This window comes from Convolutriloba macropyga, chromosome 6, assembly GCF_964194025.1.
Source record: "Convolutriloba macropyga chromosome 6, txConMacr16.3, whole genome shotgun sequence".
Taxonomy (NCBI): domain Eukaryota; kingdom Metazoa; phylum Xenacoelomorpha; order Acoela; family Convolutidae; genus Convolutriloba; species Convolutriloba macropyga.
In genome coordinates, this window is record NC_134473.1 from 27,832,885 (window position 1) to 27,937,970 (window position 105,086).

A 105,086-nucleotide genomic window follows, 5' to 3' on the forward strand; every position below is an offset into this window, starting at 1 on the left:
GTCAACCAATCCGTAGCGAAATCTGACTGCAGGATTTATATAAGTGCTGCATGAGTTGCATCTGTTTTCGTTACCAGCTGTTCCAGTTTACTACGCAATGCTTGCTTGCGGGAGTTGTCCAAATTTTCTGATCCCAACTCCTCTTCCAATTCCACTGCTTCTCTATAAAACGATTCACATTGTTGCATTATTGTGTACAGTCACAAGGTCTTTTTTCGTTGGTTTAGAACGCAGCTGCGATATCCTTCAGTTTCGCTAAATTTTGCTATTTATGCAACCAACCATTTGAGTGTCTTCTTCTTTTCGCTCAATTTTCGTTTGGTGTCGGTATTGAAACTCTCCTAGCACTTTGGCTTCAGTAGTTGCCTCAATTGCTGTCTGTTTTTCTTGAGATCATCGTCTCGAAGAAATATTGAAATGCTTTTTCTGCAGTTAATGTTTGGTTCTGAGCTAAGTGACTTTTCACATCGGCAAGATGTCCGTCAAATATTTTGAGCAATTCGGCCTGCTCATTTTCTAGCATCTTGAGTTGGCCTGAAACTTGGTAGTCTGTCGTTTTTCAGGTTATATCGGGGCTCGTTCCAGCCATCGTAAGGATTTTTTTTGGTCCACCAAATTGAATTGAAGAATCGTAGCTATTCGTGTTATATCACAGCCTGGTTCTCGATCTTTACGCCGGCTTGGTTCTTCACAGGGTTCGATTGACCAATATTCTTGTCGAAACAATTAGTCTCTCAGACGTATTAAAGGAGAGTACCTTTAGTTTTGTTGATTGGAGTTAAGAAAATCCTAAGTGAAAATTTATATTCAATCTTGTGCTGAGGTTTGTAAGGCTTCAGCCAGCGTTACTAATGTTGATAACTTCTCGTCAGATAGCTGATTTGAACTGGCGCCATATCCAAAACTAGTACCTCGCCATATCACCCTCAAGGCAACGGGCAAGTCAATAGCGATAACCGGGTGATTGCCGGCCTAATCTCGAAATATTTTGCGGATAATCCGCGAAAATGGTATAAACTGTTACCCTTATTAAGTTTCATTTACTACACCGCAATTCACCGCAAAATTCAAGTGACTCCCTAAAGCCTTGTGTATGGACAAGAGTGCCAGTACCGCATAGAGTTGTTTTATCTGATGCCTCACGACGAAGAACTAAAATGAGACAGTTTGGGGAGGACCTGAGACGTTTTTTAGGAGAAGCTTATGCATCAACTAGAGATCCTCTAGTTGTAACCAGCGGAGGCAAAAAGATCAGCATCACATGAAATTCTACTCAAAGCAGAAAACAAAGTCTCGAAATTCTTTCTCCCATGTGAAGGCCCTTACGTGGTTTCAGAACAAACCTCCGAGGTTACTTGCAAAGTACCGAAACCAAGTCAATTAGCAAAATGGAGGTTACTACACTGCAATTAGCTCAAACCGTACTTAAATGAAGGCGACGCTTGGAGCCCGAATGCGAAGAAGAGAAATACGGCTCTCAGATCCGAAGGTTTTCTTGGAAAATCCAAGAGTAGATCACAACGAATGGAAAGAATATGAACCCGAAGTACGCCCAACACAGCAGCGTGCCAGGATGCGAGGCATTAGACAGAGAAGGAGACTAGCAGAACGAGTCGCTGACCAGGTAACGAAATGTTTCGTGAACAAGCTGTACCGGAACCAGATCGGATACCGGCGGAAGTTTTAACGGACGATAACACGCAGGAAGCATCAATGGCTGCTGATGAGGCACCAGTAGATCAACCTCTTCATGAACCAGAGCAACTAGCGCAGGATCAGCCAACCAGTTTTGCCGAACATAGGGAGGTAACAGCAGTCTCTTCTGATACGGGGCCTGCAATGCAACCCAAACGGGAGATCCTCCCAATGATTCGGTTGGGTAACGACAAATATTTAATAGAAATGAGAGAAGGCACTAACATCCATTAACCAATTAACACAACGCTTTGTATTTATCGACTCTTACTTATCGACGGGCTGTTTTTGAGTAATTAAGTTGAACAATGTTGACTTTCAATCTCATTCTGATTTTGATTACCGTGAAGGGACCAATACAAGCAAGAAAGTTGGACGGTATCTCTTTCATTCATACGGTGCGAGCAGCTTTCACAACGGAGACGCCAGTAATTATAGCTAGTTTTATGGAGTCGAATTGGGTATCAATCCCTTTGCCCATTCTTCCTGCTAACAACAAGACTCACCTGGACATTCCCTTCCAAGAATTTCAAATCAAGTTTGCAGAACGATGGAAAGGCGGGTACCAACGGCGGATTTGCGGGAACAAGGAACTGACGGAGAACTATATCAATGTCAGCTAAATAGCACCCAAAGGATAAGAATATTAGGTCGACGACGTAGCTCGACTGCTAGCGGAGACGAAGATACAGGCCGAAACATTCATAAATGGTTCTCTACACACTTACAGTAGGGAACGACGACAAATGAAACCGCTGTTGATTGAAGCTGCGGCTGCCATTGTTCTAGACCCTGTCCTCATGCAGGGCTTCTGTCACTACTCCTTTTTTGGATTTTGTGGCGTAAGACAGGCAATTGACGAGCTAGGACGGGAGGCAGAGTTTCCTGGGAACGCTCTCAGAACAATACTTCGGAAACCAGGGAGCGGATTCTTAAGCTAAGACATTCACTTAGCAATACCCAGAACCAGTTAAAAATGGTTCCTCACGATGCAAAAGCGAACTTCCAAATTATTCGTGATGCGATGAAACAGTTGTTCGAGGAAACTGACGGAATTTTGGACGGCTGGCGGCTTAACATCAGCTCAAAAAATCAAGACTTTTATCAGGAGGCTTCACGGTTTTCAGCGGCGATGCTGAGCTACTCGCAAGCTTTGAATAAACTGCGTGAGGAAATCATTGCTTTCAAAATCGGATTGCTCAATTTTTGATACTTTTCGAATGATTCTTTGTCTTCATTGACAAGGGCACCAAATCCAGCCACCCTAATTCCGTCAGAAGTGTTGCAGAAAGTCCTTGATGTTTTAAAACAAGACAGAATTCTTAAAAAGCCATACCTCGATCCGAACTGATGATCTAAAAGGGATTTGAGCTAGTGGCTTCTACGGTTATAACGAAACGGAAAATAATACACTCGTGAATATCCCTCTCTATCAAATCAGCGGACTGTACCATGTCTACGGGGCCGTGGCGCTACATCAACCTATTGACAATGGAGTGACAGCGACCCAATATTTGTTCCGAAAGTCTCACGTTCTAGTTTTGGAGAAGAGAGACCATTTCGCTTCAGTGTCAGAAGAGAGAACTATTTCACAGTGCGCGGGAACTAATCGTCTGAAGTTGTGTCTGAAGCCGTTCTTAACGCCTCGAACGAGTGAGGCCACTTGTCAATCCAGTTTGTTTTTCGATCTACCTGCTGCCGCCTGGAATTTGTGCCCGCAGGAAGTGGCTGAACTACCAGAAGAACCGACTGGAGACTACATGGACAATTTGACATACTTGCTTACGGCCACTTCGTCGCTCTATAAGTTCTTCGACTTTTCTCATGAATCCTGTCCTCGCACCCGATTTGCTACGTTGAGGAAAGTGGAATCCAAAAATATTGGAGATAAAGACTAAGCCTGATCAATCTGTCCGAAGAAGTTGTGGACGAAGAAATTGTATGGAGCGAATTTCTCGTCCTTTTGCCGAAGGAATCATCAACCAGCGCAGACTTTGTCATTGGAGTGTATATCATAGTCGTCCAGCCAATGCCGTGGTGTAATTTTTATAGGTCATAATTCTGACCTCCATGGCGTACCGTGGTCGAGGATATCTCGACATGACAGTACTGACTTCTTATCCAGCTGTGGCACTGGTCAACCTGAATTTTTACAATCTATTGGAACTCCAGCCAGCTTCAACTCGATTTTGAACTGAACGAGGTGGCAGCTTCGTCGGCGTCGATGTCGGGGAACCCAAGACGTGATTCAAGCCTGGGAATGGGAAAGAGAGTGAAGAGAGTGTCACTGCGGCAGAAGTCCTTTTCACCTGGTGAAAAATTGCGGTGTGGAGAGTTATATGAAGTAACCAGATCAATGTACCAGTTTTAAAATATTCACAAACTCAGACTTAAACCACCATACTTTGACCTTGGGTACTCTGACTCTGATTTCCAATGTGGTAGGCATTCATCGCTTTTTTCAATCTAGTGTATAATCAGAGTGTATAATCAGAGTGTTTTTCAATCTAGTGTATAATCAGAGAATTGCTTTCGAAATTTTTACTTTATATACATTAAAAGAGCTGAAGCCTAAGACAAGCCCCCACCCAACGCAGTGAATGATGCTAGTTGTTTTAATGTATAAGCCATGTAAATCAAAGGATTTTTACCAACCCCAAAACCACTAGGTGGGTGGGATACGGAATTGAATATGGTTGTAAATAGTTTTGTGTATAATGTTACTTGCATATACAAGATCCCTATGATCATTTTTTAAATCCCAGCCTCTCAAAATCCTCCCAACCGTTAAGTTGATCGATTGACATTAGGAAGAAAAACTAAAGTACTTTAAGTATATAGGATACGTAAGAATAAGTAAGGTCGCAATTATAAGTCAAGAAGTAAAGTAAAAAGATAGGATTTGAAAACAGGAAGGAGGTGAGTAAGGATTATTCCCTCGTTCGGTTGGGGAGCACAACTCGTGATCTCAGATCATCCAGTAGGCTTCTGATGTCTCACGAGCTATCCCACTGGCCCCAACTAATTAGGCCTTCAGTCAAAGTGAGAAGCTCGTGAATCTCGATTGCGCTAAACCTAAAGTTATCTGTCGAGGAAGAGTCATTTACAATAGTAATCTCATAATAATTTGCATGACTCTCCTGGATTTGATTATCAGAAAATCCCTCCCTAACCAAAGTTTCTAACGCCGGAACGTGATAGTTGATGCTGGCCATTCAAATTTGGTTGTTGTGATAAATTGAAAGGTGCTGTTTAAAACCAGAGCTCCGAAACAATGAGATAATTATACAGTAGAAATCAAAATAAGTAGGCGTTGTTTGTTGAAAGAAGTGAATTCTCATCATTCTTGTTAAAAATAACGAGCTCTATTAAACTTTGAGTTTGGTTGTTCTGAGTGTAAGCATTCAAAAAGTTATTGAGAATCAAGATGAATAAAACCAGTGTAAGTGACCGAGGAAAGAAGGTAAAATGTGTAAAGGATGAGAGAATCGAAAGTATACAATTCATTTTGGTTCTTTTTATCTAAACGTTAAGTTCAGTTAACTTAAACTTCTGAAGGTTAAAGAGTAATAATAATTCACCAGTAGACTTTAGTAAAGAATCAAACTATGTACCCGTTGACGTTTGAGGATTAGAAGAAATAGGTGTGAAATTCCTTTATGTAGGGACTAACGCTACGAAGCAGAATGATTCGGGTGTCTGACCACTATCTGATAATGGAATTGAGGAAGAACGAGGAATTGGTCCTTCTGCAGGAGGGAAGAGGCCAATGTCACGAGCTGAGGGGCTTCCTACCGAATAATTGGTGGGCCTACTCCGGGGAAAATGCAGAGGAGGAGGAGAATAAGGCTAATTCCTTTCAGCCGAGTGTTGACGCAGAAAACATAAATTCGCTGAGGCTGGCGTCTGCCGACAGGGTTACCAGCTACTCCTGCTACTTCGGAGAGTCATCGATGGAGTCAGAGAGTGGAGAAATATGGGAAATTGCAATTATTTCCAGCGAAGATGACTGCCTTTTCATCAGCTAAAGATTAACGGTTGGTGGAAAAAAACTATGTGGAAAAAGACTTGTATATCACCGTATAAACCACTATATTGAAATAGGAGAGGAGGTTAGGTCACCTTGAATCTAATGAATAGCCATTTTATAAGTTTCTGGCAACTATTCGGGAGAATAATAGTCTAGAAGGGAGGAGTGTAAAACTGGAATATCTATACTTCGCTAAAAGAATGTTAACTTTTTTCCAAGTTTAGGACCAAACTGATAACACTATTCACGGGAAGCTAAACTCCAATGTTTTGGCTAGCTTATTATAGACTCTTTAGATCAAAGACTGCTGCTTCCAAGTAACAGGGCCTTTTTGAAGAGGGTCGAATGGAATGAAAATGAAATCGTTTTTATCTAACTTTGTTCGTGAAAACTGGTTTAATTTGAGGGATCTGAAATAAAGAGGAAAGATAGTACATACATAGGGAAATTATTTTCGCTGTCAACACCAAGGAATGCATTTCGGAAAAACAACGGGGGTAATATACTTCCAATAAGGATTAATTTCTTGAGTTCGTAGTTTGACCGATTGATTTATTGGTAGCAACATAAGTCTCATCCTGAGTATAATCCATCAATGTATAAAGAAGGCGTTCAGGTCATTCAATTGTTCAATTGAAATCGTAACAAATTTCACGTTAGAGAGAGACACATTTGCTGTAGTCAAGAGCACCGGTTCTAATGCGTGATGATTCGAAGAGATGCTAAGGAAGAGTAAAATACCACCGTTGTTTGCTGTCGCAGCGGAGTTGTGGAAGGCTCAAAATAACTCTGACATTGTAGAGGAACTGAAACTTGAGTAACAAAATCAGAGAGAAAAACAGAGAAAGAGAGAGATTAGTTTGTGTCGAGTAAAATTGATTTTTCTTATTAGAAAAAAATTTTTACATAAAGAATATCAAGAGCCAAGAGCCAAAGATTCGTGAGGCTGATATTAGAATAGCCAACTTTGTTTGTTCAATTTGATTAGAGAGATTGGGTTCATTTGGTAAATTCCAAATTAGATTACCTAATTGTGTTGATGAATTGAATTAATTTCTGTTGCTTAAAATCCAATTGACTTATTTCCGAATTTGTTTATCTGTTCTTTGGAATTATATCAATATACTTTTGAGCAGCTGAGATGAAATAAACCTTTCGTGTTCAGGCTTCGGGTAATAGTGTGTCCACAACTATTAACGTAGTCTAAATTCAAAAATTTACAGTGAGCATCAGCACAATAATTAATCAATCAATTTGAGAACATTTTTGATCAACCACAATTGCAGCAAACTAAAATTTATTGAAATTATAAAGCTTAATTTTGTGATTTCACGCTAAATTTGAGTTAAATATAGAGTAAAAGAGTGTCATAGGAAAAAGAGGGCAAGCATATTCTTTATCTCAGACACACAAAAGTAATAATCTGTGAAAAGATATTTTCTTTCATAATTATGAATATCTTAAGCGCTCAAATACTTGCGTTATGCCATCCGATTTTGCCGTAAAAGTCAATGTCTCAAAAATCTGTGCTGTATTTTGGGTCTTTTCCCATATCCCGACTCTTTTTAATGGTGGAAGGACGCATATAGTCAACTATTTTTTCAAATTTTGCGGATCTATATATCTACCGCAGAAACTTTGAGTTGTATCATAAGATCGCGGAGAAAATTTGATTTAGGTTTTTTCAGTTGTACTTTTTTGAGGAGTTATCAAGGTTTCAGTTTTTGCGGACGTAGGCCCATTTTTACCTCATCAATTTACAAAATTGTCTCTAATTTGCACAAATGGCGTTATTTCCCCCCCCCCCCACAATTTATTTGTTTCATCTTTTTATGATGATAAAGCGTTGCTGAATAGTTTGGTCCAACTCTCTGTGCTAAAATGTTGGACATATTTTTCACTCAAATTTTGAACAATTGATTGGAAAACATTTTGAAAACCTTTTTACAAAGCCCGCTTTTTAATTGTTTTCAATTATTCTGAAATTATTTCATTTTCTTAACTCAAGATACGGATAAAAAGATCAATTTACAGGCAAACCAAGTTACTTTCAGCGCCATTAAGAATTTTAGAACATCATAGCTTTGATAAAGATATGTTCTATCAAATCTGTTTCTTTTTAAAATTTTTCTGTTCAAAAATCTTAGGTTTAATACTTGTAAAGGCTTGTTTTGAAAAAGGCTTTCAAATTGTTTAACCAAATTGCCGGTTCAAATTTGAATAATTTGCAGAACAAAAGCATAAAATTGAGTTTTGGGTGAGAATTTTATCCATAGCTTTGTGAAATAATTTCTTTAATTAACTATCTTTACTGCTCTATCATTAGTTAGAAATAGATAGAGTTTTAACATCTAAAAACTGAATTTTTAACAAACTGAAATAATTTTAGCAAACTGAAATTACATATCAAAACAAGAACAACATTAAAATCAGTAAGGAAACCAAAAAGAAACATTGTTTTTTTTCTACTGTTTTCCTACATTTTATTTCCAATATGGACGATTTGCGAAAAAATTACGAAGTGATGCCTTAATTGAAGAATTAAGAACGAAGTGATCAAGGATTTTTTGTCCTCTGTACCATTTTGAAAAATATGTTGCGTTTGTTTCACCAAAATAAATTTTGGCAATTAGAAATTGTATTCAATTAATTATCAGAAAATTTTGTTGCGCTGGTTTCCAAAAAAATTCAGGATAGTAACTTTACAATGGCCATCCCTGATTGGATTTTTGTTTGTGGAAAAGCCAAGCGTAAAGTGTCAGATATGAATTTCAAAAATTTTACAAATAACAATTCGAAATAGTTTTTTTCGAAATAAAGTTTTTTGTCACACTTCGCGCAACAGGGTTCCTTGATTGTTCCGACCCCACTTGTGGGGGTGAGGAATTATATACTCAAATTGGTTTTTTTTTGTTCAGTCAATTTTGGCCGATCGATATATTCATCGCACAGAAATGTGAGTGGTATCATTGAAAAGCTAGTCCATCGTAGAATTCAAAATTAAAAAGATTTTCTTGATTTTCGTTTTTTTCGAGGAGTTATCGAGGATTGAAATTTTGTGTGAACACGGGATATTTGTTCACTTTTATTGTGATTTTTCTTCAAATTAAGATATTTTCTATAAAAAAAGTATTTCAAACTTAAATTTCTTGCCAAAAAATGAACCACTTTCGTGTTCCTAACAGACTAAAGGCGATAAAAAAAGATTAGTTCTGGTTCCATAGGGAGCTTCAATATCAAAAAAATTCGATTTCTCTTTGAGAGCTTTCTTAAAAAAATTTTCTATATTTTTTTGCTGTTTTAAGTCACCTAGAGACAAGTCACTTTTAATATCAAAATTCCATTAATGAAAAACCTCCTTGACAGTCAAATGAAACCCAATGAACAAAAAAATCGTTTTCAAGGAATTGCTTATTTTTTTTAAATTCGACTCTGAGTTTTTGTAATTTTAAATGAATTTGCAATTTCTTTTTGAGGTTTCACTAATTTTTTGGAGTCTTATGGCATGGACTCATTGAAGAACAGTTCAATATATTCCGTAATCAGATTTAAGTGAGCATATCTAGTGCTTTGAGTGAGTAGCAGCTAATGGCTGTTAGGACTTCAAAAATAATTTAGGACTGTTAGGACTTCAAAAAAGGATAACCAATCATAAAGTTATTATCGTGAACTGCAAGTCAATCTCCGTGATAACAGCACCCTATTTCGTCCTACTGTAGCCAAATTTGATCTAGTTGGCGGTTTTATCTTCTAACTTTTAGTAATATAACTTCAATGACACAAGGTTTTAAAAATCTTAAAACTTTTTTGGATATTTCAATTTATTATTGGTTACTTTTGAAATCTTATGACATTAACCTAAAACTTACAGCTCCTATTGGCTTCAAGAAAACATTCAGTGGATCACAGATAATTGTTTCAGTCAAAAGCTTATGGTTTCAAATGGCTTCGGCATTTTCTTCTCGCCCTTCTTTACTGAATTTTTGGTTTTTGCCTGACTTTGTTGTTGTTTTCGTAGTTGTAAGACTTTTTGTGATGTCTAATTGATTACCTATGCATTAAAAACAACCCCATACTCCTATTAAAGCAAACTTGACTTTATTTATTGACTTGCGTTGAAATTTATTGAATTTAATGGCTGTTAAGAATTTAAAATTAAATGTTCGAAAATTTCTTTGAACATTAACCAATTTTAAAAATTTCGTGAACTCTTAGTCACTCTCAGTATTGACAAAACCCATTTTCTTTCTACTGAAACTAACATAAACTTCGTTGGCGGTTTTCTAACTATTGATTATATGACTTCAATAATACAATAATTCAAACTAAAAAAAATTTTGGATATTTTCTTGTATTATTGGTTACTTTTGAACTCTTATCACACTATCCAAATATTATACACATTATCCGAATATTATTTTAATCTCATTAGCTTAGAAAAGACATTCAGTGGATCACAGATAAAGTTTTAAGAGAAAAGTTAATGGTTTAAATGGCTTCAAATTTTCTTCTCGCACTTCTCTACTGAATTTTTGGTTTTTGCCTGATTTTGTTGTTTTTATATTCATAAGACTTGTTGTGATCTCTTATTGATTATCTAGGCATGAAACAATTTTTTTTCCTGCCATCTTGTTATTTCTGAGTGTAGTTATTGACCTCCGTTAAAAGCTTTTGAGTTTAATGGCTGTTAAGCCTTTAAAAAAAAAGTTTTTCGAATACTTTTGATTATTAACCGATCCTAAACTTTTTTTGTGGACTGTTAGTCAGTCTTATTACTTACAGGATCATTTATTATTTCTAATGCAGCCAAAAATAATCTGCTCAGCAGTTTTATCTTCTCCCTATTAGGTTTAAAACTTCAATGCAACTAACTTTCAAATTTTTTTTTAAATTCTCGGGTACTTTTTCTTATTTTTGGATCATTTTGAAATCTTATTACATTATTCTAATACTGATAGTTCCATTGGTTTAGGGAAGACGTTCAACGCATCATATATAAAGTTTTCAGAGAAGAACCTGTGATTTAAATTGCTTCGGCACTTTCTTCTGGCACTTTTCTACTTAATTTTTGGTTGTTGCCTGTCTTTGTAATTGTTTTCATCTTCAATAACTTGTTGTAAGGTCTTATTGACCAAATATGAATGGCCAACAAACTTGTTGTCCACGGAGGCTTAATTTAGCGTATTTAGTGGATTCCGTTGAACGCTAATGAAATTAATGGCGTTGATAATACGAGTTTTCTTAAAAATTTCGTGGTTCTAATGTATTTGTTCATATTTGATTTTTTGAAACTATATTGACAAAATAGAAGAATCCCATTGTTGTTTAAAAAATAACTGAACATAGAAAAGTTTTTAATGAAAAATTCATTTTTAAATGCCTCCGACACTTTTCTCGCTCAATTTTTTTTCCTGAAATTGCTGTTTTTGCCTGTTTTTGTTCTTTAGTTAGCCGTAAATTGCTGACAAGTCTCTTAGGCTTCTAATTGAGGATTGAACTTATGATCTTATCCGAATCAGTTATTCAGTTTTTAGCCTTTAGTTCTAAAATTTTTGATTTACATTTTCAAACGTTTTTCAAACTTTTCAGTTTTTGTTGTTCTTTTCGTCAAATTGTAATTTATTTTCATCAATGAGAGGTCACATCCAAGTTCTTGTATTCTAAAAAATAACAAAACTCTTGATATTATTTTTCATTGATGCTTTGTTTCTTGGACAATATGCGTTTTTGTAAACGTTTTTTGAGTGGTCATTTTTTGCGCTTCTTTTTCTCTTCTTTCAGAACAATCGCGTAGTAACAGATCTCAATGGTTTACAAAAGTGGCCCAAATAAATTTATTTAATCTCTCAGTATAATTCCTGCAGCTGAATTAGTAGAAATGAGAATTGAATTAAATATACATAATATTCAGATAATAGCTAATGATTTTAATGGTAGTAATAGTTTGTGTTTTCGCAAATCGTTTCTAATTTTTTAGGTTTTTATTTAGTTCGTTTCTAAGGCTTAAACTACACAAAGGCAAGGCCTTTTGGTTTTGTAGTAACTTTCTATTGATTTATTAAGAATTATTTAGTTAAAAGCTAATGATTTTTAAGAATTTTGAAATTTCTTGGTTTAAAAATTGAACAATTTTTGAATTTCGCCTCATTGATCGTTTTCTTTGTTGACTTGTAATAGTCTCATTAAGAAAACTTTTCGTCCGCTGTATAGTTAGGATAAATTATTTTGAGTAGTTGAGGTTTTATCTGACTGCACTTTGACGTTGTTACTATGTGCTTTTAAATTTAGATATTCAGTTTTTGCGGTGAAGTTTTTGTTTTTGCTAATTTTTTTTGGTTTATTTTGTCTCGTATTTTCTTTAAGGTCAGATCTCATTGGCGCTGTAATAAGGTATGGCATTATAAAATTCAATTAGTAGATAGGTTTTTGTAACGATTGTTTTAAACTCGAACATCTATTTTTGTTAATTTCTTCATTTGGTTGACAATTAAGTCAAAGATGTAGACGAGCTCGGGTCGGAACATCATGTGCGAACGCACATTAACGAGCGGCCTTGTTTAGATATGTTAATAAAATGAATTTGAAACTGCTTCAATTCCTTTTTTTGTTATAAAAACAGATTTAATAACGGTTCCGAAGAAAGTGTGAGCTCTGAAGTTTAAATCTGTTGAAAAAACTTGTTAAAATTGTGAAACATTTAATTTGTGAAAATTAATAAGAATTTAGATTTTGACTACTGAACTCAGTATATAAAGTTACTGCGCGCTTGATTTTTAGTGAGGAAATTTTTAATGAAATTAAAACAAACCTTCGAACAGATAACTATTTTTTGGAATAAATTTTTAAACGTGACACCAGAAGACAACTTTTGTATAAAAACGTTTCCTGTTGAAGAACGAAAAAATTTTTTGCTTTGCAAGAAGATTGATATTTTAGCTCTTCTTCTTTGCATTATTTTGTCAAATGAATAGATCCGCTACTGAAAAAAAATAATTTGCAGGTCGTTAAGTGCAGACCAGTATCTAATTTCTGTATAATTGGTACTTCATAGAACCAGGCGGTAGTTAATCGATTCTTCTATATTATGAAGCGTCAACATTATCAGACTTCATCTGTCAAAATTTATCAACAGTTGCATTTTACGAAATACATGTTAATTTTTATAGATGTCGATAAATTCTTCTTATTCAAATCTGTTCTTCTAACACTTGGTATTACCAAAAAATGACGCTTCTTAGTGAGAGTCTGCAAAAATTTCCTACTGACGATAATTTGGTGCATAAATGGTTAAGGAAAAGAGTTCTGCATCAATATTGTGAACAATTTTATTGTAGTTAACTTGAGCAGCTTGATTTGAACCTGCAATTTATCACACGTTTACTAAAACAAAATAGACCAAATCTAATTTAGAAAATGTTTTAACTTACCTTATTTTGAGTCCGCATTTTAATGGCTGGTTAAAGAAATCAGTTATTTCTAGAACCAGTTTCAGAAACAATAGTATAATCAAGTAGAACACAAGACTGACCACATCGGTGATACAGCACACTGGCTTCGCAGTTATACAGAAATTCATTTTCTCCATGCAAAGAAGCACTGCAAATTATTTTGCTTGTCTAGTTAGTTTGAGTGAATTTCAGAAAGCAAAAAAATACATGTCTTTTGTCAAATTTTTGTAACCTTGGTCTTGTCTGGTCTTTGAGTGAGAGAAATGAGTTGCTGGATTATGAGATCCTCATAAACTTTCTGACTGTTAGAAAATGTTCTCAACTCCCAGCGAAATGCTCAGCATTGACTTCAGAATCAAACATATTGTGTAAATTCTTTGATGCAGGTTTACTGTTGAAACTTTTGAAACTGTACACATGATACTTTTTTCTTAATTTAAAAAACAATAGCAATTGACATTAATGATGCAAAAAAGACAATTATCTTTTTAAAACAATTGCCAGGAGAACGTACTGATGACTGAACGCAAAAACTGCTCGTTCACTAAATTATTGCCTATCAAGATAATTTTGTATAATCATTCCGAAGCAACTTAGATGCAGATTCTTTTGGACGTGCTGAAAGCCGTGCGTTTTATTAAAAAGAAAAACTCGTGATTTTCGACTTCATAAAAAATTCTAATAGCTAAATTGTTATATTATTTCATAAAAATTAGTCATTCTATTACTCAGAATGCGGTCAAAGAGCTCAGATCAAACTGAGATCAAAAACCCTCAGAGAGGCATGAGAGCCTCTATGTTTTGCGTAGCACGAAATAACAAACGAATATTCACGTGGTATTTGTTTCAGGCATTCTGATAAAACCCCCTGTCGTCTGATGGAACTGAACACGTTTTCAAAATCTATCTGGAGGACTCCTAAGCCTTCTCTCTATCCACACTCCTCATATTAGTTTTTTTTGCGTGGATAATAGATTCCGCGCTTCCCCTTATGGCAACTCTGATTGGGACAGAAAATTTCTAATGCTTCCTGCTTTGCAAAGCAAACAAGACATTTAGCTAAAAGACGGCGGAAAACTTTTCCGAGAGCAGGAGGTTGTACACCTGTTTTCTCTTTCTTCATAGCTGTTAGAGAGGAATTGCAGAAAGTAGGGCCAATGTCATTTGGAAAGCCACTAGCTGAAGAGAAGTTGATTAGGCTGGTGGCTTTTTGCATTGCGATTCTGGACTGCTCAAGGTTATTGCAAAGAATGGCGTTTGATAGGCGATCAGGATACATCATGCCTGGACCGGCCGCAGTACCTTTGGGGAAGGAAGATAACATGTCACTGACAACTCTCTCTGAGAATGGACATCCCAAGCACAGCTCATCAGTAACCAATAGAATCGGCTCTTTTTCTTTAGGATGCAGAGCACAAAGATCTTCGTAGGTTTTCTCATTGGAAGGTGCAAGTTTGTCTGAGCTTAAAACTTCTGCAGCTTTTCCAATAAGGCCTTGATGACAAAGTGTCCTCGCTCTTTCAAATATTTTATTTTCGTTTTGACTCGATGTTTCTCTTGCGTTTTTTGGCTGCTTTGGACAGAATGGCTTCGTTTCATAGAGTCCCTCTGTCGCCAATTTTCTATCGAGCAATGCGCTCATCGATAAGTTTTTCGTTTTGAAGCTTGTGTTTTCCATTTCCACGTGAAGGTGCGCACAAAATACATTTGGAGGAGGCAAAAAGTTTTTTCCAGTTTTTGTTATGTGTGGTGTTCGTATGACATTTTGCCCAAATTTCTGTTATGAACTTCGACAATCGCAGTTGAGCTTTAACAGGAACGTGTCTAATTGTGGGTAAAAAAGTTCTGGAAATAATTTCTAGGTATGTTAGTGTGTTGTTTGTCAGGTCGGGGGGAGCATCATTTGAAGGCTGATTGGGGTCACTGACGAGTTTATCGTTTTCCCCTTTGGCCGCACTCGTTCGATTTCACGACCTTGTGCTGTATAGTTTTGAGAGCTTTGCTTCAAAACTATGATAAGCCTAAATTGACTTGGAATCGAAGACTTCGTCGTCTTTTGAGTTGTATCCCAAATAATAAATTTTAGTTTTGGAGCCTGTGTGTTCAATAATTTTGCTGCGATAACGTTTTCCGTTTTTGTCAAGGGAAAAAAACAATTGTGCCTACTGGATTACGGCACTGGAGGTGGAATTGATCTTCTCCAATCTGACCTGACAAAGATTTGATGGGGAACAGAACTCATTCTGGCTGGTTTGTTTTATGTTGACGTAGTGTATTTGTGGCTGTCCCCCAACGAAGCAGATGCTGCTCGTGTTTCGGCCCATTATCTCCCGTGAATGCTTTAGATTGTTTAATTTAAATTTTTTAGACGAATCTGACGGCTTTGCCCTTTTCTGTGTGGTGGTGTTGTTTGTTATAAATTGTAAGTGATGCTGGTTTTCGTATCAAATTTTTCAATTGTAGAAGAAACCAATATCACACGTCTTTTTTCACTAAGACCGGAGAAGAGGGAGGAGTATGGTTTGATCTCACCCTAATGTCGTCGATAAGATTTCCTGTTCACTGCCCCAACTCCCGCAATAAGACTTGGAGAAACAGTCCAGTCCAAACATCCCCCTCAACAATGACAAATTGGACGCAAAAAAGTTCATTTCTATAGTTTCAATAAAAATTAGATTGATATTAGTTGATTCTTCTTTTTGCTGTAGACCAGCTCACGTGCTCATTATTCAGGTGACATTTTCTCCAAAAATGGCAAAGTTCGTTAAATTGGTATAAAATCTTTCAACACCCCAGAAAGAATACCCAATTTGGAATTTGTGTTGAAAGTTTTGCAAGTTGCTGAAAATGAAGATGTTGATCTAATCCAAGTTTTTTAACCCCGAAATCCGCAAAAATTTTATTTTGTTCTCGAGACTCCCTTAACGGCGAAAGTAAAGTAAGCCGATGTACGAGTAAGCCGACATGTAAGCCAATCAAAAGTTATGCAATATTTCAGAATCCATTTGTTGTTATCCGGTACAATCAAGACGCCGCATAGTATTTTTGTTCCGCCACCACATTTACTGGAGGAGGAACTCTATACTCATATGGGTTTTTTTTGTTCAGATAAATTTGGTCGATCGATATATTCATCGTAGATGTTTTGAAGGTTCAAACCCAAAGAATGAGTTATCAGTGTTATCATTGAAAAGCTTATCCAGCGTAGAAATCGGAATTAAAAAGAGTTTTTCAAATTTCCTTTTTTTGGGGGGGTTGAATTCGTCTTTTGTTCACATTTTCCGGATTTTTACTAAAATTTCGTCAATTTTGCCAAAATTAAACAAAAATTGTTAATAATATTGTTTAAAAAAATTGGTTAGAGCTTTTAAAAAGGAAGAGTATTTCTGAACCATCTGATCAGAAAGTTTTCGACAAAACAATTTGGCTAGGTTTTTTTAAACACCTTTTTTCAACAAAATGTGCTCCAAATTTGCAACTTTAGCCCACTTTGTTTTAAATTGACCTAAGTACAGACATACAAACTCTTCTCGCAATCTCTGAAAACTCCAACCAAAGGGAATTGTGTTTACTTCTGCTTCCTCCAACGGTTTTGTTGAATAAAAACTTGGCGGTTTTTTGCTATTTTAAGACCATAATTAACCATACTGCAACATTTCCATTTAGTTTTTAATTGTCAAACTATTCACATTTTTAAAACTAGGACAAATGACTGGTTTGGACAATTAGAGGCAGCATTCGCATGGCTACTTTCGGGATAATCGAGCATTTGTACAATCTAAAATTTTGTCGGATTCTTTTTGGGCGTAGCTTTTTGAAAAAAAAATTCGATTTCATTGCGTTCTCTTATGCTACTTACAGTCCAGACCTTTTAACAAATCGTTTTCTTGCCAATAAGGGAATACAAGTAGCACATTTTACAATTTCAGTTAATATCTTATAGTTTCCTTGTCTTTAAAACAGTTTCTGCTTAAAACTGTTGGTGGAATTTTTCGATTTCCGTCTTTATTGATGGGTACTTTAAAGTCTATTAACTAATCTCTTTCAATATAGATCCAATTGCTATAAAGAGTTATAGTGCAATCTAACTAGTATGTTTCAATTGAAATCTTAAGCTCCAATTTGCTCTTTTGCTCTAACTGTTGGAAATTTCTGTTGAGCTTTTTGTCCTTGACATCCTCTTTTTGTTAATCAACCTCATCATAGCTCAGTGTCGGGAAAGTGGGGCCAACGTCATATGGAAAGCCACTAGCTGAACTGAAGTTGATTAGGCTGATGAGTTTTTGCATTGCAATTCTGGCCTGCTTAGGGTTATTGCAACGAATGGCGTTTGAGAGATGCTCAGGATACATCGTGCTGGGACCGGCTGCAGTACCTTTGGGGAAGGAAGATAACATGTCACTGACAACTCTCTCTGAGAGTTTATATCCCAAACACAACTCATCAGTAATCAGTAGAATCGGCTTTTTCTTTAGGATGCAGAGAACAAAGATCTTCGTAGGTTTTCTAAATGTAAGGTGCAAGTTTGTCTGAGCTTAAAACTTCTGCAGCTTTTCCAATAAGGCCTTGATGACAAAGTGTCCTCGCTCTTTCAAATATTTTTTTTTCGTTTTGACTCGATGTTTCTCTTGCGCTTTTGGCTGCTTTGGACAGAATAGCTTCGTGCCATAGAGTCCATCTGTCGCCATTTTCTCATCAAGCAATGCGCTCATTGATAGGTTTATCGTTTTGGAGTTTGTGTTTTCCACCTGCGCGAAAAATACTTTGGGAAAAGGCAAAAAAATTTTTCCAAATTTCGATATCCGTGGGGTTCGTATGACAATTTTTTGCAAATCTCTGTTATGAACTTTGACCATCGCAGTTGAGCTTTAACAGGTACATGTCTAATTTGTGGGTACAGATGTTCTGGAAATAATTTATAGATCTGGTTGTGTGTTGTTTGTAATTTTGAAGTGTAGAAGAAACCAATGACACACCACCAAGACCGGACCAGAGGGAGGACTATGGTTTGATCTCACCCTAAAGTCTCTACCCAATTCCCCCAATAAGACTTGGAGAAACAGTCCAGTAGAAACTCCCTCTCAACAATGACAAAAACTGGACGCAAAAAAGATGATTTCTATAGCTTCAATCATATTAAGCTTGATATTAGTTGTGATTCTTCTTTTTGCTGTAGACCAGCCCATGTGCTCATTATTCAGGTTACATTTTCTCCAAAAATGGCAACATTCGATAAATTGGTGTAAAATCTTTCAACAAACCAGAAAGAAAACCCAATTTGGAATTTGTGTTGAAAGTTTTGCAAGTTGCTGAAAATGAAGATGTTGATCTAATCCAAGGTTTTTGACCCCGAAATCCGCAAAAGTTTTATTTTGTTCTCGAGACTCCCTTAACGGCGAAAGTAAAGTAAGCCGAAGTACGAGTAAGACGACATGCAAGCCAATCGAAAATTATGCAATATTTCAGAATCCATTTGTTGTTATCCGCTACAATCAAGACCCCGCATAGTAATTTTGTTCCGACACCACATTTAGTGGAGGAGGAACTCTATACTCAGATGGGTTTTTTTGTTCAGACAAATTTGGCCGATCGATGTATTCATCGTAGATGTGTTTTGAAGGTTCAAACCCAAACAATGAGTTATCAGTGTTACCATTGAAAAACTTATCCAGCGTAAAAATCGGAATTAAAAAGAGTTTTTCAAATTTCCTTTTTTCGGGGAGTTGAATTCCGTTTTTGTTCCGTTGACTGTATTTTTACTAAATTTCCGTCAAATTTGCCAAATATGAGGTGAGATCTTTTAAGACAGAAGAGTATTTCTGCACCATCTGATCAAAGTTTTCGACAAAAAAAATTGGCTAGTTTTTTAAACACAGCATTTTCAACAAAATGCACGAATTTTGCAACTCTAGCCCACTTTGTTTTAAATTGACCTAAGTATAGACACACAAACTCTTCTCGCAATCTGTGGAAACTCCAAAGAGAATTTTGTTTACTTCTGCTTCCTCCAACTGTTTTGTTGAAAAAAAACTTGGCGGTTTTTTGCTATTTTAACACCATAATTAACCATACTGCAACATCTCCTTTTGATTTTTATTTGTCAAAATATTCACATATTTAAAACTAGGACAAATGACGTGTTCGGAAAAATAGGGACAGCATTCGCATGGCTACTTTTGGGCTAATCGAGCATTTGTACATTTTAAAATTTTTTCGGATTGCTTTTGGGCGTAGCTTTTTTTGAAAAACTTTGATGTCATTGCTTTCCTTTATGCTACTTACAGTCCAGACTTTTTATCAAATCATTTTCCCGACAATTAGAAAATCGAGCATTTGTACGGTCTAAAATTTTTTCGGATTGCTTTTGGGCGTAGCTTTTTTGAAAAACTTTTTGATTTCATTGCTTTCTTTTATGCTACTTACAGACTTTTTATCAAATCATTTCCTTGCCAATTAGGGAATCCAAGTAGCACATTTTACCATTTCAGTTAATATCTTACAGTTTCTTCGTCTTTAACACAGTTTCTGCTTTGTTGTTGAAATTTTTCGAGTTCCGTCTGTATTGATGGGTACTTTATATTCTAATAACTAGTCTCTTTCAATATAGGTCCAATTGGCTTGAAGAGTTATAGTGTAATGTAACTAATATGTTTCAGTTGAAATCTTAAGCTCTAATTTGCTCCTTTGCTCTAATTGTTTAAAACTTTTGTCGAAAAATTTTTTGTTGAGCTTTTCCTCTTTGACATTCTTTTTTTGTTAATCAACCTCATCATAGCTCAGTGTCGGCAGATACTGAGTTTATTACGTTCAGTCTTATTACGTTTCTAATTAACTATATGTTAGTCGTAATTGCGGCAGTCTTATTACGTTTCTCATGAACTATATGTTAGTCATAATTGCGGCTTTGTGTTTTGTGGAACGATATTTGGCATTGAAACCACAAGTTTCATAACGTTTTATCTTTGATTTTTATATCTTTGTATAGTTTTGATTAATTTTTCGTCTGGTCAAAATAATCACTTTATCAACCGGTCTTATTTCCCATTTTTTTATGCTTCAAGAAATCTCATAATACCATTCTACTTCTTTTTTTGTCTACTTGTTACCTAATCTTATTAGCGCAAAGTTACGCCTTACAATTTTTGTTAAAAGAAGATTGCTTGTATATGTCTAAAATTTATAGTGAAAAAAATTTGTTTTAACAGGTTCGACATCGTTTTCCCGGAACAATATGAGTTTTTCATTTTTGTCTGTTTTGCCGTTCTTCCTGTAGACTTATGACGTATTCTGAATACTGGCAGACGTCTCAACAATTTCTTTGAGAGTTTAAGTAAGAAAATTGGACGATTTAAGATGATAGCTATCTGTTTTCATGAGTTTAAATTTAATCGTTTGCAAAAAGTTAACTTTTTGTAACTTCACCCCTTTTGGTTCGTTTTGTCTAATGGCAGAAGTCGTTAAATTGGTATAAAATTGGGGGCACTTCAATGAAAACCTATCTTTCAACAAACCAGAAAGAATACACAAATTGGAACTTGTGTTGAATGTTTTGCAAGTTGCTGAAATTGAAGATGTTGAACTACTCCAAGTTTTTTACCCTGAGATCCGCAAAAGTTTTATTTTGTTCTCGAGACTCCATTAACGGCAAAAGTAAAGTAAAAGACATATTCATCGAAGATGTGTTTTGAATGTTCAAACCCAAACAATGAGTTTTCAGTGTTATCAATGAAAAGCTCGTCCAGCGTATAATTCGGAATTAAAAAGATTTTTCCTTTGTTTTTGTTCATATTTTCTGGATTTTTACTAAATTTTCGTCAAATTTGCCAAAAATGAGGTGAGATCTTTTAAGACAGAAGAGTATTTCTTAACCATCTGATCAAAGTTTTCGACAAAAAAAATTGGCTTTAAACACAGCATTTTCAACAAAAAAATGCACGAAATTTGCAACTCTAGCCCACTTTGTTTCAAATTGACCTAAGTATAGACATACAAACTCTTCTCGCAATCTGTGGAAACTCCAAAGAGAATTTTGTTTACTTCTGCTTCCAACTGTTTTGAAAAAAAAAATTGGCGGTTTTTTGATATTTTAACACCATAATTAACCATACTGCAACATTTCCTTTTGATTTTTATTTGTCAAACTATTCACATCTTTAAAACTAGGACAAATGACGTGTTTGGAAAAATAGGGGCAGCATTCGCATGGCTACTTTCGGGCTAATTGAGCATTTATACAATCTAAAATTTTTTCGGATTGCTTTTGGGCGTAGATTTTTTTAAAAAACTTTTTGATTTCATTGCTTTCTTTTATGCTACTTACAGTCCAGACTTTTTATCAAATCATTTTCTTGCCAATTAGGGAATCCAAGTAGCACATTTTACCATTTCAGTTAATATCTTACAGTTTCTTCGTCTTTAACACAGTTTCTGCTTTGTTGTTGAAATTTTTCGAGTTCCGTCTGTATTGATGGGTACTTTATAGTCTAATAACTAGTCTCTTTCAATATAGGTCCAATTGGCTTAAAGAGTTATAGTGTAATCTAACTAATATGTTTCATTCGAAATCTTAAGCTCTAATTTGCTCCTTTGCTCTAATTGTTAAAAAATTTTGTCGAAAAATTTTTTGTTGAGCTTTTCCTCTTTGACATCCTTTTTTGTTAATCAACCTTATCATAGCTCAGTGTCGGCAGATACTGAGTTTATTACGTTCAGTCTTTTTACGTTTCTAATGAAATATATGTTAGTCATAATTGCGGCAGTCTTATTACGTTTCTCATGAACTATATGTTAGTCATAACTGCGAATGTGTTTTGTGGAATGGTATTTGGCATTGAAACTACAAGTTTCATAGCATTTTATCTTCGATTTTTTAATCTTTGTATAGTTTTGATTAATTTTTTGTCTGGTCAAATTTATCACTTTATTAACCGGTCTTATTTCCCATTTTTTATGCTTCAAGAAATCTCAATACCATTCTAACTCTTTTTTTGTCTACTTGTTACCTAATCTTATTAGCGCAAAGTCACGCCTTACAATTTTTGTTAAAAAAGATTGCTTGTATATGTCTGATATTTATGGTGAAAAAAATTAGTTTTAACAGGTTCGACATCGTTTTCCCGGAACAATATGAGTTTTTCATTTTTGTCTGTTTTGCCGTTCTTCCTGTAGACTTATGACGTATTCTGAATACTGGCAGACGTCTCAACATTTTCATTGAGAGTTTAAGTAAGAATATTGGACGATTTAAGTTGATAGCTATCTGTTTTCATGAGTTTAAATTTAATCGTTTGCAAAAAGTTAACTTTTTGTAACTTCACCCCTTTTCGTTCTTTTTGTCTAATGGTTAAGTAGTCTCACCATTGGAAGTGATATATCATATTGCTGTTGTTGAAATGACGCAATTGAACATATCTAATGTTTTCAATGAACAGATAGTGCTCTACGCGGCTTCAAAACCGTTTTCTCGAAAAATTTATAAAAATTGTTTTTTTTTGCTGTTTTTGTCGTTTTTTTAATTGTGATCAATGACTTATGAAGTATAATTACAGAACTCAATAGCTTCTTATTGAGGCATAAATGAAGCAGTTGAAAGATTGCAGTTAGTAGCTAATGCGTTTCCTGACTGAAACCAATTCTTTTCAAAAATCAATCTTAATTTTCAACTTGGCCATTTTCTTCTAATTGTTACCTAGTGTTAATTCACGGCAGATTCTATATTTTGTCTAAAAAAGTACGTGTTTCTTGGTTAATTTCATCAGATACTTTTTGGACTTTGTAATTATACATTTTTAAGAAAAACTACATTGAATTTCGGTAGTAATTAATGCTGGTTGTTTATATTTGATTTTGTTGTGTCTTATCTCGTAGTCTTTGTAATGGCAGGTCCCGTAGGCCCTCTTATAGGTACATTATGGCATTTATTTAGTGATTTAGGATTAAAGCAATTTTTTTCGTTCACCAGTTATTTGATGTGAACAATATTTTAATTTTTTTGTGTTGTTCATCTGTTCCTCATTGGTAGACAACTAAGCTAAACGTGTGGATGAGTGGGGTGGGAACTTTATGTGCGAACGCACATCGCCGAGCCTCCTTATTTAATGTATGTGTTCAAGTGCACCAATTATCATTGGTGAACTTAAATATATACATTACAAATACAATGCGATGTCTTGATTGCAACGGAAAACAATATATGAATTTTACATATATATGAATATATGAATTTAAGTCCCACATTTAAGTGCCAGTGATCATTTTTAAGATATCCACTAATTGCTAATCCCTGCGGACCGCTGTCAATGACATGCTTCTTTTCCACTGCGGGATGTAATTCGGAAGCGGTTCCGCTATCTCTGCGAAGAAGCTAGGCGGGTGCCTCTGAAAATTTCGGCTCTCTTGACTTATATTTTTCAAATTCGACTTGTTTGCCTTTCGGCTTGATTGCCAGCTTTCCCCAATTAGCACCAATTACCTTCAGTCAGGTTGGATGGTGTCGATGAACACGCTTTCAACGTATCTATATGTTCTTATGAAAACCCATGTATGCAAAATTAAATTGAATAATTATAAGAGAACATTGAATTTGACGTAAAGAAAAATCAAACAAGCGATTAAAAATGTTACTCATGATATGTTTGTTTACAATCAAAGCATCTATGAAACGGTTAGAAACAAACTCTCGTTTACCATTTTAGTAGTCATTTACGATGTGTCGACATGAGAGCCACACACAAAAATCAAACCCGTTTATGATATCAAGACTTCTTAATTACGCCTCCTTGTCATTGTGCTGTTTTGCATAACTAAACTTTTCAATTTTGTCCAAATTGAGCAAATTTTTTGTATTAGTTTAGAATTGCAAAAGACCTAATTGAAGCAAATTGATGAATCATAGAAATTTCAGCCTTTCTCCTATTGTAGAATTTGTAATAAAAGTCGCTAAAGGCCGGGGATTAGCTCGCGCCCAAGACTATTAGAATTGTATTGGCGTGATTTTATTCAGCAGTATAATAAAGGCAAGTCCCACAATGCTAGTTCACCTCAGTACAAGCGTGAAAAACTAAATTCCATATTGCCTAGCAGCTGGTCAGTCCAAGTAATTGAAAAGATCAATGCCAAACTATAACACGGCCGTAGTAGCCATAGTCAAAGTTATCTGTCCCCGAGTTCAAAGAACAACAATTTATTGCATACAATTAAAAGGTGTCCCGCTTTTGCACACCTATTTGTTTAATCTATCATTTAACCGCAATTACTTCACCCCGATTTCAATCCTTTATATAATTGGTACTATTAACCTAGTAAAATAATCAATTGGTGAAATGATAGAGGGATGAAATGTTACGGTGTTAAGATATGCGGGATTAATTGAATCGTAGGTGAAAAGAGGTACAGCCTCCAATTTATTCTATCAGTAGGTAAAATTCTCCCGACACGACTAAGAGAAAGCGAAAAATAATTTTCTCAGATACCTCCAAAACAGTTCAAATAGCGCTTCAGAACTAACTCTACCCTTGATTACATCGATCCTCTAGGTCAAGCCGCTGTTCTCTATCGAAATCTCTTCCGTTTTTATTTGGCCTAGAGCTACCCACTCTTAGCAATATTCATCAACGAGTAGTTTTGTATAAACTGTTATCGCTTAACGTATAAGAGCATTATTGGGCTTACAATCTAAGTCACAAGTTCAACTTATCTTAAAATCTTTGATTGGTATGTTGGTTTATTTTTCGTGGAAAATATGGTTCGATAGGTTCTGGATACAAAATTTTATGTTTCAAGCCCATTGAAGTGCATGCAAAAATTTGTCTCTTCATAAAATCTTTAAAAAAATTCAAGTAGAGCACTACATTTTCACAAGTCTATTCGACAGAGGAGCCATAGAAGCCCAATATCAGAAATCAAATTATCTGTAAGTAACCCTTAAAATCAAATAATTTATTAACAGAAACCAATTGCTTTCTGTCCTAGTCTAGTCTTTAAATGAAGATTCTTTATGTAAGAGCCTCCAAGAATATCGTAATGTTTAACGAGTTAACATTTTTTTTCAAAAAAACACACCGGGGTTTGATCGAAATGGCAGTAGGGTATTTTTGAGAATCAACCACCCCACCCCTTTCTCCAGGAATGCCAACACATCAACTGTTTTCGAAACTTGCCAGTTTTTTTTGCGATTGAGTAAGCTTTTTCTACATTTTCTCTTTCCCAAAACCAAAAATAGCATGATACACAGAGTGTATCTGTTTCATGCTTGTCCACCTCATCAAAACAACTTTTACCTGTTATGGTAGGCACTTTGAATCGTAGTTGTAGGGGCTGTCAAAGATACCGACCCGTTACTAAAACCACCGTACAAATAAAAGATGATTTTGGTTGGTCTCTCACTTTAACACCACCAGTTTATATAGTGGTTAAGACACAAGACATGACGAGAAGAATTTGAGTGCGAAAAGAGAAATGGAAGAAATTAGAATTAAGTGGAAACTAAATATTACCTTACGGTCAACCAGAAGTAAAAAAAGGTATCAAACTTAACTAATTTACTTAGCTAGCTAACAAGCGGTTCATTCAATGGGAAGCCTAGACAAGAGTCGCCGAGCATGAAAAATAAAACGCTCATTGGACTAAAAAAAAGCTCAAACTCATTGAATATCCTGACGATATCAGTGTTTTCCAAAACTGGGTGCATAAAACAAGTTTTAGATGAAATTGACGATTTTATCTACACATCTGGACTTCGGCTCAATTCACAAAAAAAGTGCTTATGACTGGGGTACACGATTTACCAAGTACAAAGGTGGATGAATTAAAAATATTAATAATCCTGGAAAAACCAAAGACATGGTTGCCTGTGCTACAATCAATGATGAATTCTGATGAATTAAAGGCTGATGAATTCTAGCGTGCAGATTACAACGAATTCCCAAAAAGAGTAATGTTGCGAATGAACAACATTCCGTATCTGCTTGACGACTATACCTCAATCGAAACTTGAAGTACCGGCAGACATTGAAGCCATCAAACCAATTAAACGAGAAGAAGGCGAGCACTACCTGAAGGCGAGTTTTATACTGGTAAAGCATCAATGCTATTTAAAAATAGAGCGAGACAGGCGGGAATAAACTACGCGAATGGTTATTCAAAGCGGCGACGGGAGACCAGCACCTTGAATGGCTAGAAATCCCGTTCTATGCACAATTTTTCACAGTGTTCATACTATAAAGCGGACAGCAAATCTCACATAGATCATCATGAAGTTTGGTGCAAATTTAGGAAAATGAAAAAAAAAACATCAAGCCATGAAACGAACCTGCGCGGGAATAAAGATGAACGAAACTCGCCAACGCAAAAACTAAACTAAGGCGGGAACCGAACCAAGAGACAGTCATTGAGCAGAATTCGCCGAGGCGGGAATCAAACTTGCGCGAACAAAAATCACCCCCAAACGGCCTAGCAAGTGACAAAACCGAAGCATACAGAACGCTAGAAACAGAGTTTTGGAAGCAAGCAAGAATCGACGAGTGAGCCACTAAAAGAGGCAAAAATAACATCACTTGTTGCAGCTCCAAGTGAATACGAGGTCCATCTAAAACCAAGTAACTAGGTGAATAAACAAGAGGAAACCATGCGCAAGACAATTTATCAAACACCTAATATAACGCTTCTATTTTGTCCTTATGTCTTTAAAAATTAATATCTCTGTTTCCTTTAATTGTCGGGGCCTGAAATCTCAATTTAAACGGTTTGAGCTTCTCTCTGATATTCAAAACAAAACAAAATAAACATTGTGTAATCGCTCTACAGGAAACGAAAATAGAGAGGAGTAGTAAGAGAATCTGCCATGTTCTTGTAGGGGGCGGGGGGGGGGGGGGGGGGGGTCCGGACGAAAAACTGATCTTTCTCTTTGTGAAATACAGTTTTTTTGGATGTTTCGCCAGCCTGTGAGAAGTTCTTGGGTTAAGCAGGTTGGCGAAACTTATCCAAAAAAACTTTATTTCACAAAAAGAAAAATTAGTTTTTCGGTGGTAAAAAGTCTTGAAGGGGGTGCGGTCCAGACCACCGCACCTACAAGAATATGGCATATTACCGCTGTAGCAATGTACTCTGTATATAGAAATAGGTGTTCCCTAAGTTCTACACTCTCACAAAACGTTTGTGGTGAAAACTTAAAAAATCGAATATAAGACACCAGAAGCAAAAAATTTTCAAATATTTCAAAAAATTTTTGGAGAATTTTTCAGTTTTTTGAAGTCCGAAGGTGTCTGAAATGGATTTTGCGCTATGAAACACTCCAAGTCGATTGTTTCTCGACTTCATGTTTTATTTCAAGAAAATCTCCAATAAAAAAGTGAAAATTTTCTTGAAAAAGCCAAAATTGTTTACTTGATTTTTTTCCTATATAAAAGGAAATCTGGTTCATTATTTCATTTCAAATATTTGAGAATCAGCATCAAAACTAATGCAACGGTGGATCTGAAAAACATTCATGAAATTTATGAACAAATAAAAGTTGACTATCCAGAATATACTGAACGGTTTGTATACTTTTTGACACCATTTATTTATCTGGACCCACACATTAACTTGGAAATGGTTCTCAAGTTGAGACCATATGGTGGCTTTATTGGTATAGACAACTCCTCGTTAGACACTTACTTTAAGTCTTATAAATTCCTTCGATTACATGCAATACTTCATGACGCTTCAGGCTTTATTGCAGAGCATAGTCAGAAAGGCCTTGGATATTCAAACGTTTTACCTTGTCCAATCACAAACGCTTATATTGGTCATATGACAGGCTTACTGTTTTGTGTTTTCGTGAAAACAGTTAAACGGAATTTGTTTAATTTGCTGGAATGTTGACGCCTGAAGTTGTCGTTTTAGATTTTGAAGGTTTTCGCTATAAGAAAACCGGTTTTATAATTAGGGAGTTATCGATTTGCTCAAACAAATATTCAGACAATCTCTTTCCTACAACCAGTTTCGTACAACTCACTATCCGCTAATGAGAGAAAATCTCATCAGTGGGTAAGCAAATTTTTGTATTTTTTCCTGGAATAGTGGTTTTTATCCTTACTGGTTTCTATCTCAAATTTTTATTGCAATTAAACTTCGATTTCCATCAGGAAATTTTTATACTTAAGGGAAAGAGAAAACATAATCACTTCAAACACTTTTACAAAGAGAAGTGATAGATTTGGATACCCTTTTATGCCCTAAAGTTGAGGAAAGTGGTACCCCAATTAACCATTTTACTTGTGCTCTATACTCTCTTTACTTGCCTGAGAAACAAAAATAAAAGCATTGCGCTAAAAGAAAAGCACAGTTATATTTCTATTAGCTAACACTGCCCGCCAGTGAACCGTCGAGCAGAGAAGGTAGTTCATTCAGGTCTTCAAGTGAATTTATCTCCAAGTTTGACAGTATGCGGTTGCATAACGAATGATAATCAAATAACTCTATCTTTGGTCAGAGGAAACAACAAATTCCTTCCAGCATAGCTGAGATGAAGACCCTGACAAAATATCTTTTACTGCTTGAATACTTTCAAATGTACCATGTCTTTATAAGAAAAAAATTAAGAGATTGAAACCAACCCCTTTACCTAAGCACAAGTCACCAACCCCAGTTCAAGTGAGCCCGGACGACGAAAGTCTTCCTGATGAAATCAAAGGAGTAGTCAGCGAGGGCAATGTGGAGTCAATTGTCTACTTGGCGAATGGTGATGGTATGCAGGCGAACTACAAGGTGACATACAAAAAGGACGAAAAAGACTCTAGATATACTACTTATGACTTTAATGATTGAGATAGTGACTAACAAAATAATGAGCTATAAAATTTGAAAAAAAATTCATTTCTGATGAAAACTTCTTTTCAAATGAGTGATAAAGAAGAACAGATAGATTCCCCTGCTGAATAGGTTTCCATGATTTAGTTTTCAATGAAAAAAATCAAGAGACGGTCATGGAAATTATGTAACTTTAGACTACCACGATCAGAAGTATTGTATTTTACTCAAATCATAATAATACTTTCTTATTGGTGTGTCTTTGATCAAACTGGTGTTTTTTCATCTGGATTGCGAAGAGCCAAAATTTTGGTTTTCATTGCTTTCATGCACAGTTGGCTATGCACCTCCTAATCCGAAGCTATGAACAAGATAATTTCAACAACCGATAGATTATTCATGGCTGTTTGTGGGCCATCATGCTGTGGTAAAACTGAGCTTATATTCCATATGCTACCGAGAAACACATTTTACCCAAAATTTGAATTCATTTATTACTTCTTAACATGAGCAACCAAAAATCAGCTGTATAGAGCGTAAATTGAACATTTTTTTTCACAAAGTTTTCTGTATTTGACTTCAATTCACAGCTGGAAACTGTCTGCATGTTTTTGACAAAACTTGTGAGGAAATTTTAAATGATAAAGATATTTCTAAACTTGCAAATACTGGACTCATAGAAAAATTAGCGTCATTTACGTTAAGCATAACTTATTCCAACAGAATAAATGGTCAAGAACAATTGATCTAAACACAAGCCATATCATTTTGTTCAAATCACCCAGAGACAAACAGCAGATTACCTATATTGGCAAATAGTTAAACAACACAATTTTTTTAAAAGAAAACCATGAACTAGCAACAAAATTAACTTTTGGGCACTTACTCACCGACTTGGATCCAAAAACTTCAGACTCATTGCGTTATTCTTGAATATTGTACAACCAGGTCCAACAATTTTTTATCTACCTTACTCCGAAGCGCTTACAACTAGTTTGACAGAGGATAGAAAGAGTTATGTATGCTAAAGCAAATGCTCGAGCTGTCTGAGAGTAATTTCAGAAAGTTCCACAAAGAAGCGCCAAATAGTTTTATAAACTCTCTATGTGTTTGCTCAATGTAATCAATGGCAATGTTCTAGTCAGAAAACAGTTACTTAAAAATCAAGAGGATTCATTTCAACAGTTATTATCAAAGGAAACAAGTCTGAGGAAAAGGCGATACATTTTGGCGAGAAAAACAGAACTTATCAAGCCAATAGGATTCTCGTGCTATCCTTACTTAAAAATCAAATGCTGCATGCAGAAGAATTTGTTTTGATCCCCAAGAAATTGTTCATATCAAAAGCCAAACCAAGGAAGAAATCTTTGATAATCCAATATATCAACAAAAAGCCACTCAGTTATCACTCCTATAAAGTTCTAAACCAAATTTTGAGCAAAACCGTGGAAAAAAACTACGGACACAAGATGCTGACACACGCACTGATAAATTTATCACGAGAACAAAGGGTACCGGTGATGGAACAAGTGATCCAGATGACGCAAAATCAGAATTAGTTGTTAGTGATGACAGCGAAATCGAACCCGCAGTGAAAAAACGGAATCATTCAGCGTTTGACTCAATAATGCTAGAACTAAAATTCATGGATAAAAATAAAACAAAAAGAGCTGCCATTATCCTGAAAAACTTTTTGGATTCCGACACTGTTTCTATTAGTGAAGAAAATAATGTTCTCCATATTTAAGATAAAACTCAAGGAGTGAAGGTGACAAATTTCGTGTACAATTTACAACAACCTATCAAAAAAATTGACGTGCAAAAGTATTCCAAAATATTGAGTGAACTTGTTATAGCAGCCCACTTGGTTTACAATACTCATGCAAAAAAAAGTTCTATATGAGTTTCGCAACGAAGAAGAGGAAGAGCAACCGACTCGAAAACATAAACAGCAGCTGCAGCAACAACAACAAAAACAATCAAGAGGAAGATCTGAAACAAAAAAAAACGCAAAACCAAAAGTCGATCAGAGCAAAAAGAAGACAGGCAAAGACACGAGTAGGAAAGACTGGGCTTTCTATAGGTGATGTGAAGAAACTTAACAACCTCTATTTAGAAGGACCTGCGTCATTTGGAAACGGAAGAAGGCTGAAAAATTTGATTAAATTATCCATGAAAATGAACCGTATCTGGAAACAAAACCATCCTTCACCAAATTTTGTTCAAGTCGCCTCAGATTTCCAAGGCTTAAAGTAATTCTTAACGACCTAAATGAGATCTGGTCCGTAGATCTAGCATTTGTTGATAAACTTGCAAAGTACACTCGAGGTGTAAAATACCTTCAAGTTGCAGTTGACTGTCTCAAGATATCTCAGGGTTGAACCAATAAAAACAAAATATGCTAAAGAAACTGCAGAGGCTTTCAAAAAGATGATCAAACACAAGCAACCCAAAAAAGTTTGGGTCAATGATGGAACGGAGTTCCTCGGTGCTTTCAAAGCCCTTTACAATAAACGCGGAATTCATTTATACAGTACGTTCAGAGGTGAAAAGTCTGCTTTTGCTGAAAGAAATATAACTTCCCTCAAGAATATAATATACAGATACTTGACGAAAAGTGGACCTATGCATATCTAGATAAACTGGATTCATTTGTTAAAACCATAAATTCTAGAGTTAATCGAACAATCAAAATTCCTCCGAACAAAGTCACAAAAAACGTTCCGAAGCTTGTATCGTTGACTACAACATTTTCTCAAAAGCCAAATTTTCTTGTTGGTGATCTTGTTAGAATACTGAAAAAAGAGGAGACGTTTGGAAAGGGTTCAATGTCTTTTACAGACAAACAGTCTTTTACAGACAAGTTTTTTTGAAATTTCCTCTATCCCAACATTGAACCCTCCAACGTATTCTCTTATCGATACCGATAAGAAAAGTGTTCAGGCAAAACTCTATCAACCTGAACTTCGATTAGTGCGAAAAATCACCTCTGCAAAATGGCAAGTAAACGTTTTGAAGATGAATTTACGGTACATGTAATCTCATCCGCTTCGATGGAGATCTTCGATCAAAACACATTGGCTTCATTCAGGAACTTATTCAATGATGAAATGATACAACTGTCGGGAGAGTAGCTTTGAGTGAAATTATTTTTCCAACTAAAATAGAACACATCACAAACGGGATCCTAACTTCATACAGTTTAAGTATTTAGAAGACCACCAACAGAAAATCTCTGGAGCCAATGTCATATCGCGTCCATACAACGGTGAGCAATTACGTTTTATGCCACGAACTTTTGATACTGTGCCACAGTTGTTAGCTAGCATTAAAGAAACTGTTGGTTTACCAAAAATTTTGTTCAGAAGTTAAAAGTTCCGGTAAATTTGAAATTGTCTTTGAAAATATGAGGGAACTACGTTTCCATGCGATGAAATTCCAAGCATTATTGGTTTAAACGGCGTCCCTGATGGACGAGGAACCCACATTGGACACGATTGCAAACAAACTGATGCAAAAAGATGATGACAAGGCTTTTATGGGTGACTTTCCAGCTGATCTTTGCGCCCGGAAACATTTGATAATAATATATACAAACATTGTTGAGTATCAATACGTTGGCTATGCAAAAGCACCTTTAATACGAGTCATTGACCCAGAACAACGGTTGAAAAACGGTAGCGTCTGCGAGCTTGAACCAACAATAGTTTTTTCGAATTTGAACTACAAAAACTTCTTTCAAATACGATTCGATCAATTTCTATAGAACTACGCACTGAAAGAGGTCAATTAGTCACTTTTTTAGGGTCGTTCTGACGTTACAATTCAAAAAATTTGATGAGTGAAAGCAATCAGGAATCATACTACGTCAATCAAGCATCTGCATTGCCTTATTTTCGGGACATAATAGGCAAAGAGGTTGCGGCTTTGGAGCTTCAGCTCTTGGTATCGGAAGAATCGCTCTACCTCTTGCAAGAGAATTTATTAAACCAGCAGCAAAACGTGTTGGAAAACAAATTCTGTTAGAGAGCGTACCAGAGTTAATGGACGTTGTCAGTACAAAAATCGCCAAAGCAAGCGCTGAAAAACACGATAATAAATACAGTCAAAAAGCAAACAGGAGGTTCATTGGCACTGCAAATGAGACAAAAACAAATGAATCGTAGACAATCTAAACGTTCAGGTTCATAAGCGAGAAAAGTTACAGAAAAGAAAGGTAGTCATTTCAAAAGAAACAGCCCAAGAGAAGTCGGTCGCATTTCTTTGCCAAGGTTAAAGATGATCGGTAATATGTTACCAACAGAGGCAACACTTAGTTCCTTGGATTTATTCGAAAAACCAGCGCTTTTTGTAACTTTCGATGCGAGCATTTGTCAAAAACTAGGACCAGTTTACAGTCCTAACAGGCCCATGCTTGAGTTTGAGGTAGCTGGAGACAAATAATTTTATTGTCTGCAAAAAAATTCTTAGCAATCAAATGCAAGATAGTTCATGGATCTGAAGCTGATTTAAAATATGATGCTGGAGCAGCAGCAGATGTAACCAAAACAGACGCTCCTTACTTTTGTAATAATATTTTCTTTTCTGACTGCAGTATCAGCCAACGGATTAATAATTTCAAATGCAAATGGAAATTATGCTCCAAAAAGTTTCATTGAAACCGAGTTTTCTCAAAACAAAGATGCAAAAGCTACTAGATTGGCTTGCCAAGGTTATACGTACCAAGACAATCCTGGAGCAATAGCAACAGCTGAAGTTAACAGACGAAAAGCTTTGGTTAGACAATCTGCTGGATGTACTTTTTATGGAAAAGTGGCAGTAGATTTTTTTTCACATGCGATCAACATCTTTTGAGTGGAGTCACTCTCCGAATTTCGTTTCGACGATCAATAGATGATTTTGTAATTTCTAACGATGTTGGAAAATCATAAAAGGTTAAAATATTTGAAGCTAATTTGTATGTGAGAAAAATTACGCTGAACGATGACGTGGTCTCTGCAATTGAAAAACTTTACTATCAAGTCCAGCGTCCTATCCTTACTTGGAAACTATAACGAAAACATTTCTGGATTCCACTGGTTTGCAAAGTTTGAAACAGGAAGATGTATTTAGCAAGGAGGCTATTCGACGTCTTGCCGTATGTCTTAACACTAATGAAGCTTTCCTGGTAAGCAAACAGCTGAACCCCTTTCACTTCTGTAAATTCAACTAGGAGCAATTTTGTAGATACCACAAAGGGCTTCCTGTTGCCGATAGTCCAATAAATAACTGATGTAAAGCGGTTGTAATTGAACACAATGTCAGATTTAGCCTATATCGACAATAGGCATGGAATTAGGCTGACTGAACACCCTAACCATTTCATTATGTTTGATCTCACCAGCAATCAGCAGGCTTCACATGATTTCATTCACACTGAATTAACAAGTTGTCCAATTTCAATCGAACTTAAATTTTCAGCGGCATTACCCAGCAATATAGAAATCTTCATTATTGGGGAAAAAGCAAGCACTATATTCATTGATTCTGCCCGAAGAATTTCAAAAAATCATATTCAGGTAAATTGATGGATGAAGAAGAAATAAACAGCCTTGTTCAAGCATGTAAACTTTTGAAAAAATTAAGCGTACACACAAAACTATCAATATCTAATTTCCCATAGCCACTCACAAGAATATCCATTATTTGGCAAAAAGCACGAGCATGAGGACCATACAATATGTTTTCTATCTTTTCTATCATCTATGTTTAGTACCTCTTTAGAGTTTCAGTTGATAACCCGTCAATTTGCAATTGCTAATTCAATGTTTTCTCAGCATTATCCAGAGATTTGTAAGCAACAATTCCATTTGGCGGTGATTTTTGCTCAGGGCTATGGCATTGCCCAAATTTGTAAAGCGCTTCTGAATGGCGGTTGCTTCTCCGTTTGTCGGTGGTGCTGAACCGTTGAATTTCACAGCTCTTTTGAAATTGTTTAAAGTAAGCGGGAGACCGCTCGTACATAGTTTCAACCATTCTTTTATACAGTGCTCAGTCAATCAGAAACTTCGTGTTCGTCTTCTTGCGTCAATCTAAGTTTCATTGTAGAGGGTTGGTTACTTGTTGAATCGTTTGAATTACTGTTGGTGGCAGCCAATCAATTTTTTGGAGATTTTTGTCTGTTTTTCAAAGTCTTCTAATGCTAGCGGTATTCGCTGTCGAAACGCATACTCACTTTCACCTTTTTTTGAAAAGTTTCAGGAATTATAGGTACCTGTCTTTTCATAAATTTTGACAGTTGCTCTGATCAAACGGTTTTCATATCTGGAAACGTCGGAATGAGCGTCTCCAAAATCTGCGTCTTTATCTGCTGTAAAAGACATTTTACTTTTATAATTCAATATAAGTTCAACTAACTGTTTTGCTTCGAGAATGTGTGTGAATGATTTTATGCATTCTGCACATAGAAATGAGAAACATGAACAGTAAAAATAGAATTATTTTACTGATAAGAAAAATAGTGTAGAATTAATTAGCATAGAAACAAGTGAGTTGGTTGAATGAACAGTAGCTGTACATCAGTCTTGTCGGCAGACACTTTTGTATTATAAATACAATGAAAAACCTATGTGGGCTTTACCTGAGGGGAATTGTGTACAAACACTAACTTGTATATTTGATTTAATACATAACACCAAATAGAATACCGCATGTGTGACCCTGGGTGTGTCGATATACATTTGCTCATGAAAGTGGGCTACACTGTGAGCCAAACCCTTTCCAGTTTAACATTTTGAACAACGAACCTACTTGTTGAAATACAGTTGTATATTCAAGATCATGCTTAAAACATTCTAAATAATTGCCTTTGTAAATTAAATGTACGTTCACTGACTGCTTCAAGTTTTTATTCCAAAAATATTCAAGGTTTCAGAAATAACATCCAAAAAATCAATTTTTTAAGCAAAACTTTTTTATTGTTTCGTTTGAACTTGAACACATTCACATTTTATCTTCTTTTCTCTAGTGTTTCTCAATGTCTTACCCTATTTTATCAGAAACAGAAAACCCATTTGAACGCACAATCGTTTTCCAAACAATGAATAAAAACTTTTGTTGTGACCGTAAAACAAAAACGTTTAAACGAACAAGAGGACTGGACAACGAAAGATCATTGTATGCTACCAAAATTTGTAAATTTCATTGCTCAGTTACCAGACAAACCTCAATCAACCAGTGGGGGTTTCATTACATCAGGGGGTATTGTACCACCTTCAACACTCTCTGACCCTCTGCATTCTTACGATATCAAACTTACCAGTGGGAAAAATGAAAGTTATTTAGAAATACGATAGCGACTGTGTTCCTTTCTATGAAAACCAGCTCGGTGTTTTGCAAGAGTGTGACAACTTCCAAAATCACGCATCAATCCATCTCCACTATGCACTCCTACTGCAGACCCTAGCCCCACCTTGAGCCCGGAGAGCACACAGCCAAGCCCATGAAAAACAAGAATTTGTGGATCAACTTTGACAGTTCACAAACTGTTACCGATACTCTACTGCGCAAGCTATCTGGCGACAATTTTGAAACTCCTCCACATGGCACTGGAAACCAGGGGCAGGAAGACCCTCCGACCAAAAATTTCTAAAAAACGCCGAAAATACAGAAACCCGTCATTTGTCAATGCTCCGAAAAAGGAAGATTTCATCAATGCGAGAACTCTTGACAAATCTGACTTACTCTTTTTTATTAAAGTGAATACAAAATTTTTGTAAAAGCAGTCCCTTAACAGCGTTCTTTATCTTTCGCTGCATATTTCTAACATTTGAGCTTCTAAAATTGATTTCATTTCTTCATAATTTATACCTTGTTAGATAATCTATTCGACTAAGAAAACATTGAAAAAAAAAACAAAATAAAATTTTCTTTAGATGTACTGACAAATTTTTTACTACTCGTAGAGTTGAAAATTATATGGGTCAGCGTTGCTTAAAGGTTAACAGGAAAAATATTATTGCAAACTTTTCAATGTCTAATAAACCTAAGTTTCAAGGAATATTTTTCTTGAAAACCTGCGTATAGAAAACTGAGAAAAACCGATTTGCGAAATTTTTCTTCAAAAAAGATCAACTTTTGAAGCATAATATGGAAGCTGTTTAACCAAATGTAAGGATTCAACCAGAAAAATCGAAGTCACCGCTAAAACATTTTGAAGTTATCATAAAATTTTGAAAAAATTCAAACAAAAAATAATTTTTTCAGCAGACTTTTGTCCTAAACTCTAAAACCTGATTAAACATTTTGGCTTCTTTAGCCTGATTAGAACGAAGAATGAGCAGCAAGGGCAAATTAACCTTTTTCACGATTCAACAGAAATGTTTTTCACTTGTTTTTCACAACAGAAAAAAATTCACTTTTTCGAAAATTTTACATGTATTCCTATTTTTACAAAAATTTTGATTTGAAACATTTTTAAAATTTTTCTGAATTTTTCAGGCGTAATTTGAAAGCCGTTGAACTGAATGGTAAGATAAGAAAGTAAAGAAGAATTCTCAATTTTTCTCTGAAATTTTTCAAGATATTTTTGCCGTTAATTCAAAAACTGGATTTACGATTTTTGATTTTCAACCCTATATCAAAAAAGGAGCGAGGAGTGTATAGCAATTCCACAGGAAAAATTTTTTTCATGTAATCTTATTTTAGTCGAAATTTCAACTAAAATTTAGTCTTTTAATAAAATCTATAATTTGGTTTGTTTTATTTCAGTTTAGCTTCTAATTGAAAGGGGTAGTCTGAAACTATGTTAACATGGTTAGCAGAGAAAGTGCAAGCCATTCTCGTTTTTCACTGCTATGAGTAAAGGAGTAACACAATAACACGATTAATTTCCAGCTTATTCCATGAACGAATTTTCGTACGCTCGATTTTACGATACAGAAGCTTTGCTTACAGTTTTTTTTCTTCAGGTTCCTCAATTTTTAATATCATTAACTCGAATTTTGTATCAGAAGTTTGCACTTTTGTTACTTATTTCAGTTTATTAAAATCGTCGCAATGGTTGTGCAATGCAGTGTTCTTCGCAACTTAGCAAAAGACGAGCGCTCAATAAACATCTTCAGAGAAGGCACAATATATATCCCACAGTACCTATTTTTGGTTGCTTCCAATGCTCACAAGAGGAAAAAAGTTTACCGTCCTTGCGTAAACAATCTCTTCTAACGCACCAACAGCCCATTTTCAAAATTTGTTAAACTTGTCGAATTGGATTTCAATCAAAGTTGGAATATGCAAACCATGTAAGTAACCAGCAAGGACTTCCCATCTACGAGATGCATCTTATTGAAATACACAATTCTACACGTACTCCCTCCTCAATCAATGGGGGAGTCAACTACTACGGAGTTTGAGCCTCAATCAAACGACAGACATTATGGAGTACTTGTTCACGAAAAGGGACGAAGTAACTGATATAGTGAAAAAACATGCTAATCAATATCCACGAAAGTTACAACTTACTGTTGAGACGACACTTCAAGAGCTAACAGATAATGAACCGTAAAGAGTCAGTGTATATCTTAACACTAGTACGGTGGTTGCTTACTCGCAGGGAATTTCGGATGAAACCTACGAACAATTGGTTGACAAGATAGTCTCAAAATTGGTTACTTTTTCCAGTAATGGAAATGGTTGTCAGTTGTTAAAAATTGACCAAGTTAATTTGAAACCTGTTTGCTATGCACAAGTTCGAGGTAGAAGTATCATTCCATTTCAAGAAGAGCATCCATTAAGAAATGACTCGAACTTGGTAAATATACAACGCAAATGACGACAAATGTTTTCTTTATTGCTCTACCGCTGGATACCACCTTGTAAACACGAAAGAAACTCTTGAACCTCCTGGGTCATGTTTCAGACAATGGACGAACGTTTTGATTTATAGCAGTGAGAACCCAAGTGCTAAATAACCTATGGATGATTTCGACATGCCAATGAGTCTATTGGACATATCCCAGATTCGAAGACATGAAGGAAGTGCAAGTCAACGTATTCAAGTAATAGCCATTTATTTATCTACTAAAAACCTTTTACAAAAACAAAGAAAAACCAACCCCATGACATCACCAAACTTTGAATAAAAAAGACGCAGAAAAAACTTTAAAAAACAAGAAGTAGCTCATGTAAGTAGAGATCGAGGGTCGTTTTTTTATTTCAGGTACAAATCAAATCAATTGCTACCATTACGGGTTTCGAGCGGTAGAACGTATCCATTTGTGTTGGACTTACTACTGTTTAGCGACGGGCAAACTTACCACTACGTTTTTAAAGTTGTCGCCAAAATAAACGGAAAAGAGCACCGCGATCGAATCATTTATGCCTGAATTGTCTTTATACCTGCTCATCGGCTGAGTTACTTCCAACTCATCAAAAAACCTGCCTCGAAAAGGATTCCGTTCAAATAACTATGCCTGAGCCATCAACGAACAAACTTAAATTTGAAAACTACGCAGCCAAATGGCGTTCACCTTTCGTGATATACTTAGATCTGGAATCTTTAATAATTTCAATCTCTACAGAAAATAATCCAAGCATATCTGGAACTGTCGCCACAGAAAAACGTGAACCTTGTAGCTACTGCCTGATTGTTATTGAACGGGAAAACCCTGAACCTGTTCACTTTGATGTTTACACTGGCCCCGATTGTATGACACGGTTATTAACGAAATTGGAAAAGCTAGCACGTTTCTTCTATTATCAGAAAAGGAAGTTTTCAGATTTCATTGGTTCAGCTCCACTCAAAAACGACTTCTCCTGCTTATGGATCACTATCATTTCACAGGACAGTTCATTGGGTATGCTCATAACGCGTGTAACCTAAAACGTAGAACCATCAATTACACTCCAATCATTGCACACAATATCATGAATTACGACCTGCATCACATTGTCAAGGCAAACAACACAGCGTCACGAACTACAAAATTTTATGTCATGGCCACAAACGATGAGAAGTTCATTGCGTTGAACTTCGGCATATTCATGGAAAAGAGAAAGCGGAAAAGAGGTGAAGTCGCTGTCCATGAATATTTACGTTTCATTGACAGCTTCAAATTTATGCCGTGTAGTCTTGAAAAACTAGTTGAGACGCTTCCTGACAATAAACTCTCACTACTTGACAGTTTCTTTCGTGGATATACAGAAGATCAGAAAGCGCTCGTGAAAAAAAGGGAAATTTCTAATATTCATATGTTGACTCTTTAATTAAGCTCAACGATGCAACACTTCCCAGTTTAGAGAAATGGAAAAACAGTCTGAAAGAAAACAAAATCGAAACATCACCACATGATCTTGACCAGTTGAAAAAAGTCTTTAGTGAGTTCAACTGCGAAAAATTGAAGGGATTCCTTGAACTACCTTACCGGAGATGTTCTTCAACTAGCCTGCTGGTTTGAAGAGCTACGTTCAGTATGCTACAAAATATATGGTCTCGATTGTGCAGAGTTTTACACTGCATCGAACCTATCAGGAAGCGCTTGCTTGAAAGTGTCCAATCCCAAACTGGCGCTTTTAAGTGACAGAAACATACCAGATATGACAGAACGCATGATTCGCGGTGGATTAGCCTCATTATTCAGTTCTCGGCTTGCATTGGCAAACAACCCTCAAGTGTCACATTTCAAAGCGTCAGAAGATGTTTCGTCCATCATATACATCGACACAAACAATCTATACAGAGGTCTTATGCTTCAATAACTCCTACCGCTCAAGAATTTTGAGCATGTTGAAAATGCCACTTTAACCGATATAATGGAAGCAGCTGACGAGGGGGAAATCGGGTGCATTCTGGAAGTCGACCTACAGTACCCTGAAGAACTTCATGACAAGCATGCTGACTCCGCTCATATCAAATAAGGCATAGACCTCCTCGAACTTGGCTAATTTCAGACTGAAATATGGAACGCTCTAAAACTACCAGCACCGCAGGCTAGCAAACTGCGACAGAATTTCCACCAGAAATAAAACTATGCTGTGCATTACCGCAATTTGAAATTTTTTTCAAAAAGGCATAAAAGTTACAAAAAAACATCAAACTGTCAAATTTCATCAATCAAAGTGGCTTTAAAATACATTCAGTTGAACACCCAGAAGCGACAGGAAGCGTCCTCTAAATTTTATCAGGATTTTTATAAATTGATTTCCAATTCAACATTTGAAAAGCCCTTTGAGGAACAGAGTGACAGTATCTTTTGTTAGACCAGAGGAATACCTCTTGAAGACTACCTCAGATGGTAAAAAATCTTCAATCAAATTAATTGACGAAGGCTTCTCTCTGATCACCAAAAAAAACAATCGATTTTGTGCAACAAGCCAACTATTGTGGGTGCTAGCATCCTCGAGCTATCAAAACTGTTCATGCTTAATTTTCATTACAACCTAATGAAAAAAAACAATGCCAACTACTTTACTCCGACACATTCTTCTGTGTAAAAAATAAAAACAGTTGATTTTTATCATCATCTGGAAGTCAATTCAACCCCAAGAGCACACTTTGAGTTTTCCAATTTTCCCCGGCATCACAAGTTGCTTGATCGATCGAACGAAAAACAGGTGCAAAAATTCAAGGACGAGCTAGCCGGAACCCCCATTAAAGAGTTTTGTGCATTAAAACCAAAATTTATTCAATAGTTGCCGGTGATTAAAACAGGATGTCTGCAAAAGGAACAAAAAAATTTGCTCAGTTGAAGCTCAACCATGAAATGTTCAAACAAACTTGAAGCTCAGCAATGAAATGTTCAAACAAACTCTTCAAACAGGCAAATTAGATCGGTTAGAAAATATATGGACGCAAACAATCTATACGGAGGTAGTATGCTTCAATACCCGCTACCGCTCAAGAACTTTAACCATGTTGAAAATGTCACTTTAACCGATATAATGGAAGCAGACGAAGAGGGGAAAATCGGGTACATTCTGGAAGTTGACCTAGAGTACCCTCAAGAACACTATGAAAAGCATGCTGATTCTCCGCTCATATCAAATTAGGAAAGCATAGACCCCCTCGAACTTGGCTATTTTCAGACTGAAATACGGAACCCTTTAAAACTACCAGCACCGCAGGCTAGCAAACTGCGACAGATTTTCCACCCGAAACAAAACTATGTTGTGAATTACCGAACTCTGAATTTTTTTTCAAAATGGCATAAAAGTTACACAAATACATCAAGCTGTCAAATTTCATCAATCAAAGTGGCTTGCCAAATACATTCAGTTGAACATTCAGAAGACAGGAAGCGTCCTCTAAATTTGATCAGGATTTTTATAAATTGATGTCTAACTCAACATTTGGAAAGCTCTGTAAAAACTTGAGAAACAGAGTGACATTAACTTTTTTTAGAACAGAGTAAGAAATGATGAACACTACCTCAGATGGTAACATATCTTCAATTGAATTAATTGACGAAGGCCTCTCTCTGATCACCAAAAAGAAACAATCAATTATGTGCAACAAGCCAACTATTGTGGGTGCTAGCATCCTCGAGCTATCAAAACTGTTCATGCTTAATTTTCATTACAATGTAATGAAAAAAAAAACAATGCCAACTACTTTACTCCGACAGATTCTTTTGTGTAAAAAAGCAGTTGACTTTTATCATAATCCGGAAGTCAATTCAATCCAGAGAGCACACTTTGATTTTTCCAATTTTCCCCGGCATCACAAGTTGTTTGATCAATCGAACGAAAAGCAGGTGCTAAAATTCAAGGACGAGCTAGCCGGAACCCCCATTAAAGAGTTGTGCATTAAAACCAAAATTTATTCAATAGTTGCCGGTGATTAAAACAGGATGTCTGCCAAAGGAACAAAAAAAATTTGCCCAGTTGAAGCTCAACCATGAAATGTTCAAACAAACTTGAAGCTCAGCAATGAAATGTTCAAACAAACTTTTCAAACAGGCAAATTAGATCGGTTAGAAAATATGTCGACGCAAACAATCTATACGGAGGTAGTATGCTTCAATACCCGCTACCGCACAAGAACTTTGAGCATGTTGAAAATGTCACTTTAACCGATATAATGGAAGCAGACGAAAAGGGGAAAATCGGGTACATTCTGGAAGTTGACCTAGAGTACCCTCAAGAACACTATGACAAGCATGCTGATTTTCCGCTCATATCAAATTAGGAAAGCATAGGCCCCCTCGAACTTGGCTATTTTCAGACTGAAATACGGAACTCTCTAAAACTACCAGCAGCCTAGCAAACTGCGACAGATTTTCGACCCGAAACAAAACTAAGTTGTGAATCATCAAACTTTGAATTTTTTCAAAATGGGAAAAAAAGTTACACAAATACATCAAGCTCTCAAATTTCATCAATCAAAGTGGCTTTCCAAATACATTCAGTTGAACACACATAAAAGACAGGAAACGTCCTCTGAATTTGATCAGGATTTTGATAAATTGATGTCTAACTCAACATTTGGAAACCTCTGTGAAAACTTGAGAAACAGAGTCATATTAACTTTTGTTAGAACAGAGTAAGAACTGATGAACACTACCTCAGATGGTCACATATCTTCAAATGAATTAATTGACGAAGGCCTCTCTCTGATCACGAAAAAGAAACAATCAATTTTGTGCAACAAGCCAACTATTGTGGTTGCTAGCATCCTCGAGCTATCAAAACTGTTCATGCTTAATTTTCATTACAACGTAATGAAAAAAAAACAATGCCAACTACTTTACTCCGACAGATTCTTTTGTGTAAAAAAACAGTTGATTTTTATCATAATCTGGAAGTCAATTCAACCCAGAGAGCACACTTTGATTTTTCCAATTTTCCCCGGCATCACAAGTTGCTTGATCAATCGAAAAACAGGTGCAAAAATTCAAGGACGAGCTAGCCGGAACCCCCATTAAAGAGTTTTGTGCATTAAAACCAAAATTTATTCAATAGTTGCCGGTGATTAAAACAGGATGTCTGCAAAAGGAACAAAAAAATTTGCTCAGTTGAAGCTCAACCATGAAATGTTCAAACAAACTTGAAGCTCAGCAATGAAATGTTCAAACAAACTCTTCAAACAGGCAAATTAGATCGGTTAGAAAATATATGGACGCAAACAATCTATACGGAGGTAGTATGCTTCAATACCCGCTACCGCTCAAGAACTTTAACCATGTTGAAAATGTCACTTTAACCGATATAATGGAAGCAGACGAAGAGGGGAAAATCGGGTACATTCTGGAAGTTGACCTAGAGTACCCTCAAGAACACTATGAAAAGCATGCTGATTCTCCGCTCATATCAAATTAGGAAAGCATAGACCCCCTCGAACTTGGCTATTTTCAGACTGAAATACGGAACCCTTTAAAACTACCAGCACCGCAGGCTAGCAAACTGCGACAGATTTTCCACCCGAAACAAAACTATGTTGTGAATTACCGAACTTTGAATTTTTTTTCAAAATGGCATAAAAGTTACACAAATACATCAAGCTGTCAAATTTCATCAATCAAAGTGGCTTGCCAAATACATTCAGTTGAACATTCAGAAGACAGGAAGCGTCCTCTAAATTTGATCAGGATTTTTATAAATTGATGTCTAACTCAACATTTGGAAAGCTCTGTGAAAACTTGAGAAACAGAGTGACATTAACTTTTGTTAGAACAGAGTAAGAACTGTTGAACACTACCTCAGATGGTAACACATCTTCAATCGAATTAATTGACGAAGGCCTCTCTCTGATCACTAAAACGAAACAATCAATTTTGTGCAACAAGCCAACTATTGTGGGTGCTAGCATCCTCGAGCTATCAAAACTGTTCAAGCTTAATTTTCATTACAACGTAATGAAAAAAAACAATGCCAACTACTTTACTCCAACAGATTCTTTTGTACAAATAAAAACAGTTGATTTTTATCATAATATGGAAGTCAATTCAACCCAGAGACCACACTTTGATTTTTCCAATATTCCCAGGCATCACAAGTTGTTTGATCGATCGAACGAAAAGCAGGTGGAAAAATTCAAGGACGAGCTAGCCGGAACCCCCATTGAAGAGTTTTGTGCATTAAAACCAAAATTTATTCAATAGTTGCCGGAGAGCAGAACAAGATGTCTGCCAAAGGAACAAAAAAAATTTGCCCAGTTGAAGCTGAACCATGAAATGTTCAAGCCCTTCAAACAGGCAAATTAGTTCGGTTAGAAAAAGTAAAATTCAGCTCAGAAAGACATCAAATACAAACGGTGCACGTAAACAAAATAGCACTTAGCGCATACGATGATAAATGTATAAAATGGAAGACAAAACACAACATTACCATTTGGACATTATTCACTGACGGATGAGTTCGTTTCAAAAAACCTATGTAACGATAGAGAGTGGGATATTGCATCAAATGATAGTGAAGAGTCAGTAAGCGTGCTTGACCTACCAGAGAGAGGGGGAGCTCTGCGCTGGGAGACCCCTGATCATGGTTTCCAACCCTCACACAGATGAAGTAAACATCATAGACTTCAGTGCCTTATCTGATGTTAGTGATAAAAGTGACCAGGAGACTCCAAACCCATTTATTCTAGCAGAAGCTGAAGAAAACGTTGACACATCTACTAGCACTGATAACCTAACTTTGGCAAGCTAGCGAAAATCAGAAGTGACAAGAAAAGAAAAAAGTAATCTATCTACTGAAAGATTTCAGTGGCGATCAGTCAAATTCAGATATGTCGGAGGGGGAGCAGAATAACCAAGAAGTTGACACTGTATCACCAATTATTTCAACTAAGCGTAATCGTGTACACATTGATGATTCTGATGACAATAAAAACAACTTTTTCTTTGTTAATTTTTGATTAGTATATCTAATTCGGAAAGGAAAGTTTAAAAACCTACAAAGAATAAAAGTTGATCTCTGAATTTTTTGTAGAACAAAAAGATATAAGAGAACAACATACCTGACTAACAATTGTGCACCTCGTAGAAGTAATTATGTATAATGGAATGTATAACAACAAAATGTAAAATGGAATGAAAGATGGCATACAAAAACAAAAAGGGAATATAAGAATAAAAAGGAATACAAAAATACAAAAGGAAAGAAAATACAAAAGGGAACAAAAAATACAAAAAAAAATACAAAAATACAAAAGGGAATACAAAAATAAAAAAGGGAACACAAAAATACAAAAGCGAAAACAAAAATACAAAAAGGAAAAACAAAAATACAAAAAGGGAGTACAAAAATAAAAGGGGAACAAAAGAAGGAATACAAAATAAAAAAGGAATACGAAAACAAAAAAGTAATACAAAAATAACAGTAATTAAAATAAAGAAACCATGGGGTGCTCCAGTGTATTTGGTAGTCACTGGAGCAACCAAACAGAGGATGAGATCCTTCAGAAGCTCTACTTCCTCTGTCAGGACAGATTCCATGTCCATCAAGAAGTCGATGAGCTACAGGTCCTCATCCTCACCCTGGCTACATAGACATCGCCATTCACATTGCGAAGTCGAATGTTTATGCTTTCGGGGTTGTCAACTTCAATCTCAGTAAACGAAGTTACTTCGATGGAATCGACAGAAAACCCCTTCCACAGGAATGTTACAGAGTTGTATGCAATAAAATTTAAATTCGTATCCGTTAAACTAACCAACGGAAATATATAAAAAGGGCTTCAAATATCAAGAAAAAGTACTTATTTCGTTCCTCAATGCTTCCACCAAAAACACACTTTTATAACTAACAGACACCATGCTAACATCATTCTTATTACCACACAACAAAACCCGCAAAGCATAATAACATGCTAGTCTTACATATCAAAATTCCTCCATTAAAGGTTTTGAGATGAGGTTTTTAATCAATTTTTACCTCCTTCACGGTGCTTTATTTAACCTTTTTCTGTTAATGTCTGCCGAATTTTTGGGTGTCATTTCTGGTCACATAAACCTTACAATTAAACTTCCTAACTCCATTCAAAGTTTGCTGAAATTCTGGTTTCGTTTGGTTGAGGAGATGGAAAGATTTAGCGTACTGTTAGGGCACAAATTAGAGCGCCAATCGTAGACCACCAGATAGAAATGGCGTTGTTCCAAAATTTTATCAATTAGTTACCCCGTTCCTTAACAGAAGGCCAAGATTGATTTCCCACTCCAAAAACTGAACTTCAAGACACCATTTACCGGTACACATTTACTTTTATTTTAATTGAACCACTCTTGCAACACCGAAGCAAATTAATTTCAAAATCTATAAAACACCGCTTGATCAAATAATTTTGTTTTGAAATTTAATTTCCAAGAGGCAGCTCCGCTTTGCTTTAATTCCCATAAAATCCCCGCTGTAAACAAAACTTGACAATTCCCACTTTCCAAAACGCAATAAGAGTTCAAGTTACCAAAAGGAATTTCCATGCGCGCGAAAAAAATGTTATAAAACTTTCCCAAAATATGAAAGGCCACATGAAAATTTCCTTTAAATATCGGTAAAAGAATCTGACCAGATAGGAATAAAGAATTTGGGTCGAAAATTAATTTGTCAGTGGTAAAAAGCCTTGTACGGGGGGGGGGGGTCCGGACCACCCCCCTTCAAGAACATGGCAGATTCTCTTACTACTGAGACGCTAAGTTCAAATCATCAGAAAGTTTTATTACGTTACAAAATGCAGTTCGTTATTGGACTATCGGGCTCCTTATACGTACTCTATCAATGGAAAATTGATAACTTAGAGAAAAACGCTTCATTTGTTCGAATACAAAGTAGGTTAATGAAAAACCTTAGGAACAATTTACCTGAACCCCTCTTTTCCAAGAACAAAAACTTACTTTTTTTCTCAAAATATTCAAAATTTTGCCAATGATTTTGCATAATGGATAGTAGGAGCTTTTATCGCAGTTGACGTTGCTGATGCTACAGCTAAAGTAAGGGCAGGGGAGAGAAGACTGAAAAAAATCATCAAGTCAGCGATACCTTTAACTCAATGTGATGTTTCTAAAAAACGCAATAAAAGACTTAAAGCACACAATGAGAATATCCAACAGTCTTGCATTCGTTACATCTTCAGCAAAGAATGCAACTTAGTTGAAAGCGTCGCAACCATTAAAACTCTTCCTAAAGTGATCATTACATTCTACAGCTAGACACAAGGAAAATAAACCAAGAACGTTACGTACAAAGCGCTGGAAACTAGGATACGCCCTTATAAGCAATCAGATTATTTCTCTGGAGCTTTCTAATGCAATTCAGAAAACTTTTAAACGTTTTAACGAAAAGAAGTTGACAAACAAAAATGATAACTGCAAAGATAAACTATGAGATTGTCTAAGGTAACTCGACAAATGATTAAAAAGAGAAGAGATCTTTCAACAGAAGATATTGACAGTGATAACACCTGAACAGCCCAGAACGAACGCATCAAAGCGACATTTCGTTTGATCAAAACCTTTTCCTCAAGTCACAACAGCTGCGAATCAAAAAATTTTTTACCAACTATAAATTAAAAGATCTGCAGTGCTAAACTAAATTCAGTGTGTACTGTAGATAACTTCAGACCAATAAGTTTGCTCAATACAGAACTCACAAAAGTATCACATGCTCTAGCGTCTGGACTCAAAGAAATATTGAAAACTCTGATAGCAAAAACAACAATTTGCTGCCCTCACAAAGCGCAGAATCAATACGGCTACCCTATTAGCTCGATTGGCTAAAGAAAAATTAGGCAGAGCCACAAACTGCATAATCTTTGTAGTTTTTGGTAAGGCATTTGATAGACTTGGGTGAAAATAATTTGTGAAAACATTCGAATGAGAAAAACTGCACAGATAAACTGAAAAAATTGATCGAAGCCTGTACAGAGAAACCAAAGCATGCAATCTTTCAAAATTCAATCAAATTGAGACCGGTATTAGGTAAGTTTGTCCACTTTCTGCTCTCCTATTTGTTTCAGGTAGGGAACCATTTCTTCAAGCTGTGCGTAGAAACACTCAGATCAAAACAAATCAAAAGCTCAATCTCATTGCATATGCTGACGATATCAGTGTTTTTCAAAACAGGGTGCAAAAAACACGTTTCAGATAAAATTGAAAATTTTAGCCACTCATCTGGAGGCTTCTGCTTAATTCACAAAAAAACACCGTACAAATAAAAGATGATTTTGGTTGGTCTCTCACTTTACGTTTATACAGTGGTCAAGACACAAGACATGATAAGAATTTAAATGCGAAAAGAGAAATGGAAGAAATTAGAATTAAGTGGAAACTAAATATTACCTTACGGTCAATCAGAAGAAAAAAAAGGTATCAAACTTAACTAATTTACTTAGCTAGCTAACAAGCGGTTCATTCAATGGGAAGCTTAGACAAGAGTCGCCGAGCATGAAAAGTAAAACGCTCATTGGACTAAAATAAAGCTCAAACTCATTGCATATCCTGACGATATCAGTGTTTTCCAAAACTGGGCGAACAAAACAAGTTTTAGATGAAATTGAAGATTTTATCTACTCTTCTGGACTTCGGCTCAATTCACAAAAACGTGCTTATGACTGGGGTAAACAATTTACCAATTTCAAAGGTAGATGAATTAAAAATATTAATAATCCTGGAAAAACCAAAGACATGGTTGCCTGCGCTACAATCAATGATGAATTCTGATGAATTAAAGGCTGATGAATTCTAGCGTAGATTGCAAAAAATTACTGAGAAGAGTACTGTAGCGAATGAACAACATTCCGTATCTGCTTGACGACGATACCTCAATCGAAAAACTTGAAGTACCGGCAGATATTGAAGCAATCAAACCAATTAAACGAGAAAAAGAAGGCGATTACTACCTGAAGGCGAGTTTCATACAGGTAAAACATCAATGCTTTTAATATTAGAGAGCGAGACAGGCGAAAGAGCTACGCGAATGGCCATTCAAAGCGGCGACGGGAGGCCATCATGAAGTTTGGTGCAAATTAAAAAAAACGGAAAACAACACCAAACCATGAAACGAAACGGCGAGGGATTAAAGATGAAAGAAACTCACCAACGCAAAAACTTATCTCGCCAAGGCGTGAACCAAAATGACAATAGACAGTCATTGAGCACAAGTCGCCGAGGAGGGAACCAAAACCTGCGCGAACCAGAATCATCCCCAAACGACCTAGCAAGTGACGGAACCGAAGCACACAGAACGCTCCGGTTCTCTTGAATTTCGTTGCTGACGCTTATTTCTCTGAAGATTTCTAGTGCAATTCAGAAAACTTTTATAAGTGTTAACGAAAATGAGTTGACGAACAGATATGAAAACTGCAAAGCTAAACTAAGAGATTGTCTAAGGTCATTTGACAAATGATCAAAAAAGAGACGAGACCATTAAACACAAACATTGACAGTGATAACACCCAAATAACCCAGACTGAACGCATCAAAGCCACTTTTCATTTCATTAATATCTTTTACTCAAGATCTGAACTGCAGACTCAAAATCTTTTTATTAACTTGAATTCAAAAATCTGCTGTGCTTAACAGTAACGGTTAAGTAGCAGAGAATATTGAATGTTAAACATTGACTTCTTTGCACCAGAATTGACTTTCTTTGAACTCAAGAAAGTAACTCAAGCCCTAAAAATGAAGTGCCTAGTTCGTTTTGCGACTCCATTTTAAACAAATTGCCTAAACTAAATTCAGTGTGTAGTGTAGACAACTCAAACCCAATAAATTTGCTTAATACAGATCTCAAAAATTTTATCACATGTTCTAGCTTCTAGACTCAAAGAACCATTGAATACTCTGATAAAGAAAGACCAAATTGCTTACCTCACACAGCGTACCATCAATACGGCTATCCTACTAGCTTGATTGGCTAAAGAAAAATTAGGCTGAGCAAACTGCAAGATCTCTGTAGAACGAACCTTGAATGAGAAAAGCTGCCCAGATAAATTGAAAGCATGTACAGAGAAACCAAAGCATGCAATCTTTTAAAATTCAATCAAATTGAGAACGGTATTATGCAAGTTTGTCCACTTTCTGCTCTCCTCTTCATTCCAGGTATAGAACTTCTTCAAGCTATGCGTAGAAACACTCAGATCAAAACAAATCAAAAGCTCAAACTCATTGCATATACTGACGATATCAGTTTTTTTCCAAAACAGGGTGCAAAAACAAGTTTCGGATGAAATTGAAAATTTCAGCCACTCATCTGGAGGCTTCTGCTCAATTCACAGAAAAAAAAACAAAGTGCTTATGACTGGGGTAAACGATCTACCAAGAACAAAGGTGGACGAATTAATAAACATTAAAATATTAATTTATCCTGGAAAAACCAAAAACATGATTGCCTGTGCTACAATCAATGATGTATTCTGATGAATTAATGGCTGAGGAATTCTAGCGTACACATTTAAAAAAAATACCAAAAAGAGTAAGGTAGCGAATGAAAAACATTCCGTATCTGCTTTAAAACGATAATTCAATCGAAAAACTTGAAGTACCGGCAGACATTGAAGCAATCAAACCAATTAAACAAGAAAAATAAGGCGAGTACTACCTTAAGGCGAGTTTTATACTGGTAAAGCATCAATGCTTTTAAACATAGTGAGAGAGAAAACGAAAATGAGCTAAGCGAGGTCATTCAAAGCGGGGACGGGAGGCCATCATGAAGTTTGGTCGATTAAAAAAATGGAAAACACCACCAAACCATGAAACGAAACGGCGCGGGATTAAATATGAACGAAACTCGCCAATGCAAAAACTTAACTCGCCAAGGCGGGAACCAAACCGACAATAGACAGTCATTGAACTCAATTCGCCGAGGAGGGAACCCAACCTGCGCGAACAAGAATCACCCCCAAACGACCTAGCAAGTGACGGAACCGAAGCACAGAGAAAGCTCCGGTTCTTTTGAATTTCTCTGCTAACGCTTATTTCTCCAAAGATTTCTATTGCAATTCAGAAAACTTTTATAAGTGTTAACGAAGATGAGTTGACGAACAGATATGAAAACTGCAAAGCTAAACTAAGAGATTGTCTAAGGTCATTTGACAAAAGATCAAAAAAGAGACGAGACCATTAAACACAAACATTGACAGTGATAACACCCAAATAACCCAGACTGAACGCATCAAAGCCACTTTTCATTTCATTAATAACTTTTACTCAAGATCTGAACTGCAGACTCAAAATCTTTTTATTAACTTGAATTAAAAATCTGCTGTGCATAACAGTAACGGTTAAGTAGCAGAGAATATTGAATGTTAAACATTGACTTCTTTGCTCCAGAATTGACTTTCTTTGAACTCAAGAAACTAAATCAATCCCTGCAGATGAAGAAGTGCCTAGTTCGTTTTGCGACTCCATTTTAAACAAATTGCCTAAACTAAATTCAGTGTGTAGTGTAGACAACTCAAACCCAATAAATTTGCTTAATACAGATCTCAAAAATTTTATCACATGTTCTAGCGTCTAGACTCAAAGAACCATTGATTACTCTGATAAAGAAAGACAAAATTGCTTACCTCACACAGCGCACCATCAAAACGGCTATCCTACTAGCTTGATTGGCTACAGAAAAATTAGGTAGAGCAAACTGCAAGATCTCTGTAGAGCGAACCTTGAATGAGAAAAGCTGCCCAGATAAATTGAAAGCATGTACAGAGAAACCAAAGCATGCAATCTTTTAAAATTCAATCAAATTGAGAACGGTATTATGCAAGTTTGTCCACTTTCTGCTCTCCTCTTCATTCCAGGTATAGAACCACTTCTTCAAGCTATGCGTAGAAACACTCAGATCAAAACAAATCAAAAGCTCAAACTCATTGCATATACTGACGATATCAGTTTTTTCCAAAACAGGGTGCAAAAACAAGTTTCGGATGAAATTGAAAATCTCAGCCACTCATCTGGAGGCTTCTGCTCAATTCACAGAAAAAAAAACAAAGTGCTTATGACTGGGGTAAACGATCTACCAAGAACAAAGGTGGACGAATTAATAAACATTAAAATAATAATTTATCCTGGAAAAACCAAAAACATGATTGCCTGTGCTACAATCAATGATGTATTCTGATGAATTAATGGCTGAGGAATTCTAGCGTACACATTAAAAAAAATACCGAAAAGAGTAAGGTAGCGAATGAAAAACATTCCGTATCTGCTTTACGACGATACTTCAATCGAAAAACTTGAAGTACCGGCAGACATTGAAGCAATCAAACCAATTAAACAAGAAAAATAAGGCGAGTACTACCTTAAGGCGAGTTTTATACTGGTAAAGCATCAATACTTTTAAACATAGTGAGAGAGAAAACGAAAATGAGCTAAGCGAGGTCATTCAAAGCGGGGACGGGAGGCAATCATGAAGTTTGGTGCAAATTAAAAAAATGGAAAACACCACCAAACCATGAAACGAAACGGCGCGGGATTAAATATGAACGAAACTCGCCAATGCAAAAACCTAACTCGCCAAGGCGGGAACCAAACCGACAATAGACAGTCATTGAACTCAATTCGCCGAGGAGGGAACCCAATCTGCGCGAACAAGAATCACCCCCAAACGACCTAGCAAGTGACGGAACCGAAGCACAGAGAAAGCTCCGGTTCTTTTGAATTTCTCTGCTAACGCTTATTTCTCCAAAGATTTCTATTGCAATTCAGAAAACTTTTATAAGTGTTAACGAAAATGAGTTGACGAACAGATATGGAAACTGCAAAGCTAAACTAAGAGATTGTTTAAGGTCAATCGACAAATGATCAAAAAAGAGACGAGACCTTTCAACACAAACATTGACAGTGATAACACCCAAACAACCCAGACTGAACGCAGCAAAGCCACTTTTCATTTGATCAATAACTTTTACTCAAGATCTGCACTGCAGACTCAAAATCTTTAACTAAATTTAAAAATCTGCTGTGCTTAACAGTAACGGTTAAGTAGCAGAGAATATTGAATGTTAAACATTGACTTCTTTGCTCCAGAATTGACTTTCTTTGAACTCAAGAAAGTAACTCAATCCCTGCAAATGAAGTGCCTTGTTCGTTTTGCGACTCCATTTTAAACAAATTGCCTAAACTAAATTCAGTGTGTAGTGTAGACAACTCAAACCCAATAAATTTGCTTAATACAGATCTCAAAAATTTTATCACATGTTCTAGCTTCTAGACTCAAAGAATCATTGAATACTCTGATAAAGAAAGACCAAATTGCTTACCTCACACAGCGTACCATCAATACGGCTATCCTACTAGCTTGATTGGCTAAAGAAAAATTAGGCTGAGCAAACTGCAAGATCTCTGTAGAACGAACCTTGAATGAGAAAAGCTGCCCAGATAAATTGAAAGCATGTACCAAAACATGCAATCTTTTAAAGTTCAATCAAATTGAGAACGGTTTTATGCAAGTTTGTCCACTTTCTGCTCTCCTCTTCATTCAAGGTATAGAACCACTCGTTCAAGCTATGCGTAGAAACACTCAAACGAAAACAAATCGAAAGTTCAAACTCAGTGCATATGCTGACAATATTACAGTGTTCCCCAAAACAGTGTGCATAAAACAAGTGTTAGATAAACTGAAAATTTTATCCACTCATCTGGACCTCAGCTCAATTCACAAAAACAAAGTGCTAATGACTAGGGTTAACGACCAAGAACAAAGGTGGATGAATTAAAAATATTAATAATCTCGGAAAAACCAAAGACATGGTTGAGAACTATTACAACACAACCATTATGCTACTGTTGTCAGAATGAATTTGAAACTTTTAAACATCTGTTCTACGAAGGTTCAATCGACGAAACATTTACATCAAAGTTACCCATGACTGATATCACCAAGATGATAGGAATACGCTAGGACTAAGGTTCTTGGTTGCCAAACTTTTTTCGTCCTGGATTGCAGAGATTTTTCATATGACTGAAGTTCACTTTATTGTAAATATTGATTAATTATTCATGAACTTTACACTGCTTTTGTTAATATGATTAATTTTGTGGTATTGCTAATTGGATAATTGCCGCCTCGCGCAATTACCGATACTACAGGATCAATTTAATTGTTAACACATCGACTTTTCAAGCACTCTAGACCTGGCCCAATGTGACGGAAAAATTATAAGCGAGCTGCGCTGCGTAATACATTAGATCAAAGAATACATAATTCATTTGCAATATCGATATCTATTATTTAATACACTGTTGACTAGAATATGGCGGTTGATTCACTGTCGCGATTAATATGTATATAACTCTGAACGAATAGATCATAAAAAACGAACATTAGTCGGCTCCATGAATGAATCAGAAATTGATTCGGAGCTAGTCATAAGCGTCATGATCAACAGTCGTGTTGACTCAATTTTTAACACGTACGAGAAGAGAGCTTGCTGCCGAAGGAAATCAGTCAGGCAACTCAACCAGCGCGATTGAAGCCGCTCTTCTTCAGCTAATATTTTTCGCTTTCTCTCTCTCTCTCTGCTCTAAGAGCAAAGGCTCTTCTACTCCGCCAAGCAGGAAAACCGTGCAGCAATTGTAAGTCTGCCGCTTTCTAAAAACTTAAACTTAGAGTAATATTCACATCCAGCAGTAAGATGGATTTAATTACTTGATTAAGATTAGAAACCCCACCATATTTTTAACGTACGAATTACCCACAATTGTGCTCTCTCATTTCTACTTGGCTTGTTTCATAATTAATCTTTGTACCTAATCATTTTTTTTCTACAAATTACACGTGGATTTGGAAATTAGAAAAGAACATTGTGAGCATATAGTGAGACTTATTCTAGCACTTAATCAAGGTCGCTTAAATAATATCTGTTTAGCTCTAGTGTGGTAATTAGGATCAAGCGAATAAAATCGCCGCCACATTACAGTTAAAATCATCGATGGGATTCAAGGAGACCCAAGACATAGAATAGCGCTACAAAGTTGTCAATCGATACCAGTATTGAGAGTTTTGTAGTGTTTGTACAAGATCAGTCTTGTTCTAGCATTTGATTCCTGTACTGTATTGATATCCAGGTCACGGCACACAGGATGATAAATATGTCGTCTATGAGACCTAGGATGCCGAAGAGAGCTTCTGGCAACAGGTCCAGTGGCAGCACAATGTACAAGAGGCACGTCGTGATAAACACAAAGCTTCGGAACCTAAAATATCATCAATCAGTTGAAAAATAAATTATAAGCCCTTTTAAGTATATGCTTTTATAAGACATTTTTGGCGCATCACTGTCGGTTTTTGAGATACTTTGAAAGTAAGAACTAACCTTGAAGGTCTATGGACTTATGTTGTAGTAGCTAGCATAAGTCCGTAACCAACTTACGGCTTCGGTAGTAGTCAGCTGGCGCTAAGTAATGCTATCATAAAGCTGGGTGGGGGGGGACTAAGGGGAGGGGGGGGGGTCAAACTTTTAAAAATTAATACCGCCCTTCGCCCTATGAAATTGCCTTTAAAAACAATTTCGGTCAATCGCATACTTAGAGACTAGTAAGGCTGTGTAAAATTCTATGTAGAATGGTAATCAAACTGAAATCGTTTCTGTTATTTTCTTGGGGGGTAGAGATGACATTAACGAACAGGAGGTTGACGTTAAACTCAATTAGTTGACTGTTGATTTAAATTAGAAACCTAGTCGGCAAATTGCCGGATAATAGCCGCCGTTGACCCGTTTGACGGCTATTAAGCATAATACAAATGCCAGCTAGCAATCGCTTTAATGAACTTTGATAACTACATGCATTATGAATTAAGGGCCGGGCTTTATATGTTTAACCCGTTTAACCCGCTCTTCTGACTTTGACCGTATTCTCTACATTACGTAATTCGATGAGTGAAAGAATTTAAAATCCCTTCAAATGAAACAGTGAGTGAAGTAAGTCAGTCAAGCGTGAAAATCGTGATTTATGTCAAACAAAAAACGTGATCAAAAAAAAGCGAAGTAAAAAATAACAGGACAAGTTCTGACATACAATTCAAAGAACTTTCATTGAATAAACAAACATAACCGATTAACATCGGGCGAATTGCTCTCAAACGACAGGTGAGTGGTTGAATTCGACAGTAGTTAGCCGCGGTTTAGTGAAGCTAGCTTTAGATAAATTGAAGGGGCGTAAGGTGAGCGCAGCGGGGGTGCACCGAAGCGGGCGTGCAAAAGTGGATTGGGGGGACTGATGTGGGGGCGGTGGGTGGGGTTGTCGAATCAATTTCTCAGAATCGCCCTTCACACCATATGCATAAGTCTCCAAAACAGTTTCTGTTAATCGCATACTTGAAGACTAGAGGGCTGAACAGGTCTAAGAGAACTTTCTGCAAACTGGGCGCTACCTCTTTATCCCATTTCTGAAAACGAAAGTCAAATGGGCCAGACGAACAATTGGGCAAGCAAAAAATTGCATAACAGACAAACAGGATTAATATATTTGCTACAAAATGCTTTTGAGAGCAACTAACAGCCGACAAAAAAGTGCCTGTTAAGTCAATTATGATTAAAACATTTCTACTGTAACTCATTGCTAATGAGGATCAGAGATGATTACATTACGCCACATAACAGCAGCTGAAAAACGTCATCAACAAAAAGAGACAGAGAGTGATAAAACGTGAACGAGAATGAGAAGGAAAGACAGCTCAACCGACAGAGAGAGAAAGAAGATATATGAACATTTTCCATGATGGGATTCGACTCTGCACCTTCAGGTTTTCTAGACTCGTTAGTAAACAAATCATAGAGAAAAACTAAAAAAATGGCAAAATTGAAAACAAGTTTTTAACTTCGAAGTATAAAAAGTTCAAACCCATTTTTTGTCTCGAAAGTTCTGTCAGGTAACCTATCTGCAGGACTAGAAAATTTTGAAAAAATTGCCAATTTTGACAAAATCTTGCTAAAATTCACGATATTAATATCTTTAAAAGCTTTTCATCGTCTCAAGAGACTATCGAGTATCCCTATAGGAAACCTTAAAAAGTTTCACTGATTCATAAATTACTCAAACTGGAGTCATAAAAATATCGATCACTATTCTATTAACTCTGGAAACTATGCAGCAGCTTATCGTCAAACCTTGGAGGAGGTCTCAGGGCCCCTGGTGCCGGAAAAATCCGTGAAAAAAATTTTGAAAAATTGCTTAAATTCGTGATATTAAAATACTGAAAAACATTCTATTACATCAATAAACTATGCAGTTACAAATTATCCAACCCTCCAGGAAGTTCCGTGGCTCTTAAGGCTAGGGAAACCTAAAAAAAAGACAAAAAATTTTGAACTTAAAAAAAATTGCAAAATTTATTTAATAAAACTGCTAAAACATGTGATATTAAAAAGTTCAAAATTAATCCATGACCAACAAAACATTTCCAGTAATTTATTATCAATTCCTAACGGAGGTTTTCTGCCCCTTAAGGCTCAAAAAACCTGAATAATGACTATAAATGTCGAAAATATGACAAATAGGAAAAATTGTCAAAAAAAACTCTAAAATTCGTGATGTTAAAATCTTGCAAGACATTCCACTACATCTAGGATTTATGCAAAACCTATTTTGGAACCCTAGAGGAGGTGCTTGTTCTTCAGGCTGAAAAACTTCAAAAAACGACAGACAATTAGAAAAAAAAAATTCGAAAAGCAAAGTTTTTAAAAAGATTTCTAAAATTTGACATTAAAAAGTTGCAAAACTATTCCAAGGCCAATAAAAAATTTTCAGTAATTATTTAGGAGGTTTTTTGGCCCAAGGGTCTGGAAAGACCTGAATAAGAAAAAATGTCAAAAAAAATTGAAAATTGCACGTTTTGTCAAAAAATGTTAAAATTCGGGATGTTAAAAACGTTGAAACCGTTCCACTACCACTAGAAACCATGCAGTCATCCATTATAAGACCCAGGAGGGTTTCCTTCAAAACTAGGGCAGAAAAACTCAAAAATGAGAAAAATTTTCCAAAAGCTTTAAAAAATTGTTAAAATTAACATAAAATTTCGTTTTTAGCGATCGCTTGTTCGAACGTAGCCACGGTGGGGGGGGGGGGGGGGGTTGGGGAATTGAGGAGGAGGGAATGCACCAGAGGTATGATGAAGAGGGAGGGGGCAACAGTGAGGTGGTGGGGGTGGGGGAATTCCATTCCATTAACACTAGTAACTATGAAGTAACCTATTATTATGACCTAGAGGAGGTTCCTTGACACCTAGGGCTAATAAAATCTGAGTGTTTTTAGCGAGCGATTGTTCGTCAGTAGCTAGGAACGGTAGGAGGGGGTAAACCGAGGGCTGATGAGAGGGGTGGGCAACAGTGGGATGGGGGTAACAGGGCAGGGGGTCCACAGTGGAGGGTCACATCTTTATCCAGTTTTCGGGGACCAGAAGTCTTGAAGTGTCAGACAAAAAATGTCATGAAAACATGACTAATAAAACTGCTAGGAGCGTCCTTTGAGAGCAATTAATTAGTAAGATTAGGCAAATTTACGTTACTTTTCCCAAGTTTTAAATTGACCAACCCTTCATTTGAGTCAGGTTTATTGAAATAATGAAAACTTTGTCAAAAACATAGACATGTTCTTCACTCAAAAACTATCAAAGCGAGCGACAATCACTGAAGACGCTTCAAAAATTAAAAAGTCCATTTGTTGTTCAAAAAGGGGAATAAGAAAACAGCCCTAAAATAATGTTCAATCAGAGTGATATACACTCATTTGACCTTATCTCTTTGAGTTAAAGTAAAGAAACATAACCGACCAACGATGCGCGAATTTCTCTCAAAAGACCGGCAAGCGGTTGGCTTAGTCAGTAGCTAGCCGCGGTTTAGTGAGGCTAGCTTTCGCTTGATTCGCCTCTTCAACTTTTAGTTTTCTAGCCTTTTTAAACAAATCAAAAAAGTGATCCTTAAAAAATTTGCGAAATATTGCAAAAATTAAAAGAAAAGCTTCCAGATTCAGCAGAGAAAAATTTCAAACTATTTTTTGTCTCTGGAGTTATGTCATGTAACCCATCTTCAAGACTTCAAAAGCTTCGTTGGCCAGTAATGATCGTTAAACTCAGAAAAACACAAAAATATTCAAAAAATTTCAACACAATCGCAAATTTTAATGAAATCTTGCCAAAATTCAAGATAATAAAATATTCAAAACCATTTCATTGTCTCAAGCGATTAGCCAGTATCCCTATTTCAAGTTTTAAATAGTTTCACTAGCTCATAAAGATTCATAAACTTGGAATATGATAATAATTTTCCGAAAAACTGAAAAAATAATATCAAAAAATTGCTTAAGCTCGAGTCATTAAAATTTTGATAACCATTCCATTAACTCTATAAACTATGCAAAAGCTTATCATCAAATATCTGCGGAGGTCCTTATGACCCTGGTGCCAGAAATAAGATAAAAAATTCAAAGAGATTCAAAAAAACTTGATAAAATTGCAAATTTTATCAAAAAAATTACTAAAATTTGTCATAATAAAAAAATTGAAAGCTATTCCATGGCAAATAAAATTGTTTCAGTAACTTATTATCAAACCCTTCAGGACGTTTTCTAGCCCTTGCATCTGCAAAGAAGCGAATAGTGAAAAATAAAAATATTGCACGTTTTGTCAAAAAATAAGGCTTAAATTTGCGATGTTCAAATGTTGAAATCCTTCCACCAACACTACCACTATGCAATAACCAATTAGAAAACCCTAGAGGAACTTCCTTAAGACCTAGGGCTGAAACAACTCAAAAAACGACAGAAATTTTGGAAAAGCTTAAAAAAATTGCAAGTTGCATAGAAAACTGCTACGATTTGTGCTAATTAAAGTTGGCAACTAATCCAAGGCCAAAAAACATTTTCCTGCAACTTATTATCACACCCTAACGGAGATTTTCTGTTTAGCTGAAGAACCTGAACAATGACAACAACATATCAAAAAAAATTGAAAAAAATTGCAGGTTTTGTAAAAAAAATGATGAATTTCGTAGTGTTGAAATCTTGAAAAACATTCCATTACATTTAGAAACTACAAAAATCTAGAGGAGGTTCCTTGCCTCTTGAGGCTGGAGAGAACTAAGAACCCACAAAAATTTTCAAAAAACTTGAAAAAATGCAAGTTTTATCCAAAAAATTGCTAAAATTTGTCATATTAAAAAATTGAAAGCTATTCCATGCCAAATAAACTTTTTTCAGTAACCTATTATGAAACCGCTAAGGACGTTTTCTGGCCTCCGCGTCTCGAAAGACGTGAATAATGAAAAATAAATGTCACAAAATTTGCACGTTTTGTTAAAAAAAATGCTAAAATTCATGTTAAAATGTTGAAACAATTCCAATACCACTAGAAACTATGCACTAACCTAATATAAAACCCTAGAGGAGGTTTTTTGACACCTAGGGCTGAAAAAACTCAAAAAATGACAAACATTTTCAAAAAGCTTGAAAAAAATTGAAAAGTAGTATAAAATTGCGCGTTTTTAGCGATCGGTTGTTCGAACGGAGCCGGGGTGGGGTGCACCGGGGGGCTGATGGGGAGGGAGGGGGTCAACAATTGGGAGGGGGCAACAGCGCGGTGGTGGGGGGGGGATGGGGGCAAAAGTGGGGGGTCAACTGTGGGGGTTGGGTGTCTTCAATCTCTAAGAACCGCCCGTCACACCAATAGTATAAGTCTCCAAAACAGTTTGAGCTAAAACAGAGCTGAAAGGCTCTAAGAGCACTTAATGCCCGCTGGGCGCTACCTGTTTATCCCGTGGCTATTAATAACATTATTACTTTAATACAGTTACGAAGAACAACTAGTGTAGATGTTGAAAAATGTTTAAGAGAGTATACAAGCATCAATGATCTGAACCCATTTTTTTCTTAAAAAAAACAGAAGGGGAATAACTTTACCTGAAGAGAAGTCGAATACCACTGACAGAGAACAGATTGCGCACAAAGTGTCTGATCAAAATGGGCATGTCTCGCAGAATGTCGATAAACTAAAAACAAACAAGAATAATCAGGCTAGAAATCTGATTAAAATAACATTAGCTTTAGAAGAGGTTTCACCATGTTTTGTTGATATGGTGCCGTAACATCATACCAAGTAGCCTGCTGTTTTCTGCACACGGCATTTCCCTTTTTGAACGTCTGTTCTACGTGGGAACGTTCTTTAAACCCACTCTTTCAAAGCGTCTTTGTGAAATCAGTAAAAATCAAAATCAAATCGCCGCATCTGAACAAAAGACAACTAGCGAGATCGAATTTTTGTCCAAACACAGTTAGTGTTCTCACTTCATTTAAAAATTAGAAATTTCACGCCTCAAAAATGACCATACTTGCAGACGCAGACCATTGAATATAATCATACTGAACAAATTGAAACAATAACAGGAAAAATAAGGAAAATAGGAGAAGTAACTGCTGACATTCACTGATAAATGCATCTAATTTACTGAAGTTACGATTCCAAAAAAAAAACTAAGAGAAGACCTTGCAATACAGGTAGTTTGCAACACAGTGAAATTTCCCAACTATTAATTGGAGAAAAATAAATTACCAACACAATACTTGGCAGAGAAAAGTTTAAACAATTAAAAATTGAAAAACAACAAAGATGAAAAGACAAAAATTACAGAATTCCAATGCCGTCTGGCTCTCAGGTGTCTTCAAAAGCACTATTGGGCAAAAAATTTTGATTACATCTGCTAGATCAGTCACCCAGAAAATAACAATTAAAAATGAGATAAAAAACGGAGATAGGAATTTGGATAATTTATTTCAGTGAGAAGGGCTATGCCTAGGTTTTCAAGTGTCACTTCTATAGAATAGCTCTCTATTAAGAACTGATCGAGAAAAAAAACAAGAACGAGAAGCAAAACTTCGGCAAAAATTTGCTCAAGTTTACTGAATTATTTTTATTAGAAACAACTCAAAATCAACATCAAGCAAAATGAAAGACAACAAATGCAGCTACGAACTAATTTTAACCACAAAAAGTCAAGAAGTAAAAAATTCAAGAATACAAAAACAGCTAAAAAAGCTTCATACATGGCAAAATGGTACAACAGCACAAAATTGAATCTATAAAGTTAACATTTGCACCAGATGGCCAAAAATGCTTTCAGACACACTCTTACTAGGTAAGAACATACCCGGCAGATTGCCGGAAAATAGCCGCCGTTGATTACCATAACTCTATTGGGATTGAAAGAAAAGAAAAAATCAACAAAAAATTATTTTTGTATAAAAACATTTTCAAGTGCGATTTTTTATGTCATTTCGTAATTGAACATACTCCTGTCTCTCAGTGAGAGGCTACATGGTCTAGTATCAATACCAATAAGCATCATAGATAGTAACTAAAAAACTAATGAGAACAAAGTTCAAGTACCGGGCATCTAAAGATGGGCTGTATGGGTTTATCCCGTTTCTATTTGTGACTTTGATTTTCTTATACTGACTCTCTTCATTTTGAATTGCTTTGCTGAGCAGCTGCTGTTTAAAAGGACTTTGAGCAGAATGACAGACGAGTGAAACTAGCCTAGAGAAGTCAAAAAGATTTCACACAAAATGTCGAAAAAGCGGCAAAATGGGTAAAGAGAAAAAAAGTTCGACGAAGTAAAAAAAATTAGGAGCGCTATAATAGTCGGCTGAGATGAGGGCGGCTATTAATAAAACATAGCTGGCAGATTGCCAGAAAATAGCCGCAATAGATTCGTAGATCGACAGTCTAAAAAAACAGTAAAAAAGACAGACCAAAAAAATTTCGTCTTTTCATTGAAGGCTGATCTGTTATACTTTGATTAAAAATCTGTATATGTTATTGCTATCTCTATTAGCTGATCTCAAATAACCTTCATTTAGAGTGACACACAACCATTTGACCTTATCTGTTTCAATTAAAGTAAATAAAAGTCAATTTCAAATTGAGGAAGTCATTTTTGAGAGTGAGGTAAGTCAAGTGTGACCAAAAATTTAATCACGCGCATGAACAAAAAACTTGCTCTACTAAGAGTGAAAAATGACGTCACGCACGCAAATCAGTTGAAATTGCACGAATGAACGTAACAAAAATCATGACGACGAAATAAAAAAAAACCAAGAGAAGGCCAATAATAGCCCCAGCTATCGCTGTGCGGCTATTAATAAAAGATACAAGCACGTTCAACTAAAAAGAATGAAGATTAAATCAGAAAACTGCGTTGAAATTGCAGCATGTGATAAACATAACCGACTAAACGTCGGAAGAATTGCTCTCGAACGACTAGTGGAGCTCTAATCAATTGCAGCCTGCTTCAGTCCGGGGGAGGGGGGAAGGAGCCTAAATGGGACTAAGAAGTTCAAGAGTGGGCTTCAAATAACTATATTAGAGGTTAACATATACCACTATTAAGATTTAATGTAAAAAATGACACCAGTTTCGGCGCACTTTTCATTTGACTTTTAGTATTAAATTACCGCAAATTGAGTTCAGCTGCTTGAAATTGTGATTGAGAGAGAAATTTAGATCACGCGAAACGCAAAAAGTCAAGGGCGTAAAAGTCACTCGAAAAGTCAAAATTGTCAAGCGAAAATTAAAAAGACACACACCTTTACAATAATTGCTATGAACTTCGTTCAAGAGCAATTAAACAAAAGGCCCGCTTAGCAAAATTTTTTGACACCTACTTTTTCGCCTCTCTAAAAAAGGGACATGAACAGAAAGCACTCTCTCTTCTCTAGCTATTTGATCTAAACACATTTTCACTTCGGGTTTCAAATACTCCAAAACATTTACAGATAAAAAGACGCTCTGTCAACACTCCTCTTCCAGTCGTAAAAAGACAGGGCCTTAATAACAAGCTGACCAACTATATCTTGGTCATTCAACTCTCTGGTACAAGCAACAAAAACGGTAAATAATTATTCTCTAACATTGCTCAAAACTTAGAATATGTGGCTGTTTGTACTTTTCGAAAATAATATGATTGACTGCTTTATGTTTGATGTTCGCATTTACAATTCTAATAATATGTCACACATATTAAAAGCTCAGGCGACAATCTGTCATCATAGAGTTGCATCATCATCGGGCACTTTATATGAAGATTTAACTATTGTTTGACCGGATGGCAAGTAATGGTTAAGTGACTCTGCTTGAAGTCACCGAAAACCTCTGGCGTTTATCGGGAACCGCGAAGCGGTTCGAGTTATTAAGTCAGAATTTCGAAGTGACTTCTGCAGAGAATCTGAAGTCACTACTCAACCATTATTTGACCATCCGGTCAAACAGTAGTTAAATCTTCATATAAAGTGCCCGATGATGACGCAACTCTATGATGACAGATTGTCGCCTGAGCTTAAAACACGAAACACGGATCTGTTCCGTTTGTGCCCCACCGGCTTAGCGGGCGCATATTATTTGCACCCCCCCCCCCACCGACGCACGTGCCATATTTTTACAATGATTTACTATGTAATGTCACGTGCACTGCAACTGGGGGGGGGGGGCATAACGTACTGGGGGGGGGGGGGGCATAAACAGGAAAAGATCCCGCGCACGTTTCAAAATGACGAAAGTCAACGGAATTCAATTTATGGCTAAGTAGCGACTTCTGACATTTTGACTTCCGGCACTGCAGACTTTCGGCATTTTAAAATGTGCACGTGAGTGTTTTAAGTTTTATGAGGTAGAATATTATCTCAATCAGTGCTTTTGCATGTGCCGACTGATAATTTGTAAAAAAACCATCCATGAAACTTTTGACTTTGATAACCGCGCATCAGGTTTGATGATTCACAAGGAAACTCCAAACTCCAATGTATGAGCATAGTAGTTTATTAGATTATAATTTTACTACCGATCGAGGCTGGCCTGAGAATCGTCTATTGTATGCCTGTATTGAAGATAATTGCTGCCTTAATTCAGCATTGAGACCGCCTCCACCCTCTCTTGTATTGGACAAAACTGCACTTCTGTCCCACATAAGTAGAGTTACCTAAACAACTCCAATCATTGCAACTCAAATCACCAGAATGCGCTGTCAGGTCTCAATACAATTGCTACACATTTTCTAAACAACACAACCTTCAACAGACCGAAAATCGAATCACGTCGGTTACGTGCATGCGTACAGCCGATAAATGTTGCACAAAAAATATCCAATTGATAGAAACAGCCAACAGAGTTCCGTGTGTTAAGAGGTGCGCGCTTCAACAGCAATGTGGTCTCAAATTTAGAGAAACCGAAAACGAAAGATACAACTATACAGGCATACCTGGGTAACCGAACACTTATATGTCTCTTGATGACACCACAAGGTACTTGATTATTCAGTTATCAAACGCTCACTTTATCAAATTTTCCAATAACAAGACGCTAACCACTCAACTTTTCAAGCGCTTTTGGTTACTTTGCTGCCAGACATCAACTTAACTGGAAAACGACAATTTAATTTGAGTCAAAAGGAAATGATAAAAATAACAACTTACCCTTTGTCTGCAAACAGGACAGCTGAGGGCACTGATTACAGTGGACAACTGATGGAAGCGGAGGAGGCACTCGGCTAGAACATAGAGAACATCTTAGGTCCACATTTCAAACACTTGAGTTGCAAGAACTATTAAGGAAGACCCGTTCTGGGCTCCTTTTACAGCCTTAAGGTATAAAGAGCTAGGGCTACCTATTTCTGCGCGCGAAGTAGGCTTACCTATATCTTTCATACCAACTGACTCTGTAAAACACTCAAGATAAACTTCTATTAATACGGTGGTAATACAATACAGCAATGGAGTCAAGAGTATACACATGGTGTATCTAAACTAACAGACTGACTATAGCTAGTTGAAATAGTGCTATATAAGATAACAGTGTCTTCTCAGTCTCTGGTTGGCTCGAGGTATACATCCAGTACTTCTACTGCTAAATCCATCCGGGGTTAAGAGTTTTAAATCCGAATTTGAAAGTTGTAGCAGAAATACTCTGGATGTGTTATCCTCGTTATAGAGTGAAGTGATGAGTCGTGTTGTTGTCAAAGTGGGGTTGTGACTTGTGCCGTCGTCTGAAGTCCCAGTCAGTAGAGTGTTGACTAGTGTCGTCAGTGAGTAGTCCACTGCCAAGAACGAGAGTGAGGAAGTACTTGGAGAGATGCCAAAATCTGTGAATCGTGGGATGATAGGGAAGTGAAGGCACTCTAGTGGGAGGGCCGTATCCCTTCCCTCATCCACACATTCGTTCTCAAGTTGTCCCATTGAGCATGAGCTGGCCGTTGGCTTCAACGTGAGGTGAGGCGGCGTGGCGACATAATTAATCCACTCCGGAACATGAACACCGTGATCTGTGGCTATGCCCAGAGGGATTGTGAACTGATGAAACTTAAAATTCCGGCCAGGTGCTCTGTGTAACACTCCTTGTGTGGGAGTGAAATGATTCACTTGTGATTTTGAGGACGAGGGCTGTGAGCTAGCGGTGGGCTAGCTGTGTATCTAGTAGGCGATTGTGACGAGCTCTGCATTGGTGACACACGCACAGGATAGATTTCATGTGTGGTTGGTCAGTGACGTCTTCGTGGTGAAGGGTCCGTGCAAGGGTAGTTGTCGGTCGGCTGATCATAAGCAGGTGGTTGAGGGAAGGCCGGCTGGGGTCGAGTTGGAGGATCTGTGGGGACTCCATATCGATGTTGTTGAATGTTTGTTGGTTGTGATACTTGTGTTGGCATCACTGGTGTTGGGTAATACCCGTGGTCGGGAACTTGTGCGAGGGACACGAATTTGTCCCGAGTAGACCCAATTAGGGACTACCTCTCGGGTGTAAAACAATCACAATGTTCCACGTCAACCTTCTCGGCCCAGGAAGAGCTGTTTGGAGGTTGAGGTGGCGGTTGTGTCACTGTTTGTAGTTGCTGTGGCACCGGCTGGAAAGTTTGCGGCGACTGGCACCGATTGTGGTGGCTGTGGCAACGGCTGTGGCCCTGGTAATAAGAGTCTTGTGATGAACTCAGTGGTTCTGTCGGTGCGTTGGTGAGCTTGTGTCGCTCCCTATATGAAGGTGTAATTTTCCCGATGAGGAAGTAGCGGGTGAAGGTAGTGGATTCACCCGAGCGTAGGTGACCGAATCCACAGACTTTGGTTATTGAGAGGCCTGGACCACCGTGAAGAGGGCCGGCGTCTGCATTTAGCACACTGACTCTGGCACTGGATGGGGCAGCACCAAAGTTAGGTGGCGATGGCTATGCTGTGGGGTCGACGTTTGGAGGGATGAGTGAACCTCCATCGTGAGAGCCGGGATTGACAGCAGTGGTGCCGCTGAAATAGGAAAGTGTAATATACGAGTTTTTGGAAAATTTAAGCTAAGTTCTTCCGGGATTTCCTGATAATCAGGTTCATCTTCAAAAGAGTCTTTAGATAATGTTATAGCATGTGAGCGTTTGCGTTTACTAAGGTGGAAAATGTGTAAGTGTAGTGATTCGAAATCAGGTTTTCTGTGTGATTCTACTGGTAGTTCATAGCATTCATAAATAGATCTGAGGAGACTAGAGGCTCTATGTCTATTGGAGTTATTGTGTACAGGAAAAGTACAAACTTTCTGTGTAATAAATTCAATTCATTTTGAGTGTGGAGTGTTACTATCAATAGAGTGTTTTTGTCTTTCTTCAGGTGAGGGTGGTTTAAAATGAGAAGAGTTTGATTGTAATACATGGCAAATAGTTTGTAAAAATCCTCCAAAAAATCCGGAAGTTATAATCTTAGCTAATGTGATATTAGGGCCTAAAAGTGGTTTAAAATTGTACGCGTTAAATGTGCTCCAAAATAGTCCAAATAGGCACTGTAAAAAATAAAGACGGTCCATATTATGGCAACATCTTTTATTATGTAGCAGGGGTATCCAAAGATTCCGATGAGGGATTATTTTAAATAGCTGCCATTGATTAAATTAAGCCAATCGAGACGACGGGGTGTAAACTCCTTTCCCTGAATGAAGAGTTTATTAACTAATTGGTTAAATTTTATTATCTATTTAGTCACTCCAATCTTTTTGGCTACATATGCCAAGTTGTTGTGCAGTAAACTCAGCGTGGGTGAAGCGGCTTTCAATTTCATTGGGCGTGAACGTTCTAAAGTGGATTTGCGCTTTAATTGGATAAGGCGTTAAGCGGTATGACTCATCGCCATCCGCGTCTAGTGAAATTTATTGATCGAAGTTGTCAGTTTTACATGGTGCTTTAACAGTCCATGGGAATGTTTTACGTGTGACTTGATCTACAAATTGAAGTTTTTTCTGGTAAAATATAAGAATGCGTTCAAAACATTGATTTGCGAGTACATAAAGCGGTAAAGAAACAATATTGCATTGAAAGAGATAACGGTTGAGCTTTTTAGTGTCAATATCATAAGGGCGGTCTGTTTTAAATCGCGGTCAAGATCGCAGAGTTTTTTGTACCTTGAGAGACTCGTGTGGACCATTTCAGGTAATACACGACTGATCACATAGTCGAGCTTTGCAACGATCTGTACATTATAAGGGTGTACAGCATCGAACCACTTTTGTTTTTTAAAGAGTTCATATTTTTCAGACTTAGGATCAGCTTGTGACTCTTGTGGAATTACATATCCGTTACGGATGTCTGCTTTAGTGTAAGGTGTAAAATAAGATGCTTTATTTGGCATGATCAAGTGTATATCCTTGAATTCCTTCGATGCTTTGTCTGTGACGAAGTTAAAACCTTGATATTGTAAAAATATCTTCAAATTGTGTAGCAGAATGAGGGCGATCCTCATTACAATTGTAAAGAGGTTTAGTGAGCACCTCAAAGCGAGAAAGGGCTGATTCATCAAAAAGGTCTTGGAAACAAATTGTGTACATGTGTGCATCGTCTTGGTGCTCAGTATTAGTTTCGTTGTTTGTGAGTTTCAATAAAGTAGTTTTTTTGAAATTTTATCATTACTGCATGTGATCTACCAACATCAAAAAAAAACGATAGTGGTTATTTGGTTCCCAACTGATTGTTGCTTTACTTTCAGATTTAACGCCGAAACTAAGCGTGATGTTAGTTAATTGAAAGGACCATCCTAGTGTGTGGATGACGTGACATTCGTGTTTTGAATTTTTTTCCGGGGCAATTAGCCCAAGGATTATCTTTGGCATTTGGGATCCAATCATGGTCCCTTGGATTATAAACGAGGTTTCCGTGTTGGAAAGCAAAGGGGGCGATAGCGATCTAATTGAAAACGGCCTTGTTTGGCTTCGATGTTAGCTTGGCAGCGTGGGTCGTAAAGTATATCAAACTGTATCAACTGTGGGTGATAGTGTAGTTTATTTATGAGACCAAGGCATGCAAGTTCTCTACAAGCTTCAATTTCTGTGGGAAAGAAAGATCTTTCCATATTGTTAACATACAAATTATCGTGATCAAACCGGAAGCCTCTTTTAAGTGAGATTTTGTGGCCTCTTAAGCTTTGTTTGTCGGTGAATTTCGCTTGTATGGCGTATGCGCGCACTTGAACTGATCAAACTTGTGTGAGGATGGGTACTTGGGCAGAAAGGATTTGAAAGTCTGCGGTTTGATTCTCCAATCTTATTGAGCTTATAATACTGCATACTTTTGATATGCTGTGGGGAGCAATCATAGTGAGTTACTATCAGATATTGAACTCCTGATTTGGGAGTTTAAATATTGCGTTTTTTGACTTTAATTGGTTGTTTTATGGGTAGTCGGTGTGAAAATAATAAATTAATTAGGAGTATGATTAAATTTGTAATGGACATGTGCAAGAGGAGTGAGGGCTATAGAAAACAAAATATCCTGCGCTGTTTTTTGTGTATCTGTCAAACTTGTAGTCTATTTCTTGACAAGTATAGGGTGACGGGTTTGTTTCAACGCAGAAAAATAGGTAGAGCAGCGGCTTGTGGGTCAAGGATTAATTTGTCTTGTGACAACAATCTCTACAGATAGTGATTTTGTATTGTTTTAGCAGTTCGTGTGCTCGTTTTTGTATTAGTGTAATTTTGTACTACTTAGTAATTCTTTGCTTTGCCCAACTACGTAGTTGTTCGCCCCTACTATGATGTCCGAAAATTGCGGGTGGGGGAACTACAAATTTTGGGTCAAGTTTAAGTGGTAAAGTTGGACAAATTCTAGTAGTTTCGGGTTGTTGTTTCCCAGTACAATGGTGAGCGTGCTGGTCTGGATCTGTGGTGGTTGAGTTTGAGCTTGATGTGATAATAGGTGGTGTACTGTGAAAACTTAGTGGTAGCGAACTTTGGAAAGAAGGTGAAGAATTGACTATACTAAAAGAGTGATTCCAGTGAGCTTCTGAGAGTATACGTTCAATAATAGTTACTGTTTCTTGTGGTGGATTAAATGGATTACTAGCTATCTGTGACGGAGTTGGTGAAGAAAATTGAGAGCTTAGTGGATCGGAAGTAGAAGTGTCTGAAATAAGACTAATATCTTGTTGTGTGTCGTCTATATTAGAGACAGTGTAAATTGACTGTGCCAATTCGGAACTACTTGTCTTATTAGTGTCACCAAAATTAATTCGTTGGGTGGACATTTAAGGTGTGTTTGAATAATTTATTAATTCAGTTTGTGGTGCTCGTGGTGGAGCAGGTATAAGTGGTGTCTGTTGCAAAATTGCGTTTGCAATAAAGCCCGAGTACGGCAATAAGGTTTGTGTATTTGTTGTTGTGCTTGCGCTTGGTGTATTTGCGTTTGACTCTGATAGTTGGGTACGGAATTACAGACTGTGGGGTAAAGCGCGGGGAGTGTCCAGTAGGACGAGGTCTATCGTCAGATTTTGCAGTAGTAACGACCGAGTTTTCGTGTTCCTCGGTTCCTTGTGCTTGTGACTTTTTTCTAAAAAGTTTAAATGACTATTTGGGGGTGGATTGTTTGGTAGCGTCACTTTATGAACAACTTGGTGATTCTGAGACCAGGGGAGCACTCGGGTTAGTGTTGGGCTGTTGATTAGAGGACGCAATTGTGGCGTCAATTGTTGGCCAAAAGTGGGGCAGTGATCACAATAGAATATTATATTGTAGTTGAAGGATGGAAAGACGATCATTAGTAAGTTTAAAGTAGGTATACTAACTCGGATTGCTGCGAAGGGTGATTCAGGCGGGAGGACATTGTGTTGATAGACGAGATCTAAAAAGTCAGCAGAAAAAAAAACTGATAACTTCTCGATTGTTTAACCTCGTTCAAAAAAATTATGTGTGGATATTCAATTCTGTTTTGAGAGTTGTTGGTACTGATCGTCCAAAATAAGAAGTTCTTTAATATATTTTACATCGTAGAGGGTGGGAAAGCGTCTAAATTTATTGTATACACAATATCATTAAAAAGATGTTCAGATATTTTTGGTGTTGCTTGTGGTGGGAAAATTAGGATAGAAAAAAGCAATGTTTTCCTTGTTAAAGTCTTTTATATAAAAGACCCATTCACAACAAGTGTTTGAATATAATATGCAGACTAGATTACCAAAAGAACTGTCTTGAAAACGTATTTGATTTGTTTTGAAACTTTGGATATATCTGAAAATGTCAGCGTATGGAGTTGTAGAAAGAAAAGTGCAGTTGAGAAACTTAGAAAGACTTTTCTAAATTACAACGAAAAATAGCAAAGTGTTGACAGTTGAAAAAGAAAATGAGAGAAAGAAGCGATTTGAATCAAGAAGAGAGCAAGAGAAACAACTAAGTTGTGAGTTGGCTGGACAGAAGTGATTTTCAACGATGAGATTTAGCCTGACCTCAACTTTAGTTGCCGAACCATATTTCGTTAAGTTAATTACATTGGTAATTATTTCGAGACCGATCTGTGGGTCGGCTAATAACTTAAATTTTGGTTAACTTACTTTCTTTTATAGTCGTGGTGAAGGGCCTGTATTTCCCTTTCTTTTATTTACTTATGGAGGGGTTATTGTGGTTCTGCTAGGGTAGCTGTTGGAAATATAGTTCGTATGCTTTGTTAGCTCAGTATAGGAGCTTTGTTATTTTTCTCAGTGAAAGTGATTGTATTAGGGGGAGAGGGTGAAAGAACTACCCGAATTATCCCTTTCGTGTGGGAGAACTGGAAATATATTTTATGGATTTCCTGTTTGTGGAGTATTTAGTATTATGCTGAATTGTGTTCGGCTAACTAAAGCGAGAGAGACAAAATTGTGTGTCATAGTAGTGGTATATATGTTTTAGAAGTGCGATGTTCGTGAAGCCAAAATTTTGACTGGTATAAAGACTCTGTAGTCTTTCGTCAGTTTTCGTAAAAGCGCATCTCTAGTTGTGTAGTTTTCCGACTTTGTCTCGGGTAGTCTAGACGTGTTACACCATGCGGGAGGAGGGTTCATTATTGGATGGTATACCCGGGCCGCTTAGACTAAACAAGACGGATTTTGGCTTTGTGATAGTCTGTTTTTGAGGGTGAAGTAGTGATAGGGAGTTATCAGAGAAGTATTTCTCCATTTGCTCATGAACGAATAATTCTTTTGGATAATACGGGACCATAGTACTACGATGACGAGTTATAGATTCCCTGCAAAACCTCATACGTTATCATATGTGAATTCATATGTTACTATTGTGCGGGTATCATTGATTTTATAAGGGCCAATTTCTGTGGCTAAATCTTTTTTTGCAGTTCCCAATTGTGGAGCTTCAATTACAATTAAAATATATGTGTTATTTATTAGTGGTTGGGCCGTTCCAAAACAGCAATTTATTAACGTGCGTTAATGTTTATTCTGATTGATATAATTTTGCATCTCATTATAAACTTCTGAGTGAATTTTTTTCACGATTTAGCAACCAATGATGAAAAGTTCTTTTTTGCAAATTTTTAATTTGAGGGTGGTGACCGAGATAATCATTGTGTGTGTTTTGAAAAGGAGTTGCAAGGAGAGTTTTGTGAAGGATTACAATTTCCAAAACTCTGTAGTGGAAGATAGATTAACCATTATTGGCTTTTTGGTTTTATTCCCAAAACAAGTTCATATGGTGATAAACTCATAATTGTTCTAGCTTGTGGGTTAAATGCGACGGAGAAAGTTTTTACTTTCTGTGACCATGTAACATATTTTAAGTCTAAGACTGTACGAAGGAATCTGTTTAGTTGTCTATTACTGTTTTCTACTAGTCCGTTTGACCAAGGTGCATACGGTGTGTGTGTGGTTTAAATTGAACGTTATATATGCGGCAAAAATGGGCGAATTCAGCGTTATTATATTCATTTCCATTGTCAGCTTCTAAAATATCGGGTATTCCGAATTTAACTATCCAATGGTCGAAAGATATATTCAATGCATTTGCTGCATCATTTCTGCGGGAAGGGTGAAGAACTAGTGAGTAAAGGCGTCTACTATGATAAGGACGTAAGAGTTTTGCGTCTGAGGATGGAGAGATTGGACCTTTAATACGGTGATTGAAGTATGGTGACTTCAAAAAAAGCCTGTTGTGGGGCCATGAGATTTGGCATGGATTTGCTCAATTGGCAATTCAAGCAATCTTATGTCTGTATTGCTATCCTTGTGTAAAAATTTGTTAGTGAGTTCCGTTTGTTCATAAAAGAAATAGTTGTATGTTTCTGGTGATTTAGGTATGATGTCATCCATTGCGGCGAGGGAAAATTTTATACTATTTAACAATTCTGCGTAATTTGCCTTTTGAGAGTCAAGTGTAAAGGGTTCTGTTTTATTCGTGTGACATCTGTGTTGTACTATAGTGTACATTTCTAAGTGATTGATTTCGCAGAATTGTCGATTTCGATGGTGGTGAATGTGTTCCAGAGGTTGTGATTTTGTTTTGTACTCATTAACAGAGACGGGGACGTAAAGGTTGTTTGAGTTGCATTTTAAAGTAATTTCTAGAGTAGTGTCGGTGTTTACTGTGTTAATATGTTCTTTTGACACGGCAAAGTGGCACTGTATAGGTGGTGTACGTTCACTGTGTCATAAAACATTTCATTGTGTCAGGAATTTCTACTGTTCTTAGACGCTGTTCGTCTTGTGTTGTTGTTAGTGATCGACCTAATATATCTAGAAGTGACAGATTTTTGCCTTCTGTCTAAACAATTTGCAGGCTTGGAAACTTCATTTAAAAGAATTGAAATTTATAAACTCAGATTTGGTTTATTCTTTTTAGTGAACAAAAAGAGGATAGGTTTATGATCTGTGTAGAGGATAATGAAGTGTTGTGACCCTTGAATAAGAAATTCATATTCTGATAGTGCATAGTAGCTGAGCATCCGCCAAGAATGGTAGAAAGGCGAAGCTCTGTGGAATATAAACTTGAAATTGCAGAAACAAGTTCCATTTTCCCAAAACGATTTTTTGGTAGGACTGCAGCTCCGATGCCATTGTTTGAGGCATTGCATAGAATATAGAAAGGCTTTTCTAAGTTAAAAATTGTGAAACTTAGTGTAACGTCTTTAAGTTTCTTTTTAACTCTAGCGAACGCTTTTTGTAGTTCTGGTGTCAAAAAAAATCTACTGTATCTCTATGTTGGAGATAGAAAGGTCTCAAGATTCCTTGTAAATTGTAAACAAAATTTGGAGATGAAGGTTAAAAATCCAATTTAGTTTTGTGTTTTTTTTTGTTTTAGGTGGTTGTAGCTTTAAGAAGCCATCTAATTTATATTTCAGTGGGTGTATGTGATTGATCCGGATTTGGAGCCCTAAGAAATAGACTGATTCCAAAAAGAGGGATTTATCTGGGGCGGCTTTAGGACTTTCAGTTTAGAGAATTTTGTGATATTTGTCTAATGTTTGTAAAATGTTGATGTTTTCAGTTCTAACTTGTGGTATTCTTTAATTACATTCCAAGTATCATAATTTAATACGTTAAGTGTGGCTCCCACTTCAATTAAGTATCAATTTCAAGATGTGGTGGGGAAATTGTTATTGTATGATCAGGCGTCTGTTGTGTAAAGACTGTAAGCGGTAGTACCCAAATGTTACGATGTGCAAAGAATGTATTCTTCTGTGATAGTATTACATTCTTGCTGGCAATTAAAGTATTGGACTTGTGTTTCTTGGTTGAGTTCTAGGAGTACATCGTTAAATTGTTGTTCTAGAAGTTGTTCTTCTGAAACATTTTGCGTTTCTGTATGTTCAACATTAGATGTTGTGTCGTCCGTCTGTTCTTGGTCTAAAATTGAATTAATTTAATTTCGTACATGTCGAAGGCGGTTGCGTGAGAATGTTCGTCGTGAACGATTTCCATCTCTATTGCAATTAGGTGATTGTGCTCGAGAATTACTGGAGCAATTGTTATTATTGTAATTTGTTTTCGGGTAATTTTTTTGTTCTAGGTTATGGTGCACCCGTTCTACTTGTTTGCTTAAAGTTACTATGTGTCTCGGTTTTCTCTACTATTGCTACGTGAGCGATAGGGAAATGGTAGTGGTTTACCAGTCATAATATTTGATGTAACTTGTTTGTTTGGAAGGTTTTGGTTTCCTGTCATTGCTTGATTAAAGGTTTGCTTTTGAAACTTAGGTTTTTCAAGTGACTTTATGTGCCTCTTTTCGGGGCAAGTGGAACTTCTGTGTCCTGATCGTGAGCCTTTTTAACAGAGTTCAAGGAATAGTGGTTTCCCTTTCAAATTTGGATCATTTCAGTACTTGTGCCGTACTACGTTGATCCCGTATGCAATATTCTTTTCTATAGTGTGTAAATCATCTACTGTGAGATTATCTATGCCCATAGACATATTATTTATGGAGGAAAGAGTGGAATTTGTGTTTACTTTATGCCTATCAATGTGTGTTTTAGAAATGTCTTCTTGGTGTATTTTTCAGTAACTGTGCAAATGGAAGCTGTGGTTCCAATGCTGTTGATTTGGGGTTTACAATCTTTTTGAGAGCTATTCAACCGAGTTGTAGATCTAGTGCTTTGACAAGTGCGTCGTTCACTTGTGCATTTCTCATATCTGTGGCGTTATTAACATATGCTTTTCTAGTCATTTGTTCAATTCTGAGGCTACTGTTTTTATTTGTTCTCCTGAAGCACGTGTTATAATTTCTAGGAGTAATTTCGCTTGTATTTGCGGTTGTTGGTTATCAAAGGTCTTTTGAAATTCTCGGCAGGACACTTGCCAGTTCTTTTTAATTTCTAGTGGTAAATCCGAATACCATTGCTGAGCAGGGCCGACAAAACCGTTTGTATCATGGCGATTCGTTTTAGAGTCCATGCTTCGTGATACGGTTAGTCAACTTGTTCGGGTCCTGCTATCATCGCCATGCTTGCTGTGAAAGCGGTTAGGAAATCTTCTGTAGTGTAAGTGAGGTCAGGACCATCAAATGGTCTCAAAGACTGTTGCATACGTACTGAACCGCCTAGATGGGAATATATCGTTTGCGTCTTCCTTCTAACAATCGGTGAAGGTGTTTGTATTGATGCAGCGTGTAAATAGTTGGGGGTTGGGGCGTTTGCTGTGTCGCTTGTGAATTGAGCTGTCTAACAAAACATAATAATGTTTGGGGGGGATTATTGGATGTTTTGCTTGTTCGTTGATGAAGGTTGTGCGGAAGTATTGATTATGCCAGGTTGTGTTAAAGTTGAATGAATTTTGTCTTTTTAAACGCGGGAGTGGTGTGTTTATATTAGGTAGAAGTGGGAGGGTTGTGTTTAATGGGTTCGAATTTTGTGTTCATTGGGTTGAATTCACAGGTTGTCTTTCTGTGATTCTCATAAGTATTTGTGTTATAAGTAGCGTCATTAATTATTTCGTTCTTATTATTGCTATTATTGTTGTCGAGATCAATTAGAGATAGGGTGTTTACAATGTGTAATGAAAAAAGTGTTCAGTGATCGAGCAATGTGGAGTAAAAATCAGTTTCTGTGGTTTCGTTTAAATTAGAATCCATTGGCTGTGAATATATTATACTGTCTATACTTTGTTCGATTGGTGATACTTCTTGAGATGTCTTTGTATGTTCCGTAATTATAGTGAAAGTAAATGGTTGATTTTGCGCATTATGATTTGAATTTCAATCCGCTCATGATCGATTTTTAGTTTTGTTATAATCTCAGATGCAACTTCTGTGATAGTTATGAAATTTTCTGGAAACCAATTTGGTTCATAAATGTAGTGTAGTGTTTCCAGTAGTTGCTCCATTAGTTTAGGGCATGCATCTGTTATGAGTTTTTTAGCTGAAAAAAGGTCTTACTAAAATCTGTTTATGTACCAGGATAAAAGTGTGAGAGAATCTTATATCCTCTCTTCCGGTAAACCTACATCTCTTACAGAACTACTGTACGTTTTTATAAGGTGAGTGAAACCTTCAATTTCTAGTATAGCAATTTTAAGTACGCTTTCTTTAGAAGTGCGATGTTCGTGAAGCCAAAATTTTGACTGGTATAAAGACTCTGTAGTCTTTCGTCAGTTTTCGTAAAAGCGCATCTCTAGTTGTGTAGTTTTCCGACTTTGTCTCGGGTAGTCTAGACGTGTTACACCATGGGGGAGGAGGGTTCATTATTGGATGGTATACCCGGGCCGCTTAGACTAAACAAGACGGATTTTGGCTTTGTGATAGTCTGTTTTTGAGGGTGAAGTAGTGATAGGGAGTTATCAGAGAAGTATTTCTCCACTTGCTCATGAACGAATAATTCTTTTGGATAATACGGGACCATAGTACTACGATGACGAGTTATAGATTCCCTGCAAAACCTCATACGTTATCATATGTGAATTCATATGTTACTATTGTGCGGGTATCATTGATTTTATAAGGGCCAATTTCTGTGGCTAAATCTTTTTTTGCAGTTCCCAATTGTGGAGCTTCAATTACAATTAAAATATATGTGTTATTCATTAGTGGTTGGGCCGTTCCAAAACAGCAATTTATTAACGTGCGTTAATGTTTATTCTGATTGATATAATTTTGCATCTCATTATAAACTTCTGAGTGAATTTTTTTCACGATTTAGGAACCAATGTTGAAAACTTGTTTTTTGCAAATTTTTAAATTGAGGGTGGTGACCGAGATAATCATTGTGTGTATGTTTTGAAAAGGAGTTGCAAGGAGAGTTTTGCGAAGGATTACAATTTCCAAAACTCTGTAGTGGAAGATAGATTAACCATTATTGGCTTTTTGGTTTTATTCCCAAAACAAGTTCATATGGTGATAAACTCATAATTGTTCTAGCTTGTGGGTTAAATGCGACGGAGAAAGTTTTTACTTTCTGTGACCATGTAACATATTTTAAGTCTAAGACTGTACGAAGGAATCTGTTTAGTTGTCTATTACTGTTTTCTACTAGTCCGTTTGACCAAGGTGCATACGGTGTGTGTGTGGTTTAAATTGAACGTTATATATGCGGCAAAAATGGGCGAATTCAGCGTTATTATATTCATTTCCATTGTCAGCTTCTAAAATATCGGGTATTCCGAATTTAACTATCCAATGGTCGAAAGATATATTTAATGCATTTGCTGCATCATTTCTGCGGGAAGGGTGAAGAACTAGTGAGTAAAGGCGTCTACTATGATAAGGACGCAAGAGTTTTGCGTCTGAGGATGGAGAGATTGGACCTTTAATACGGTGATTGAAGTATGGTGACTTCAAAAAAAGCCTGTTGTGGGGCCATGAGATTTGGCATGGATTTGCTCAATTGGCAATTCAAGCAATCTTATGTCTGTATTGCTATCCTTGTGTAAAAATTTGTTAGTGAGTTCCGTTTGTTCATAAAAGAAATAGTTGTATGTTTCTGGTGATTTAGGTATGATGTCATCCATTGCGGCGAGGGAAAATTTTATACTATTTAACAATTCTGCGTAATTTGCCTTTTGAGAGTCAAGTGTAAAGGGTTCTGTTTTATTCGTGTGACATCTGTGTTGTACTATAGTGTACATTTCTAAGTGATTGATTTCGCAGAATTGTCGATTTCGATGGTGGTGAATGTGTTCCAGAGGTTGTGATTTTGTTTTGTACTCATTAACAGAGACGGGGACGTAAAGGTTGTTTGAGTTGTATTTTAAAGTAATTTCTAGAGTAGTGTCGGTGTTTACTGTGTTAATATGTTCTTTTGACACGGCAAAGTGGCACTGTATAGGTGGTGTACGTTCACTGTGTCATAAAACATTTCATTGTGTCAGGAATTTCTACTGTTCTTAGACGCTGTTCGTCTTGTGTTGTTGTTAGTGATCGACCTAATATATCTAGAAGTGACAGATTTTTGCCTTCTGTCTAAACAATTTGCAGGCTTGGAAACTTCATTTAAAAGAATTGAAATTTATAAACTCAGATTTGGTTTATTCTTTTTAGTGAACAAAAAGAGGATAGGTTTATGATCTGTGTAGAGGATAATGAAGTGTTGTGACCCTTGAATAAGAAATTCATATTCTGATAGTGCATAGTAGCTGAGCATCCGCCAAGAATGGTAGAAAGGCGAAGCTCTGTGGAATATAAACTTGAAATTGCAGAAACAAGTTCCATTTTCCCAAAACGATTTTTTGGTAGGACTGCAGCTCCGATGCCATTGTTTGAGGCATTGCATAGAATATAGAAAGGCTTTTCTAAGTTAAAAATTGTGAAACTTAGTGTAACGTCTTTAAGTTTCTTTTTAACTCTAGCGAACGCTTTTTGTAGTTCTGGTGTCAAAAAAAATCTACTGTATCTCTATGTTGGAGATAGAAAGGTCTCAAGATTCCTTGTAAATTGTAAACAAAATTTGGAGATGAAGGTTAAAAATCCAATTTAGTTTTGTGTTTTTTTTTGTTTTAGGTGGTTGTAGCTTTAAGAAGCCATCTAATTTATATTTCAGTGGGTGTATGTGATTGATCCGGATTTGGAGCCCTAAGAAATAGACTGATTCCAAAAAGAGGGATTTATCTGGGGCGGCTTTAGGACTTTCAGTTTAGAGAATTTTGTGATATTTGTCTAATGTTTGTAAAATGTTGATGTTTTCAGTTCTAACTTGTGGTATTCTTTAATTACATTCCAAGTATCATAATTTAATACGTTAAGTGTGGCTCCCACTTCAATTAAGTATCAATTTCAAGATGTGGTGGGGAAATTGTTATTGTATGATCAGGCGTCTGTTGTGTAAAGACTGTAAGCGGTAGTACCCAAATGTTACTTTTACACGATGTGCAAAGAATGTATTCTTCTGTGATAAAGTATTGGACTTGTGTTTCTTGGTTGAGTTCTAGGAGTACATCGTTAAATTGTTGTTCTAGAAGTTGTTCTTCTGAAACATTTTGCGTTTCTGTATGTTCAACATTAGATGTTGTGTCGTCCGTCTGTTCTTGGTCTAAAATTGAATTAATTTAATTTCGTACATGTCGAAGGCGGTTGCGTGAGAATGTTCGTCGTGAACGATTTCCATCTCTATTGCAATTAGGTGATTGTGCTCGAGAATTACTGGAGCAATTGTTATTATTGTAATTTGTTTTCGGGTAATTTTTTTGTTCTAGGTTATGGTGCACCCGTTCTACTTGTTTGCTTAAAGTTACTATGTGTCTCGGTTTTCTCTACTATTGCTACGTGAGCGATAGGGAAATGGTAGTGGTTTACCAGTCATAATATTTGATGTAACTTGTTTGTTTGGAAGGTTTTGGTTTCCTTTCATTGCTTGATTAAAGGTTTGCTTTTGAAACTTAGGTTTTTCAAGTGACTTTATGTGCCTCTTTTCGGGGCAAGTGGAACTTCTGTGTCCTGATCGTGAGCCTTTTTAACAGAGTTCAAGGAATAGTGGTTTCCCTTTCAAATTTGGATCATTTCAGTACTTCTGCCGTACTACGTTGATCCCGTATGCAATATTCTTTTCTATAGTGTGTAAATCATCTACTGTGAGATTATCTATGCCCATAGACATATTATTTATGGAGGAAAGAGTGGAATTTGTGTTTACTTTATGCCTATCAATGTGTGTTTTAGAAATGTCTTCTTGGTGTATTTTTCAGTAACTGTGCAAATGGAAGCTGTGGTTCCAATGCTGTTGATTTGGGGTTTACAATCTTTTTGAGAGCTATTCAACCGAGTTGTAGATCTACTGCTTTGACAAGTGCGTCGTTCACTTGTGCATTTCTCATATCTGTGGCGTTATTAACATATGCTTTTCTAGTCATTTGTTCAATTCTGAGGCTAGTGTTTTTATTTGTTCTCCTGAAGCACGTGTTATAATTTCTAGGAGTAATTTCGCTTGTATTTGCGGTTGTTGGTTATCAAAGGTCTTTTGAAATTCTCGGCAGGACACTTGCCAGTTCTTTTTAATTTCTAGTGGTAAATCCGAATACCATTGCTGAGCAGGGCCGACAAAACCGTTTGTATCATGGCGATTCGTTTTAGAGTCCATGCTTCGTGATACGGTTAGTCAACTTGTTCGGGTCCTGCTGTCATCGCCATGCTTGCTGTGAAAGCGGTTAGGAAATCTTCTGTAGTGTAAGTGAGGTCAGGACCATCAAATGGTCTCAAAGACTGTTGCATACGTACTGAACCGCCTAGATGGGAATATATCGTTTGCGTCTTCCTTCTAACAATCGGTGAAGGTGTTTGTATTGATGCAGCGTGTAAATAGTTGGGGGTTGGGGCGTTTGCTGTGTCGCTTGTGAATTGAGCTGTCTAACAAAACATAATAATGTTTTGGGGGGGGGGGTTATTGGATGTTTTGCTTGTTCGTTGATGAAGGTTGTGCGGAAGTATTGATTATGCCAGGTTGTGTTAAAGTTGAATGAATTTTGTCTTTTTAAACGCGGGAGTGGTGTGTTTATATTAGGTAGAAGTGGGAGGGTTGTGTTTAATGGGTTCGAATTTTGTGTTCATTGGGTTGAATTCACAGGTTGTCTTTCTGTGATTCTCATAAGTATTTGTGTTATAAGTAGCGTCATTAATTATTTCGTTCTTATTATTGCTATTATTGTTGTCGAGATCAATTAGAGATAGGGTGTTTACAATGTGTAATGAAAAAAGTGTTCAGTGATCGAGCAATGTGGAGTAAAAATTAGTTTCTGTGGTTTCGTTTAAATTAGAATCCATTGGCTGTGAATATATTATACTGTCTATACTTTGTTCGATTGGTGATACTTCTTGAGATGTCTTTGTATGTTCCGTAATTATAGTGAAAGTAAATGGTTGATTTTGCGCATTATGATTTGAATTTCAATCCGCTCATGATCGATTTTTAGTTTTGTTATAATCTCAGATGCAACTTCTGTGATAGTTATGAAATTTTCTGGAAACCAATTTGGTTCATAAATGTAGTGTAGTGTTTCCAGTAGTTGCTCCATTAGTTTAGGGCATGCATCTGTTATGAGTTTTTTAGCTGAAAAAAGGTCTTACTAAAATCTGTTTATGTACCAGGATAAAAGTGTGAGAGAATCTTATATCCTCTCTTCCGGTAAACCTACATCTCTTACAGAACTACTGTACGTTTTTATAAGGTGAGTGAAACCTTCAATTTCTAGTATAGCAATTTTAAGTACGCTTTCTTTTCCTGATGGATAGCAGCGTTACTTAGTGTTGATGATAGTCTATTTACAAATTCGAATGACGATTTTCTAAACTTACCAGCTCAATCAAATGGCTGTAACTCTGTCCATACTCCGTTAAGGAATTCAGATAAAGTGTCTGTCAAATAAGGTGTCTGACAATGGTCAAAATAAAGTGTATAAAGTGTCATAGATGAGTGATGTATAAAGATCAGTGAGAGGGTCACAAATAAACAGAATTGTGCCTTTTTTGAGTTGTTCTATAGATCTTAATTTTAATATGAACAAAAGCTATCCGAGCGACTTGTGAAGTTTTGTCTGGTAAGGAGAGGAGAAGCTGTTGCCCTATTGCAGAATAGTGATATTTGAGTTGTTTTGCTGGATTTAGAACAATGCTAGTTCATCTTGGCGTTGATAGTGTGCAATTTGAAATGGTAAAATTTCACGCACTAGGCGTTTGTTCTGTTGTGCAAGAACAGCTGATTGTAATTGTTCGGAGTATGTATGCGGTTTTGATGACGTTTGGCCTGTGTGACGGCTCATTTTGTTAATACTAGTGTTTATGTTAATTTATTTAATTATTTGTTGGGATACTGTTTCCCGTTTTCTGAATCTTATATGTAAAAAGAGTAATTACTGGAGCAATTGTTATTATTGTAATTTGTTTTCGGGTAATTTTTTTGTACTAGTTTATGGTGCACCCGTTCTACTTGTTTGCTTAAAGTTACTATCCTCTCTTCCGGTAAATCTACATCTCTTACAGAACTACTGTACGTTTTTATAAGGTGAGTGAAACCTTCAATTTCTAGTATAGCAATTTTAAGTACGCTTTCTTTTCCTGATGGATAGCAGCGTTACTTAGTGTTGATGATAGTCTATTTACAAATTCGAATGACGATTTTCTAAACTTACCAGCTCAATCAGATGGCTGTAATTCTGTCCATACTCCGTTAAGGAATTCAGATAAAGTGTCTGTCAAATAAGGTATCTGACAATGGTCAAAATAAAGTGTCATAGATGAGTGATGTATAAAGATCAGTGAGAGGGTCACCAATAAAAACAATTGTGCCTTTTTTGAGTTGTTCTATAGATCTCAATTTTAATATGAACAAAAGCTATCCGAGCGACTTGTGAAGTTTTGTCTGGTAAGGAGAGGAGAGGCTGTTGCCCTATTGCAGAATAGTGATATTTGAGTTGTTCTGCTGGATTTAGAACAATGTTAGTTCATCTTGGCGTTGATAGTGTGCAATTTGAAATGGTAAAATTTCACGCACTAGGCCCGTTTGTTCTGTTGTGCAAGAACAGCTGATTGTAATTGTTCGGAGTATGTATGCGGTTTTGATGACGTTTGGCCAGTGTGACGGCTCATTTTGTTAATACTAGTGTTTATGTTAATTTATTTAATTATTTGTTGGGATACTGTTTCCCGTTTTCTGAATCTTATATGTAAAAAGAGTATTAGGTTATACAAACTAGCTCTAAGTCTTCTTCTCAAAAGAGAACAGTGTGTTTCGTAAGAGTTCTTTTTACTGTTAGAGTTTAGTAACTCACTGGTCGCACAATTTGAGGCAGACCAGTTTTGGGCTCCTTTTACAGCCATAAGGTATAAAGAGCTAGGTATACTTTTTTCTGCATGTGAAGTAGGCTCACCTATCTCAGACTAACCGAATCTGTAGAACACTGAAGATGAACTTCTATTAATACGGTGGTAATACAAAACAGCACCGGAGTCAAGAGTATACACATGGTGTATCTAAACTAACAGACTGACTATAGCTAGTGGAATTAGTGCTATATATAAGAGAGGAGTGTCTCTGGTTGCCTGGAGGTATACATCCAGTATTTCTACTGTTACACTATTAAAAGAATACGAATTGGCGGTTTGTTTAACTTTATCAGTAAATCGACTTGCAAAACTTCGTCAATATGTAAAGCCCAATGTCTTTTGCTTCTAAAGGTAGGGTAAACAAGGGGGAATGGCATCGGCTGTTTTTCGCACAGGAAGTGCTTCAACCTGCAAAATAACCATTTTAATAGCTGCATCAGCTCCTCAAATGGTCATTTTTAGACTCTTTTTAAAAATTTTAGAGGAGTTATGGTGACCTTTTTTAATCAGTTCAATGAGAATGAGTCACGTGCAGAAGTCAACTAGCAGGCCCGCAAAACTATAACCAGAAACTCAATTACACGAATAGAAGGTTTAAAAGAAGTAAAGTTTTCTGTTTCGCGCCAACTCAGGCTCGAACTCATACCTCTCGTTTAACAGCTAAAGGTCTCACAACTATGTGTATTGCACTTGTCTTTTGCTCCTTCTATAGCACATTTCTGGATAATGGCGTTTGTGACTTGCTTGTTTTTGCTATACCGCAAGCTTAATCAGCGCAAAATCTGCATATTAGGAGCTTAAAAAGGATGGTGAAGCGCGTCTCAAAACGCATTCATTAGGCTAGGATGCAGGAGTAAGGACCCCTAAAACATGCTACCTTAAGAGGGCTGTTGACCATTGTGCTCAATTGCGACTGATAATTACCATAGAAAATGAAGATAAAACGAAACGACTAAAACTACTCAAAAAACTTAGTTTCCTGGCAATTTTATGGATAATAGTAACAGAAAAACACTTCAAACTTCAGACTAGCAGTCTTTCATCTAACGAACTACAAACCACTGTTTTTCACAATAGAGTTTATCTTACAAATAAACATATTTCAGATTGACAGCATCTGAGGTTGCGCAAACATCGAAAAGTAAAGCGTGAAAGTTGAAAGCTAAGAGTGCTCTATAAGAGCGCAAAATCTGTACGGCTAAAACTTTATTGAAAAGCATGTTTACAATAAGAACTTCAAACTTAGTTCGGTAGCGACTAAAAAACACGTAGTACCCAGGACAGTAAATCCTCCCTCTTAGCGAGCATACTTTCAAGCCCTCTTAGCCTCGTGATAACTGCACCTGACTAACAGTCTTTTTGCAGGTTCGGTTCTCACCCATATACTTTTAGCCTTTTAGGTGATGGAACTCTCGGTATGTTCGCTTAACAATGCTGCCCTTAAATAGGCTCTTCGAGAGGCCCGTTTAACATGCAAAAAGATTGTCCAAAATCAGATCTCACGCGTTTAATATAAAACATCAACATTTTTCGATAAAACACACATAGCAACATAAAACGACTCAGCGTCGCAAGAAGTGCTCTCGAACAACAGGCGGAATGATGTTGATCAGAATGTTTCATGCCTACAAAAAGAAGGGTACCCGGCACGGGTTCGAAACCTCGACCCTCAGGTTAGCAGTTATCCATCTCACCAACTGCGCTATAACGACTATATACCACCGTTTCTGACAATCGCTTTTATCGTATCAAAAAACATATTTCAGATTGAGAGCATTTAAGATCACACAAAAATCAAAAATTAAGCGTGAAAAACTTAGTTGAAAGCTTAGATTGTTCTAGAATAGCGCAGAATCTGTAAAGCTTTGCGGAAAAACACGTTTACAATCAAACTTCAAATTTAGTTCGGGAGCATTTGAAAAACCAGCACAGTAAATCCTCACTCTGGGAGAGCATAGGTTCAAACCCTTTCAGCCTCGTGGTAACTGCAACTGACTAGCAGTCTTTTTTCGCAGGTTCGGTCCTCACCCAAATACTTTGAGCCTTTTAGGTGATGGAACTCTCTCGAACCCACGACCCTCAGATCATCCATCTTACCAATTGCGCTATACCGACTACATTCCACCGTTTCTCACAATCACTTTTATCGTATAGCATTAGCGATCATGCAAAAATCAAAAAGTAAAGCTTGAAAAAATTAGTTTAACGCTAAGAGTGTACTAGAATAGCGCAGAAATTGTACAGCTAAAACTTTGCAGAAAAACACACGTTTACAACAAGAACTTCAAACTTAGTTCGGGAGCAAATAAAAAACACGCAGTACTCAGGACGGTAAATCCTCGCTCTTGGCGAGCATACTTTCAAGTCATCTCAGCCTCGTGGTAACTGCACCTAACAGTCTTGTCCCAGGTTCGGTTGTCACCCATCTACTTTGAGCCGCTTAGGTCATTAAACTCTCTCGATATATTCGCTTAACCATGCTGCTTAAAGAGGCCCTTAAAATTGCGCTTCGAGAGGCGCCTTAAACATGCAAAAATTTTGTCAAATTTTAGAGCTCACGCGTTTAAAATATAGGATTAGCATTTTTTCTTTCTAGCACACAGGAAGATAAAAAAATCCTCGACCCTCAGATTAGCAGTCATCCATCTTACCAAGTTCGCTATAACGACAACAATCCACCGTCTCTCACAATCGCTTTTATCGTATCAAAAAACATAATTCAGAATGAGAGCATTTGAAAACATGCGCTTCCAGAGGGCCCTTAAACATGCAAAAAGTTTTCCCAAACTTAGAGCTCACGCGTTTATTATATAGGATGACGCATGGAAAACGAGAGTTTAGGTCAAACATCTGAAAAGTCCAAAGCAAGAAAAAGAGACAGTGGCGTTTGCTCATGCATTATTCTCGAACAAAAAGAAAGAAACAAGTTCAAATTAGACTTTTAGATTCGACAACCATTTATGAACGAAGTCGTCTCTCACTCATGTCAATAAACAATTATACACTTACAAGAACTAATGAACATTTAAAGCATCTGTCACAACTTTATATAAAATTTTAAGCTATTTTGTGTCATTTTGCCATTTTAGACAGCTTTTAGCGTTATTGTAAGATCTGTCATTCAATTTTTCAGGTTAGTTAGTACTTGTAGAGGATATTTCAATTTAAATGAAGAAATTTTTATAAGAAAATTGATTAATTAGTTCAAAAATTTGCCTCTTTATGAACCCCCGTTTATTTTCTGCATATTTTTCATGTTTCTACCTTTACAAGAAAAAATTTCATCTAGAAAAACTCGAAGGGTTTAATTAAAGAAATTGTTTAATTTTCGTCTGTCTTTTCACAGAAGTAGACGAATATCTCTTGAAATAATTTTTGCCTTTTTGTACTTGTGGATTATTATAGCTCAGTTCGTAATCTATTGTATATGTATTCAGTGAATGCACAAAAACAGAATAAAAAATTTTCCGGAGAACAATTGTTGAAACTCATTAATGTAAGAAAACATTTTCAAAGTGTTAAATACGTTGATTTAATTTTGTTGTTCATAAGCAAAAACAATAATTTTTTTAGTAAAAGCAAGTAAAAAATTGCTGTTAAAATGTTTAAGAATCAAAATAAAACAAATATTTTACATTAAAGCTTGAAATTAATTAATTGTTCCGATCCACTTTAGTGGGGGAGGAACTATATACTCAAATGGGTTTTTTGATCAGACAATTTTGGCCAATCCATATAATCATCGCAGAGAGTGGTATCATTAGAAAGCCCGCCCATTGTAGGATATGGAATTAAAAAGATTTTTTTCGATTTTTAAAGGGAGTTACCGAGTTAAGTTGTTTGAATAGCAGACAATATTACCTTGTATTAATTCCTATTTTCGTATTTTTTCAATTTTTTGTTAGTTTTTGCTAAAATATGTTAAAATTGTTGATGGTAGTGTAATTTATTTCATGTCTAAAGGTAGGGTAGGATTGCTGAATTGTTCGATTCGTGTTTGCTGAAATTTGCTGAAAGTGGACACCTTGAAACTGCACTAGTAATCTTTGTAAGCTCAAATTGTTGGTACACTTGCTGGCCTTAACAGTCTTCTGAAATTATAATACTGCGAGTTTTTGGCAACTTTAAACTCAATAAATATACAAATTTCATGATTTTTATATATACTGAAAAATTGGGTTGAAAACCCGATCTATTTCGCAACCACTTGAACAAATGAGTGTATTTTTAGACGTGCAGCAATATCAGGGCTGATCTTGATCTCACCCAAAATAAAAAGTTTAATTTAATGGAGCGCTGCTCTTTTTAAAAAAATACTTCAGTATTTTCACGCTGGTTTTTTAGGTAAATTACTGACTAGATATCATACCAGGACTCAATTTTGGACAGATCCTATTTATGACAAAAGAGACCCAATGATAGAGGCCCTATGATTTTATTTGTAATGCTTTTTGTTTTTATTTGTAATGCTTTTTTGTATTTATTTGTAATGCTTTTTATTTGTAATGCTTTCGTTTTTATTTGTAATGCTTTTTGCTGGCCAATAACTTAGCCTCCCCGATCAAAGATCCAATTTGTGTTTTAAGAAGTATAAGTGAACCTAGACATTTTCAGTCGATATCTAATGTCTATTATGACTGAATTCATTTGTTTTAAGAAAATGTCTGAATTTTTGAACATTTCAACTAATTTAGCTTACTTTTCTCAACTTCAGGCGCAGTCTCAGTAACAACAGGAGATTTCCTCTGAGTTATGAATTATTGTTTTTAACGGTTTTACAATTAACTGAAGGTTTCTTGGTTTTGATACGAGTTTTCAATTTTTTTTTGTATTTTGAGAACAACTGAATATTTAATAATTTTATTCCTTTCTTGTCGAAGTGTTAATGTTGACAGGTCCGATTGAAAGAGGGGATAATTTGAAGCAACAAACGTTGAGAAGGCGTACTTGAAAATGTTAATTGTTTTGTTTGATATTTTATATTTTTTGGCTGAGACACAGTTCTCTCGCAAAATTTAAGGGATTTTTTATATTCGCCTAAGTTTGTCTTTCTTCTTGTTGTTGCACGACATATACCTGATAAGGATAGGTCTCAATTGCATTTTCAGTATGTTTAATTGAAACTTTTCAAACACTTCTGTTTATAGCTATTTGCTTAAATGACTTTCGAATTATTTTTTTTAGAACTTTTCAATTGACCTTGTTGTCCCTTCAACTGCTTTTATTTTTATCATCAAGTAATCAACATCACTAATAAGAAGTCTCACTACTTTTGTCTACTCAAAAGTTATTTTCTTGGTCGGTTATATGTTTTGACTGATCGCTTCGACCATTTAGTCTCATAAGAAACATCGATATTTCTATAACGTTCAAATTATGGGTCTGTTTTTGATGTGATGTTTACGCAGTACTTTCATAAGCAAGACTCGTTGATGTTAAGATGCGAAGCAAGAGAATATTTACAGTTATTGCAAACATCAACCTAAAGTTACAAAGCCTTGAACACTGATGTAGTAAAATTGTTTGTGAAGTTTGGGCTTTTGCCTGCATGTTTGTTTGTAGTCTTGTGACTTAGTCTCATAAGTAACCAGCGCAATTGGCTTCCTGAGTTGTGGCAACCTAATTGATCAACTTTTTGAAATTCTATAATACGGCTTTCGAAAATAATTGTTTTCAAAAACAGATTTGAATCTTTGAACTCCAACTTTTAAATCGTTTTTCATACGATTTGTAGCTTAGTCTCTGTAAAGACAGGTAAGATTACGTGTCCAGTGCACTATATTTTAATCTTTACAACAGTTTTAGTTCCAATCGTTTGTTTCCTTTGTTACTGCTCTTACTAAGAGATTTCATAAAATGTTTGATATATTTTTACATTTTTAAGGATTTTTGTTTTCTTTGTAAATTAAAACATTAATGGTAGGTACAATTGGCTTTGAAATATTATGCAATTTGATGGTTTTGATGCTCTTATTGACAGATTTATGGTTTTAACTGCTTCACTGCATTTTTGCGAAAACTTTACATGAACTTTTTTATTTTGCTGTACAAAATTTATTTTATCGTACAAAGTAATCTGTAAAAACCTTACCTAAATCAGAAATCTCAAAAAAAAAATAAGAAACTAACTGCTCATAAAGCTGTTCCGAAACATAACCCGACTTAAGTCGGACAGTTGCTCTCGAAGGACAGGCAATTTGATTAAGAGGTGGCGGTAGCCTAGATAATTTATGGGTGCAACAAATTCAGACGAAGGAGTGGTTCAACCCCCCCCCCAAATCCGGCGTTTTAGACTCAAGTATTAACCATTCGGCTATCGGATCCTTGCACTATCTTGTCTTATAATCGCTTTTGTTTTCGCAACAGACAATGTCTGAATAGGAGCAATTTAGATCAAGCAAAAATAAAGAAGTCAAGCGTGAAAAGTCACCCAAGAAATGAAATCGAAAGTATGTCCTAGATCAAAACGGTCAAATGAAACACATTTACATAATTGACTGATGGGTGGAAGGGTCATCGGTATGGGGGACCGGGTAATAGTTAGGGGTATTTAGCAGGGAAAAGTAAAAGTAGGAAGTCATGAACAAACTTGCTTCAGCTAAAAAAAAAACCTGTAGAATGTCAATAACACTCTTCGAGTCGTAAAAATTTACGATAATATTGATAGTAGTCTCGCTATGCTTTCGTGGCTATGAGTAACACTTAGAATCAAAATCTCAAAGCAAATATGACGTTTGAAAATCTTAGAGAAATCACAAAAGTTCTGTGACCTACATTTTCGAATGAAAAGCACCAGGATATCCAATTAATCCTACGATACTCAACAAGGTGCATACTAACAGCAGAAAAGGTGTCCACAATTTGTTTCCACTGGTATGGCCCTGGTAGAGCTGTTAGATGAGTTGGGGTTCGACGAGTCAGCTGGATCCCCTCTGAAAGGCACCAGACAGATCGGACAAGAGTCAGTGCTGATCCGACCAAAGGCACCTTCTCTTAGCCCACTGAAACACGCGATTATATCAGACCAATTCCTTAGCCAAATAAATAATTAAGCAACTAGGTAGGACTAGCTAACAAGTATTAAAACAGGGCAAAAATCCTCAAAATCAGATCACAGCTGTGGTAAGCTAGAGGAAGCTATAACAATTACAAATGGTACAATCATTACAGCCAACACTTAATCTTATTGAAGACAGTTTGTGCATTCACCTTGCTGCGTCTAAGTTGCGGGCATTCCGTGTCATTTCCACGTACTCCATTGATTCAGGGTGCAGCTCCGGGTTGACATCACGCGCGAAACATCTGTTAGCATAACATCTTCATTTCGCATCACTATAGAATGACAAACAGCTGATGAGAAAAGGGTGAGTAAAATAATGTGCGGAAATAGCTTATGAAAAATCTGAGAGCTCAATCGAACTTTCCCAGCCAAATTGTTAATTCCAGAAATTCTAGCCTTTTACTTTTGTGTTAAGCTCAGGAAGTTTACTATTGTTAGATGTTGGATTCAGCCTCAAAATGTCATCCACAAATCTTATAACATAGCCGGCAGATTGCCGGAAAATAGCCGTGATAGACGCTTAAGGCCTTCCATGAATTGAAACAACTAAAGAAACAAGATAGGCAGATTGACAAAAAGTCCTTAAGTAGACCACTAGATATTTTGGGTTAGATACGTACTGTCAATTTCAAAACACATACGCTCTATAAGGAAAAAGTCCTAAAAGAGCTTTCTCAAAATTGGTATTCGAAATCAAAAACTCAAGACTAATACCCAAGAATTAGAGCATAAAAGTTTGGCACCACTTAGATGCACACTATTGATCTTAACAAGTAAATGTTCATAAAAAATAACGTACCATAAGTAAAATCAGAAATCATTTTTTTTAGTGACGTAAGTCACGCAATTGACCTTAAAGCAGAAATGACGTCACGGTAAGACAAAACAAAAATCTGTTAGATGAAGTAAAAAAAATAGGAGCGCAATAATAGCCGCCTGGAATTGCTGACACGCCTATTAATAAGACAAAAAAGCTTGAGTTGCATCTTTCAAGAAGCTTGCAAAATCGAGCTCGTGAACAAAAAAACCGCTCGTCTGGCCAAACCTTGTTCACACCGACTTCTCTCCGCTATCTCTTAAAACGACAAAAACAGTTTACCCATTTTTCTCTATTTTCAAAATTACATTCAAGAAATTACTCGAAGCACGTAGTTTTGACACAGCCGCATTAACTTGCAATTCTTTTTCAAATAGACTTTAAAATTTATTAATAGAAAAGACGCTCGACCAAGAAGGCGCCCAAATACAATAAAAATTCTTTGAATTGAAAACATAGCCGGCAGATTGCCGTAATAACTGCTAAATAGACTTGCGTGCCATATAATTTAGATAGAAACAAAGAGAAATCTAAGTTAAAAAGTTATCGCCACCGCTCAAAAAATTATGTGGAAACATTCAGTGACAAATAAATAAGGCTTGTTGAAGTTCACTCCAGGAGAGCCTTTTAATGGCGTCTTTACTGCAAATATGAGTTCCTTTGACCTTAAAGTAATTCAAATTAAACTTTAGAAGACAAGTTTTAAAGAATCATTTTATTGAGTGAGGCAAGTCACGCATTATCAAAATCTAATCGCGTAACTGACTAAAAACCTTTTACTAGAGAGATTGAGCAATGACGTCACGCACGCAAATGCAGTTGGTGAGGGAAAGAAGTCATTCAGAAAATGTGACTTTGATGTGCAAACAAGTGTAAAACGAAAAAAGAGCGCCAGACGACGAAACAAAAAACAACCAAGGACACCGCAATATAGCTCCAATCAGCTTAGAGCTATAAAAACAAGATTACAGCGAATCAGCTACGGTCAGCTTACAGCTCCACAGCTATAACAAAAATTTTTTTTTGCTTTTGACCATTTTTGCCTTGTTCCTTTTTACTAAGCTTGGGGTCTCCACATTTGTTCGTGATTATCCACTTCTTTGGAAAGTGGCTTAAACAAATAATCACCACTTATTGACTCTATCATCGTCTCTATGAGTAGCTAACAGCAATTAACAGATAATTTGATTTAGTATAACATTTAACAAATAACAACTCTTTCAGAAGGTAGCAGTCTGACGCCACTCACGTTTCTGTAGTTTGGATATCACAAAAACATTTCAGGAATTTTTTATCATGGATAGATATACGACAAGAAAAGTTTTACTAGGAGCAACATGCTAATCCAGAAATGACACAGCGATCTTCACAGACAACTCCCCTTTTGCATTTTCAATTCATGATTTAAGCATTCTAAAACTACCCCAGGCAAGGCAGCCAAATGTACAGAATGTGTTTTCTCTCAACATCCAAATGATGAGGCTGTCGGAAACCTGTACAGCCGAAGGTTTAGGCTGTTGCAAACATTTACAACCGAAGGTTTAGGCTGTTTCGATAATGCATAGTCTAACATATGAACTGCACTTACTCTGTTTAGTATGTAACCGTTTTTTGCTCTCGTAGTCTCCGCATAGGAAATTCAGAATTAGTGAAAATCTAAAAATTTCAGTGTGGCTATCTTGATTATAGCAGCAAACTATGTGCAGAATTGTAAATAATTATCTATAAAATACTAATTATGACTAAAATTAAGAATATCGTAAACTGTATACTAAAGGTTTGTGCTTGAGACTTGAGGAACTAATATTATTTTATTTTAGAGAATTTTGCTTTAATGACAGCAAGACCTAATTTTCGAAGCTCTTTGCGACAATGCTCAGTACTTTAGATGAGGACTATCAAATTAAAAACTTTGCTCAGGCAAGAAGGGTGCTTGCTCCAGTGTCAAAACGCCCTGCTTCAGCAGTTGAAAATACAACAGCTCGGATATCATCGGTGGCGAACTGATTTGATTCTCAGATATCTACAATCTTTTCCGATTGGACTGCATGCACTTCACCCTAAATCAGAAAGGACTTTGTGTCCTCGCCGCCACGTAACGTGAACTACTCACACCCTCATGAAAGGAAGCTGGTCTAACAATTACGATTGCTGAATATGCCTATGAATGACTTTCGGTTGCAAACATGGTACTGAGCAACCAAATGACCATTGAAGGGCTCAGCCAATCAATAACGATTACGAGTGTGAGTAGAAATAGTAAAATAATATAAATTATATAACCCAGATATTGTTTGTACCATCTACTATTTCGTTGATTATTTTCAATCATCTTCTCTTGAATCATATATTGTTCAGATTGCGCACTTCCCACACCTTTCCAATAATCACGCACAGCGCATAATTTTGAACCACAGGCTAATTGAACCACATGCATCACATACCCTCGGATGTAATAGCTCAGCGCATGAACAGCCTTCAGTGTAGTGCAAATGTAGGGAGTAAATTATCGGCTTTCTCACTGTGAAGCGGAAAAATGTGAAAGCCAGATATGAAAGATGTTTCCAGAAACCGCAGGCGTTAATTACACGCTGTAAATTTCGTCAGAACTTCTGACAAATTTTGTGAACTTTCTTCCTCTGTTAATGTACTTGAAATTGCATGGCAACCTCTTCCTTGTATCACTACTTAAAGCAACTACTACGTAACCAAAGAGAGACTACCAAAAGATAAATCCAGTGACACAAAACGTATTCGAATTGCCAAACCAAGGGCTGCAGAAATGCGACAGAAGTTTCCTGTTCAGAGCACCCAAACCTCACACCGTTGTAAGGAGAACTTCCGAGAAACTATTCACAAAGAAACTTCTCACGCAACAATACCAAGACTCCTTTGATAGAAGCTACAATGACCAGAACCCGGGCAGCTGGAGAACTTTTGCAGTAGACCAAGTGACAAATGAAGGGTTGATATCCGTGGTTTCTAACCCGGAAAGACTCTCCTACTGCTACTTCCAGAAGTAGTACTTCTAATAGTAGTCCGTGTAATTCCTTTCAAAGCTCGTTAAATTCGTTTTATCTAGCTCAGATGTAACTAATTTGCTATTCCTGTAGAATGCTAAGAGCTAGATTTTTTTACACCCAAGTTCATCTGACGCACGCAATATATCAATGCACTCAAAGACCGTAGTGAATGTTATAATGTTCATATAATTGAAAACATAGTCAAGCTACGGAATCTGATTGAAAATTTTTTGTGGCACATTGGATTTAAGAGACTTTTCTTTAACGACTCGAGCAAGTTATTTTCGCTTCAGTTGCCCTCATGAAACATCTTTTTAGAGAAATTTTCATCTGTCTTAATCCTGTTAAATCATTGAGTTATATGAAGCGTTTGAAAACTATTCAAGGCGTGCAGCGCACAGACTATGCGAGCCGTATTGTATATCGGAACAAGAATTGTACAAAATTGGCACTAACTTGTACAAAAACGTGGTCAAGGATAGAATTCCTACGAAAGCCGTGACTACAAATGCCAGCACTTGATTGCTCACGCCCTCTATTAACTGGAAGCTCTCGTCGTGCTCGCCAAATTCTTCGTGGGCAGCTGATTTCCACATGCCACCGAGCACAGACTCCATTGTAGAAAGGAATTGATGATTGGTTCAACAACAGCCTCTCCGATTACATCTCCACGATTGAAGAGAAATCGCTTCTCCACTGAGCTTCTAACAGCAAAATATTATCTGAAAAATATAGCCAGTCACTTAAGACTAGACAAAAGTTAAAATATTTGAAAAGTAAATTTAAATTTCCATAGAAGCAGCCTTAAACATTTAAAATCAAATACTCAATTAACAAGGCAGCTTCAACATCAAGGATTAAAAGTTATACAATTCAGCAGCTTTGCATGTCATTGCAATTATGACAACCGCATTTAATGATAAATCCACAATCGGTCATATAGCCTTCGTGTGGCTATATTTGCAACACGATCTGAATTGACATAGTTGGCAACTCTACCAGAGTCAGCAGCTACACTCAGATACGACGGCCGGCTTGAACGATACGGCCACGACGAACGGCCAGCAGAATTTTCTCTTTCAGCCCGTGCAGCAGTTTGGTCTCTGATTTGATAGTACCATTGCTCGAAATAATTGCCCACAACTGGGTAATTAGATGATCGTGGCGGGAGCCCACTCAAAGGTACGCCATACGGGCGTGGCTGGGTGCTCGATGGTCGTCTCCAGGAATTAGCATTGCTGTTACTCCAACCTCCGGGACGAGTACTACTATACGGATATCGAAATGGTTGAGAATATGCATTTGGGCGATATCCTGTAGATGGACCCCGATTATACCCACTACCAGAATAAACTGATCGACAATCACAATACGCAATCATCAAAAACAAGGCAATTATAAAACTTATCATCGCAACTACTACTTTCATTCAAATACCTTAAATCATAACTTTTTACACAAACAGTTCTTAAGGCAGCAGGGATTCATCTCTATGGTATACAAACCCATGTAATTTATCTTCCAGCAAAACAAGCAGGCTCGCTAATGTGCGATGGCATATGTTCCGACATAAAATTATTGGTGTCCAGTCAAAGGAACCACATGCTAGGAATTTTAGCCATTGATAGGTTCACTTTATTTCGCCTTCAATGCAAAGACTATGATAAAAATACAGAAAACGTCAAAACCCAAAAACTTATTAAATGTTTACAAAAACAAATGGTTTCAAATTACTGAAGGCCATAAACGATGAACTGTAAACATTATTTACGTTAACTTAGACAAACTGAGAACATCAGAAGACCTGTAAGTATTGGGATTCGGTAACAATACAACAAAGAACAAACGATTAGTAAAAATTATTTTGATGAAAAAAGAAAACTTTTGGTGTCAAAGTCAACAAAATCAATAATTGCCCTAGACCAATTCAAAAAACGGCAAATATTTACATTTAACACAAAGCATTGCGTTTCCTATACTTGGCCAGAAAATCACGAGAAAACCAAATTAGACGTCAAATTGCCGCCAAATTAAAAAAAAAATCAAAAAATGGCTCTAAAAACCAAAAAAAAAAACGAGTTCCAAACACAACCTTGCTTTTTTCTTAAAACTCACGATGAAACAAAACACAGCCTAGATGCGGCTTCAGATTTACTAAACCCGTAAATAATGGAAACGTTGACATAATAGTGCAAAATTAACAAACATTTAACAGAAAACTCTAAAATTGCGAACAAAATCAACGTGGAAAGTAAAATGTTCACAGTTTAAACCTCGATTATTCCTCGAAAAAATGAAATTATGAAGATTTTTAATTTCATACTGATGTCAATCACAACTATCTACGATAAATAATTGACTGAACAAAAAACCAGTTGAGCACATAGTTCCTCCCCCTCCCAGTGGGATCGGAATACAAGTGGGATCGAAAAAATTTTCAGCCCAATTATTTGAAGTATAAATAAAGCATTACTGGATAGAGATGTATTTTTCTGGATATAAAGCGTCACTTTTTTAGTTATGGCCTGGCAAGAGTTAATGACTATCGGTCGGCTTTTGCGGAACTTGCATCTTCGTAAGCAGACTGCAACTTCGCATGACCGCGGTTCGCATAAAATTAATGACATTTTCATTGAAGTCAACAATGCACGCAAAGATAAAAGGCGAGATGCTCCAGTGTTCGAACTTTTCAACTCTGCTCATATTGCACTTAAAAAATACCTTAAAAACTTTGACATCCCGAAACGTTAAATCAAATATGTTCTTAGAGGAGCCATTTGTTTCAATATCCAGTCTCGATTCAACATCAGCTGAGATTGGGTTATTCACAAAGGATTCCCCTAGGACAGGATGATGTGGCTGACCTTGAAAATCGTAATTAAACTACATCGAGAAGCATAAAAAATATGCATTTTGCCAGTATTTGATTATAACACCATCACGACAGCGAAGAACATGACCAAAACTAAATTCAACTGCAAATGGGCAATCAACTGATAAATTATTTGGTTAATTAAAAAAATTTCATATAGAATTAAAATCAATTTTAAAATTCATAGTGTTTCATAATTATTTGTCTGATCGATTTTTTTTCTGTATGCGAGGCACAGGGCACTAGGCAACACGCACATGTATAAAGCAACAAAAATCTAAGAAAAGACGACATATACTCGGACGCAATAACATACATTCGAACAAAGATAAGTTTAGCACTCCTACGCAGCGCAATTATCTATCTCTGAGGTTGCCGTGGTACTAAACGCGTAACTGGGGCTGGTAACACCTAGAGTGTTGCTGTGCATTTGTGAAGACTAGATTCCTAATTAGTTTAGCATTATTTCAACCTTCGGACGCGAATCCTAGAGCCTAACATATTGATGTAAGTTTAAAATACAATGAGTTTTTGCGGTAAATTTAAAAACGCTGCAATGATGTTTCACAGTGCGTTCTCAGTGTTCCTTCCATTGAGTGGATTATACCCCTCTTTCTCATTTCTAATCCGGTTTAAAATTAGGCAGTAAAATTGAGTACTTTTTGGAGGGGTGACAGAGGGGTTCAAACTTTTAAGATTCAGACCCGCTCTCCTCACCATGAGATTGTCCCCTCAAAACAGTTTTGGTGAATCGCATACAAGTAGACTATTAATGCGCAAGCATATAAGATAGCTGTTCAATTATTTAATGCCCTCCGGTCTTAACTGTTTATCTCGTTTTTGAGGACTCTAAGTCAAAAGGGTCATATGAAAAATCTACCCATCCAAAAATTGGATGAAAGGATCAGGAGACTAAAATAACCGATCCAAACGTTTCTGAGAACCGGAAATTAGCAAAATAGAAGGACTGGATGTCCAAAAAGATGATTTTCGCTTTTTATATTTAGAAACTAAGCAGAAGGAGAAGTTTCATTAAAATGGTCCAAATACATAGTTTTTGAAGTTTCACATGGTCAACTCATTTATTTGCTTATTTTTCTATATAAAAAATTCTTCGGCATTCTTGACTCACTCTCGCACTCTTCTTGACGTTGGCTCACAACCCCAAGAGCCAAAAACGTCCAACAAAACGATGTACCTTGTAAAAAAAATCACAAATAAACTACATTAATTTAATTTCTGTTTGCGCTCTTGCTCTATGAGTTTAGGAGCACATGGAACGCTTCAAGTCAAGATAGATGCAAAGGCAGTCTGACAAAATTTCTAGGACCCTTGCGAGCAAGTACCTGGATCCCAAAGCTATTAAATCTTGCGATAAAACACGTTCTCTCGCAATACCTCTCTCGAAAGCTCAAAACGGTTGTTGTTATTGCAGGTTTTGATAATCATAAAAGTTCCTCTATGGGGTTCACCAAAGATTGGTATTGTTTGTTAAATTTAATATATATACCAATCTTAACCCGTGAAATGTCATTGTGCCCAGTACAATTTTGACTGGTGATCAAAATCATATAAACAGGAAGCTAAACAACTCCAACTCTGCTCTGAAACCTATTATGTTTAATTTCTTGCCCTGTGTTATAAATTTTCACCACATTTATGACTCCAAATTCTTTTGTAGAGATTGTGTTCATTTCTCAAATTATGGTAATCTATCTTCCGTACGCAAGTTAAAATTCTCAATCTAAGCTCCAATCTACCTTTGCTTCTTACTGCTTCCCTAAATCCCCCTGCTTCCCTTCTCGCAGTGTCCTTATGATATTAGTTTGATTCCTTATGACAAATATAAGATAAGATCGGACTAGTGTATTCCGGAAGCACCTTCGTAATGGCGGTATACGATGCAACTTTTGTGAATGGATGAATCCACCTACGCTGTAGCAGCCTTAACAGTTCGGTTGACCACCGTCCCGGATTCCATTGATTACGGTGTTAATCTGCACATCACTCAACCAACATTCAAGCATAACAGCCCACATACATAAGGTTATTCGGTCTCCAACGTCTCGCGTGAAGATCGTTCTGACGAACCCGACACTGCAACCGATACGGTCCCCCACAACGCCTTGTGAAACGACGACACCCTCTTCGATGATATTTGGGATTTCTTTCCCAACATCGATGAACAAACTCTGCAAAGAAGTTTATCATTCGAGAGCAAACTTCATTGCGTTCATAAAAAACAAAACGAACAATTTGTTTTGACAAAAACTTGAAACCTTTTGTTAAAAAGACAAAATTTGTAGGCTAATTTTCCATGGTTGCAGTAATTGTTCTGCGCTTACGTAAACTAAACTATAGAGGAGAGAAGGATGACTTGAAGCAATTTAACAGGTTCATGGACATATGAAATACTGCACGCAAATAAATGACGAAAAGGAGAGCTTTCATCAGGGATCCTCTCACCAAAGGATACAATCAATGGACAAATGTACTCCAAAAAAAACACCCACAAGTCAAAATTTTGATAACCCCCGAGAATTCAGTTCCATGCTGTCGAGCATATGATGATGGAAGCTCGCAAAAAGGCCATTCTCTGCCCGTTAAATGAAGAAAAGCGTCTCAATTTCGGCATGAAACTACTGTCTCGCTTCCTTGTCACCAAAACGGAAAAATTTTACGCGGACAAAATTGCCATTCTGCAACGATTTGTGCATTCGGTACATTATTGAATTGAAAAATAAACGTATCAACTGTCCCTGGTGGGGAACAATTCACACTGACTTCTGTTCTCCGCTCTGAAAAGGAGGGCTATACCCATATGCAGCACAACCAAATTAAAAATATGTTCGCGAATATAATGCATGACGAATGCTATGAGGTCGAAGTTGAGCCATCGCTTCAGTTGCTAGAAGGCAAACGCTTTTACAACAAATCTAATGGTACTGATGATAACGCTCGACTCGACATCAAAACAAAAGGCTTATGGGGTTGCTGATTCAGCACAACATTCTTCGACATAAAAATGTATAATCCGATGGCCAAGTCATGCCAAAAAGTCATACAAATATCAAGGGGCAATTAAAAAATAAAACAATTAAGAACAAATTTTAGAAATTGAAAAAAGAAATCCTGTTACGGTCTCCTCTGCAACAAAAATTACTGACAGAAAAGACGACACATACTAGGACTCAATAACATTCATTCGGCTCCTAGAGCCTATCATATTGCTGTAGGTTTAAAATACAATTCGTTTTTGCGGTAAAATTAAATCGCTGCTAAGATGGTTCAAAGTGTGGGCTCACTGTTTTGTTCTTTTGGTGGATCCACCTCTGTTTTTCCCTCTTGGAGCATTTTGAAAAAAATATTAAACAAATTAAATTTCAAAACGAGCGTGAGAATTTTTTTGTTCGAAAAATGTTAGCAGCACTAATAACTTAAATATAAATTCTAGCTTATTTAATCATCGCACTGTCATTGGCTGGCTCATACATAATTAAAATAGAGGCTTCGAAAGACATATGCTTTTCTTTTAAAAAAAAGCTCTTCATTTTTAACTCAAATTTCAATTTCCTACAACTGAGTGCAGTTAATCTTTAGCCGTCTGTGTGCAGCGTGTGTTTGAGCCATATGAGAGCAGTTCGTCGAAGAGTAAAGGCAATCATATGTCAATGGAGTATTCTTTTTAAAGAATGGATGTTTTGATACGTCAAAGGTTTGCCTTGATCTGACGAAAGTTGTCGCAATTTGCCCGTCAAGCATTTGCTGCAAAAAATTGTCAAAAGTTCTTTTCGTCTGCTCAAACTGAAAGAAGCGTCACCTCAATCTGCTCTGAACTGGACGGTTGAAAACATTTTTTGGCAAAAACTGAAGCACATTTGCTCAGATGGCCAGATTCAGATGCTTAGAGTTTTGAAACGGCCTTAAGGTAATCTTAGACAGTCTTTACTATGTTCTTTTTGGACACATTGGCCGCCTATCAGGCTGTTCATGGTTCTGGACACCATTTTGCCCATTATTAATGGAAATGGTACTCGGATTCGTACCAAAAGTGCCGACTTCAGATAACAGGTATATCCCCACTTGAAATTAAAAATATTTAAACGAGGATAGTGCTGGAAATTTTCGCTCATTAATAAGAAAATTTTTCAAGGGCTCGTTTCACTTGCGTAGAAATAAGTGCATATCTCTATCTAGATGAACAGAAAATACGAAAGTATGACAATGATTAGGTTTCCTTATGCGGGCAGTGATAAGCATACCAAGCAAACAGCGCCTTTGCGTTGGTATCTAATTGAGCGTCGTCATCACTTCTATTTGCGAAAGTTTCACCTAACAAAGTCTGAAGAAAGGGAGGGCTCCGCTTCTACAATATCATACTGCACCAAGCAAATTTGCAAAAAAACTTGGCTGCTGCCAATCGTTGAAATTTTGACGAGAATCAAATTCCTTTAAACAAAAGAAAAACTTTTCAAACAACGTTTTTATAACAATTATATTTTAGCGAGAACTTCCACCAGTACCTATCAGAAACGGCTAATTATTTAGGAATAAAACTGTGTCTCCTTCGTAAGCAATTCGAATAAGCTAGAAAGCATCAAATACAAGCACAAATGCTCTAGCTCAACTGCTAACTATTCTGTCATCAATTTCCTTATAACATGAATCATCAATCTCAATTTGTGAGCTCCACGGATTCATCACACTAGAGCAGTCCTCGTACAAAACGGTTTAAAAATCAGTCAAAGTCTAAAAACAGGATATTGCAAGAGCTGAGATATTACAATTTCATTGTTTCTCAAAACGAGCCCATCCCTTTAATCATGAGCCTCGGTACAATCATAACTTACATATATTAATAGATGTGAAAAAAACCGATTTGTCAAATTAAAAATACTTCAGATATTTAAAACAAACGTTTTCGAACTTTACGTTCATCGTCAGGCTAAAACTGTTTTACAAATTGTTAAAAGATAAAATGAATAGGTGTTTACAATTGTCTGAGACCACACTTAAAACAATTCTAGGAACTATTCTAACAAGTGCAATTGAAAATTTTTCCTTATGAACAATATTTAGCCTATTTGAAATTCATATTCACATCTGTTATCAATTTATTTAAAACCATTCCTATTCCAGAATTTTCGATTTTGGCCATGTTCTTGTATTTTAAAGGTTATTCCGAATTTGCACTAAACTTAAAAATCCCTCTTGTGGAGGTTTTGCAAATTTCGTTTTGTCATGCAAAAGATGTTTTTTTGCCCTATGTATATTAATAGAATGAAAACAACAACTTTTCAATTTAATGAAATATTTCAATGATTTCATACCTAGAATAACAATGAAATGTTGGATTACAATTATTTGAATGCTTTTAAATCAATTGTTTTTAACCATGTAGCAAAAACATATATATTATAAGCTTCAAAAAATGACAAAGAACCTGTTGAGCTAATTTAAGATCTAAGAAATTTTAGAAACAATGAGTTTTTTAAGATGCTACAAGTTCTCAAACTGTTTTGGCCATCGAGTGATTTTTGACTTATTAGGAGATTCGCCTATCGGATTTTTTTCCTGCCCCCCCCCCAGTACGTTATGCTCTCCCAGTTAGAGAGCAGGTCTCATTACACACTAAATCATTATGCAAAAACGTGGCACATGCGTCAGAGGGTGCAAAAAATTTGCATCTACTAAGCTGGGGGCACGAAGGGAAAAAATCCCAATTATCATTTTTTTTCAATTGATTTGTTTTCATCTAAAATAAATATAAGATTCTAAACAGCTTTTCCACCAACGTTTTTATAACAATTATCTTTAGCGATAACGTCAACCAGTACTTTTTAAAAACGGCTATTTATTAAGGAAAAAACTGTCTGCTTCTTAACCGATTCGAATAAGCTAGAAATTGTCAAATACAAGCACAAATGCTCTAGCTCAACTGCTAACTATACTGTCATCAATTTCCTCATGACTTGAATCATCAATCTCAATTTGTGAGCTCCACGGATTCATCACACTAGAGCAGTCCTCGTACAAAATGGTTTAAAAATCAGTCAAAGTCTAAAAACAGGATATCGCAAGAGCTGAGTTGATTGCGAATGTCTGCAAAATAAGAACAAATTACCGGAAAGAGTCCAGTCAGCAGAGAGTAAAAAAGAATAAACAATCAAGTTCAACAAATTCATTGTTTCTCAATACCAGCCCATCCTTTTAATTATGAACCTTGATACAATCATAACTTACATATATTAAACGAAAGAAAACATCAAATATTGAATTTGATAAATTATTCATTTGATTTCGTACATAGAATAACAACGAAATTATAGAAACAATGAGATTTTTACAAGCTGAATGTTCTTAAACTTTGTCGAGCATCAAGTGAATTTTGACATATTAGATTCTTTGATTATCGGATACTTTCCTGCAAACCATACCGCCTACCGTACGTTATTCTACCCC

General features: G+C 36.5%; 1 protein-coding gene across 1 annotated transcript; it reads right to left on the bottom strand.

Annotated features, from left to right (window-relative positions):
• Nucleotides 1-55,562: 55,562 nt before the first annotated feature.
• On the bottom strand, nt 55,563-96,470 carry LOC142340907 (E3 ubiquitin-protein ligase RNF170-like). The gene is made up of 7 exons (XM_075391678.1): nt 96,209-96,470; nt 92,062-92,154; nt 91,693-91,853; nt 66,321-66,394; nt 65,690-65,827; nt 61,758-61,846; nt 55,563-56,060 (listed from the first exon to the last, which is right to left on the bottom strand). The coding sequence occupies exons 1-7, from the start codon at nt 96,367-96,369 to the stop codon at nt 55,886-55,888; spliced, it is 891 nt and encodes a 296-aa protein (XP_075247793.1). The 5' UTR covers nt 96,370-96,470; the 3' UTR covers nt 55,563-55,885.
• Nucleotides 96,471-105,086: the final 8,616 nt, after the last annotated feature.

Bases quoted from the DNA above. Each gene is read 5' to 3' on its own strand.
- LOC142340907 (XM_075391678.1), bottom strand. From the start codon at position 96,369: ATGGAGTCTGTGCTCGGTGGCATGTGGAAATCAGCTGCCCACGAAGAA. The intron at 92,155-96,208 runs GTTAGTGCCAAT...TTATGCTAACAG, and splicing joins TTGACCACGTTTTTGTACAA to ATGTTTCGCGCGTGATGTCA. The intron at 91,854-92,061 runs GTGAATGCACAA...CGCGTGTTTCAG, and splicing joins CGCAACTTAGACGCAGCAAG to TGGGCTAAGAGAAGGTGCCT.